This window comes from Ascaphus truei, chromosome 2, assembly GCF_040206685.1.
Source record: "Ascaphus truei isolate aAscTru1 chromosome 2, aAscTru1.hap1, whole genome shotgun sequence".
Classification (NCBI taxonomy): Eukaryota; Metazoa; Chordata; class Amphibia; order Anura; family Ascaphidae; genus Ascaphus; species Ascaphus truei.
The window spans coordinates 450,443,126-450,587,304 of NC_134484.1; the positions used below are offsets into that span (position 1 = coordinate 450,443,126).

Genomic DNA, 144,179 nt, shown 5'->3' on the forward strand with positions numbered 1-144,179 from the left:
TGAGCTTCATGCAATACTAGTTTGTATTTTCTTTATTCAGGAAGTATATTCTGCAAGGTGTACACTACTAGATTCTTGTTAGAATCATGTCCTAAATATAGCTCGCTGAACTCCATGCATTATTTCTGGACACTCTTCGTTCACTCATAAATGAATGAGAACATTATGAATCCAAAGGAGTTAGTGAGTCAGATAGGTCATTTGCACATGGGGCTTCCTTACAATGACTCAGTAGTACTTTGAAATCAGATTTTTCAGCAAGCTACTGTGAGACTGTGTGTCAAGAGTCGTGTGTTATTTTATCTTAATAAACGCAAAACTTATAGACATCTTGTAAAATATTTCTATATTATTTTATATATATATATATAATATAGATACATATACATAAATACCGTATATATATATATATGTAGAGGTATCAGTACCGTGTTAGCCGAGCTTCAATAATCAAAAAATAAATAGATGATACCGTTCTGTGGCTAACGAAATGCTTTTATTTGTGCGAGCTTTCGAGATACACTGATCTCTTCTTCCGGCGATGTTACAATGTAACATTGTAACATCGCCGGAAGAAGAGATCAGTGTATCTTGAAAGCTCACACAAATAAAAGCATTTCGTTAGCCACAGAACGGTATCATCTATTTATTTTTTGATTATATATATATATTATTATTATCTTGTCTCTTCAAAATCCGATCCATCCTATCTTAATTCTCCTATTAATTTCATTCCGAAGGTTCCCATTTACTGATACTTGCTGAATAAGGTAGACACATATACTATATAGATAGATATAGATAGATATAGATAGAGATAGATAGATATAGATATAGATAGATAGATAGATAGATAGATAGATAGATAGATAGATAGATAGATAGATAGATAGATAGATAGACACACACAGTAGGGATAGAGCTAGATATACCCAATTGAATAACACAAAGTGAACGATGCAAATAAATAGAATGTGTGAGTGTAAATTACACAAATACATTCAATAAAAATACAATTGGTGAAAAGTCTACGTGACTTCACCAGGGGGTATGGACAGCATAGTGCACAAGTCCTTTAAATAGTACCTCACTAAGTAGACACAGCTGTGCAATATGGGTTGTTATAAAGTGCACTAAGCGAACCAATAACGACATTTATCAAAACAAGAGAGAACAGATTCAAAATATATGTGCAGATATATATTCATATTACACTAGAGAGATGTAAATAAGCTACATAAATTATACAAATAAAATATATTGTTCAAATACCACAGCAAACAATGATAATAAAATCTAGATTATATATATATATATATATATATATATATATATATATATATATATATATATATATATATATATACTATAAAACATTTACTGATGTGACAATATTATAATAGATAAAAAAAATATTAGTTAGGGGACTGAAGTTCTACAATTTAATTGAACAGAAACGCCAATTTCCACATCATTTAAGATAAACAACCTGTCAAAATAGAATGACTCTTAGAGTAATAGACAATATGAAGTAAAAAGTACTAAAGCTCAGGAATTGCTTGGCAATGAGAACTAGAGCAGAGCAAGAGTAAATATAGAGGAATAATTCCTAGAATACCAGACAACCAACAGCTACTGAAAAACAAAAGGGGGAAAGTGTACAGTAAATCAAACCAATGTGCTAGTGTCGATATACTACTTAAAACCAGCAGGAGGAAGAGTGCCTAGAGAGTAACTTCAATAGGACTATCTCTTACATAGGGTCTTGAAATCCCCCCCCCCAATTGAGATGATGGGATATGCTCAAGACCCCTTATTTTAAGGTTTTTTTAGGATCCTTATTATGATGAAGACTCAAGTGTTTAGATACACCAAGTGTAAGAAGGCCTTTAATAACATTCCTCCTAAGCGCAACAAATCTGACATTGGGGAGACATATTGTCCTCCCAATATACTGAATCCCACAGGGAGTGAATAACATGGAAAGGACATGAGTAGTTAGACACTCAATGTGGCTTTACACCAAATGACTAGTACCTTTAGATAATGAGGTGAAAGCGATCTCCGAAGGAGGAGCGGCTCAGTGAGTAAAGACATTGACTAACAGCCATGACACTGAGTTTGAAGTAGGGGAACCTGGTTCAATTCCCAGTGTCAGCTCCCTATGACCTTGGGCACGTCACTTTATCTCACTATGCAGGGACTGTGTCTGTAAAACCCTTATATGCTGCATACCACACACTGTACTATAATTGTGAAGTGTTTTGGGGAGAAAAGTGATATATGAAATTAAGTTATTATTATTATAAATTGAGTTGTTTACACGATACACCAGTTTGTATTACATTTGTAATTACCAACATTTGTGGGGTCTGATTGTATGCTGAATTCTTTTCAACTCCCTAGTTGACTCGGTGGAAATAGGTTTTTAATATTAGTGGCTTTTTAAAAAAAAACTACTGGAGCTGTGCTGGGGAGCTGTCTGGGCAGATAAGGATCTCAGTGGAGGACCTTCCAATGTTTCTTAAGGATTTTACAGATATCTGCTAGTGGGTTATATTTTGTAATTCATTTTGGAGGACGAAATGAATTATATATTTGTTAGGCTCTTACAGTATATTAGATTTAGATAAGGAATGAAATTGATTGGGGAAAGAGTTTAATCTTTAGATTTGGATAGTGCAAGTAATGATTGACTGCCTGTGTTTTGACTTTATGCAATGAATCATTAATAGTGCAGCTCAACCCCGTTATAACGCGATCCGTTACAACGCGAATCCGCTTATAACGCGATGCAAGCGTGGCTCCCAATTTTTGTATGTATGAATATACTTTACAACACGATTATTGGTATCTTAAATACTTTATTGTACAATGCATACAATTGTACATTATTTCTAACGCGATCCGCTTTGGACCCCAAGCACAGCGTTATAAGGGGGTTGAGCTTTAGTATGATTATTGCCTTTGTTGGATGGAGAAAATCCTGAAGCGGTGCCTAACAAGATCCACAGCACTGTAATGCGACAGATGTACAATAAAATACAAGAAAGAATATTCATCAAAAAAGTCTGTTCGTCAAAAAAGGGGTGAACCTCCCTTTATGTAAAGCAAGCCTTACAATTTTTGGTAGTATATAGTACCATCTATTATATTCCATCTGGTAACATGTATAACATATTAGGGGTCACATAGGTGTATAGCCGGGAGTGCCCACTGCACGTGGCAGGACAACAGAGATTTTTCCCCGCCGCCTGCAAACCACCACCCCGCGAACCTCCACCTATTCACAACACCACATGAGCAACCAAACAAGAGTCCCAGGTAACTTGATTGAAGAAAGGTACTCACAGACTGGATGGCTGCTGAAGGTAGGTATTGGTGTGCTCACTGACGAGGATGTACAGTAACAAAGAACGAGAAGAAAAACAGAGATGGCGGTGCACAGCTGCGAAAAAGGAAAATGTGCCGGAGAGCAAAAAGTATATAGAAGAAAAATCTTTATTGGCACATAGAGTAAAAAAACAGAGGACCGCGAAAGCATTCTCTAATGCGGTGTGCTGGGTAGTGCTGTTTTTTTGGTTCTTCATTACATCCTCGGCAGTGTGCACACTAATACCTACCTTCGGCAGCCATCCAGTCTGTGAGCACCTGGATTTAACACTAATGCGTAGAAAGATTCAATATAATTGCCCGTTGATTAATAGGGATAAACTAATGATAGGAGCAAAGGGTGAATGGATAAAGGATTCATGGTTTTCGCAACTGGTAGATTCCAATTGTGTATCTATTGGAATTACATTCTCAGGTTCAATATAACAGTCACAACTATCAGACTCCATAAGCAGTGAGATAAGTGAATCAATGCAGTCCTGCTCCTGTGTGTGAAAAATACTAGCACTGTCCTTTGGTTTCTTTAAGGCAAAAAAAGTTTTAGTGTAACACTCCTAATATATCTATTGAGATCAACAAGGAGTTCAAATTAGCTTATTTTTGCATTTGGGGCAAAACCTAGGCCTTTGCTAAGTAGTGAACATTAGTCAAAGGTTAGTGTGAGAAGATAAATTATAAACCTCAATTCTGTACAGCTGTTCTTATATTCGTCTGCTAGTCTTCTTTTTGTTAGCTGTTGGTTGTCTGGTATTCTAGGAATTATTCCTCTATATTTACTCTTGCTCTGCTCTAGTTCTCATTGCCCATCAATTCCTGAGCTTTAGTTAATTTGACTTAATATTGTCTATTACTCTAAGGGCCTCGTGCAGTAAGCGGCGCAAAGTCAATTTGCACCCGTTTTTCGCCAAAAATTCATACCACAATTCAGTAAGCTCCGAAAACTTGGCGAAAAGCAAAAAAAACGGCAAGTTTGTTGGCGGTTTTTTTTCCGCCATCGGCACGGTGAAAAGGCACTTTGCGCCGCAACTAGCCATGTTTTGAAACCCGCTCAATTCTAGTAGTGGCGAGTAGCTTTGCGCCGCTACTCACCACTCTAGAATTGAGATTTTCACGGCAATCCGTCTCAGCCCAAAAAGTTGACAAGTTGCTGGGGAGAGGCTGCTGATGAGCGGCGGAACGGCACTTAGAAAAAATCCGGCCTTTTTCCTGGCTGGGATTGATGCCGGGGGTCTCCGGAGCTGATACCATTAATACCAGCACCGGAGTCCCCCAGCATGCATCCGAGGCAGGAAAAATGCATTTAAAGGCCACTTCCTGAACTTAGCGGCTAACCGCTAAAGCAATGAAGGTGTTAACCAGCCGTGCCAGGTTTATTGTGGGTAGCGGGGGTGGATGAAGGGGGTATTTGGCCCTTGGTGGTTGTTTAGGGCTTGCGGGGGGGTTGCGGGTGGATTTAACCCCTTCATGACCGTAGCGGTTAATACCGCTACGGTCATGAAGGGGTTAAGACCTCCCGCTACCCATCCGCAAGTCCTAAACAACCACCGTTGGGGCTAATACCCACTTCGGCCACCCCCGCTACCCACAATAAAAAAATACACACACAGCAGCCCCACACTAAATAGATAAATATGTAAATAAATATATAAATATATATATATATTTGTATATAGTGGTTTTGGTGTCCTGAAGAAGAAAGAGAACTCTCGAAAGCTTGTCCTATGACATAAATTGTTAGTCCAATATAAAAGATATCACCTAATACTGAAGAACTCATTTATTCTGCACTATATATATATATATATATATATTACACCAACAAACCCTATACCCCCTAACATACAGTACATATATGCACAGCAATGATACTATAGGCCTGCGGGGGCCCTCGGGTGTTACCCGCGGGCCTGCAGTACCAATTCTTTGCCCCCCCCAAATTAATTTTAAAACACGTACATACTTATAAAGAAATAACATCCCCCCCCCCCCTAACACATACAGTATAGTAATGGGCACAATTACTATTATCCACAAATGGATAATAGTGCATATGCCCATTTAAAATACATAAAGAACAATAAATACATTAAATACATATTGCACTCACCCTTGTCCGGCTGCCACGATGAAGACTATCCTCATCCTCATCACTGTCCATGCCCACTCCGATGCTGCAAAACAGAACAAAACAAAGAAAATAACCCCTCCAAAAGCGCTAACCTACACTAAATGAAATATTAAGTGCTAACAATAATGTGCTAAGCAATAATCTGTGCTAATGCAAACATCAAAGTGAGAACAAAATCTGTGAAACAAGCTTGGTGACAATAATGACAGGTTATTCCAAACCTGTTAACAATAGTGCACAAACAAATACTGCACCGACACACTTTATTCGAGCAAATACCCAGTATGTACCTGGCAGATACCTGGAATGCGCCGCTCCTCACCTCTGACAAGCCCCGTTGTGTTTGCCTTCCAAGCCTGGGTTCATGCCTGGCTGACGGGCGGCTGATCTGTTAAATGATAATGATTAGGATTTAATAGGCTGCAATGCTTCGCGTGTCTACCAGATGGCATAAATTCATGAATTGTAATGCAGTATATATATATATATACTGTGCAGTATTGCAGCCAGCGGGAATAAAATGCTTCAATCCCTGCTTGGAAAATAACCCAATGCACTCGGGCAGAAAACAGTCACAAACCTCAATACACCCGGGTATACCCGAATTCGTGGGACTAGCCGAGCTCGAATAAAGTGTGTCGCCAGTGTATAAAGTCCCCAGCGCTATAAGTCCAAGATACCGTGATCCTAAAGGAAGTCTCTGATCTTTAAGATGGTAGTTGGGCTTGGATAAAGATGCTCCAGATGGGATTGTGTCCTTAATGCAGATAGATACACCTTCTGAAATACAGATGACAGACACACCTGATTGCGCAGCGTATTTCTACAATCAGAGCCCTATCTAAGATTATGAAGAATCCTACTCACATAGTATACGCCAGTATGTTCAATGGAGAGAATCTGTAATGGCTCCCCTTCTCCTCTACTCCTCTCACGAACCCCACGTGGAGACAGCTTGCTGGGATCAACCTCAATCCTCAATGGCGTCAGGGATGATTCCGTTGCGACACCCCCACAGATGTGAGATAAGATAGGCACAATATGGTGTAGTATGAAAAGACCTTTATTAGCTAAAACACTAAACAAAATATTTAAAATACACTCACATGGTGCAATGATGGATCGTACTTCTCTCAAATGCCGTCCGCAGCTTGCAATTCCTATCAGCACAATGGAGAGGATCACTGCACGCAGACACGCTGTGGACTCGGCGTGTGACGTCAGTGATGCAGGGAACTCTCCTCGCGTCAGGACTACAGGTGCTGGGATGGCTCAAAACACTAGGCTCCTCCTCCCTACGCGTTTCGTGACACGTGGTCACTTCGTCAGGGGATGGTGGAGCCTAGTTACTGATACCTTAAATACAGACCCTAATGGAGGGATCCTCCTACTAGGGGTAGGGCTTAGCTGTGAGGTTAGCCATGGAGTTTCAGCATTGATATTAACAGCGCGACCGGGGTTGTTTCCATGGCAACGTTAAGCACATAAGCCCTTTCTGCATAAACAGGTTGAGTAAAAATTACATGGTGATGATAACAACAAAAATAAAAATAAAATATTACAAATTAAATATCATTGGCCTTGAGTTAACACAATGTAAATTACATGCAATACTAAAAATTCGACAGAGTTAATAAAATAATTAATAAAATGACTGACATCAATGCAATTCATACAACATTTCTAAAATATCCCACTACAGTAAAATGGAATAGATTAAGAATCCTTCAGAAAGGCTGCAAGGTCAAATTCAATGTTAAGGCCTAGGGGGGTCAGGGTTTTAAGTGTGTAAATCCAATAACTTTCTCTTTTAGAGACCGCATTGAGCCTGTCCCCCCCACGCCAACTACTTTTGGGATTATCAATTCCTACACATACTAAACCTTCGGGACTCTGGTTATGATGTTGTCTGAAATGATTAGAGACACTGTGTGTCTCGAGGCCTCTCCTGATATTATAAACGTGTTCTGCGAACCTTCGTTTGAGGGGTCTCCCCGTGCAGCCCACATATTGTAGGCCGCACGGACATTCCAGTAAATAGACACAGAAATTGGTTTTACAATTGATGAAGGTTTTTATGTCAAAGCTTTTTCCTGTCACATTAGATTTAAAAGTTTTTGTTTTTTTACTGTGTTTACATCCGATACAATTAGGGCATGTATAGTAGCCTTTGAGATCATTTAGCCATGTGACATGGCGATCTCTCAGGCCATCTATCGGACAGCTGGGAGATATGGAGGATTTCAAATTTTTGGCTCTTTTAAACACAATTTTAGGTTTTACGGGGAGGATATTCTTGAGGATTGGATCTCTTTGGAGAATGCTCCAATGCTTGTTCAGGGTCTTGGATATGATTGGGGCTATGCCACTATACTGTGTGATAAAAAACGGAAACTGGGACTGACTTTTGTCAGCTGTCTGCCCTTTTTCACACAGTAGGGACGCTCTATCAATTTCATTAACCTCTTTGATTGCAAGATCCAATTCCTGATTTTTATATTCCCGTTCAATAAATTTGGTTTTCAACTCCCTAATTTGTTGTTGATACACAGAGTTTTCCGAACAATTCCTCTTAATTCTAAGTGCTTGCCCCTTGGGAATGTTACGTAACCAATTGGGGTGGTGGTGGCTAGATGCCAATAGATACGTATTGGCATCTACTTCTTTATGGAAGGTTTTAGTGTGGATGATACCATTTACTACATACAAGGAAAGGTCGAGAAAGTTTATAGAAGTCCTATTCTGACTGAACATGAACCTAAGATTCCGCGTATTGTCATTCAGATAAAGCTTGAACTCTTCAAGTTGATCCAATGACCCCCTCCAGATACACAGCACATCGTCGATGTATCTCTTCCAGAGCACCAGGTTTGCACCAAATGGGTTGGAGGACCTGATATGGTCCTCCTCCCAAATGGACATTAACAAGTTAGCATAACTAGGTGCAAACCTGGTGCCCATGGCAGTGCCGCATGTCTAGAGGAAGAACTTATGGATCCGTTCCCTCACCTCCAACCTTTCCCAATTCCTAGACCATCTACTCCAAAAGTATGTAGTACAGGTCCCGTCGTATATAAGAGACACGTCGCAGGTATTGAATCTCGTACAGGACCTGACCTGGGGGGAAGATTTGTGTTGGGTTACCTGCGATGTGGTCTCGTTGTATACGGTCATAGACCATCAGATGGGACTAGATGCAATCAAAAGAGTCCTTGAACAGGATGCTGGAGTAGACGAGAAATTGAAACATTTCATTCTGGATGGAATCAGATTTATTCTGACGCATAATTTTTTCAGCCATGACCATAAGTTCTTCCTCCAGACATGCGGCACTGCCACGGGCCCAGGTTTGCACCTAGTTAGGCTAACTTGTTTATGTCCATTTGGGAGGAGGACCATATCAGGTCCTCCAACCCATTTGGTGCAAACCTGGTGCTCTGGAAGAGATACATCGACGATGTGCTGTGTATCTGGAGGGGGTCATTGGATCAACTTGAAGAGTTCAAGCTTTATCTGAATGACAATACGCGGAATCTTAGGTTCACGTTCAGTCAGAATAGGACTTCTATAAACTTTCTCGACCTTTCCTTGTATGTAGTAAATGGTATCATCCACACTAAAACCTTCCATAAAGAAGTAGATGCCAATACGTATCTATTGGCATCTAGCCACCACCACCCCAATTGGTTACGTAACATTCCCAAGGGGCAAGCACTTAGAATTAAGAGGAATTGTTCGGAAAACTCTGTGTATTAACAACAAATTTAGGGAGTTGAAAACCAAATTTATTGAACGGGAATATAAAAATCAGGAATTGGATCTTGCAATCAAAGAGGTTAATGAAATTGATAGAGCATCCCTACTGTGTGAAAAAGGGCAGACAGCTGACAAAAGTCAGGCCCAGTTTCCGTTTTTTATCACACAGTATAGTGGCATAGCCCCAATCATATCCAAGACCCTGAACAAGCATTGGAGCATTCTCCAAAGAGATCCAATCCTCAAGAATATCCTCCCCGTAAAACCTAAAATTGTGTTTAAAAGAGCCAAAAATTTGAAATCCTCCATATCTCCCAGCTGTCCGATAGATGGCCTGAGAGATCGCCATGTCACATGGCTAAATGATCTCAAAGGCTACTATACATGCCCTAATTGTATCGGATGTAAACACAGTAAAAAAACAAAAACTTTTAAATCTAATGTGACAGGAAAAAGCTTTGACATAAAAACCTTCATCAATTGTAAAACCAATTTCTGTGTCTATTTACTGGAATGTCCGTGCGGCCTACAATATGTGGGCCGCACGGGGAGACCCCTCAAACGAAGGTTCGCAGAACACGTTTATAATATCAGGAGAGGCCTCGAGACACACAGTGTCTCTAATCATTTCAGACAACATCATAACCAGAGTCCCGAAGGTTTAGTATGTGTAGGAATTGATAATCCCAAAAGTAGTTGGCGTGGGGGGGACAGGCTCAATGCGGTCTCTAAAAGAGAAAGTTATTGGATTTACAAACTTAAAACCCTGACCCCCCTAGGCCTTAACATTGAATTTGACCTTGCAGCCTTTCTGAAGGATTCTTAATCTATTCCATTTTACTGTAGTGGGATATTTTAGAAATGTTGTATGAATTGCATTGATGTCAGTCATTTTATTAATTATTTTATTAACTCTGTCGAATTTTTAGTATTGCATGTAATTTACATTGTGTTAACTCAAGGCCAATGATATTTAATTTGTAATATTTTATTTTTATTTTTGTTGTTATCATCACCATGTAATTTTTACTCAACCTGTTTATGCAGAAAGGGCTTATGTGCTTAACGTTGCCATGGAAACAACCCCGGTCGCGCTGTTAATATCAATGCTGAAACTCCATGGCTAACCTCACAGCTAAGCCCTACCCCTAGTAGGAGGATCCCTCCATTAGGGTCTGTATTTAAGGTATCAGTAACTAGGCTCCACCATCCCCTGACGAAGTGACCACGTGTCACGAAACGCGTAGGGAGGAGGAGCCTAGTGTTTTGAGCCATCCCAGCACCTGTAGTCCTGACGCGAGGAGAGTTCCCTGCATCACTGACGTCACACGCCGAGTCCACAGCGTGTCTGCGTGCAGTGATCCTCTCCATTGTGCTGATAGGAATTGCAAGCTGCGGACGGCATTTGAGAGAAGTACGATCCATCATTGCACCATGTGAGTGTATTTTAAATATTTTGTTTAGTGTTTTAGCTAATAAAGGTCTTTTCATACTACACCATATTGTGCCTATCTTATCTCACATCTGTGGGGGTGTCGCAACGGAATCATCCCTGACGCCATTGAAGATTGAGGTTGATCCCAGCAAGCTGTCTCCACGTGGGGTTCGTGAGAGGAGTAGAGGAGAAGGGGAGCCATTACAGATTCTCTCCATTGAACATACTGGCGTATACTATGTGAGTAGGATTCTTCATAATCTTAGATAGGGCTCTGATTGTAGAAATACGCTGCGCAATCAGGTGTGTCTGTCATCTGTATTTCAGAAGGTGTATCTATCTGCATTAAGGACACAATCCCATCTGGAGCATCTTTATCCAAGCCCAACTACCATCTTAAAGATCAGAGACTTCCTTTAGGATCACGGTATCTTGGACTTATAGCGCTGGGGACTTTATATTTGTTTCTGCAAAACAGAAACAAGAATAAAAACAGCCAATGTAATGTCCCCTAACCCCTTAATCACTTATTAACCGCAACAGTCATTAAGGGGTTAACCCACCCTCACCCACCACTCGGGAGGCCTAAATACCCTCCCCCACTACCCTCCCACCCCGTGACGCCTAACCACCCTCACAAACCCAATACCCAGCCGGGAGGCCTACCCACATACCCTTGGGGCCAATACCCCCTTCCCCCACCCCCAGTACCCACAATAAAAACAATACACAGCCCCACAATAAACATCATTATATTTATTAAATACATAACCCACCCCCTGTGCCCCCCCATAAATACATGATTTATTATTTTACATACAGGGTTAATACCTCAGGCCCACAGGAGTCCCCAGTGGGCATGACGGGTCACCTCACAGCCAAGCACCATGTTTCAAACAGGGTCTGGAGGCCTATGGGTAGTCCCCGCCAGGCATCGTGGTCCACCAGGTAGTCTCCGTGGGTCACCGTGGGCCACAATGGGGTCCCCACGGGTAGGCCCGCGGCTGTCTGGGGGGCGCCGGGTCAGTCCCACAGGAGTCTGAGGGGCCTCGGGTGGTTCCCACGGGGGTCTGGGGGCCCTCGGGTGGTCCCTACGGGTCCACGGTGCCCCCACAGATATGGGGCCACCGGTTCTTCCCACAGGTGTCCCCCGTGGACCCGGCAGCGGTTTACCCGTGAGAAGCCCGAGGAGACCGCAGGTGGTCTCCATAGGTCCCCCGCAGACCTGAGGAAACAAACCTGTATGTAAAAAAAATAAACATGTCCTATACATTAAATACATCAATACCACGGCCCCCAACCCCCGCCCCCCTCCCCCCCAACACATACAGTAAAATAATGTGCAAAATAACTATTATCCAGATAGGGATAATAGAGTATTTGCCCATTATTAAACACATTAACTAGCATAATAAAATAAATAAAGTTCTACTGACCTCATCAATAAGAAGCCCCCTCGCCATCAAAATCTGTGTCCTCCGTTGCCAACAAAATACATAGCCAATACATTGCAATTACATTCTGATATCAATTAACCCCTTAATCACCTTATCGGATAATAACCGCAAAGGTAACTAAGGGGTTAATCCACCCTGGCCCGATACCCACCCTTCACCCATTCATTTGTACAGTGGCTTCATCATGCAACTATATATATATATATATATATATATATATATATATATATATATAGATAGATATAGATATAGATATATAGATATAGATATATATACATTGTGACAAACAGCTTACTCCGGGGCTCCGCCGCTTGTCCGGGACGGTTAGAACACGGTCTTTTGGGGTAGGTTAAATGAGGAGGCGTCACGTACTGTTCCTTTAAACAGGCTATGCCTGGTTTATTCAGTCCCAGGCACTGAGACTGCCACAGTGCATACAACAAAACACATCAAAACAAAAGCTGCTCACCTGAGCGATAACTTAACTTAGATATCCCTGACTCAGGGTTGGAAGTGGCTTTTCCACTTTCCAACAACAAAACAAGGTACTTTTGCAGACTTAGCCAAATGAATAGAACAATGGAACCTGTGTGGGGAAGGGGCTTCTCCCCACTGTGTTCAGCAGCCTTCCAGGCTCTGGAGAAGAGGGAAGAGCAAACAGGAAATCAGTCTTACATACCTGATTTCTAATTAGCATGACAGGTGACAGAAATCCCTCAGTTCCAGCGCTTGCCCAAAACTGTGGGATGGAGTGCATGTATTATAAGGCTGCACTCCCAGGCCAGACAGGATAGAAACTGTTCAGTATCCTGGGAGCCCTATATATGGAATTTATTACCATCCCCTGGTTTCTGTCACATATCCGCCCCCCCCAGCTCAGACCCCGAGGGATGAGCGACCATGGATATTAGGGAGTGCATCCTTGACAACCCGTCAGCATTGCCATGTTTGTGCCCTGACCTGTGTTCCACAGAAAATTTAAAGGGTTGTAGGCTTAGGAACCACCTGGTCACTCTAGCATTCTTTTCCCTGTTTTGACACATCCAGGTAAGGGGTGCATGATCTGTGACCAACCGGAATTTTCTCCCCAACAGGTAGTATTTGAGCGTCTCTACAGCCCACTTTATTGCGAGACACTCTTTCTCTACTATGGAGTAATTTTTCTCCTGGGGATTTAGTTTCCTACTTAAATAAAGGATGGGGTGTTCCTCACCTTGAGACTCCTGGGAGAGTACCGCCCCCAGCCCTACCTCAGATGCGTCGGTTTGGACTACGAACTCTTTGGAGAAGTCAGGTGTGACCAACACTGGTTGGGCACAGAGAGCTTCTTTCAGGCTTCTAAAGGCCTGTTCGGTTTCGGGGGACCACTTTACCATAAGTGGTCCTCTTGCTTTTGTGAGGTCGGTTAGTGGGGTTGCCTTAGTCGCAAAATTGGGAATAAACCTTCTATAGTACCCAATTAACCCCAAAAAGGTCCTTACTTGTTTTTTTGTAACTGGCCTTGGCCAACCTTGTATCGCCTCCACTTTGAGTGTTTGGGGTTTGAGTAAACCTCTGCCAATAGAATACCCCAGATACTTGGCCTCCTCCAGACCAATGGTGCATTTAGCGGGGCTAGCAGTTAGTCCAGCAGACCGAACTGCGTCGAGCACAGCTTGGACCTTTGGAAGGTGGGATTGCCAATCTTCACTATGGATTACCACATCATCCAGGTAGGCAGCAGCATACCGAGCATGTGGTTTTAAAATTTTATCCATCATTCTTTGGAATGTGGCGGGAGCTCCATGTAAGCCAAAAGGCAGCACCCTATACTGAAAGAGGCCGTCTGGGGTTGAGAAGGCTGTCTTTTCTTTTGCCCTTTCTGTGAGGGGAACCTGCCAGTACCCTTTTGTTAGGTCTAGGGTTGTGAGATATCGGGCTTTGCCCAGTCTCTCTACAAGTTCATCTACCCTGGGCATAGGGTAAGTATCAAATTTTGACACCGCGTTTAGTTTCCGGTAGTCATTACAAAACCTTGTTGTACCATCTGGCTTTGGGACTAAGACTATAGGGCTGTTCCACCCACTTTGGGATTCCTCAATTACGCCTAGTTTTAGCATTTTTTTAACCTCTAAACTTATAGCCTCTCTTTTGGCCTCTGGGATTCGGTACGGTTTAAGGTTAACTCGGACCCCCGGTTCAGAGACTAGGTCATGTTCAATTACGCTAGTTCTACCTGGCTGTGTAGAGAAGATTTCTTTGTTTCTGCTCACTAAATTCTGAACCTCTTGTTTCTGATGAACGGACAGGGTTTCAGCTATGCTAACCTCTGGGTCAGTTTCTTGACTCTCTGACGGACCTGGGGTTACTAGGGTTGACAAGACTTCTCTATCTTTCCAGGGCTTGAGTAGGTTTATATGGTAAATTTGCTCAGGTTTCCTCCTACCTGGCTGTCTTACCTTATAATTTACTTCTCCCACTCTTTCCAAGACCTCATATGGCCCATGCCATTTAGCAAGGAATTTACTTTCCACGGTGGGAACCAGAACTAGTACCCTATCACCTGGAAAAAAAATTCTGACCCTAGCACCCTTATTATACGTATTCCTCTGTGCTTCTTGAGCTTTCTCCATGTGTTCCCTCACTATGGGTAGGACTGCAGCAATGCGGTCCTGCATCTGGGCAACATGCTCTATTACACTTCTGTAAGGGGTAACCTCGTGTTCCCAAGTCTCTTTGGCTATATCCAGTAAGCCCCTTGGGTGTCGGCCATACAATAGTTCAAACGGGGAGAAGCCTGTGGATGATTGGGGAACTTCCCTAATGGCAAATAACAGGTACGGTAACAAACAATCCCAGTTTTTCCCATCTTTATCGACCGCCCGCCGTAACATGCTCTTTAAGGTTTTATTGAACCTTTCCACTAAACCATCTGTTTGTGGATGATAGACTGAGGTTCTGAGATGCTTGATTTTTAGGAGTTTACATAACTCTTTTGTTACTTGGGACATAAACGGTATTCCCTGGTCAGATAGAATCTCTTTAGGAATTCCAACCCGGGAAAACAGAACTACTAACTCTTTTGCTATGTTTTTGGCAGAGGTGCTACGTAGGGGAACTGCCTCCGGATATCGGGTGGCATAATCTAATATTACCAATATATGCTGATGTCCCCTAGCAGACTTTATTAGGGGTCCTACTAGATCCATAGCAATCCGGTCAAATGGTACCTCTATTATGGGAAGGGGTACCAATGGGCTGCGGTACGCCTTGAACGGGGCGGTGATCTGACATGCTGGGCATGAGGAACAATAATTCGTAATTTCTGCCAGAACCCCAGGCCAATAGAAGCTTCGGAGAACCTTTTCTTTTGTCTTTTCCACCCCTAGGTGTCCCCCCAATGGATGACTATGTGCGAGGTGTAACACTACATTACGGAATGTCCGTGGTACCAACAATTGTTTAGTTGTAACTGATTTTCTTTTATCAACCCGATATACTAGGTCGTTCTCTACCTCGAAGTAGGGGTAAGCAAGCGACCTATCTGGTTGGCCAAGAGTACTATTCAGGTCCCGTATATTTCCCCTTGCTACCTCTAATGTGGGGTCCTCCCACTGGGCCTTCTTAAAACTCCCAGGACTGACCTCTAGGTCAGCGAGGGTCTTATCCGGTTCTGGGGTGGTAAGTGTCTGATCAACATCCTGATTTGGGGTATTCCCTACCAAAGTAGTGATGGGGAAGGGAATTTTACAGCACTCCTCCTTTTCCCCCTTCTTATTTGGGCCCTCGTCAACCTCCATTTCTGAAAACGGGAAAGGATTTATTTCTTCTAATACTTCGTTATGGTCCGCTATTGAACTCTGGGCGCTATTCTGAGCGGGGGACCACATTTTTAGAAAATGGGGAAAGTCGGTCCCTATTAACACATCATGTGCCAGTTTGGGTACAATACCCACCTTGAAATCTAAAGAACCAAACTCTGTTTCAAAAAAAACATCAACAGTGGAATATTCATGATTAAAATGTATACAACAAATTGCCATTCTTTGTGAACTGTTTCCCTGTTTCTTCTTAATGGGCAAGAGGTATTCGGACACTAGTGTGACCATGCTCCCAGAGTCCAGAAGTGCCCGAACCCTCCTACCATTAACCTTTACAAATGCCCACAGATGGTTATTCAAGGGGTCCTCTGGGCTAGGGCGCATACATTGGGACAACAGCGAATAAGGTTCCACGCTGTTGCATTGCATGGGCTCATCATTTAGTGGGCAGATTTTTGCTGTGTGGCCCCTCTCATGACAATTTACACATTTAGGTACATAGTCTGTGTCCCACTTAGAGCCTTTTCCCGGCTCCCCATGTTGGCTATTGCCCTTAGTGTGCGAACCACTGTTGCTGGTGCTGCGTGAAGGTGGTCGCCGCTCTTCAGCTCCCCTTAACCCCGGTACCCTTTTACCGTCTCTGGAAGAGTCCTGGAACCTCGGGTAGTGGGGTTGCTCCACGACTGTGGGTTGCGGGTGCTCTCCTGCTGCATTGTACCTTTCTACGAGGGCCACAAGCTCATCCGCATTGTGGGGGTCACTCCGACTGACCCAATGGCGTAAGGCAGAGGGAAGTTTCCTCAAGAACTGGTCCATGACCAACCGTTCCACGATGTGGCTTGCTGAGTTGATCTCGGGTTGTAGCCACTTGCGGGCGAGGTGGATGAGGTCATACATCTGGCTTCGGGTGGCTTTATCCATCGTGAAGGACCATGCGTGAAACCTTTGGGCGCGAACAGCCGTGGTTACGCCGAGGCGGGCGAGGATCTCGAACTTCAATTTTGCATAGACGTTAGCTTCGGCTGGCTCTAGATCAAAGTAAGCCTTCTGGGGTTCGCCGCTTAGGAAGGGTGCGATTAGACCAGCCCACTCAGCTTCTGGCCATCCCTCTCTCTGTGCCGTGCGTTCAAATGTGAGAAGATAGGCTTCCACATCATCCGAGGGTCCCATCTTCTGAAGGTAGTGGCTTGCCCTGGTCATTTTCGGAACTGGGGCTGCCGCTGCCAGTGGAAGGTTACTGATAGTCCCCCTCAGGATCTCGAGTTCCTGCTGTAAGCCCTGAGCGAACCGCTGTTGCTCCTCTCTCAGCAAGCGGTTTGTCTCTTGCTGGTTTGCATTCGCCTGTTGCAGGATTGCATTAGTCTCTTGCTGGTTTATTAACAGCTGTCGCTGGGTTTCACTCGCCTGTTGCTGGGCTTCATTCGCGTCTTTCTGGACAGCGACATTGCGTACCAGCGCACTCACCACGTCTTTCCTTTAAAGTTTTTTAACCCGCAGACCTTTTAGTGCTCTGCCCGCATTCTCCACCATATGTGACAAACAGCTTACTCCGGGGCTCCGCCGCTTGTCCGGGACGGTTAGAACACGGTCTTTTGGGGTAGGTTAAATGAGGAGGCGTCACGTACTGTTCCTTTAAACAGGCTATGCCTGGTTTATTCAGTCCCAGGCACTGAGACTGCCACAGTGCATACAACAAAACACATCAAAACAAAAACTGCTCACCTGAGCGATAACTTAACTTAGACTTCCCTAACTCAGGGTGGAAGTGGCTTTTCCACTTTCCAACAACAAAACAAGGTACTTTTGCAGACTTAGCCAAATGAATAGAACAATGGAACCTGTGTGGGGAAGGGGCTTCTCCCCACTGTGTTCAGCAGCCTTCCAGGCTCTGGAGAAGAGGGAAGAGCAAACAGGAAATCAGTCTTACATACCTGATTTCTAATTAGCATGACAGGTGACAGAAATCCCTCAGTTCCAGCGCTTGCCCAAAACTGTGGGATGGAGTGCATGTATTATAAGGCTGCACTCCCAGGCCAGACAGGATAGAAACTGTTCAGTATCCTGGGAGCCCTATATATGGAATTTATTACCATCCCCTGGTTTCTGTCACAACATATATATATATATATATATATATATATATATATATATATATATATATATTATATATAAACAAGGGGAAAGCAACCTTTAAATAGCACACGGACATAAATGAAAGTGTAAGAAAAATAATTTTATTAGAGTGATTAAAACAGGGGATGAAATATAAAATGGGAGGGGGGCACAACACTACCTAGACAATATGGACCTGGAGGCAAGGGTCTAAATGAAGATCCAAAGCAAGACATATACAGGGTACAGGTGGCTTTGTCTAAGCGCACCTGCGTGACAATCAACCTACACTGAGATCTTGTGACCACATGTAAAAATATTATGCCATGTAATTTGATGCAATGGTTACATGTTATAGGTACACAAGTGATAGAGGTAACAAAATGCAAAATACGTCACCGCTCAGTAGGTAGATGTCACAGACAAGGGTAGGTCAAAACTCCATGTCAGATGGAAAAAGGTAGGGGCCCCCCTCAGCAAGACTCCCACTCATTTGACCTACCCTTGTCTGTGACATCTACATGCGTGGGAGTAATGGCGGACGCACGCTGCTGAGAAGCTCCTGACGGATGATAATCTATACACCTTGGAGAAAACGGCGTTCTCAACCACTGGGTCTCGAACTGATCGTGAGATTGCAGAGCGGAGGTGACTGTGGAGTCTGCATGGGCAGGTCCCATAAAATGCTTATTTTAATCAGACAAATTGTAAGTGTGCATTTGTCTTGTCCATGATTTATTAAAATGTTCATCTGATTTTACACAAGGATCGGGCGCTTTTTCTCTTTTCTTTTTCTAATAGGCACTATGGGAACTTGGTGAGCCCAAGAAGAAGCAGCCTGGACCTTTGTTTTATTCATTCATGGACTTCATTTGGACTTAAGTATCATTTTTTATAGTTTAATTTTTTGTATTTTTATAATTTTTTGTATTTTTATGCTTTTTTATGCTTTTTTATATGTTCAACAGACCATTTCATTTTTTCATATTTTTTGCACATTTTTTACAATTAGATTTTGCTTGATTCATGTTGCTATAATATATTTTATTCCAATTGTTATAGGTAGGCACTAGTTGGTTCATGTAAACATCATACTCAATTTTGATATTTGGTGCAACATTTTGGCACACGTCACCAGGGGGGCAGCAATTTGGGTGTGTTGAAAAAGGAGCGCTGTCTTTAAAACTGTTCATATATATATATATATAGAATCTAGATTTTATTATCTTTGTTTGCTGTGGTATTTGAACAATATATTTTATTTGTATGCTCTATTTAGCTTATTTAAATCTCTCTAGTGTAATATGAACATATATCTGCACATATATTTTGAATCTGTTCTGTATTGTATTGATAAATGTCATTATTTGTTCGCTTAGTGCACTTTATAACAACCCATATTGCAAAGCTCGGTCTAGTTAGTGAGGTACTATTTAAAGGCCCCTGGTGAAGTCACGTAGACTTTTACAAAACGGAAATGCATAGGGACTCTTTGTGTTGCATGCTACGCAGGGCCACCAACAGAAATCATGTGGCCAAGGACAAATGAAAGGAGCAGGGACCCCCCTCCCCCCCAACTCATAGCGCACCTACCACGGATTATTATTTTTAGCGCAACCTTTAATTAACTGTTTTCTTGTTATTGTTAATACGGAAGAGGGTGACTGACTGACTGACTGGGTGGGTGACTGACTGACTGGGTTGGTGACGGTCAGGTTGGGTGACTGCCACAGTGGGTGACTGCCTGGGTGACTAGGTGGGTGACTGCCTGGGTGGATGACTGGGTGACTGACTGCCTGGGTGGGTGGGTGACTGACTGCCTGTCTTGGGTGGGTGACTGACTGCCTGCCTGGGTGGGTGGGTGACTGACTGCCTGTCTGGGTGGGTGACTGACTGCCTGCCTGGGAGTTGACTGCCTGCCTTGACTGACTGTCTGTCTGGATGGGTGACTGACTGCCTGGGTGGGTGACTGACTAGGTGACTGACTGGGTGACTGACTGGATGGGTGACAGACTGAGTGGGTGACTGACTGACTGGGTGGGTGACTGTCAGGGTGGGTGACTGCATGGGTGACTGGGTGGGTGACTGCCTGGGTGACTGGGTGGGTGACTGCCTGGGTGGGTGACTGACTGCCTGGGTGGGTGGGTGGGTGGGTGACTGACTGACTGCCTGTCTTGGGTGGGTGACTGACTGCCTGTCTTGGGTGGGTGACTGACTGCCTGTCTGGGTGGGTGGGTCACTGACTGCCTGTCTGGGTGGGTGACTGACTGCCTGCCTGGGAGTCGACTGCATGCCTTGACTGACTGCCTGCCTTTTGACTGACTGCCTTGGTGGGTGCCTGGGTGACTGACTGCCTGGCTGGCTGACTGACTGCCTGGGTGGCTGACTGACTGACTGTCTGGATGGGTGACTGACTGACTGACTGACTGACTGGGTGACTGACTGGGTGACTGACTGACTGACTGGGTGACAGACTGGGTGGGTGACAGACTGGGTGACTGACTGGGTGGATGACTTGACTGGGTGGGTGACTTGACTGACTGTCTGAGTGGGTGACTGATTGACTACTTGGGTTGACTGACTGACTGCCTGGGTGGGTGACTGCCTGTGTGGGTGGGTGGGTGATTGACTGCCTGGTAAGGTGGGTGACTCACTGACTGCCTGGGTGGGTGGGTGACTGCCTGGGTGACTGCTTGGGTGGGTGGCTGGGTGACTGCCTTTGACTGACTGCCTGGGAAGGTGGGTGACTGAATGACTTCCTGGGTGACCGACTGACTACATGGTTGGGTGACTGACTGACTGACTGCTTGGGTGGGTGACTGCCTGGGTACGTGGGTGACTGACTGCTTGAGTGGCTAACTGCCTGGGTGGGTGGGTGACTGGCCCTTGACTGCCTGGGTGGCTGACTGACTGGGTGGGTGGGTGACTTGGGTGACTGGGTGGGTGACTGGGTGATTGACTGCCTGGGTGGGTGAGTGACTAACTGCCTGGGTGGGTGAGTGACTGACTGCCTGGGTGGGTGCGTGGGTGACTGCATGCATGTGTGGGTGGATGACATGGGTTGGTGGGTGACTGCGTGCGTGGGTTACGTGGGCGGGTGACTGTGTGCATGGGTGGGTGGCACCAATACATTTTTAAAAGACCTCCACCACATTTTAAAAAGACCCCCACCACCCCAATAAATATACACAATACCCCCACCTCCCCATTACATATACAAAATACCCCCACTACCCCAATACATATACAAAATACCCGCACCAACCCAATACATATACAAAATACCCGCACCAACCCAATACATATACAAAATGCCCCCAATACATTTACAAAATACTACCCCACCACCTCAATACATATACAAAATACCCCCACCTCCCCAATACATTTACAAAATACACCAACCACCCCAATACATATTCAAAATACCCCAACCACCCCAATACATATACAAAATACCCCACCTCCCCAATACATATACAAAATACACCCACCACCCCAATACATATACAATTTAGACTTACCTTGGGGATGGTGTCAGGAGGGGGGCGGCAGTGGATGCGGAGGGAGGCTAGTGGATTCGGAGAGGGGCTAGTGGATGTGGAGGGGGGCTAGTGAATTGGGAAAGGGGGCTAGTGGATGTGGAGGGGGGCTAGTGGATTGGGAAAGGGGGCTAGTGTATGGGGAGGGGAGCTAGTGGATTGGGAAAGGGGGCTAGTGGATGTGGAAGGGGGCTAGTGGATTGGGAAAGGCGGCTAGTGGATGCGTTTTGTGACCTACGCAGAAAAGTTCACACCTCTATTCATTAACCATGGAGTGAGACAAGTGAGGGAAAGGTTCAAATCCCCGATCAGTGTTTGATTCCAAATAACTTATGTAGTCTTCATGTCTGGGTTTTTACCTGTATTTTTATATGTAGTTTACTCTCTCACATGCACTCGCTATTCGTTTTTCTTCTTTTTTCTTCAAGGATATTTATTGTGCTGATTTATTTTTGTTGAATGATTGCTAAGTCTGCTGAACAGTTTAGCTACAAAACGCGTACGTGTAAAACCACGTTTCCACACATTAACTTAGATAACTAGTGTGTCAACTGCTTCAGTGTTAATCTTTGAACAGTATCACAAGAACTGCTCAAGAGATTTCTTATTTACAAGAGCCCAATGTTTAAAAAGAAGAGATGTGTCGCTGCGAAATTACTCATGGGTCAAATGAGTGACCACGTGAATTTAATTATTCAGTCAAACGTTAAATAAAAATAACAAATAACTTTATTTCATATTGCGCTTTTCTCCCAATGGGACTCAATTACAGTACAATTGGCAGAATGCAGCATATAGGATTTTAACAGACGAGTGCCCAAACAATCTTACAATCTATGTTTTTGGTGCTGAGGCCCAGAAAGATAAAGGGACTTGCCCAAGCTGAGGCCAGGATTTGAACCAGACTCTCTTGATTCAAACGTCTGTAGTATTGTTATCAGTGTCAGTGTCTTTACTCACAGAGCCACTATTTTTCTGAGCATATGAACAGTATGTAGACTAGAGTAGCATAATTAATTATTGCACACATAAGACTGTACCTGTTACAACATATGGCTTCAGGCTTTTGCAGCATGCAAACGAGAAACAGGCACCTGTATCAGAATTTGAAGAGCAATGTCATGTAAAGTAAATGTAGGCTAATAGCCTTAAATTCATGAAGTCACCTATATTGTCACTGAAAAAGTTTGGGTGCAAAATTGTGTAGTAATTTTTTTACTAATACACCTCTTATTTACTGTATATGGTACTGTATGTTTTTGTGGCATAATTGACTTGTTACAAAGATAAAGAACACTGCCAAAGAGATATCTCCTGTGGTGGGGAGATGACAGGAAGCCTCCAGCTCCTTCTACTCAATTCACCATCATTATACTATTACAATTCATCAAGGGTGGTAAATTCTTGGAACAGCCTCTTATCCGATGTGGTGGATTGTGGTACATCAAAGGAAGTCCAACCTGCTTCAGATGGATATAAGGCTGACCTAAATATGAAAGAAATGCAAGGATATAATGTAGTGCAAGGTTGTACAACAGGCAGGAAAGTGGGCAGACTATGTGGGTCAAGTGGCGGAATCGGACATTTGTCAACGTTTGGCCACCGAGGAACCCTTCGCCACAGTCGCTCCGCCGCTGGACATTCAGCCATTTTCACCAATAAGGTAAGTTAACTTAAGGGGTTTTAGCGTTTAGGGTAGGGGGTTAAGAATAGTGAATTTAGGGTAAGGGCTTAGGTTTTTAAAGTAGGGAATTAGGGTATGGGGTTTAGGATAAAGGGTTAAAGGGTACATTTTTAGGCTTAGAGATTATGGTAAGGGGTTTTAGGGTAATGGGGTTAAGGTTAGAGGCTTACCTTGGAGGTGAAGCAGCCGGCGAAGAGATGTTCCTGAAGCGACCAAATGTCCTAGACCGGTCAAGTGGTTCTTATCTGTCGTCAATTTCCATGTTTCTATGTCTTAGTGCCAGTTTCTTTTAATCTATCCTTGCTTTAATCTAGTGAACTGTAGCAATCAATTCCAAATAGATTGGCTGGGCCACCACGAGCTGGGAGATCTTGTAAACCATTAAACTTTCATTGAAGTTTAACATGAGAAATGTGCCTGCGTAGTTTGCTTAAGAACACTAACCAAGTTACACTGGCGACACACTTTATTCGAGCTTGGCTAGTCCCACGAATTCGGGTATACCCGGGTGTATTGAGGTTTGTGACTGTTTTCTGCCCGAGTACATTGAGTTATTTTCCAAGCAGGGATTGAAGCATTTTATTCCCGCTGGCTGCAATACTGCACAGTATATATATATAAACTGCATTACAATTCATGAATTTATGCCATCTGGTAGACACGCGAAGCATTGCAGCCTATTAAATCCTAATCATTATCATTTAACAGATCAGCCGCCCATCAGCCAGGCATGAACCCAGGCTGGGAAGGCAAATGCAACGGGGCTTGTCAGAGGTTAGGAGTGGCGCATTCCAGGTATCTGCCAGGTACATACCGGGTATTTGCTCGAATAAAGTGTGTCGGTGCAGTATCTTCTGTTCCTCAACCCCAGAACGTGACGAAAACCTGAGCAAGTAAGTATCGGAGCTTCATTTCATTTCAGATGCAAAAAAAAAAAAAATTATTGGACAGAGTACCTAAAATGTTTGGAAATGAAATCCAAACACATACAGTAACTATTTTCTGAATGCATTCGTTTTTATATTTCCTGAATACATTCACAGTTTGCGGTGCAATTTATTTGATGGTTGAGGGATCTCACTAAGAACACGAGACTAACCACGATTCCGTGCAGACTGCACCTCACAGATCCAGCCTCCTGTTTCCTTCCAGATGCAGCGGTTGCAATACCTTGCAGTCACCTCCTAAAATGAATAATATCAAAATGATATATTATCTCTTAAATAGTCCTACAGTGTGTTCATAATTGGAAACTAGCATTTTTGTGGAAACATTTGGGGTCTATGTAGTAAAAGTTGCCAAACATTTTTTTTTTACCTTATATCTACTGAAGAAAACCAATAAAAATATATTAAGCTTGTGCGCGTTTATGCACTACAAAATGTTTTCCTATTGGCTGTCTCAAGCGGCAAAAGTGTTTTTTAGTTAGGTATATTGAGGCAAACACTTACAATGCCCATGATGCACATATGTAAATGATATGTACTAAACAAATACAGTATGTACAGGCATACCCCGGTTTAAGGACACTCACTTTAAGTACACTCGCGAGTAAGGACATATCGCTCAATAGGCAAACGGCAGCTCACGCATGCGCCTGTCCGCACGTCCAGAACAGCAATACCGGCTCCCTACCTGTACCGAAGCTGTGTGCAAGCGGGGAGACTATAGAGCCTGTTACACATGCGTTACTTACATCAGTTATGCACGTATATAACGATTGCAGTACAGAACATGCATCAATAAGTGGGGAAAAGGTAGTGCTTCACTTTAAGTACATTTTCGCTTTACATACATGCTCCGGTCCCATTGCGTATGTTAATGCGGGGTATGCCTGTACTGTACATCAGAAAAATATTTCAAACTGACACTGAATCGCATGCCAAGTTGAACCTGTCTTACATAGTCTACAAAGACTATTTATATTTTTTACGCAGAATTACATGTGCTTGCATTGCTTTGTAACATAAATGTAATATTTTCCCACTATGGCTATTTTTATATTACTATTTTTGCTGCGTTCTGATTTAATTTACATTGTTACAAACCATTTCCCCGCTTTATTGCAGACAATGGTGATGCTTAACTTCAGGTCTTTCATTCGGCTATTTATGTTATCAATATTTAAAACAAGATCCATGGGTCATCTTCTCTGTAATCCTAACATAACATTGTGGCATGTAACCAGTGGGGTGGTGCATTGTGTTAATAATTAAATACATTAATTATTGTAGCTATTCTGGTAAGTTTAATTTTTTTTTCTATTGAGTTTCCCAAGTTTGCAAAGATCAGGCGTTGCAATGGATTCTCCCTCTGAAATACAAGAGCTGATACCACTGATCACTCCTCCTAAGGGCTTATTCTACAAGCACCAAAGCAGCTGATCAGGCCATTTTTGGGGAATTAGCTATTTCGTGAATATATTAAAAAAAAAACCTTTGGTGCCGATGCACTAAGCTCCGTTAGGCTATTTAACCTAACGTTAACCTAAATTAACATCAGGTTATCAGTAATGCCTCTCCACTAAAGAGAATAACGTAACGTTAACGCAGTATTACTCCTTGAATTAACGTATGGTTCCATTTTTCCAGCTGTTAGTGCTATATGTAAAAGAGCTGTACTCGGATTCTTAAGAATCCACCATCGGATGGCTGAATCCGCGGATTACAGTTCATAAATCCGCCCACGGATTGCGGTATCCGCAGAGTGTATTGGTAATAATAATAAAAAATCCGCAAAACGCGAATCGCCCTTTTTTCAGATGGACCCGCTGAAATCCGCAGACCAAAGGAACCGGCCGATCCGCCGCGGATCAAAAACCGCCCCAAATATTCACCCATCTCTATTCCCTACTATAAATAATATCGCAGTCACTTTGGTACTAATAATGAATGTATTTTGGTTTGGCAGCAAAAGTAAAACTGGGGCCTAATGACATGATACGACGAGCGCATTCCGCCCAAAATATGACTAGGAACTTTCCAGGGAACGTATCGGAATACAGGTCACGTTACGCTAACGTCCGAAGCAACTCCGTGTCTCAGTTAGTGGCCAAGTAAGTAAACGTTTCTTGTGAATATAAAACGGTCAGAGAACAGGGATAACAAAATGACACCAATGGTTCTATGTATCAGAGGGAACCCAGGCTCCAGTAATGTTTGTTTTGATTTTACATGCTTTGGATCAGCGTAAAAATTCATACATTTGACGCAGATCAGATAGCAGAGGCATTTACACTACATCTACACGTAACAGGTTATTTTTATTGTGGATAGAAAATATATATTTTTTTGTAAATGACAGTCTTAGATACAGTAGTGCAAGGGAGGCCAACTCCAGTACACAAGGGCCACCCACAGGTCAGGTTTTCAGGATACCCCTGCTTCAGCACAGGGGGCTCAATTAGTGGCTTAGTCCTTGACTGTAAAGTGTTTTATTTGAAAGCTTACAATTCCACTTTCTTTCGAAAGAAAAATGAATTCACCCGGGAATGCCTCTCGCACGTCCCATTTTTACAGCATGTATGTATCTTACATTATCTTAAAATACAATAAGCAAAATCAGACAATTGGAAAGGAAATCCCTGCCTTGAAGAGCTTACAATCTAAGTGGTATGTTGGGAGACTTACAGATACAGCAGGTGAGGGAATAAGTGCTGTAGATGGCAGTGCTTGGCCACAATGGGTGGTAGGAGTAACTGTGGGTGTTGGACAGTGGATATGAGTGCTGGCTATTGAGATGCTTGATTTGTGAGGTGAGTTTTAAGGTTAGTCAGTATTAAATCAGATAGGTTACACCATAGCCAGGGAAGAGGTGGCAGGGAGGCGTGGGTGGGAGCAGGTGTGTATATGGCTGGGTCCCGGATTAGGAGAGATCTCCAGCAACAGGAAAGAGTATATAGAGAGAGGGTGTGAATAGCATCCTTAATTCTTAAACCTTTCTAAAACGCAGTTGAAAGAGCTTTACCCTAATGTTTATTAAATATAGACCTTTAAATGAGGCACAGGACCACTACTTATTAAAGCCACTCGGACCACTGATTACAGTGATATAAAAAAAAATGTTGTTACTATGATTCATGTTATTATTACAATGAACTGCTGCAGGGGTGGCCAACTCCAGTCCTCAAGGGCCACCCACAGGCCAGGTTTTCAGGAAACCCCTGCATCAGCACAGGTGTCTCAATCAGTGGCTCAGTCCTTGACTGTCAAGGCCTGAGCCACTGATTGAGACACCTGTGCTGAAGCAGGGGGTATTCTGAAAACCTGAACTTGCCAAGCGTAAGCCTGTGACTATCAGGTTTGTTACCGGTGTAGAACTTGCTTGCCTCTCCCCTCCCCCACCCCCCTCCCCCGCCCCTACGGGATATCATGTAGCTACCTTGTGTATTCTGGTGCTGGTGCATACCTGTTGGTGTGACAGAAGGCCCGAGGGCTCCGCAATGTTGTGGGGAGACATCAAGCCAGGCTTTCCAGGCAGATGGTTGTTCTTCCTTCAGCGCAGCATCTCCATCCCATGAGGATCCTGGGATAGCCAGGATGGTCCTCACAGGCAACTCTTTCTCAGGTCTCAGAATCAGACATCACACCATGGGCAGTACAACGGGTCTTTATTTGGTGCAGTACGGCATGACTTTCTCCAATCCCCTCAAAGCAGTACCCAGGGCTTGAGGCCCTAAGCACGCCTCCTCAGCTTCCGTACCCCCTAACAGGGTAAGGATTCAGCCCACTCCTATCCAGGAGAAGCTTTGACATGCTCCCTCCACGCAGGGAAAGAAACACAGGACCCCCCCAGAACCACTTACTCTAAACTGAGAGGAACCCACCCCTCCCCAGGGGAGTGGCTTGTAAGCCGGCCTCCTACAGGCATAGGCCCTTGTAGTACCAGGCTAATCCTGAACTGTATTAACTAAAATCCTATGCAATAACATTACCAGGCCCTGAAGGATTTACTCCCAACACTGCCCTCTTTTACTGGGACACTTTATGATGTTGGAAGGGCCGAAGAAATTAGTAGCCAGGAGTGCCCCGCTACACCGGCAACTAAGAAAGCCGAGCACGTCCCTCTTAAAATATAGTTAATATAACTTCCTAGCTCCTCCTGCCTAGGGCTGCCGGCAGAGGGGAAGGAGAGCCAGCCTAGTGTCCCGGGCCAGGTGGTGGAGGGCCTCGGATAAGAGCATTATTTCCAGGGCCGTTCATAGCAGTAGTGGGCCACCTCCAGTTCTAGGACCGCTTCCCCCACTCAACAACCGGGCTGAGCCCCCTCAGCTGAACAATCAAAGTAGGGACTGAAGCCCTAGCCCCCGTTAATTCTGTTGGTGGAGCCGATCCTATTCATAGGGGCTATGCACTAAGCTCTGATAAGTCATTTTAGAGCGCAAAGTGCTCTTCGATCGTGCTTTTTGGCTCAATCCGATGCACTACGCAATGCAAACAGGCACTTTGCGCTCTAAAAATTACTTTTTTCAGGGATTTTTTCTAAGTCCAACTTTGCTCGATCGTAACCCTGTTTGCGTGAAATTCTGCCCTAAAGCGGAATGCACTAAGCAATGCAACCTTAGCAAATGCGAAAGTTGCGTTGATTAGAACACGTCAGGTCAGAGTAGACGCAAAGAAATCTGGACATAGAAAAAATTCTGGCTTTTTATTTTTGCATGCGCAAAACCCATACAGGAGGCCAGCGGGTGTCCCCGGCTGACCCCGTGGGGGTCCCGACGGAGCCCGGGGGTCGCGCGGGTGTCACCGGCTGACCCCGCGGGGGTCCGGGGGTCCCCGGCTCACCAAGCGGGGGTCCCCGCGGGAGTTCCGGGGTACCCGCGGGCCTGCGGTACCAATGTTGCACCTCCAAAAATAAAAAACAACAATTCTAACTAAATACACCCCCCTAACACATACAATATAGTAATGGCCAAAATTACTATTATCCAAATATGGATAATAATGCATTTGGCCATTTTAAATACATAAACATTACAATAAATACAGTCAAAACATATTACACTTACCTTTTACAGGCGCCCACGATGAAGGCCATCTTCATACTCATCTTAATCCTGCCCATGCCCCCTCCGGTGCTGCAAAACATGCACAACAATTACAATAGCCAATGTAATGTCCCCTAACCCCTTAATCACCATAGCGGTTATTAACCGCTACAGTCATTAATGGGTTAACCCACCCTCACCCACCACTCGGGAGGCCTACATACCCTCCCACTCTAACCCCCCACCCCGTGAGGCCTAACCACCCTCACCCACTACCCACAAGGGAGGCCTACCCACATACCATTGGGGCCAATACACCCCCCCCCCCCCCACAACACATAGAGTACAATAATGTGCTAAATAACTATTATCCAGATATGGATAATATATTATTTGCCCATTATTAAACACATAAAACATCCTCAAATCAAAACATGCATTTTTAATCTTAAAATCACCACATTGCATGTTACAATAAATCCAGCAGCCATTGCAAATATAAAAGAAAACAAATTGCAGCTACACAAATGTCTATGAAATGTCACACAATTGCATAGTGTGTACATGATGCAATTAATCTGTGCATCATATAACACTATGCAAAATATATGTAACAATAACATACACTATGAACAATGTCCCCTAACCACCAATGCCATCCTTAAAATCAATTAGAAACTAACCAACATCAATACAATTAGCATCAATCAATTAATCCATTTCCTCAAACAATTAAAATACAATACAAATCAATTATACAATACCCTATTCAATTGCTAAAGCCAAACCATTGCCAAAACAATTCTAATTTAAAGTAACCACCATCATTCTAATCTTACTACCATAAAGAAGCCTTTAGCTAAATACAAATGACATTATGAAGTACAATGACAAAATAAAGATGCTAAATACATTATCCATACATGAAAAGAACATAAACATGAGCCAAACAATCAATTATTATCCCTGTATGTCTATCCATACAGATAGAAAAACATAACATACAGGGGCAATAATACAGCATAAAATACAAAGCATTTAAATACAAAAATCACATACAATACACCCATTCAGTGTCCGTGAATGTATTATGTAGATTTATACATTCACAGGCATTAAATGGTACTGAAAAAATAAAAGACATGAATCAAAAATCATAAAAATCTGTAAAAGTAAAAATAATAAACTTTTCTTTTGTTTACTCACCATTAGATGTCCACTCACCGAAATCCAAGCGACACGGAAGCACAGGAACCAATCCACAGGTAAGCCATAAAATAAAAAACCATAACAAATCCACTGTCTGTGTCTTCTTTCTTCTTTGGGGTCTTTTGGTGTCTTCTCCGGCTTTTGGGGTCTTCTCCGGCTTCTTCCGTCTTCTTCCATCTTCTTACGCCACGCCCTTCTTCTCTTCTTAGGAGGGGAGATGTTCCCTCCTCGGCGACTAGCTTAAAAATGAGGCGACATAGGCTTTTATAGGCCTATGACGTCACATTTTGGTCAAATGTTTCCCACGGTCCTGATTGGGCCGTGAAAAACATGTGATTTGGCCGACCAAAAAAAAAATGATGACGTCATTTAAAGGCAATGAAAGCACAGCCAATCAGAATGGCTTTGCTTCAATTGCCTTTAAGATGACGTCATTAAAAGAAACATGGCCGGTCTCACATGGTACGGTAGCCAATCAGAGCGTGGGAACTCCATCCAATCTCTGATTGGCTCTAGTAGACCATGTGACAGAGGCTTGGGGGAGAACGGATGTGACGTCATGAAAGCCTGTCACATGGTACTAGAGCCAATCAGAGTTGGGATGTATTTCCCATGCTCTGATTGCCTTTAAATGACGTCATCATTTTTTTTTTGGTCTGCCAAATCACATGTTTTTCACGGCCCAATCAGGACCGTGGGAAACATTTGACCAAAATGTGACGTCATAGGCCTATAAAAGCCTATGTCGCCTCATTTTTAAGCTAGTCGCCGAGGAGGGAACATCTCCCCTCCAAAGAAGAGAAGAAGGGCGTGGCGTAAGAAGATGGAAGAAGATGGAAGAAGACGGAAGAAGCCGGAGAAGACCCCAAAAGACGGAAGAAGACACCAAAAGACCCCAAAGAAGAAAGAAGACACAAACAGTGGATTTGTTATGGTTTTTTATTTTATGGCTTACCTGTGGATTGGTTCCTGTGCTTCCGTGTCGCTTGGATTTCGGTGAGTGGACATCTAATGGTGAGTAAACAAAAGAAAAGTTTATTATTTTTACTTTTACAGGTTTTTATGATTTGTGATTCATGTCTTTTATTTTTTCAGTACCATTTAATGCCTGTGAATATATCTATCTATATAATACTAACAAATCTACGTAAGTACCAGCACTCACTGTATAATAGCTAAATGATGAAAACAGTTGTAATGCAGAATAAACATTTAATAATAAAATGAACCAGAAATAAATCAAATGTGTTTGCAGAAACCAGTATCACAAATGGGCATGTCACAAAGTGAGGGGTGGGGGGGGGGAAAGAAGGAAAAGGGGAAAAAACATGAAACACAAGGAATATACACAAAAAAACGGAGAACGGAAAGTATGCTAGGGGGGCAACGTTTCGAGGGACTACCTCTTCATCTGGCCCATTCCCCCTGGTCCAAAAGGACCGAGAGGTACTTCCCTAAGCCTCCCTTCCCCTATACCTGGTCAAATCAGACACCCCTGAAAATAGCTAGTAAACATATAGTGTAAGCTAAATACAGCTAAACAGCTAATAGCAGGGCAGCAAGAATCCACTAATGGTACAGTTAAAGCTGAACACAGCTTGCAAGAAAGCAGCTTGCAAATGAGCACCAAGAGTCCACACAGTCAGTGAAAGGTTAATGAGAAAAATAAATGAAGTGGTCAAACCCTCAGTGGCTCTGCTCCTTCAGCTGCTCGTGTGGAGTGCTGTATTTAGCTTACACTATATGTTTACTAGCTATTTTCACGGGTGTCTGATTTGACCAGGTATAGGGGAAGGGAGGCTTAGGGAAGTACCTCTCGGTCCTTTTGGACCAGGGGGAATGGGCCAGATGAAGAGGTAGTCCCTCGAAACGTTGCCCCCCTAGCATACTTTCCGTTCTCCGTTTTTTTGTGTATATTCCTTGTGTTTCATGTTTTTTCCCCTTTTCCTTCTTCCCCCCCCCCCCCCTCACTTTGTGACATGCCCATTTGTGATACTGGTTTCTGCAAACACATTTGATTTATTTCTGGTTCATTTTATTATTAAATGTTTATTCTGCATTACAACTGTTTTCATCATTTAGCTATTAGACAGTGAGTGCTGGTACTTACGTAGATTTGTTAGTACTATACAGGGGAATAAGGGTCCCCTTTTGTTCCGTGCACCCTGCAATTGCATATATTTAACACCATCAGAGTGCTGTCTATCGTCCCCTTTTACCCTTATCTATATAATACATTCACGGACACTGAATGGGTGTATTGTATGTTATTTTTGTATGTAAATGCTTTGTATTTTATGCTGTATTATTGCCCCTGTATGTTATGTTTATCTATCTGTATGGATAGACATGCAGGGATAATAATTGATTGTTTGGCTCATGTTTATGTTCTTTTCATGTATGGATAATGTATTTAGCATTTTTATTTTGTCATTGTACTTAATAATGTCATTTGTATTTAGCTAAAGGCTTCTTTATGGTAGTAAGATTAGAATGATGGTGGTTACTTTAAATTAGAATTGTTTTGGCAATGGTTTGGCTTTAGCAATTGAATAGGGAATTGTATAATTGATTTGTATTGTATTTTAATTGTTTGAGGAAATGGATTAATTGATTGATGCTAATTGTATTGATGTTGGTTAGTTTCTAATTGATTTTAAGGATGGCATTGGTGGTTAGGGGACATTGTTCATAGTGTATGTTATTGTTACATATATTTTGCATAGTGTTATATGATGCACTGATTAATTGCATCATGTACACATTATGGAATTGTGTGACATTTCATAGACATTTGTGTAGCTGCAATTTGTTTTTTTTATATTTGCAATGGCTGCTGGATTTATTGTAACATGTAATGTGGTGATTTTAAGATTAAAAATGCATGTTTTGATTTGAGGATGTTTTATGTGTTTAATAATGGGCAAATAATATATTATCCATATCTGGATAATAGTTATTTAGCACATTATTGTACTCTATGTGTTGGGGTGGGGGGGTGTATTGGCCCCAATGGTATGTGGGTAGGCCTCCCTTGTGGGTAGTGGGTGAGGGTGGTTAGGCCTCACTGGGTGGGGGGTTAGAGTGGGAGGGTATGTAGGCCTCCCGAGTGGTGGGTGAGGGTGGGTTAACCCCTTAATGACTGTAGCGGTTAATAACCGCTATGGTGATTAAGGGGTTAGGGGACATTACATTGGTTATTGTGATTGCTGTGCATGTTTTGCAGCACCAGAGGGGCATGGGCAGGATTAAGATGAGGATGAAGACGGCCTTCATCGTGGGTGCCTGTAAAACGTACGTGTCAAATGTTTTGACTGTATTTATTGTAATGTTTATGTATTTAAAATGGGCAAATGCATTATTATCCATATGTGGATAATAGTAATTTTGCCCATTACTATTTTGTATGTTGTGTATTGCAATGTTTATTGGGGGAAATTGTCCCCAATAAACATGCTAATGTGCCTTAACCCCTTCATTGCCTTAGCGGATAGCCACTATGGTAATGAAGCTGCATTAATGTAAATTTTAATAATAGTGTGCGGGAGCAGGGGGTCCCCTGAGCTGAACCGCATTGATTTCTGCCTCAGAGACCCCCTGCTTCCCGAGTTACAGGCCCCGGTTTGGGGCATCGGTGCCAGTGCGGACGCCATCTTTATAGAGCCCACGCCGCGTCTTGGACGCTATAAAGATGGTGGCGGCACTGCCACCCGATGCCCCATACCGTGGCCTGTAACTCGGGAAGCAGGGGGTCTCTGAGGCAGAAATCAATGTGGTTCAGCTCAGGGGACCCCCTGCTCCCGCACACTATTATTTAAAATACATTAATGCTGCTTCATTACCATAGCGGATAGCCGCTACGGTAATGAATTATTGTTTATTGTTATGTGTGTTATAATACTAGTGTAGATGTGCAGGGGGTCTCTTGAGCTGAACCGCATTGGTTTCAGGTCTGAGGACCCTCTACTTCAGGAGATATAGGTCCCTTTATGGGTTGCCGGTATCCCCTGCAGAATGTAAATAACCCGGTCACGTGACGCGGGAGCTTTAAACTGCAGGGGATATCGGCACCCCATAACGGGGCCTGTAACTCCTGAAGTAGGGGGTCCTCAGACCTGAAACCAATGCGGTTCAGCTCGGGAGACCCCCTGCTCATGTACACTATTATTAAAATGTTTTTATTTAGTGTACAATCGCCTGTAACAGTCTTGCATGGAGATAGCAAATCTCCATGCAAATGTTACAGGCGGCTTTTTTTTCTATCAGCTAGCGAACGGAGAGGTTCAGAACGCTAGCAGGGGGAAAAAAAGCAAACCGTACGCTGTGGCTGTTTTGAGCTATTTTGAGCAGGTACGTTAAAAAATGGCCTCAAGGCCTTAGTGCATCACGTCCCCGGCCTCACTTTTTAACAAACCTGCTTTTTGGCCAAATCAGAACGCAAAGCCATTGAGCTTAGTGCATAGCCCCCTGAGTTTCTAAATATCACACAGAAATCAGCAGGGAAATATTAGTCAAAAGTAGTCTGACACATTCTCTTAGCATCAATTTAACAGCAAAAAGCGCGATGCATACCGTGGGCTGAAGAAATAGCTCAGTGATGATGTCACTGCCTTTCGCAGCTGTGTTGTACCCGTGTACAATGAAGGTAAATACTGCAGCATAGATGAGAACAAACTAACTAAATAGTGTGGAAATGACAGTACTCTACCGCAGCAAAATAAATAAGAGATGTAGCAGATGAGATGGTAAAACACAACAGACAACGTGAATTAATAGCAATTATACCTGAGAACATCCTTTCAAAATAACTTTTGTTTCATTCTTTATTTACAACTGGAGAACATAGTGAAAGCGCACATAGCGGGTTATTCATTAAACTGCGACAGTGCCGATCAGGGCACGGAAACGCCCATGGACATCAAAGAAAGTTTCCCTGTGATATCGCTCTGATCGGCACTATCGCAGTTTAATGGGAAAAAAAAACGCCCCAGTTTTGTTCATTTTACAAGAAAACCGTAATGAGTTGAAATGTATATTTTCTTAGGTATGAGAATGCACTGGTTCAGAAACCGGCGAATCCAACTTATTCAAGCCAATGTGAGCAAAAGGTATGTATGCGTTTCTGTCTTTGCAACTATCTCATCTCTATGGATCAAGAAATCCACGTGTTCAGTTCTGAGACTTCTGTATAGATACAATATTCCTCTGAGATATGGAGGCACGTTAGCGCAAACCTTACACCAGGGGCCTCAAACTCAGTCCTCAAGGGCCACCAGCATGTCAGGTTTTAAGGATATCCCTGCTTCAGCGCAGGTGGTGCAGTCTTTGACTGAGCCACTGATTGAGCCACCTGTGCTGAAGCAGGGATATCCATAAAAGCTGGCCTGTTGGTGGCCCTTGAGGACTGAGTTTGAGACCCCTGCTTTGCACAAATACAATAAGCCATGTGTATCTCATAATACAGGGGACAGATGAGTACCGTTTGTAGACTCCAGTAGTAGATCTCATATCATGATCCTGTTTGCACATAAAGAGATGACAATCTGAAAAAAAGCCCAAAAGCCTATGATATTCATAAAAAGTCACAGTAGTCACAAACACATCATAATACTCATAACATAAGGTCATTTTATTTCTTTGTTATGATATACGTCTATGAGGGTTTATTAAATGTGTAATATGATTTATGTGTATGTAACTATTGCAGTGCCCATAGGGATTGCAAATCACTGACATTCCTAAAGTGAAATTGTAATGATATTTTTAGGTTGTGGATAAAAAACTTTCAGAGCGAAAGAGTCTGTTGCAGATAAAAAATCCTGCATTATTTGAACACCATAACAAGGAAATTTCCAAGAGAAGCAAGTCATTGGAAAATGTGGTTCTGGCTCTGAAAGTTCCCTCCGATACGAGTGATATGAATCAACAGACAACACTGAAAACCAACAGGGATTGCGTTACTCAACAGATTACAGTTGTTTCAGCTTCAACTGAGCAAACAGATTCCTCCAACGGGTTCAGGAAGAGTGATAACAAGACATCGATCAGGCATGATTCCAAACAGGTTCAAATGCTGGCTAAATACAGGCCAGAGTCATCCTCTGTATCAGACAAGATTGTGGAGAAAGGAAGGACCACAGCCGAAAAACATCAGGTTAGAAAAAGGAGTGATTTCTATCAAAAACAAACACAAAGGGCCATACTTACTATCCCATAAGAAACCTCACTGCACTGGGGAAACACTCTGTGGCTCATTCAACTGAATGGGCTGTAAGGTATCTTCTGGCGTCAAAAGGTGTCTCATTGGATATCCAGCACTGCTAGGTAATATGAGCCCTATGGCCTTTGTCTATATCCTATGAAGTTGAAGTTTGGGAAGTTTTTCGTCCGAAAATGACCCGAACAGCTGATTCAGTGGGTACAGTATAAAATAACTATATGAATTATTTATTACAGTCTCCCAGCTGTACCACTAAATGTATCAAAGCAAAGAATCATATTGCTTCTTATGGGACTTTTTCCATTGGTAAATCTGGTGGGGTTTTTTGTTCTAGTTTTGCCCAGGTTTGGCAGCAAGGAAACCAAGATACATACTATTGGAATTTAATGAACAGCCCCCTTAGCCCACCCTATTCTTATCAGAGAGACAATAAAGAAAAGAGCAGGGAGAGAGAGCTCGCCTCTAGCTGGACAATCCCTTGTTGAACCCATGGGGGGCTATGTAAGAATTGTTGTTGTTTTTAGAGAACTGAAAGAATGCCCATTTTCACCTACAATCATTAGTGCCATAAGTGAGTACAGTGTGTCATGTTACTTACTCTTCGCATGGTGTGTAGTAGCATGTTCATACACATGAACGCATTAAGAATTGTTTGTCTACTTGCATTTGTATTATGTGCCAAGAAAAACTTGACTGTCAATGTTGATGCATTTCTGGCGCCCAGAAGAGGTGCATATTTATTCTACATATCATTTGCATTTGTGCGCTACCAACATCCAAACTCCCCCCTGTAACTCCACCACCCAGCATCATTACGTACTTAGTGACAACATAGTCGACTAAACATCAACATACATTATACATTGGGCCACCACGACACTTACATTTGTTACTCTTCTGCGTGTCACTTTTAGGACAACATTGCTTTTAGTTGCAATTTATACACAGACCCCACAGTGTCGGATGATGTCACCAAGACGTAGCCCTATAAACGTCACTGACTTTAGTACTCTGGTCCTAGGGGCGGATATCCTTTTTACTCAATGTTGAAACACTAGTTCCATGTCTGAGAGCCAATTAGGAAAAGGGATCACAGAGAAATAAAGGAAGCGTAACGGATGATAAGAAAAAGGAAGTTCACATTCTTGTAGATTATTTTGTATTTTTTTTCCTGGTTGAATATTTTATAAATACATAAAATAGTTTTAGTTTAGCAGATCCCGACTCCATGCCATTACTTTCCTTTGCTGTAAAGTGCACCTTTAATCCATTAATAGATTAAAATTCATATTTCTATTTTTCTCATGACAGGCATTAAATCCCTCCAGTATTAGAGAAAGCGGGAAGATGAAAGCTAAGACTCAAGAGAAGCAACACTGTAAGTCCTGTGTCTACTTACATGTAACTTAGCATCAAACATTGCAATGGATTCACTACTTAGTACATATTGATAACCTAGACCTACTGTATGTAAAAACCAAGAGATGAAGGACGCTCCTATTGGAAAGTGAACTAAGTGGTCGGAAAATGTAAATACAATTGATAATCTAAATTTATGGGTGGGGGGGGGGGGGGAAAGCAGTTACAAACAAGCAAGTGACAAAACAGGTAAAAATATAATATAAATGTATATAGCCATGGCTGGTCCTGGCTATATTTCTGTCTCCCCGTCACTTAAGCCCTATTAGCTACAGGCAGTGTCAGGCTATCCTGTGAGTTTACCCCTTCTCATGCAACCTCCTTGAGTGGCAGGAGTGGAGGTGAGGCGTGGTCTGCGAATTACCCAATCCGGGTGCAGCCCAGGTCCCCTCCCCTTCTGCACTAAGGAGGAGGCAATCCAAATAATAGTTAGTTGAGGTCTCTGCCTCCTGGGGTTGAGACATGCAGTTCTAGCCTCTCTTGAGGCTGAGTGCAGTCCAAGATCTGAGCAGCGCTACATGTGTAAAAAATGCAGCTCTTGAACCCTGTAGGGAATGTTCCAATATTCTCGTTGGTGAACGATCTTCAAAAGTTGAGGAGCACAGATTTCATCACTAAAACGGAATGGAATACATATAGTGCACTATGTTCTCTACTCAGTGTAAATCTAAAGTGGGGTCTGAGAAGGCGGCACTCACATTTTCTCAATACTATAGAGGCACTTCCAAAACTGTGGCAAATGCATGAAGAGGTTAATAGAATCACAAATCTGCTCACAGGCAGGGTGCCTCCTAACAACTGTCTCTTCAAGGGGGTATGTGAGAGAAGCAATCTCAGCAGAAAAGAGAGATAAACACAGTGAGAACCGTACGAAAAATATTTATATATTTAAAAGTAAGGGGGTCCCTGGACCTGAAATACATGTGGCTCAGCTCCGGAGACTCCCTGCTTCAATCCTATGTACTAAAAATAAACACAGTACTTATCTGTTGTAAGAGCTGTGCGGGGAGACACAGAGAGAGGGACTGCTTCTCTCTGATTCCTTATGTTATTTATTTATGAAGTGTTTTACCAGGAAGTAATACCTAGAGAGTTACCTCTCGTTTTCAAGTATGTCCTGGGCACAGAGTTATGACAACAAATACATGGTTACAAATACATGGTTACATATTATATATAAAGACATTGCATGAACAGTTAAAGATAATACATGTTTTAGGCGTATGGAACAGTTACAGACCACATTAAAATGTGAATAAACAGTGAAACTGTCCTGCGCTCCGGTGTACAGCCACAGCACCCGTAGGTGTCAGTGTAAGCCACTTGGGAGCGGAGTGAGAGGGGCAAATGCAGACCACTAAGTTGGATCGGGGCTGGGTGGGAAATCCCTTACCTCTAGATGCTCTCCGATCTGGGTCCTGCTCTCTTCTTACCTCCGCTACTCCTGCGTGCGACCGTGAGAATTGTATAGTAGATTTGGAGAAAGTCCGGCGCTACTGCAAGCGGCAAAGATCCAGGCAACTTCCGGTTCGTAAGAGAAAACTTTATTCCGACATCACACACACAAAGAACCAGGCTACACCTCGATCTCCCCCTCAACGCGTTTCACGCTATGGAACAGCGCTTCGTCTTGGGGAAACGCGTTGAGGGGGAGATCGAGGTGTAGCCTGGTTCTTTGTGTGTGTGATGTCGGAATAAAGTTTTCTCTTACGAACCGGAAGTTGCCTGGATCTTTGCCGCTTGCAGTAGCGCCGGACTTTCTCCCAAATCCACATTAAAATGTGAGCCTTAGTTTTGAAAAAACTTAGACTGGTGGCGGCTTTGAGAGTCTCACGTACAGTAGGTTGTTCCAGTTTTGGGGTGCACGGTAAGAGAAGGAGGAGCGGCCGGATACTTTGCTGAACCTTGGAACCATGAACAGTCTTGTGGAGTCAGATCTCAGATGCTAAGTGCTGCATGTGGTAGGGGTGAGGAGCTTGTTCAGAAAGGTGGGTAATTTGCCCAGAAAGTATTTGAAGGCAAGAAGACTCAGCTCTCCTGGACCCTCACAGGTATGCATGCACCACAAACAGCAGTAACCAGAGGTACATCGTACAGAGAGGGGGGAAACTGTGTTACAAATATATAGCATTTATATATTAATAATTCATTATATTCTTAAATGTATTCGTTTGTAAATGCAGAGGTAACAGTGTATGAAAACTCACTAAATTAAATGTGACTAATATGAAATGTGGTTGTAGTATATAATAAGGTTATATGTCCATGCCTTCATACTTATGGTTTGATACCCGGGGTGGCTGGTGCAGCGCCTCCACCCGTGAGGATCCCTGCGTTGACGGGATAGCCCCTCACAGGAACCGGTATACCAATTTGGTATACCTCCAATACACACAATCCAAACAATGTATATGCAACACACTTTACTAGGGTCCCCTAGCCCTTCTGGTAACACAATAGTTACAATATAATATCCACAGATAATACCAACAACAAGATAATATCCCCCAAAGTACTTAGGGTGCCCTGGGCACCTAGAACCCGATATCCGCAGAATAATCCCACCCAAGTATATGTGAGGGCAGCGCTACCCTCTCGTGAAGTGTGTAACGGATCGGGGGACTCGCTCTTCCCAGCGTGTCCCCATCACCTTGGTCCCTCCGGCTAGCCCTTCCCTTCCTCTGCCTTCGCGATTCTGCCCCACTCCCTTGTGGCGCGCTCAGCGCGCTCCGCACGCGGTCAGCACACTCGCGCGGTTCTTCCATTGTGCGTGCGCGTTCCCGCTCCCTGGTCTCCCGTCAGGGGACTCACGCCCCTCGGCGTACCTCCATCCCCTCACCTGCTTCCTCCGCTCCTTTCCCCTCCCTTACCCTTCAGCCGAGCACCTCCTCCGCGATGCTTCCCCCACCCTCTGGCACTCACGTATTGCGCGCACATGACCTTGTCTATTTCAGCTCTGGTTCCTGTCCCTGCCCTTGTTTGGATTCCCTTGGTTTGAACTTGAACTCTGCTTTGGACGTGACTACGCTGCCTTCTCCTGCCCTTGAACCTTGGCTTTCGGACATCACTACGCTGCTCTCTCCTATCCCTGGACTCTGGCTCTTGGATAACTACCTTACGACCTCTGGTGCCCCGGACTCAGCAAGTATAACGTCAACCCTTACTCACCAGGCCCGGCAACGCAATTACCACACTCCGGGCACGCCCTCACTGCTGTGGGTGCGTGTTATACCCTTACCCACCTCAGTACTGGGGACTGGCCAGGTCTTCGGGCATACAGGCGTTACAAAGTATTGGTGCACGTGGCACCTTCCTGGCTACTTGAGTAAACCAGGAGACTTGTAGACAGGCTGCAAGCATGGTCCCACGATGCAGGGCCTCTGACACAATCCCCTCTCACCTCACTGTCCGTTACGCCTCGCGGTGATGCTCCCGTTGGAGAATCATCCTTCCCAGCACAGGTCCCTCTCTGCCAATGCTTAATACTGCCAGGGAATCCCTAAACTATGACATGCGCTACAACATTCCACTACAAGGTAGGGGAAGCTAGCTGGGGCCTATGGGGAACGGGTCTGGCCTAGTCCAGGGGGCTGACTTGTTCCCTGGACACTACCTCTCCCTTCGCCGGTTCCATCACGACTGCCTCGTTGTCTCCAGTCCCGTGGAGGACATCCTCATCTGCAGCACTTCCTCTTCCGGTTGAGCCATCCACAAGATGGCCGTCGCAATACACACAGTCCCAAAATACATGCAGCGCCAACAACAAAATGGCCGCCGCATCATCCCCCAAGCGACGGGACCACTGCCAGGGAGGAGGCAAGGGAGGGTAACCTGCTACATATGCATTAAAGAGCCTGCACTGCACAAAGGACAAATTCAGTTGAAGGCCTCATGATTTCTTGGAATAATTGCAGGTGCAGGAAGTACCTAATAAAGGTCCTGGATCTGATTAAGCTGGTGCAGCAAACAGGCCCCTTATTTGCTGTCAATTAAAATTTGTCTGCATCTTTTTGTAATGCACACGACACATCTTTTAAACATGATTACCCACCTAACATACAACATCCTCTGAAACCCACAATAACACTTTTCTCAACTGACATCAAATACTTTCAAAGTTAATGCTTTTAAATACTATTAAAAATTAATTTGCAATGGCATCATCTGTTAGAATCGTCAGGTATATTGCTTTTCTTCCTTGGTTTAAGTGCATTGGGTTTGAACAATTTATCATGTAAATAGGATTCCTGCCATCACCACAATCCCCTGTTGTTTTAGCTTCATGTAACAAACCTGTCCTCCGCTGGCACCTGCCAGTTGGTGGAAGGCATCTCTAATGGAATGTCCAGTGACTGCAGGAACGTGCGATAAATGCTCTTCCTTTTTCCCTGGAATGCAGGGAGTACCATACTGTACGTGCTTACGATGCAGACCTTAGGCCTGTTTAGGTGCATTCACCCCTCCCTCTGACAACGCGCCCCCCTGACATCTTGTTGTCGTGAGTAATAAAAAGGGCTACAGCTTTGACTAATTTCCATACAGTTATCATAACAGGCTGCCCGCCCGAACTATGGGCGCACCAAGCCCACCCGTTACATCGCGCTCCACACCCTCTCCCCTCTCCCTTGTATGTTATAAGCTAACGATACAACAGTGGGGAAAGGGGAAGGGGTGGAAACCCTCGCATCAGCCTCTAATGAAGTAAAATCGACAACGGTGCAATAAGGGGAGAGAACAGAATTATAACTAAAAAATAAAAGACACCCTGTGGGCAGCACTCGTTGTATGTAAAGATGAAATGGTGATAAATTAAAATTAAAATACTTTAATTATATTTTGTTAAAATAAGTGTCAAAATCGTTGAAATAAATGGACAACTGACTGTGGTAACACAACACAAAAAACAGACAAAAATATACAATACTACAACTGAGATCCAGGGGGGGGAGGTGGAATTCCCACCTGACTGCTAATTAGCAGAGATGAACAATCAAAGACTAAATAGTCAACCCCCTAGTTCAGCAATGACAAGGTTAAAAAGCCTGTAAAATAGATACAGGTGACGGTGGACTAACCATGCAAAAGTATATGCCAATATGCTATACAGAATATGTAACAATAGAGTGAAAACTCACTAATAGTAGTTTAATAGCCTACAGTGTTGAGAAGACTCTGATTGTGAGGGGTCCCTAAATAAAGGGTTTCAGCAAGCCTAACTATAGGTACTGTAGATATAGTTGATAGTCAATGTGTTCATGAATGGTGTGCACAAGAGCTCACAAAGTGTGGTGCTTAGCTCTGGGGCACGGATCTAGTCCGTATCCAGTTATAGCCCCCTAGTTCAAATGTGCCACTATAACACGCTTGGTGATACCTCACAATGTGCAGTAATCAGTCAGTAACTGAGGGGCACTCTGCAGGGTTCCAGCGCAGCATCTGCCTCACTGATGTGGTCTGTCTACAACTCTGCTGAGCAGGCGCAGGTCGCAGGCAATGTGTTACAGCCCTGTGTAATATATATATATATATACACACTATTCTGGCAAAACGAGCAGGATGTTGAAGTAAAGGATGAGTCTACTGTGTCTGTTAAATACATATGTGCTGTGCACTGCTCACTATACTGTATTTGTGAAGCGCTGAGTCCCATTGGGAGAAAAGCGCTATATGAAATAAAGTTAATACTATTATTATTAAATTGATCTGCAAATTTGAGGCATAATCCTTTATAAATCTTGTTGTAGGTTAATGATATTACGTATTCAGTCTTAGTACACTGTTGTGAAAATTACCAGTGATACATGAATGCCACATAACACTCTAACTAAGCCAGCAGTTATATGCTTCTTAAAAATATTGTGAGAGGGGGGTGTGAGGGAGGTGTGAGGGGGGAGTGAGGGGGAGTGAGGGGGTGAGGGGGGAGAGGGGGATGTGGGGGGAGTGAGGGGTGTGGGCGGAGAGGGGCGTGTGGGGGGGATTGGGGGGAGTGGGGGGTTGTAGGGAACCACTGAAATAAGACTGATATACGTGAAAAAAAATATTTAAATAATATAAGTGTAACCCATATCCCCCCCCCCCCCAATCGCAGATAGGGTGTATGCGAGGGGATCTATATGCATTTCCCAGTGTGGTGCTTTACCTGTTAGGCTCACAGAAGACCTAAGCCTCCGCCACGGAGAGCCTGGGGCACGTATGACACAATATGAATAACCTCGTGCTTGGTGCAGCGCCTCCACCTGCGATGGCTCCCACCAGAGGGGGAGTGGTTCCTCGCAGGAAAATATATATATCACTCCACACAACGTATGTAAAACAACCAATGACTTTACTGTATAGCCTATGCACATATATCAACAGGTGTCCCTCCCTAGAGGAGACACTAACCACTGCGTCTCGCAGGACGCTACCTCCACCTCCACCTCCACCGGATGATCCCACCCAGTGTCCAGTAACCCCACACAGTATCACCCCACCCTCAAGTGAGATAGATATGTGTGACTGCGCAGCCACTATGTCCCTTGTGAATGTGATATGACTCGTTGGTGCCCTTGTTGATTACCTGCCGGGCACTCCGGTGCCCGAGCCTGCCAAGGAACTTCACAAAGGATCCTGATGTCGGCTTTATACAGGAACTACCGTCCGGGCGATCCCACCCAGATGGCTGCTGCAGCGACAGCGAAGGTCTGAGCCCAAACCTCTGGATGGACACGCAGCGTCTGCTGGGTCCCTAACTGACTCTGGATAGTAAGGGGCAGGGTTCCTAACCTGGGCCTGTCCCTGACACAACTCACACTACTGGGTGACTCAGGGCTAGCCGTGGCCTTGGGGGCTGCTGGCCTAGTGCAGGGAGTCACTGACTCCTGCACCCTACCTCCTTCCCTTAGCTTCTCCTGCCGCCAACTGCTCCTCTCCTCAAAACCCCGCCAAATGTATCTATTCTCCCTGCAGGGCAATCCTCCAGCCCTATTGGCCACTCTGGGGCACCTGGTACCTTCCCCCCTTAGCCTCCTGGGAATTGTAGTCCCGTGGAGGCTATCCCTACATTGGGGCCGCGTGCGCGACTGCACTGCGCATGCGCAACTCCACAATGGCCGCCGCAACTCCCTGGCCTCATCCGCGCATGCGCGATCACGCCGCATGCATGCACAACCTCAATGGCGGCCCCCTCTAGCCGGGTGCGCCGCCGAGCCTCCTAAGGCTCTAACCGCTCCCTGCTCCGGCCCCCACCTTTGGAAGCAGCCGGCGGGTCCGTCGCTGGCTCCGGTGGCACCCGCGACCACGCTGCCACAAAGTAGGGGGGTCTCTAGGAGCCGCCGGGGACCGGGGCTACATAAGCATGTTCTATAAAATGATATTTATTTTAGAACCTTGCCAGCCTAAGGCATCTGACAAAGATTTGTGATGTTGCCCCTGTCAGCGATCTGCGACATTTCCCCTGTCAGTTCCTGTCTCACGCCTGTGAATATTTCATTTCATTTGACATGATTTCCTCAAGTGCATAGTAAATGTGCACGTGGTACAGAGTGTCAGATGGCAGGAGATATTGCTAGATATCATGTATTACATTTTTCGCACAGTTTAAAAATGTGAGAGATGCTTAATAAATACAGCGAGATGTATTACTGCATGATGGTGCCTATTTTCACATGGAAGTGCCATTCTCACCCTGAGGAGCAATCTGGCGGACACATCTTTTTCTTAGCTCTGTTAGTTCTGTTAGTAGACAGTACTTGCAATGTCATGGGACAAAGTAACCACTGGTTTGCTAATCTCTCTATTGTGGTATGACCACCAGGCATTCTTCACTAGAGTATCATCATTCCCATAAGGGCACATCTTTACTCAGTCATATTTTCATTGGAGAACCCGACACAATATTACCTGATGCAACTCAGCAGAACCCTGCACCTCAAAAACGTTATCTCAGATTTGGCTTTCCGAATCTTTCTTTCTATCTTGTAGCACGTCCCAGACTTGCCCTAGTGTGCGGTCGGCAGTCCTTACTGAGAAACACATTTTGAAAGCCTTCATTTAACATTTTGTTTCTCCTCAAAAAGTTCTCTTCAGAGGTGGCAGCCTCGTGACCTGGTCTGCAACGTGTTTTTCTGCACTTCGTCATTCGGCAGTAGTCACAAAATGTATACTGTATGTCTAGGCAGCAAATAATCTGTGTCCATTTATATGAGTGGAAACCCCTACATAATGCGGTATTTATAGGAGTACAGCTCTGTGTCTCAGTCTATCATTGGTAAAAAAAAACAAAAAAAAGCCTATTATCAGACCTAATATAAATATTGCAAGGGGTTAAATTTTTAAAAGCATTGCTCAGTGTTGAAGCATTCTGAATTCCAGGTTATTCTATGGTGTTCATACTAAGAGAACACCTACAGTAAAAGCAATGACATCATATCCTAACAGTGCCTGACAGTGACTCAGTACCAACGTAAATGACCTCTTAGTGAATGAACACGGGAGAACTAAACGTTCTTTTTGCATTCTCTGTTCCTTAAGACTTCTCCCTCCTATGGTTTCAACAGACTCATGATTGACTCAAGCTCATAGAATAGTATCTTGTGTGGCCCCCTAAAAATAGACCTCTGGTTTCATACTCCCAACATAGCCCAGCTCTCCATGATAAAAACGGCTGTCACAGGCTAGAGCAACACAAAGAATAAGATAAAGGGCACAGAGGGAAGCAGGTCTTCTTCAAAGAACACGCCAGGACGGCCTAGGAAACAGATATATTGACATTTGGATTTTCTACATACAATATATCAGAATCTGACATTTCCTGTAAGTATATATATTTCATTTTTACTATATGCTAATGAATTGTAATACTAACTTTCAAAACTAGTTTCAGCCAATGTATCCGGGACACTAAAATATATAGCATAATGTACAATAGCACACCAGAGGCTTCCATCCCAGACAAAAACAAACGCATGAGAAATACTGGGTGACGGGTTGACTAATTTTCAGAGATTTATGTTTTATGCGGATGCAAGTTTTCAGACAATTTTTTTTATATCTCACTATACTTCTCCCCAAAAAAAATGATCCTATGGATGACGAATAATTGAGCTCTTATTCATACATATGCCAATTGTATTTGCTTGCTGCGATTAGCATAACTATTTCACAGGAGCCTATGTATTGAGAGTCAAAACATTTTAGTATTAAAAAGTAATGTAAACTTCATAAACTTTGCATCGCAGGTCATTGCGGGACTTCAGGCATATGAAGCATAGTTCATTGTTTAGAATTAAGTTTGACGCATTGGTACGGTGGGTTGAATACCTGATTGATACAATTAAAATGTAAACAGAATTATGTGGGGGAGTTTTACATTTATAACTAGTATTAGTAAATATAAATGATTAGTATAATATTATTTATATTAGTTATTTTGTGAAAATTATACATTTTGTTCACCTTTATAATGAAACATCCGTGCTGCGTCAAATACATATGTGGTTGACATATAGATACGTAATTCTGCGCTAACATTATAAACAGACTTTGTAGGATTTACGCCAGGTTCAATTTGGGGGATTATTTTAATGTAGTTTCAACTATTTATTTGGCACACGATACAATTATTTTAGTACATTCTGCTTATATGCGCACCTCCCAAGTGCATGCGCCAGCACTGTATATCTGCGCAGAACAAAAATATTACGCTTAAAGGCACACAAATGTGCACACAAATGGGATAAAAAGATTAGTACATAGACGCACTCAAGTGCAGTATCATTTGTGACTTTGCACAAAATAATCAATTTGCGACGCATGGTACGCAGACCCCGAAGTGTTAATAACGAACATTGCGTTTGTAGCACTTCTGTATCGCATTATTAGGGCTTCTGTATATTCTCCAGAGAAAAGGCTTTGGCGAAGTTCATGTCACGCGCTGTTAGAGGTTAGTACCTTTACATGTTGGTTTACCAGGTAAATATGGTCCTGCCATCTCATTGACAAGATAGTGACTGTGTCTTGTAAGCAGGTGCATTTATAGGTGGGTTAGGGCGCGTGCAGTTGGGTAATGTGGGTAGGATTTTGTTATCACTTAAGTTAGTTCTTGCCCCTGGTATTGGTGGAATTGTCTCATTGCTGTTATCAGATATGTAAAGCACAAGCATCCAACTGGAATGCGTATAAACCTGTATTAGCTCAGTTGGTAGCAATCAACTCGAAGGCGTTCAAGCAGTTACCCAAATCCCTGCGCATACAACCATGTGATTTCCAATCATGTAACCACTTGTTTTATAGCAGATTAGGATTTCATGTATGAAACAGATGCCCTGAAAGTTGTTCTGAATCCAGGTCCTGTATCATTTGTATGTATGTATGTATGTATGTATGTATATCTTTATATAGCACCATACAGGTACATAGCGCTTTACTGCAGTAATACAACGTGACATCATAAAATGACATATAATGGGAATAAGCGCTTAAGACATGAAAGTAACACTAGGAAAGGGAGTCCCTGTCCCGAGGAGCTTACAGTCGATGCTGTAATTAGGGAAAATTTACAGAGACAGTAGGAGGGTGTTATGGTAAGTGCGTCTGCAAAGACCTATCATGTATGTATGTAATAGCACTAATACACGTGACAATCGTATAAAAAAAACAAATAATACAAATAACAGGTCATGGGAAGAAGTGCATCAGACATAAAAGTAATATTTAGGAAAAGGAGTCCCTGCTCCCAAGAGCTTACAATCTAATCATATTGGTGGTTTAACATATTTGTGATCAGGAGACACACATACTGTAACATTAGTCTCACTGATATAACTATATTTAGACTTGCAATCTTTCACTTTCCAAATTGTAGGTGCTTTATTTCAATAAAACTCGCAAGTTCACAAACATATTATCAAATTAAAACAAAGTATCGCGCTGTAGCAGGCTCCCAGATTGGAGATGTTTTATCAAAGTTTTACTACTTCAAAACTGTGGCAAATAGTAGTGCAAAAAACAGCGTCAGATTTAGCAGAGAAAGTCCTGTAGAAAGCTCATGGATTGTTTTCTTTAATAAATATGGAGTCGTTTATTTGCACCAAAATTGCCTCAGTTTTGTGAATGTTCTTCACCTTTCTAGGCAATACATTTCCATTGTATCCCCTTTTCCCCCACATTGTACGATTACTACAAGTGGGGGGCTCTGCTCAGCTGTCACTCAATGCTTTGCCATTAGCACAGGCTCGGTTGATGCCACAAGAGAGGTCTTCAAATAATGTGCTCTTTCAAATGCTTCCGATGTTTCCATATAGAAGTTAAGACCTGATAAGGGCAGCTGTCGAGTTTTTAAGGCAGACCACTTCTTGGGCCCACAGACAGGGCAGCTGCGTAATGTCTCTTCACAGTTTTGCTCTAGGAATACACTGCCCACATTCCTGTGTTAGAGCAGAATTTTGCAAAGTCTAAAATAATATGAAGTGTGAGTTCTTTTTGCCTATATCTGTCTCAGACAGCAGTTGTCTTTAGAGAGCATGCTAAATATCTCCAGCATTTCGTGCCAACATCTCAGCAAGTTTGACAGCAACGAGGTGTATTTGTGAACTCCACATAATGCATTCAGCTGGCTATTTATCTACCAAGTGATGGACAATATTAGAAGCCAAAATCGCCTAGAACGGCACATTTTGCTTGCTGCATATTTGTGAAGCATAGTTAATGAATTCTAGAATATCCAATGGCAGGATGAAAACTTTGCACTCCCCTGGTGTAGAGAACCACCCAGTGAATTCAATGTAATCCCTGGTTCTGCAGCTCTGGGCTGCTTTGGACAAATGTTAAAAAAAAAAGTTTTTAACTTTATTAACTTGCGAGAAGGATTTTTACATGTCTGCTGCCAAATTTCCGCTGTGGCAAAGAGTGGCTACACTGGGGCAGAATAGCATGAGAAGGCCGTGGCTTCTAGTGGAATTGCTGCTGGCGCTAATGAAATCCCATACTCAGTACATTGCTTCTAAGGTATTCCTGAAAATAACGCAATTATAACCATGGTCCGGCTGTTAGCGACGCCGGGTTTTGGTGTGACCTGGTGATATCGTAGCGTTATTTCCATGCGCTAACATGGACAGAGATTTGAGGGTCTGCGTTGTTATGTAAACAGCTCATTCACATATGATTTGCCAGACGTCCATTAAAATGTACCTATGCGATAAAATGTATACAGGCATACCCCGCATTAACGTACGCAATGGGACCAGCCCATGTATGTAAAGCGAAAATGTACTTACAGTGAAGCACTACCTTTTTCCCACTTATCGATGCATGTACTGTACTGCAATCGTCATATACGTGCATAACTGATGTAAATAACGCATTTGTAACAGGCTCTATAGTCTCCCCGCTTGCGCACAGCTTCGGTACAGGTAGGGAGCCGGTATTGCTGTTCAGGACGTGCTGACAGGCGCATGCGTGAGCTGCCGTTTGCCTATTGGGCGATATGTCCTTACTCTCGAGTGTACTTAAAGTGAGTGTCCTTAAACCGGGGTATGCCTGTATACTATTTAATTATAAAATGTTTTACCGGGAAGTAATACATTGAGAGTTACCTCTCGTTTTCTAGTATGTCCTGGGCACAGAGTTATGATGACAAATACATGGTTACAAATACATCGTTACATTATGTGAACAAGGTTATACATTATATACAAGACATTGAATGCACAGTTAAAGATAATATATGTTATATTATATGTACTCTGCCCTTGCAAAAATGATCGCAATTATATGCATTATGGGTATCAAAACGATCCATGGTGGTAACATAATGATGATGTATTTAACGGACTTCTGATGATCTACCCTTAAGGGTTTTATTTGAGACACTATGAAGCGGCCATTCCAGCTGTTTTCCTCCCAAATAAACCCCATTCAAGGCAATGGGAACGGCTGCTCCGGAGTATATAGAATTACTCCCTACCCTAATTCTGGGAAACTCGGCTTTTAAAATATACTTCGACAGTATAAAAAAAAGCATAAAAATTTACATTCTCCAAGCAGTGGCACCAAATAAAGAGCCCTTACTTTCTCTGATTATATACATTATATATATATATATATATATATATATATATATATATATATATATATATACATATATATATATATATATATATATATTATATCTGTTATATGGATGGCCAAGAGAAACCCTTGCTCTGGTGACAAAAATATGAGTACAGGCAGTCCTCGGTTATCCGACACAATGCGTTACTCAAAATGGCGTTGGATAGCGAAACGTCTTAAAGCGAAACACGTTTTCCCATAGGAACACTGTTTAAATGAAAGGTTCCGTTCCTGAAGGCCTTTTTAACACTAAAATACACCAAATATTTTATGCAGGCAATAAGATACGCAGCACACACAAATTAAATAGTGTATATACTGTATTATATATATAATATAACATAAAATATAATAATATAATATATTATATAGTATAATATATATATTATATATACATAAACAACTTTGCAAAGCGTTGTAAGAGCGTTGGATAAGCCGTTTAGGCATTGTAAAAATGAATATAGGTATGCATTGCATAGCGTTGGATAAGCCATTCGTTGTAAAGCGAAGCGTTATAAAACGAGGATTGTCTGTATTGAATAGTCTGATACATTGTTTGCTTTTCCGATGCAATCATTATCAGGCAGGGAAAAAAATTCCAATGTACAGGTACAAACCAATTGCTGTTTTTAATGGATAAAAAGTGAAACATTCTTGAGATGACGTTTCTGAGTTGCAGTTTTGCTTACTTAAGCAGAAGGCGAGTTAGCTGGCATGTATAAATCATGCTTGGCCTAGATCAGGACAGTGGCAAACTCCGGTCCTTAGGGGCCACCATCAGGTCAGGTTTTCAGGATATCCCTGCTTCAGCACAGGTGGCTCAATCAGTGGCTCAGTTGAAGACTGAGCCACTGATTGAGCCCCCTGTGCTAAAGCAAGGACTGATTGAGCTACCTGTGCTGAAGCTGGGACTGATTGAGCCACCTGTGCTGAAGCAGGGATATTCCGAAAGGCTGACCTGGTGGTGGCGCTTGAGGACTGGAGTTGGCCACCCCTGGCCTAGATAAAAGAGAAACAATTGGATTATATAATAATAACAGCGGCTCTGTTGGCATTTCTAATGTGTTAGTAAATGAAGGTAAGTACAGATACTGTAGTCACTTTTGGGATACAATCCTTGCATTGTATTTCTTGCACTGCAATGCGCACAATATGAATAACTTCTGAAAGCAGGGGTAATTATTCCGTTACACGTGGATAAGAGGAGACCATAGGGAGAAAAAAATACCCCAATCATTGACGGACGCTTTTCTTAAAGCAGAAATCCCGTGGGGATTATTTTTTACACACATGGAAACGGGGAGGGGTACCCCAGTGCTATTTTCACCCTGACACTTTAGATAATTATCCTTACATACTCTCCCTTCTGGGGAAACAATATGGCCACTCAAACCTCGCAGGACCCAGCGCCCAATAGGCAACATCATCGGTTGTGACTTCCTGTTGGTTGACAGCGGAGGCTATATTGGATTCTGAACTGGCACAGGAAATGGTATTTACAGTATTTTGGGGGACAGGAGGGAGAGGCACTGAAAAGAGCACGCTTTAGCACCATTCTTATTTTTAGAGGGATTTTTTCGTTTTGGTAGAAAGCTGCTTTTTAAAGCTGCAATATCCTGCATGTGTGATCTTTTTTGTTTTTAATAAATCAGTTCTGTACTGTGAGAAAATACTTGTAGCATTTAAAAAAAATGTACGCTAATGTAGCAAGCATTTATGCTTCTCTAGAAACCATTTACAAAGTCACACCCCCTTCTTCTTCTGAGGCTCTGGCTCTTGAGCCCTGCCCTCTCGCTAGCAGTGCACAATTATATCTAGTGCCTGCCTGGTCACATGATCTTCCACACAGAACTTTGCATCCTGGGTACTCTTGTGCAGCCCTAACAGTGAATTAAATAACCCCCGATGCAGCGATCGATTACAGGAGAACGGATCGATTGGCAACTTAGCTAATCACTTGTCAGTGTGCAGGTTGTATTGATGCACATATTGAATGGATTTTTTTTTAAATGGCAGCTTGAACTGCAGCTTTAAATACAATGTCCGATATTTAAAAAAAAAATTTCCTTTAAGCAAGTTTAATGAGAATTGTTGATTTACCGTGATGATTGGACATTGGGACAAACTTGAAAGTTTGCTTATTGCTTAGGTATGATTTGCAGATCTACATAAATACACCCCCTTTATAAGTCAAGTTAATAGTGTACAATTCACAAAACCATGATTACATATTCATATAGGTCAGGGGTGGTCAACTCCAGTCCTCAAGGGCCACCAACAGGTCAGGTATTCAGGATATCCCTGCTTCAGCACAGGTGGCTCAATCAGTGGCTCAGTCACAGACAAAGGCAAGTATAAAGTCAAACATTTTCGACGACTTTTAATACTATCCCCACTTTTACATGAATTGAATATTTAATCGTTGGTACAGTAGGTGCCAATATTACCAATATATAGTAACGTTTCAAAGATGTGTTCTTTATTGTGGACAGTGAATAAGTGATATCACTTAAACACAACGCATGACACTGTGATAACAAGTCATTAAAACAGTGCTCACCATTTAGGTTCTAGATTAAATGGACAATACCAACCCCCCTCTTCCTATAAAGACTACACGTGCAATTGAGGAGGCATTTCTATTTTCAATGTGTTTCTGATATCCGGATATTCCAACACAGCCATTACTTTAGGAATGCGCACACTGCCTGTAACAGACATCGAGGGGTTAAGAACCACAAAACCGACATCTGTACAAAAGGGTCTCAATCCACGGATTGAGCTCATCGTCAATGGCTGGAAAATGTAAAAGTCTCACAGATTAAGCTGCCACACTGGTTTCCTATCCAGCTATTATTGGTGTCTAACCATCTATGAGAATTCCACAAGACTAGCCACATTAGAGGCGCCAGTGATTACTGCAGCCTTTGTCAATGGAGAGATTATCTTTCCGTTTAAGGGAGGGCAGATGTGTTCAGTGTGGATCACTTTAACACTTACTGACAGACACATGATTCATTACACGGGGCACAAATACATCATATTGCTAGATACATGTTTGGCAGTGCCACTCGGTGGACATCTTTTTGATGGTTTAGCAGATGGCATCGCAACCACAGTAGTTCAGTTGGCATCGCTCCTCTTGGTGCATTCCATGAGGTGAATAGCACTGTTTATCTCTGTTTCTTTTCATTGGTAGTTAGGCAAAACTGGTATGGTATTGTCTTGGTTTTACAGTATATATTGGAAAGGATGTTGTATCTATTTCTAAAGTTCTAATCCCTTTCGTATCCTTAGGTCCGTGGGATTTATTAATTGGGGTTCCGAAATATTTGCCTGCTATCCATTAGCATCAGAGCCAAATTTACAGAGCTTTTTAATTTAAGGTTCCTTAAAATGAGAAATACAGTATGAATTAGCCAAACAGGTAAAACTAGCAGATAGATAGATAGCAGGGAGATAATAGCAAGCGATGCAATAAATATGATATTACTCATTTCAATATATAAAGAAATATTAATTTCTTCAACTTCTCCATATAATCACATTCAGGACAAAATAGGCGCGCTCCCTGATATTAACGTGAATATAACATTTAAATAAAATAAAAAGTTTTCAGAACCTCGATGCCTACAGTTTGTTTTCAATATAGATTACATGCTGTCCGCCCTACTGTATATATTAATGTCAGCAGATTTTGGCCCCACCAGTGGACGACAAACTCTCTCACCCAAAAAGCTTAGAGTGTCAGCGCCTGGGTCAGGGGGAGATACAGATGTACGAGAGGGAAAAGAAGGACAAAATCCTAGAAAAGTCTAAAAACCCTAGAAAAGTCTAAAAATCCTAGAGCATCTTGTGCAGCCTCCGATAGGCAATAGTGAAGCTGATTTCAATGCACCGAATTCTGCATTTGTGTAAAGTGCGTTAGGTGGCGCTCCAAGCAATATCATGGTACAGCTCAACCTCGTTATAGCGCGATCCGCTACAGCGCGGATCCGCTTATAACGTGCCTGAGCGTGGCACCCGAACATCTCTGACCTTCACCTTTCTTTCCTCCGGGTGCTGCCGGCACCACCATGCACGGCGCTGCGCAAATGACGTCAGCTGTAAACAAACCTACTCCTTGTTTAAGGACATTGTGTCCGAAACGCGTAGGATGTGACACACGTCCTTTGGGTGATGTTTACTATTCAGTAAAGATTTTTATTTTTATACCACCTGGCTCCCAGCAGTGCGCTGTTTTTTTTTCTTTTTGGTTACTGGCTTTCTACATCAGGGGCTGGACACGCCACTACAGACTTATGGAGGCTCAAGGAGTGGGTAAGATCTAATTCAAGATCTATTAATTGAAGATTGTCTTATGGAATATTGTGAGCTATGGACAATTATCTATTCCAGTATTTTTTATATGTTTTTATACAAAGGTGATTTATTATCACTTTTGATTGTTCTCTTCAGGAGATGTGCTATTCATGCTTTACTGGTTACTCACAGAAGACATGGCAATTTATCCACTCCATACTAGAGTTATACTCCTGAGTTCTATTTATAAATGTTATTGACCACTTTGTTGTGATATTCCAAATTCATTGGAGCACTCAATTCCCCATATATATATATATATATATATATATATATATATATATATATATATATATATATATATATATATATATATTATTTTTTTTAAATATCAATGCAATGCTTTATTGCTTACGGGGACACAGACACAGACAGGAGATGGAGACACACAAGGAGACTGAGGCACACACAATGAATGGAGGTACACACAAGGAACGGAGGTACACACAAGGAACGGAGGTACACAAAAGGAACAGAGGTACACACAAGGAAACAGAGGTACACACAAGGAGACGGAAGCGCAGACAAGGAACGGAGGTACACACAAGGAGACGAAGGTACACACAAGGAGACAGAGGCGCACACAAGGAGACGGAGGCACACACAAGGAACAGGGGTACACACAAGGAGACGGAGGCACACACAAGGAACAGGGGTACACACAAGGAGACGGAGGCACACACAAGGACACACACACGCACCAGGTATGAACCCAGTTTACAAAGGACACCACCACATACAGTATGATGATGCACCATGCCGTGTGAAAATGATGTGAACCACAGAGACATTCACCTCGCATGTCTAGGAAGTGGGCTATTCACAAGCAGTCATGCAGCCCCTTCCATAGTATAGACAGCCGGTTCCTGTGACCCGAGCGCTCCCACCTCTTGTTAGCAATGCAGTGCTGGAATGCTAGCTGATGCTAGTGGATGCCTCCTTGGGCCCACAACTTAGTTTAACTCGCTAAGTATCAGGGACATTAAAGTAGGAGTACAGTATGATAGCAGAGATCACAGCAAACAGGAGACAGAGACACAAACAATGAGACGGAGACACAAGGAGACACTGTGTCACGTTACCATTGTTAAATCCGCCTTTGACAGTCGAATAATCCAAGACTATTTGTCAGAAGAAAACTTCACGTTTTCTTAACTATAATTTCTTCTTGTTTTGTACATTTGTACATACAGTATGTATAATATAACGTATAAAAAACAGTTGCTTTTGGATTATGTATACGTAATAGGCAGCCATAGGTGTGACGTTTTCAGTATGGAGTCGTGGTAATAATCCACCACGTCCACAATAACAAATAATATCACGTTGTATCTGCCTGAGCTGCATTGTGTGTCCAGCAGCGCAGATTGGGATTAAAGCAGTTGATTGCAGATGACATGCATTTGGCTCGCTATTGTGGCTGGGCTGGTGCTGAGCAGGCAGCTTCTTTTTTTTTATAGTCAGGCAGTACATCCCTAATGGGATTCCTATTCAGTCTACAAAAACACAAGCGCATGATGGAAGCTGGCAGGTGGGTGTCTTTGTTTCACATGAAGATTTCATGTTATACTGTAGCATGGTGTGATTTAGAGAGTACCAATAATAAAGATGACAATAGTTTTTTTTCCGTTAAGATTACAATAAGGGGGGTGTGCACTTATTTATAAAGTCACATTAAAAAGTACAATACACTGTATATAGTAGCACTCTGCTTGAATGTTCAAGTACAGTGAAATAAAGGCTTATTATACATGTGCGCAGTAAGGACAAACACTTTTTAAATGAATAAGGTGAAGATTTACACTCATACCTAATTAAAAGTAGGGGCACTGCAAACGCTGAAAAGAAAGTCAGATAAGGGTCTCTTCCGTGTTCTAGAGTATAACGCTTGGATGTCTGCATCTTTGTATGCAGAACAGTTGCATTACATTTAAGGCATTTGTATCTATGCTACAGCTGTGGCCCTAAGTGGCCCTAAGTGGCCCACGTTCACCTGCTTCACTCTTGTCAATTTTTATAATTGATAGGGTACCAAGGGGAGAGAGGGAGAATTCTGAAGCAAAATTATTGTTCCAGGAGCGACTCAGTGAGTAAAGACACTGACTGGCACTGAGTTTCAAGCAGGGAGCCTGGTTCAATTCCTGGTGTCAGCTCCTTGTGACCTTGGGCAAGTCACTTTATCTCCCTGTGCTTCAGGCACCAAAGACATAGATTGTAAGCTCCACGGGGCAGGGACCTGTGCCTGCAAAATGTCTCTGTGAAGCACTACATAAAGCTAGCAGCTCTTTACAAGAGCATGCTATTATTATTATTAACAATCTGATTAATTTCAATGGGATTTGTTCCTTGATACGTTCAGTATGGTGCAGCTTTTGTCCCAAACATGTACCACTTTTTCCTTGATACATAAGCCCTGAACTCTCGAATTTCAATTTTGGAATAAAAGTAGAATTAGCAGATTGGTAGAGTAAAACCAGTTTCCATTTTGTTGATCTATAGACTCTAAAAAAACAATTAAATCAAATTTACTTAAAAACTCATAAAAAAAATAAAATAATGTTGAAATGCTATTGACACCAGGAAATATGCGTGACAAACTATTTATATGAGCAGCTGGGAGAAGGTTTTACATAATGAGTTTACTAGTATTTATTATCAGATATGTATAATGAGCCAACATATTCCGCAGCACATACAATTAAGCAATAATTAGCAGGTTTACTTCGTCTTCAGTTTTTCAATCGACACAGAATTACTTTCCCTTATAAACTGATGAAAATCTTGGTTTAGGCACACAGGTGATGAATATTTATGTATTGGCTGTGCAATACGGAGATCCCCTTTAATTTTTTGGGACTGGCTGTGAGCTGAATGTGTTGACAAGAACTTAATTCCCTGTTTCAGTTCCTTTAAATAGCACAGCAAATGTTTCCCTCCTACTGCAAGAGTGATGTGGGGCTGAGTTCTTAGCAAAATATGTTCCTTCCTTACTTAGCATGTTGCTGTGCTTATCCGAGAAGTGCTTTGTCCTGGGGGGGTAAACGCATACCTGGAATATTTGGACAACAGCATGTGCTGCTTTTTTTAGCCAGGCATATCTAGGCTGTTATTTTTTCCAAGTGATAAGAATTGATTAGGCTCTATATATGTGTTTTGGGCTATCAGTGGAATGTGAGTTAGACATCCTGATTGAATTAAAATAAGCAGAATGATCACTAATGTAACATAATAGAGACGGTCATTGTTAATGGATTATAGCACATTACTTTCTTTCAATACAATGCTCTACTCTCACGACTGGGTAAACTACCAATACCTTGTTTTACAGTTCATACCTTCTAAGGTACAAATAGCTCAACAAAGGTTGTCATCAACCAATGGATATCGGGGGGTTAAAAAAAAGAAAAAATATTGAGGGATATTTATCAAAGTCTGCCGGACGCATAAAGCATTGAGGGAGGGCAGATGTTCTGTTTGGATCACTTTAACACTTAGTGACAGACACATGATTTATTACATTGGGCACAAATACTGTACATCATACTGCTAGATACGTGTCTGGCAGTGCCATTCGGTGGACATCTTTTTGATGGCTTAGCAGGTGGCATTATAACAAGGCATCGCAACCACAGTAGTTCAGTTGGCATCACTTCTCTTGGTGCAATCCATGAGGTGAACAGTAGACAAAAGTCCCACTGATAAGTCTGTCTCCGGCTTACCATTTTTGAAACTGGGAAACACTAATTCACAGCACCAAGAGGGCTACAGTCTGTAACCAGGTCTCCGGGACGCAGAACTGCAGCAGGTTTATCAAGGAAAAGCTGTTCCATGAACACCAATGGGGCTTTCTTTGTGCCTGGCTTGTGCAGCTGGGAGACTGGGAGAAATATTCCGATTGTTTTCTTTTTATCCTTGATGGGATAGGTGTATTAAAGGAGTCTATTTACTAAAGTGTCCCAGCTGGAAAACGGAGAAATAACTGGTGCAAAAAACAGCCCCGTATTTATCAGGGGAGGAATCCGCTGAAAGCAACAGTTTTTTTCGGGGGATAAATGTAATTATTTTGTGCTGGTTTTGCCCCAGGTTTCAGCCGGGAGACTTTAATACAAACCCCTAATGTCTCTAGGTTGCAGATTTAGCTAATAAAATCCTACTACTTCCAAAGGGATTTTTTTAATTTGATAGATCTGGGGCAGATTCTTTGTGTTGCCCCCATTTTGCAGCAGGGAGACTATGCGGGTGATTTATCAAGGCAAATTTGACAAAAAAGATTGACGCAAATTGCTACATCTTCCTGTTGCATCTCTTTGCGTCAATGCATTAGGGCCGTTCTATAGTGTGTGCGTGCGTGCGCGCGCGTGCCTGTGCGAACACGCGTGCACGTGCCACACGCTTTTTGTGTGTAAAGTGAGGTACTGTGTGTGTTTGTGTGTGTGTGTGTTTAAATACATTTCGATATAAATAAATACTTTAATAAATGTTTTAATAACATTGTACATACACACACACATATACACACACATATACACACACACATATACACACACACATAGACACACACACGTATACACACACACATACACACACACATATACACACACACATATACACACACACATACACACACACACATATACACACACACGTATACACACACACATACACACACACATATACACACACACATATACACACACACACATACACACACACACATATACACACACACATATACACACATATACAGACATTTTCAGCGGCGGTAGCGACGCAAATGAATTCTTTTTCTCATCTTCCCCCCTGTCGGCCGGTTCTACTCTCCCTGCTGTGCGCGCGCGCGGCACCATTATAGAATGGCTGACTAACCTCAGCCAACTAAAACTGCCGCACGCACGCACGGCGTAGCACACGAACGCAGTATAGAACCGGCCTTAGGGTCTTTGCTCCAAGTTTTGCACCGTACATCAGCTCGCGATTTGGGCAGCGTCCATAGAAGTGGGGAGAGGGGGGAGTTACATGAAGCACAGATAGTAAGATGTATCAAACTCTGCGTCTCTGTGCGTCACTTCTTGCGTTTGCATAAAAAATATCTGCAAGGTCTGAGGTTACGTAAACTTTTAAGACGGACAATTTGTGTCAAAATAATGTACTTTTGACGGGAACAGAAAATTAATCTATGTGTCAAAATCTATTTGTTTACACCTCAAGACCCCCCCCTCCCCCCGCCCTAACAGATCAGGTTTGTAGGATATCCCTGCTTCAGCATAGGTGGCTCAATCAGTGGCCCAGTCGAAGAATTAGCAAAATACAGAACTAACAGTGCATTCTGTTTTCCTTTTTGCCTTATGGTGGGTTTTAGTTTATACAATGTGAGGTGAACCTTTTTGTATTTTAATTTAATTGTGTAATTTTTTTTAAACATTTTATTGTGCAAAAGAGATTATGAGAATTAATTTACTAAAGTACTGTACCGTTTGGGGAACAACCAGTTACCTGTACTGTGCATGTCCCTACTCTGTAACCATTGCCTAGGAACACAGGGGTTAAAATGAGTGTCATTTGCACGGTTAATAGCACAGAGACGGGGCTGATTTATGAGAACATGTATATTATATGTGTACAGAGCAATTCACGGCACACCACACATAATTTTGCAGGTGCAATTTTAAGTCCCTGTCCGATGAAGCTTCAAATGACATTTTATTGCCTGAGGCACAGGGAGAAGTAAGGAGCTAGAGCTAGGATTGTAATTGGGTTCTCCCACTCTAGAACCTGTTTTCACAAGTTGACTACCAGGCACTGATTCATTACTGACCATTTCCTAGATTTCAGTACTGTTGTTCTAACCACTTTATCTTAAAGCTGATTGGATGATAAACTATGTGGTAGGCAGTGTTTTTCAACCAGGGTTCCTAGAAACCCTTGGGTTCCCCGGGCGTCCCTAAAGGGTTCTCTGCAATTCTCAGGTCATTTTAAAATTCTACCAAATACAGAAGAATTTACAATGCATCCGATCTCAGACGCGCTGTTAGAGAGGGTTGGGGTTCCTTACAAAGGATCTGATCTCAGACGCGCTATTAGAGAGGGTTGGGGTTCCTTACAATGCATCTGATCTCAGACGCGCTATTAGAGAGGGTTGGGGTTCCTTACAATGCATCTGATCTCAGACGCGCTATTAGAGAGGGTTGGAGCTCCTTAGAATCTCCACAGTTGTCTCAGCCTGATTCATTTGGAAGAGAGAATAATGTCCTCAGCACTCCACACGAGCACAAGGAGCAGAGCCACAGAGGATTTGATTACTGTCTTCATTTGCTATTCCCATTAACCTTTCATTGACTGTTGTGGACTCCGAGTGCTTTTTTGCAAGCTGCTTTCTTACAAGCTGTGTTCAGCCTTTACTGTACCATTGACCACAGTTTCTTGTGGTACTTGAACTACTGTTATTGACTTTAGTGGATTCTTGCTGCCCTGCTATTAGCTGTTTAGCTGTATTTAGCCTACACTGTATGTTCGCTATCTATTTTCAGGGGTGTCTGATTTGACCAGTTACAGGGGAAGGGAGGCTTAGGGAAGTACCTCTGGGACCTTTTGGACCAGGGAGAATGGGCCAGATGAAGAGGTAGTCCCTCGAAACGTCGCCCCCCTAGCATACTTGCTGTTCTCCGTTTTTTGTGTATATTCCTTGTGTTTCATGTTTTTCCCCCTTTTCCTTTCCCCCTCCCCCCCCCCCCACCCCTCACCTTGTGACATGCCCATTTGTGATACTGGTTTCTGCAAACACATTTGATTTATTTCTGGTTCGTTTTATTATTAAATGTTTATTCTGCATTATAACTGTTTTCATCATTTAGCTATTAGACAGTGAGTGCTGGTACTTACGTAGATTTGTTAGTACTATACAGGGGAATAAGGGTCCCCTTTTGTTCCGTGCACCCTGCAATTGCATAAATTTAACACTATCAGAGTGCTGTCTATCGTCCCCTTTTACCGTTAGAGAATAATGTCGTGTCAGTAGGAAAACAAGAGGTGCTGATATTAAAAGGCATGTTGATGTCATTGTTTTAGATGAGAAGACCCTGTCATACTCATACCAGAGGAACAACATCACAGAAGAATCTCCGCAAGGACAGAATAGATCCATCTCTTCCGTGAGGGAACGATCGGCACTCTTTCTTTTGAAGACAGCTGCTGTAGAAGACAAATTCAGACATACAAAACCTGTAAGTCTTTCATTCCTCACATTGCTAGCCATGGGATGTCCACTGAGGTCAACAAAGCCATCTGAGAAAAGTCTTATTGCCCTTTCATACAGGATATGATAAAAGCATGACGTGTGTGTGTGTGTGTGTGTGTGTGTGTGTGTGTGTGTGTGTGTGTGTGTGTGTGTGTGTGTGTGTGTGTGTGTGTGTGTGTGTGTGTGTGTGTGTGTGTGTGTGTGTGTGTGTGTGTGTGTGTGTGTGTGTATTTGATCAGATCCAAAATAAGTTATGGTGAGTTAACAAGTGACATAAAACCCTCCACTGTACAGCATTAAACAAATAAAAATACCCCTTGTGAGCACACTCACATGTCTCAGACAGGTCTGCAACCATGCTTTCCCCCATTATCACTTAGCACAGGGGTGAGCCCCCCTGCCTGATCCACACCCCCTTTACCTTTTCTCCTGCGTTTTCTGATGTCACAACGTCATGTGACCCCGCTGTGTCGTTTGACGCTGCGTCGCCATATGCCGCCAGATAAATGGTAAGGGACTTAAAGAGGCCTCGCGCGCTTCCACCGGTATTTAATTTAAATGTTGTGGGGAATAGCACAGGGCCTCTGTAAGCCCCTCCCCCCCAAAAAATGTCATGCCCCCCAGAGTTCTGGGTAATGACATGCAAATGAGCACACAGTATTTGTATGCTGAGAGATAATGGCGAAAGACGGTTGCAGACCTATCTGCAACATGCAAATTTGCTCATATTTTTTTATTTACTGCACATTTATATATATATATGATAAACTATATGTATCTGATCTACAATGCATAAGTTTTCTTTGTATGTTAGAGTTCTCCAGCTGGTCAAATGATTTGAATGTTGAACCAAATAAGACACGGAGTAAGATGATTACATTCCCAGCTCTAAGCATTCAGTGCTCAGACTTACAGTAGCAGGTTTCCATGCTGGTGTTTATATGACTTACTATGGATAAATCCAATGTACTGTGTCCTTGTCGTAAGTGTGTAAAGTGTCATCTTCATCAAGTGCCTAGACAATCCTAATAATGCATCTATTGTCACTCATCCCTTGTTAAAATCACACATAACAATTGAATGTACTGTAAATTGTTTATCTGAACCTCTAAAAGCAATGAGGCAGAGTTCCCCAAACGAGATACAAAGTAGAGCCCCACTCACACACTTCTTAATGCAGTGTCTTCCATGTGTTAGAAGGGCACTGGGGAGTGCACTGTTTCAGGTCACGTACGGACCTTTCATCAAATGGACCTTCTTTGAAGCTCTTCCATCACATATATTAATACCGTATTACTAAAAATGTAAGACGGCTTATATTAAGCCATTTTGGAAAACAAATACACAGAACCTGCGCTCCTCCCTGTATGGCACACGCAGCAGGTAAAAAGATTGGGCTTGCATTTATGGAAAACAAATATCAGATTTAGTGACATTTCCAAAAATTTTATCCATGTCTAATAATAAAGTCTAATATTAGACTCGGGTTCAAAATGTAGACATTTCACTAATAAATGGCCAGCCTATTTGGGAGGACCACTAGAATGGAATATTTGTTTATATTAAACAATAACTAGCATTACCTCACGTCCACGCAGATTTATTTAGAAAGATCTTTTCTTGTCCTTTCCCGGGAATGTTTTTATTTTTTAAATCCCAATGCTTCGTTCAGGAGATATAAGCAGTATTAAGTGTCCAGAAGGTCAAAATGAAGCTCTCCCCAGAGTCAAGTGTAGTCTAAAGGTTACCATAATAATCTCATATGCTAGAGACGACAATTATTTTTTTTCCAATTATTTTTAACACAAAAAAAACCCCATAAAAAGGCAGGAACTCAAGGTGCAAAATACAAGCATTATATACATGTTAAACTCATATAGGTTTCTGGGGGAGCTGGATTGCTGCTTTAATATGCAAATTGGAGTTTTTCACTTCACTCGTAATTTACTCCACAGACACATATTTGTATTGATTGTATATAATACATTTATTTTGCATTAGTTAGCGAGTGAATTAGGGTCTCATAATGGGAGTGGTAGAACACTGTCGGTGAGCGTTAGATTAAGTTAACTTCACATCTTCTGCGTTTTTCAGACATTCAGAAAGACCACAGATTCCTTCTGTTATCCCAGAGAGAATAAGGTAGGACATGCCACTGCTTGCCATTCTGTTCTACAATAACTAACGTAACATATCTTGGTGTGTGGTGTCATTAAATAACTAAAAGCCAAATCGTGTTTGAAAAATAACAACAGGGAAAACCGAATTCTAAACTGTGTGTGGTGTATTTATCAAACTCTGGCAAAATGGTGGCCATGAGACGATTATCAATATCAGAAAAACCCATTGAAAGACTTTGGCACAAGTTCTGCCCTAGATTTTTGCCTAGAGACTTTGGTGAATAAGATCTAGAGTACTGTTTTGGAACCTTTTTTTTAAAGAAACCCTTGAATTCTATTGTGAAATTCTGGGGAACTTCAACCCTCTCTCCACCTCTCCCCCTCCTTACACTCCCCGCTCGCGCTCTCTCTCTCTCTTCCCACCCTTCCATTCCCCCCTTTCTCTCTTCACCTTTCTCTCTCTTCCCCCTTTCACTACTCCCTCTTTCTCTCTCTCTCTCTCTTCCTCCCACACACTCTCCCCTACTCTCTCTTCCCCCCCAACCCACCCACTCACACTCAACAATTTTACCTTGGGGTGAGGAGGTCTCCAGTACTGCTCTAGTCCTGCGCCAGTCTGGGGATTCCGCAGCTCCCTCATCTGGTTGGGGTGGAAATTGGATCCAACTTCCGGCACCGACAGGAGGAGTGAGAGGACTGCAGTGACCGCCAGGCTGCGTCTGCATGGGGAGCTGAGGAGCCGCCGGGCGCCACTGCTGGAGAGTTGCTGGGACAGTTGTCCCAGCTCTCCTCCACCTGTAGGCCGCGGAACCCCTGAGGGATGCCCATGGAACCCCGGGGGGAAATCACTGATCTAGAGCATTGCACATTTACAAATATTTTTAATGATTGTTTTCAATTTGGAAATAATATTTTAGAAGTCCAATAAAATCAAATAGTCATAATGTGATGATTGCTTTACGGACAACTCTGAAGTTGAGATGCATACATAATTTAGATCCACACAATAATCAACAATAGTATAATTCAGATTACTAGATAAAATGTACAGTGTTGTGTACTCAGATTTTAATAGATAACCCCAAATATAACCATTTCTAAACCAGTGAATTTTTGTAGAAATTTCCAAGAGAATGCTGCATGGAGTAACGCTGTTCTAACCACAATATTCTGGAAGGCAGTTAACACTATAATATCGGTTGTGAAGATGTGCTTTGAAGTGGTGTTTGTTTTGTCTTGTACTGAAGCAAAGGTATGTTTGAGAACAGCATGTGCAATTAATCATTTGTTTATAATACTAACAACATTATTGGAACAATGGCGGAAATTGTGTTAAAACACCTGTATTTACTCCATAAGATGGCAGACAGCGTGGTGAAGTCCTCATCTAAAAATACTGAAAAGAAAGTAGAAGCTGAGATGCCTCCTCCACCACCTCCTGACTCGGCTCAACTCGCCGTTCTATCATCTGGAAGCCAAGAACAAAGCTTTTTGCCGTTACCTCCCCCCAAAGAATCATTTTCCAAGTTCCATGAGCAACGGCAAGTTAATGAATTGAAACGGCTTTACCGTCACATGCATCCTGAGTTGAGAAAAAATTTAGAGCATGCCGTTACCGATGATCTCTCGGAAATATTAAACACTGATGATCCAAACCAACAGACGTCTGTCAATGTGGATGCAGTGATGCCCGTTGAGGTGCAGTCCATGCGTTGGATCTTTGAAAACTGGAACTTGGATTCAATCGGGGAGCACCAAGGCAGTAAAAAACTTGGAGAAGATGAGACTGTACTTAGCGGCAATGTAAAAAATACATCTCTAAAGTTTGTAGGGCAACCATGCGGGGGTGACCGCATGTCTGCAACTGAAGTATCTGGGGAAGACCAAAGAAAAGGTGATGTAAAGACAGCCTTGTGGTTATTTGAAACACAGCCACTTGACTCATTAAATAAAAATTATCCTGATGAGACAGATGTCCAAGAAGCAGTTTTAAAAGATCCAGTTGAAAGGGGAGATGTAAAAGGCACTAAACATCTCTTTGAAACAAATTCCTTAAATGAAATAGGTCGCTGCAACTCAGTAGAAGAGCACAGCATTCTGCAACTTAAGTCTGAAATACAGGAGCTAAAAGGTGATGTCAAGAAAACCGTCAAACTTTTTCAGACCGAGCCTTTGTGTGCAATTAAAGACAAAACAGGAAATATTCATGAAATCAAAAGTATCTGCAGAGAAGAAACTCAGAGCAATACTGTAAATACAGCAAGATGGTTATTTGAAACTCAACCCTTGGACACTATTCACAAAGATACGTCTAGTGTTCAGATTATTCGAGGTATTTCCTTGGAAGAAATGGAAAAGGGGGGTGTCAGTGCTACAAAGTGGATATTTGAAACTCAACCATTGGACACTATAAAAGAACACATAGAAGAAGGCGTTTTTCAGGCATTACCAGATACTATCCAAGGAGCAGAAGGAATCAAGCATGGCAATCTCTTGGAAGCACGATCTATTGACTCAATGCAAAGTGAATCTACTGGCAAAGTTTCTTCCAAAGAAGAAGTACTTGCAGGTGATGTAAGATCTACATTGTGGTTATTCGAAACCCAGCCAATGGAAAAACTTAAAGGCAATTTTGAAGTTGGACAGTTAAAAAAACTTGAGCTGTTGAATGAGGAAAAAGGAGATGTAAAACACAGGAAACATGTGTTTGAAACATGTTCACTGGACAGCATTTCCAAGACATCTACTGAAGACCAGTCAGAAGCAAACAACACAAAGGAAATTATAAAGGGAGATGTGAAATCATTTAAGAACCTATTTGAAACTCTTCCCCTGGACAGCATTAAAAATACTAGAAGTATCTTAGTCTCCAATCAAGAAGACATAAAAGCAGGAAATGTAAAAGCTAATCAAAGTCTATTTGAAACAACACCCCTTTATGCCATCGAGGACAGTTTGGGCAATTTTCATGAAGTTACATCTGTCAGTCGAGACCAGGTAGTAAGTGGTGATGTGAAAAACTACAAATGGATGTTTGAAACCAAACAATTAGACCAGTTTAATGATAGCACCCACAAGCTTGATATAATTAAAGGTATCACAAAGCAGGAGATAGTATCTGGCAATGTGAGGACAGCAAGATGGCTCTTTGAAACACAACCAGTTGATGTAATTCATCAAGAAATGAACGCAACTGAAAAGCACTCCTCAGTTCAGAAGGAAGTTTCACAAAAAGGGGATGTTAAGAAATGTCGGTGGTTGTTTGAAACACAGCCTGTTGATATGCTATATGACAAAGCAGAGAAAAATCTGGAAAAAGAATCGCAACCCCAGGGGGATGTGAAATCTTGCACATGGATGTTTGAAACTCAACCATTAGACTCCTTGAGAGAGACTGAAGAACGGTATATACAAGTCAGCACTGCCATAAACGATAACTTGAAGGGGGTGGATGTGAAAACCACCAAGCATCTGTTTGAGACTGAGCCACTAGACAATATCTTCTCTGGAAGTGAATTGAAAAAAATAATCAGATACTCAAGCAGAGTAGAAATGCAATCAGGGGAGGTTTCCAGAGTGAAGGAAATGTTTGAATCTAAACCCAAGGAGGGCACGAGTTTGATAAAGGGAGATAAACCTGAAGAGGAAAACATCATGGCGGGTTCTGTGAACAAATTTACTTGGCTTTTTGAAAACTGCCCTATGGATTCAATGGCAAATAATAAGGACGGATTTGAAGAAATTCCCCCTGAAGATGATGTCAGAGGGGGAGATGTTGGAGGAAAAAAGTTCATCTTTGAAACATACTCTTTAGACCAGATCCAACAGGAGTCTGATGAAACAGAGATCAAGAAAGTACAGGAAGCTGTAAGCAAAGGTGATGTTAAATCCTGCACTATGCTGTTTGAAACCAAACCATTATATGCTATTCAAGACAAAGAAGGAGAATATCACGAGGTTACATCAGTAAAGAAAGAAGAAGTTATGAAAGGTGATGTAAGAGGTGCAAAATGGTTGTTTGAAACAAAACCTCTTGATAGGTTCAATAAAGATGAGGAGGTTTTTGTGATCAGAGCAGTGACACAAGAGGATATTGAGAAGGGTTGTGTCAAGTCTGCTCGATGGAGGTTTGAAACAGAACCACTTGATTCCATCACTGATGATAAGAAGCACCTCATGAAATCCGTTGATGATGTACAAAAGGGAGATGTCCAGTTGAACAAGCAGCTCTTTGAATCACAGCAACTGAGCCAGAAGAAGTACGTTAGACTAGTTAGTGTCAGTGATGTCCAAAAAGGAAATGTCAGGACATCTACATGGCTCTTTGAAAACCAGCCTATTGATTGTTTGAAAGGAGAGTCTGAAGAGCATCGTGGTATAATAACTGTGCAGCGGGAAGATAACCAAAAGGGCGATGTAAAGCGGTGTACTTGGCTATTTGAGTCTCAGCCGCTAGATAGTCTCAAAGATACTGAAGTTTCCACAACTCCTCAAGCCCAGGAAGTGGCTCCCCAGGCCAATGTTAAAAGCACAACATGGCTGTTTGAAAGCACACCTCTTGACCAGTTTTACTCTAGCCCCAAAACAAGTGTTGAACAGGGAGAAATAACGGTAAAAGATACACTAGAAGCCCTTTGTGCCTGCAAAACAATTCAATATCATGGGATTATTATTGAAAATTTTGATGGTGGAAATGTAAAAATGGCAAAATATCAATTAATGAATCAAGCCGCAGCGGAGATCCTAAAGGAAGAGATTGTTGGAGGTAATCTGCAAAGAATATTGTTGCAGTTGCTTCACAGAACTGATGTAGAGGCACATGGGTTGCTGGTCGAAGAAATTAATAAGGGAGAACTCCAAGTCACCAAGCTGCAGCTATTAAGTCCAAGTGAATCAGGAGACCAGGAAGAAGGACATGTCAGGGATGATGTAGCTAAAGGTCTACAAGTCCTCCTTAACCAAGATGCTTCCATTAAGACTGGTATTATAATGGAAGAAAGTGAAAAGGGCTCAGTGAAAATTATAATCTACTCTATTTCGTCACAATGTAAATTCAATGTTGATCAACAGGAGATTGTCAAGGGGGATGTAAAATCGACCATAGGAAGCCTCCTTGCTTCTAGTCAAGAGCACAGACCTGCAGCGTCAGTCATAAGAGAGCAAAATGAGAAAGGAAATGTCCATTTGTACACAAGCTGCATTGAAAAGGGAGATCTGGGATACTTAAAAAACCTTCAAGCAGATTCTGAAATAGAAGCTCTTATGCTTTCTCAAAGGGAAAATACTAAACCCATACATCAAGAGAATAAAGTCCCTTTGGAACAACACCATCAAACAATGAAAGAAAGTGAAAACCAAAGCAAAAGCACGCAGGGAACTGAATGTGTAAATATGGACTCCGGATTAAATTCTACTCTCTACTCATGTATCCAGCCTGCAATAAAGGAGAATGTCGTTAGTTTGCCTGTTGATATTAAAGTAACAACACACTCACTTGAAAAGGCTAAAAATGAATGCTATAAAATAGAAAATAGAGACACTATGCCAAGGAATGCAAAAGAAATGAACACTGCATTGCAGGAGGCAACCGCAACCAACCCTCTTACTGCAAAGGAGAACCTTAGTGCATCTGAGAAAACGTGTTTCGTTGGGGCGACCACCTGCAAGACACCACCAAAAGAGTGCACCAGTGGAAGCGATCTTCAGGCCGCACTCCTCGATCTCCGACAAGCCACAGCTGAAGCAAAAACCATTCAACATCAAGTTCAATGCAAACTTCAGAAAAGTACACAAGAAATTCAACTTCGCCATGAGCAGGTTAAAGGAAAATCGGTGGTATCTGTCCAACCAGCATTACAATATCAAGAAGGGGCCACCTCAAAGCATGCAGCTAGTGCCGTGACCTCTGCTCAGGAAACACGGAAGTCGTATGCAAGTCTTCAGAAGTCAACAGCATCAACCAAAAAGGTCAGTGCTTCTGAGGAGGAGGAGAAAGAGGTACAGAAAGTATTTGAAGCTGGACAGGAAAGTGCAGGACTTAGCATTAAGGATGGAGTTGATTCTCCTAAGCCACCGAAACACTTTGTAAATCCCTTTAATGATTCTGATTATAACATGCAATCAGTACAAGAAGAAAGAGAGCAAGATGTGGTCAGAGGAGATGTAAAGGCAGCTATCAGAGCACTGCAGAGTGCTTCATCAGAACAGAAAGAAGTAGAAAGAGAGCAAGTTGTGAGAGGTAATTTAAAGTCTACCCTGCAATCGCTGGAGAAATCCAATATTAATGTATCAAAAGGGGACTTTAAAGCAGCTATGATATACAGAAATGCAGGGCAGTCATATTCAGTAAGTAAATTAAGCAATGAAGCTCAGCAGGTTAGAAACCAGGCTACTAATAAATCAATGCAACGGTCTGATAATGACTTTCCTCCTTCTTCAGCTGCTGTGATTGGAAAAGAAAGTTGTCAGCCTCCCAAGCCAAGTAATATAGAAGCAACAAAAGGTGAATCTACAAAGGTGAATGATTCTATTACAAAGACTCATGATTCTGCTCAAAAACAGACAAGTGAAAAGAGGCTAGATGGTAATGCGAAATCCCCAAGTAAATCCCAAGCTTTAATCACACCGAGAAAAAAGCCTGTGCCACCTCCAAAACCAGAGTATTTATCATCAATTGCCCGCCCCGCTTCACAGCAGAGCAATAAGATGCCGTTGACATCAACTTCATCTCCTTCCTATCCCAAGCCTACAAACCAAAATAATAATAGTAACTCCAAAGCCATCACAAGTCCAGAACACATGCCAATGCGGGAACCATGCACAGTTGATGGCCTGCTCCAAAAATGCTGCACATCTCCTTCCGCAAAAGAAGAAACAGACTGTAAGAAAGAAATGCTTCTTCACAAGACTAATGAAATAAGCCAGGAGAAAAGGGAACAACAGAGTTCCTTATTTAGATCCAAAAAGCACCAAAAAGAGTGTAAAATTCATGTCACTGAATCAAAAATCGGCCAACTAGTAAGTGAAGACAGTAATGTTCCACCCAATCAATTACATGTTCAGACACAGGAACTGGAAGACTTTGGACCATCTTTAGAGGAGAATTTGTTGAGTAAAGAGGTAAACTGTGACAAAGTCATGCTCCGTACTAGTGAAGGTCAATCAGTTTCACAAAGGAAAAAGGGGGTTACTGTAACAGAATCCAAGGACAGCCATATCCTTATCCCCCACTGTGAACATCAGGGAGTGGTAATGAGGGAAAAGAAAAAAAAGGAAACTGAAGATGAGAAACGCAAAAGGTTATCTGTCCACATGGATGAGATAATGAAGGATAACGTAAATGCCGCCATGGACATTTTTGAAAATTTGAGGAAACAGGATGAGCTGCAAAAGATCCTGAATCAAGTGGAAGAGTTAGAAGAGGAGACCTTCAATGGGGATGAGAGGTCCGTTAAGGGTTTATTTGAGAACGTTCAGGAATGGGTGGTGAGCAGTCAAGATGGGGCAAAGCCACCGCTCAAGCAAAAGAAGCATCAGAAAGATGAGAGTTTTGAGCTCTTGAAGGAAGATGCAGAAAGTGTGTCGTCTGTGGAACTCGCATTTGAGGATCTTGAAAAGGCAAGCGCCGAAATCAAACATTTGAAGGAACAGACTTTGGCAAGACTTTTAGACATTGAAGTAACCATCAAAAAGGCCCTTTATTCTGTTTCCAATTTAAAATCAGAATCTGATATTTCTGGGCTGTCAGGTCTTTTCCGAGAGTCACTTGGAAGTTCTGCAAATGTGGCTCCTACCAATTACATCCGGAAAATTAGCATTGTTTCCAGCAAAGCCAAGGCTGAGAAACCAACACCATTGTCTGAACAGAAATTGATGGTAAGTGTGAATGTACAAGATACAACTGCAAAGAAGAAAACAGAACTGGTTGTAGCCACTGTTCCCCATCGTGCCATTTCTCCTGCGTCCCCTTCATTTATTACTATCGAGTCAGCTGCCAGGAAACCAACAGAACAGACTGGGGACTTGTTACCATCCGCTCACATTACAAAGCCTTTGGAAAATGGACAAGTGTCTCAAGATTTGAGCAACCACAAACAAGATGTTGGAGACAATGAACAACGTGCATCTTTCCAGGTACAAAAAGGATTAAGCCCTCATTGCACACAACAGTTTTTTGACCAGGTTAATCAGTGGAGCAGTGCTTGTGACTATGACAGCTATTCTCAGGGCAGGTTAGCCAGTATCACAAAAGGAGGAGTTGTTGCACACAATTCTAATGCTAGCCTCTATTCCCCATCAAGTCCACTGAATTCTCAGCGACAGAAGAGTGTTCTAGAGCTGAAAACTGGACCTGAGAAGCCAAAACTGATTGGAACAACGATTGTGACGGAAAAGTATGAAGAATCGGATCAATTTGGCAACACAATGACACGATCAAAGACATCGACGACAGTTACACAACAATCAGACACTCAGAGTTCCTCAGCATATGAAGTTGTATCGGCGCCAAGTCGATATGAAGTAACTGCCTCTCCCATACTAAGAAGACATGTGATTCCACCAGTGGGACATTCTAAGTGCAATGGCCGAGCAAAGGAAACTGGGGGGGTGTTTGTTACATTCGGCAATTCCAAATTAGGTCAGAAATAATTTATTTATAGGGTCATAAAAAAAACTATCTATTTTGTATATATTTATAGTCAGAATTGTCTAGTTGAAATATGCAAAAGACTAGTATCTGTGTGCAGTCTTCCGATGTAAAGTCAATGATTGTACAGGCAAATGTATTGTCTGTTGGTAGCAATGTCCAAAAAGGACATCATAGAGTTGGACGGTTGGTACCTATTTAGATCACTGCAAATTACTAATAAGACAAAGCCGTACATATGACAGTATTACAGTATATGACCGGTGGGTACTGTCAACACCAGCACAATCATAATCTCATGCAGTACATGGCATGTTTAACCCAGTTATAAGCTATTCATTCATTGATACATATACACCTGTCCAAGCACTATATCACATACATTTAATATAGCCTAGCCTAGGGGTGGCCAACTCCAGTCCTCAAGGGCCACCAACAGGTCAGGTTTCCAGGATATCCCTGCTTCAGAACAGGTGGCTCAGTCACCTTTGATTGAACCACCTGTGCTGAAGCAGGGATATCCTGAAAACCTGACCTGTTGGTGGCTCTTGAGCACTGGAGGTAGCCACCCTTTTCCTGCTGTATCGTTTAATATTGTGCGCACACAAACTACAACTTTCTAATCTATCACTTCTCAGAAGCAGCACAACGTGAAACGTGTCCGATTAACTTTCAATGCAAAATAAAGGCTTGCTGGAAAAGCAGTATTTTTACTAGTTTTTAACCTTTACCAAAAAAGTGTCCCTCACGTGCTTAAAAGTAGCATCAAGCATTATCTAAAAATAATAATATGAATCTGTGAAAAAAATCACAGTGAATCATTTATATTTCTTTAGGTATCTCTATGTCAATTCTATACCCAGAAATGCATACTCTAAACTCAAACAAACCCTGCATGAGTCTATAATACAACCTCGTACTAGAAACAGAACAATGAAATATGATCTCTGTTTCATCTTACAGTAGGTATGATGCTTTTTAAAAAATGTTTGTTACAATGTTTAAATATTCCAAATCATAATTTATTATCTATTAGATAAATAGTGATGTTTTTTGAGTTTTATGCTTTGATATTTCTTATATTTGAAAACATTCTTAACTTTGTATAGCAATTCTTTTATCATAAACTTGTTTTATATCTTCTCAACAGAAATGTCTGTGACAATCTCTTAATTTTATTGTTGCATATTAAAGATATACATTTACACTAAGAGCATTGTGGACTTGCTATTTTTTTTCATTAGATGCCATGTAGTTACATTTTTTTTGTATAAAATCCTTTCAGTTCTGTTGTTGCATCAATCTACAATATTATATGTACTGTAGTATACAAAACTATTAGCCAGCTCTAGCTTATGTTCTATAACTATTCCAGTTTATTTCTATCAGGTATGTGTGTGTGTGTATATATAAAATATATATATATAACACAAAAATGAGAATCGTGCGCCATAGTGTAAAAAATAAAAAAACAATTTTAATATGATATCAAGGGTAAAGAAAACGCACTCACAAGGATAGAGTGATAGTAAGCATTGTGAGATTGTATCCCAGTCATAGTCACCAATCAGAGTATCGACTGAGTCCACAGCACAGTACAGAGATATCGCTGGTGAGCTGGTTACATGATTATAGAAATTCTCATCGGGGTACAAATTCCCAGCGTCTCAATCCAAAACTAAGAGCCAAATGCAGACTCATGTACCTTCATATGCTACCGTCAGCACGTTTGACTCCATCGATTGGGTGACATCACGACCATGCCCAATGCGTTTCGGCACTATGAGGTGACTTCATCAGGGCTTCCCTTGAAATAGGCTCCCCTGGGAAGCCGAAATGTTGAGCTAGTAAAGACTTATTTATTGTACCATTTGGTGTGTCAGCTTTTTTTAGAGAGTGCGTAAAACAAAAAGGGAGAGTGCAGGCTCCATAGTGTAAATCAGAATACAAAGCATTTAATCAGACCGTAACTAAAAAGATGGCACTTACAAAAACCTGTTAAAATAGCGCATGTCTGAGAATATTCTCAAATAGCAGCCTCTGGTATCATGAGCCAGGACACCAGCCGTAATGAGGTCATTTGGTAAACATGGGCTTCCGATGGGGACTAGGGAGGTGATGCACCCCACACAAACGCCTGATGGTCGCATAATCAGTGACGAAACACGTAGGGCTCTTTGTTCTGACGTCACCACGTTGACGGAGGCGTGCCGGAGGAACGTGTTTGCAGTGCCGAGTTTCTGGAGGACATTTGTGTGGGGTGCACTATCGTCCCTAGTGTGAGTTCAGCAGAAACGTAGTTCTGAACACGGCAGGCACTGCTTACAGGGACCCATCTTAAAATGGACAAGAAGCAAAAAGTGACACTGTTATTGTTAATGTGCATGTCATTACCCAGAATCCCTGGCTGCACTGGAAGCATTGTATACTAAGAGATTATGGTGAAATACAGGGTCGTGGACCTATCTAAGACATGCAAAAGTGCTCACAAAGGGTATTTGTATTTGTGACACCTTTTCTAAAATATTTCTTTATTTAGAACTGAATTCGTTTAGATATAAACTAATTTTTCATTTCGAAACAAATATACAGTGCCACTGGACATAACATTACTGTAATACATCTCACCCAGATATGTTAATATTACAATATGGTGAAAGCTCTCGGTTATATAGTAGCATTTTCTTATTTTAGTATATATATATAATTTACAGCAAGAGCAGCAGCAGCTACTGTAACACAATAACAGCACACCCCTTCCCCCCATTTTGTTCTTCATTATTCCATCCAATATGGCTGCTGATCAGGGACTTGCCAGGAAGCCAATCAGACAGGGTCATGTCTTTGTTCTCGATACTGATTGGCTCACCAATGGCATATTTATATTACTTTCTGCCAGTGATAATTGCTTTACATTGTGGGTTGTACAAATGTAGGGACATCAGTTTAGGGTGACCATATTGTTCCTGGGACAAACTGGGAGAAATGTCACGCACGCGCAAACGGCAAGTGTGGACGGCAAGCTCGGACGGCAAGCACCGTCTGAAAACCAGGACATTTCTATACATTTCGGGACACCAGCACAGAGGACAAAAAAAAAACCGAGACTGTCCCAGGTAAACAGGGACTTCTGGTCACCGTACATTAGGAGCTGTGGTGTTACACGGATGTGATTCTGCAGGAAACAACAACTCAACTCTACCTTGAAAAGTCTGAGACCTTAATGTATTTTTCCTGATGAAATAATATATAATTGAAAGGTGTAAAAATTAGAGCACTGTAGATTATTGCGTCATAGTTAATCACTTTTTAAATGTATGTGAACAGCACAAGAGAAACTGCTGCTGTAGTTAAGGGGTAATTACTGAAACAGTTGTGCACATTTATAAGAGGCTCCCGATACCGCACAGTATTTGATCAATATCCCTCCACAATAAAAGCCTAGTGGAAAATTCCACTGTGACTTCCATAATTAGACTATAAAAACAGAAGTTAACGCGTTTGTCAAAACGACAGATTTTGAATTCCCATTTGCCTTTAAATGAACTTATTGTGACTGAGGCCTGAGATGTGCAAAACGTCCACAGGGTGGCGCACCATGCAAAATATGCTGTTTGAGTTGTGAAAAAAGCTGCTCCTGAGTCAAGAGTTTGTAAGCGATTCGCTAAGTATGAAGTCAACGTGCATTACAATTAAGTTCATTATGCTGTAATCCTCCCTGCTCGGCTTCTAGGGAGATTACATTGGTGTGGTATATATGACTCAGGGGCTAGATTCAGGCGGCTGGACGTTGAGGTAGCAAGGTTGTGGAATAATAGGCGCTAGGAACATTTGTCATAGAACAGTTTTTTATCCAGGTCCTCAGGCACAGGAACCACACACCACACTTCAAACAACATTGTACTGTCTCTTTATTGTTATCAATGCATTCTGTGCTTCCATGAATGTCTACATTTAACACTCAGAGAGAGGTATATATATATTAACTGTTTTGTGACCAGGTCCCCCCTCCTTTTCTTTTTGGGAACTCCTCTGTATTATCCCGGTAATGCTAGACCCATTGGAAATCATAGTGGGTGCTGTACACGTGACCCCAATACCTTTGGTCTATGCGAGAACTGTCACTTCTCTGCAGCCTCAGAGGACTGTTAATACAGATCCGCGGTTACAAATGATCTGCCGACACCCAGGAGTCCTCATTACTGTGTCTCTCTGTGGCATGCCGTTTTCATACTTCAACGCTTATATTGGTCTCCCTTAGTCTTCTTTTGTGATCAACATAAAAAAGTGGAGGGGGGCCTGGTCGGTACTATTGTATTAGGAACATCCCTATCTCTCCTCCCCGAGGCTCCTCTCCTCTTGTCCTTCTGGAACCTAAGCTTCTGGAACCTTCCCCTCCCCTTATATATTCTTTGTGATGTCATGATCCCATGGCAAGACAGGGTGGGGCCTGGTACACACTAAACATGCTAGTAACAGCTCTTAGGGGGGGATACATTGCTAATTTGCCAATTTCCCTAAAATCACTGAATTAACTTAATGCTCGAATTTTGGGGGAAAAATCCTATTCATATACAGTAATATACTTTATTCATACTCACATACGACTAATATCATAGATGAAAAGGGGGGCTCGGTGTAAAAAGTTTGCTCTCCTCTAGTATAGAAGATATAATCATATTCATTCTTTCATCTCAATTAAGATATTATATAAAATGCAATTAATATAGACAAGCTCATGTCTAAAGTCTACAGATAAATATGTTGTAAAATCTCCATGTTTCAAAGTATACACAGGCTTTCTTTTTATGGAATACATCTATACTGTTAAAAATGTAAGAATTGGTGGTATGAAATTACTGTTTGAAAACTTATTTTTGCAGCACATGTTATAGCATAAAATATGCATTCTCCAATCCCCCCTCCCCTTTTTATTTTTTTTACCCCCCCCGATAATTTTATTTTTTAATTCATGTTGTATTTCTTTATATTTTTGCTCTATCTAATAAAAAATGTAAGTTTAAAAAAAAAAAAAAAAAAAAAACATATGCATTCTCAGTACACAAGTAGAATGATAATTTCGAAACATGGCTAATTTGAATGTTGATTTCATTTTTTTAGATAGAGACAGTACCCAAAGAAATCTGTGTTAGTTGCTTGAAGCCAGTTTATTCCATGGAGCGTATTAAGGTTGGCAAAATGGTTCTGCACCATTCATGCTTCTGCTGTCTGCTTTGCAAGAAGACACTAAGGTGAGTATCATGATCAGAGATGGGCAGGCTGCGTACATCTGTTTCCCATCTCAATTATGAGCTGAAAGGCATTACAAGGTCATGAGAGAAGTGCACAAAGAAGCAAAGATGTCAACTTAAAGCTGCAGTTGAAGCTGCCATATAAAACATGTTTTTCCCATTCAATATAAGCATCAATACAACCTGCACACTGACACGTGATTAGCTAAGTTGCCAATCGTTCCATTCTCCTGTGATCGATCGGTGAAGATTCGGCTCAGGGGTTCACTTAATCACTGTCAGGGCTACAGAAGAGTACCCAGGATGCTAAGTTCTGTGTGGAAGATCATGTGACCAGGCAGACACTAGATACAATTGGTGCACTGCTAGAGAGAGGGCAAAAGGGGTGTGCCAGAGCTTCAGAAGAGGATGGGGATGTGACTTAGTAAATGGTTGCTATAGAAACATACATCCTTGTTACATTACAATACATTACAAATGTCTTTAAAATTGATTTTTTTTGTTTAAATGCTACATGTATTTTCTCTTAGTACAGAACTGATTTTTTTTTTTAAACACATGTAGGATATTGCTTGATCTGCGGCTTTAAGGATCAAATATTACAAAAATATCCACCATAGACGCTTACAAAGACATCACATTTTAATTAAAGATGGACTAATGTGTTAACATTTGAGTCACAAATTCTTTGCAGGTTCTGTTTTTCTCAGTCTCGCTCGCTCTCGCTTTCTCCAGCTCTCCCACTCACCACCTCTCCCACTCACCACCACTCCCACTCTCCAGCTCTCTCACTCACCATCTCTCCAACTCACCACCTCTCTCACTCATCAGCTATCCTTCTCACCAGCTCTCCCACTCACCAGCTCTCCCACTCACCAGCTCTCCCACTCACCACCTCTCTCACTCACCAGCTCTCCTTCTCACCAGCTCTCCCACTCACCACCTCTCCTACTCTCCAGCTCTCTCACTCACCACCTCTCCAACTCACCACCTCTCTCACTCACCAGCTATCCTTCTCACCAGCTCTCCCACTCACCAGCTCTCCCACTCACCAGCTCTCCCACTCACCACCTCTCTCACTCACCAGCTCTCCCTCTCACCAGCTCTCCCACTCACCAGCTCTCCCACTCACCAGCTCTCCCACTCACCAGCTCTCCCACTCACCAGCTCTCCTTCTCACCAGCTCTCCCACTCACCAGCTCTCCCCCTCACCAGCTCTTTCTCACGTTCTCCAGCTCTCCCACTCACCAGCTCTCCCACTCACCAGTGCTCCCTCTCACCAGCTCTCCTTCTCACCAGCTCTCCCTCTCACCAGCTCTCCCACTCACCAGCTCTCCCTCTCACCAGCTCTTTCTCACGTTCTCCAGCTCTCCCTCTCACCAGCTCTCCCACTCACCAGCTCTCCCACTCACCAGCTCTCCTTCTCACCAGCTCTCCCACTCACCAGCTCTACCACTCACCAGCTCTTTCTCACGTTCTCCAGCTCTCCCTCTCACCAGCTCTCCCACTCACCAGCTCTCCCACTCACCAGCGCTCCCTCTCACCAGCTCTCCTTCTCAACAGTTCTCCCTCTCACCAGCTCTCCCACTCACCAGCTCTCCCTCTCACCAGCTCTTTCTCACGTTCTCCAGCTCTCCCTCTCATCAGCTCTCCCTCTCACCAGCTCTCCCACTCACCAGCTCTCCCACTCACCAGCTCTCCCACTCACCAGCTCTCCCACTCACCAGCTCTTCCACTCACCAGCTCTCCCACTCACCAGTGCTCCCTCTCACCAGCTCTCCCTCTCACCAGCTCTCCCACTCACCAGCTCTCCCACTCACCAGCTCTCCCACTCACCAGCGCTCCCTCTTACCAGCTCTGCCATTCACCAGCTCTGCCACTCACCAGCTCTCCCTCTCACCAGCTCTCCCACTCACCAGCTCTCCCACTCACCAGCTCTCTCACTCACCAGCTCTCCCACTCACCAGCTCTCCCTCTCACCAGCTCTCCCACTCACCAGCTCTCCCACTCACCAGCTCTTTCTCACGTTCTCCAGCTCTCCCTCTCACCAGCTCTCCCACTCACCAGCGCTCCCTCTCACCAGCTCTCCTTCTCACCAGCTCTCTCTCACCAGCTCTCCCTCTCACCAGCTCTTTCTCATGTTCTCCAGCTCTCCCTCTCACCAGCTCTCCCACTCACCAGCTCTCCCACTCACCAGCTCTCCCACTCACCAGCTCTCCCACTCACCAGCTCTCCCACTCACCAGCGCTCCCTCTCACCAGCTCTCCCTCTCACCAGCTCTCCCACTCACCAGCTCTCCCACTCACCAGCTCTCCCACTCACCAGCTCTCCCACTCACCAGCACTCCCTCTTACCAGCTCTGCCACTCACCAGCTCTGCCACTCACCAGCTCTCCCACTCACCAGCTCTCCCACTCACCAGCTCTCCAACTCACCAGCTCTCCCACTCACCAGCTCTCCCACTCACCAGCTCTCCCACTCACCAGCGCTCCCTCTTACCAGCTCTCCCTCTCACCAGCTCTCCCACTCACCAGCTCTCCCTCTCACCAGCTCTCCCACTCACCAGCTCTCCCTCTCACCAGCTCTCCCTCTCACCAGCTCTCCCTCTCACCAGCTCTCCCTCTCACCAGCTCTCCCTCTCACCAGCTCTCCTACTCACCAGCTCTCCCACTCACCAGCTCTCCCACTCACCAGCTCTCCTTCTCACCAGCTCTCACTCTCACCAGCTCTCCCACTCACCAGCTCTCCCACTCACCAGCTCTTTCTCACTTTCTCCAGCTCTCCCACTCACCAGCTCTCCCTCTCTACAGCTCTTGCTCTCTCCAGCTCTTGCTCTTCCTCTCCCATCTCTGCCTCCCCAGCTCTCCCTCACTGTCCAGTTCTCCCTCTCTCTCCAACTCTTCCTCTCTCTCCAACTCTTCCTCTATCTCACCCCACATCTCGCTCTCTCTCTTCCCAGCACATGCTCTCTCTCCTCAGCTCTCTCGCCCAAGCTCTCTCTCCCCCAAGTCTCTCTCCCCAGCTCACTCTCTCTCCCCAGCTCACTCTCTCTCCCCAGCTCTCTCTCCCCCCAGCTCACTCTCTCTCCACAGCTCACTCTCTCTCCCCAGCTCACTCTCTCTCCCCAGCTCTCTCTCCCCCCAGCTCACTCTCTCTCCACAGCTCACTCTCTCTCCCCTCTTGGTTCTGTAACTTCTGGGTAAATCGAATGTATAAACATGTGCAATGAAATTTGCTGCATACACACGAAGGTACAGACGAGCCAACGAGTATTCTAAAACTTGCCTTAAACTAGCCAGTTTACATGCTGGGTACATTTCAGTGACATTTCTGCAGAGGCTAATGGCCCATCGGATTAACACAGATTAGCACAGCAGGGCTTCCTGGCAGTCCCATTCAGTTTTAGAATAATCGTCGGCACTACAGTAGGCCAATGTCACTTTTTAGACCCAAGCCAGTAATTTCACAGCTGTGAAGAAAAAACGTCCTAATCACGGGGAATTCAAATGCCAGCAAAACATTCACCCACCTCTAAGTTTAATAGTGTTATCTGAATAGGTGATGGGCCACATTTTCCACGTGGTACTTTATAAGACACCCATTGACATGAAGCTTTGCAGCTTAGCACTGATTGGTAAATATGGTCCAATATCCCGTAAAACTGGGTAGTCCAAGCTCAGCACCGAAGGACCAACTACAAGGAAACTCAACAATGTTTTCCTGATAACGTTCAATTTAAGCAAGTTTGGAAAAATTTGAAACTGGCTAAGACCACTAAGAGGTCTTGTATAAAGCACTCCAGGAGGTTAGATTCAGGATCAGTAAGGAATAGGGAGAAAACGTCATCATTAGGGTTTACATTGTTTCAGTCTTCCACAAGTAGTTTGTCAGTTCATTTAGTCCACGAAGTCATTATACAGATTCTGAGCGATGAGAGGTCTGTGATTGTGTGAGTCTCCGTGGGTGGCACTTCAGATCACCGCTTCAGCCTTTTAACCCAACGATTCTCTTCTATTATACTCTCTCTTTCTTTATTTTCTTTTCTCTGTCCTCTGTGTCTGTAATGTCCTGTGTCCAGTAACCAACGCATTCCGCGCAGTCTCTGCACTTTGTCAGGGATTTTAAAGTATACTGGTAGCTCAGTTGAAATTATTTATATACAAGTTGGCTCAATTATGGATAGATCACAAGGACAGATAGCTCTCTCTCCATCTTCTCATATCTTTCTCTTTCCCCTTTCACTACAGTAACTTGATAGACTTGATAATACTCTAAAGAAGGGGTTCTCACCTCCTGTCCTCAAGCCACCCCCCCACCCCCCCAACAGGTCAGGTTTTCAGGATATCCCTGCTTCAGCATAGGTGGCTCAATCAGTCCCTGCTTTGAATTAGCACCCCCGATCTAAACCACTTCTAACATATTATTAGCAAACCTTAACTTTCTATTACCTTTTACATACCTGTAAGGCTTATACTTATTTTCTTTTACAGCACAACACCAACTTAATGTGGTTAATGAAGCAGTCTAACATCCTCCCCTCCTCCCTTTAGTTGTTTTACATAAGTGGGAAGTAGGGGGTCCCGGAGTTTTACGGAGTTCATTTCAGCTCCAGGAAACCCCTGGTTCCCGTGATGCATACCGGGAACGGTCTAGGTACTTCCATGTGCTTAAGTCCCCCACGTCACGCAAGCAAACAGGAAGCTGCCACAGATGAAGTTGCGTCTTCCTGTTGGCCTGCATGATGCGGTAGATTGGTGCAACCATTTTTATTATCCTGCCGTGGGCGGTCCCTACGCTACCTTTACAGGTAAGAGTCTCAGGAACCATGGGGTCCCTTGGGCTAAAGTGATTTCTTTCCACTCATGTAAAAAAAAAAAATGGGGGTAAAAAAAATTGAGTAGGGGGAACTGCCTCTCTTACACGGAAATTTGATGTCGCCTCTGATTCATTGACTGGTGCTCACTAGCCCTGCATTTCTTATCATTACATGGTTACCAAGGAACCTAACTTTAAGATTAATCATATGATAGTGGCCAGATACACATCCTGTGCCACCTTCTGTACTGCCCTTGTCATGTACTGTAGGTCATTTCACATTTGCAATTCATGCTGAATTTATTTTGCTGCTAAATTTTAAATAGGAAAAGTGTAAAATGATGACAAATGGGGATTTTTTGTTGTTTTTTTTTCTCTAGTTTGCAAAATTATGTTACTGTCCTTGGGAATCTTTATTGCAAGGCGCATCCTAACCCACATTCCCAGGTCCAAGGAGACCAGAAGAAGAGTAAAGTGCCCTGTAAAACGGCTTCAATCTCAACACCGTCCATAGAGCTCAAGAAGGCTGGAAAATCTACAGAACAAGATGCGACAAAAGTAAAGAGTACATCGTATTCCAGTCGCAGGCGCAGTATTGGAACGCTCGGTCATATTAACCAATCAAATGAAGGCAAAATGCAATGGCCTCCTCTTGTTAATGTCCCTAATAATTCACAATATTACAATCCTGCAAGAATGAGTTGGCCGCATTCACAAACACGTAGCAATACTTTTGACACGGTAGACAACAGCATGGTGAAATCATACCATAGCAAGCACATAACAGACAGAGTCTTTAGAGAACGTAAGGTTTCCTTGAAAGGAAAAGGAAACATTTCTGACATAAAGAAATGTGATCCCAATGATCAGAATAAGGTGAAAGAAAAAATTGCCTTGTTCCAGCAGTTAAAAACAAATCCAGATGGTTTAACCACCTCATCTAAAGGGAAGATGCTTTGTAAAACCACCTCACTGCAACACATGTGGGAAATATCTACTCACTCCAGCCCAAAAATAGTAATAACTGTTGCTGATACTTCCCGGAATGCATTAATTGATCCCAATTTTAAAGTTTCCTTTGTAAAAAAGCATGTTGCTCCCAAGGGCAAGAAGAAAGATGTATCACACAGTGATATCTTCAACAAGAAGATCATGAAATCTCCAAATTCCCATGTAGCAGTTGGCATGGCTAACTCTACTCTACTCCCCAAGGATAGCAAACAGATTGGTGGACATCCTACTGGTGGAGATGGCTTTCCTATTCCAAATCCTACTGGTGGAGATGGCCTTCCTTTTCCAAATCTTACTGGTGGAGATGGCTTTCCTATTCCAAATCCTACTGGTGGAGATGGCTTTCCTATTCCAAATCTTACAGGTGGAGAGGGCTTTCCTATTCCAAATCTTACTGGTGGAGATGGCTTTCCTATTCCAAATCTTACTGGTGGAGATGGCTTTCCTATTCCAAATCCTACTGGTGGAGATGGCTTTCCTATTCCAAATCCTACTGGTGGAGATGGCCTTCCTATTCCAAATCTTACTGGTGGAGATGGCCTTCCTATTCCAAATCTTACTGGTGGAGATGGCTTTCCTATTCCAAATCTTACTGGTGGAGATGGCTTTCCTATTCCAAATCTTACTAGTGGAGAGGGCTTTCCTATTCCAAATCTTACTGGTGGAGATGGCCTTCCTATTCCAAATCTTACTGGTGGAGATGGCTTTCCTATTCCAAATCCTACTGGTGGAGATGGCTTTCCTATTCCAAATCCTACTGGTGGAGATGGCTTTCCTATTCCAAATCCTACTGGTGGAGATGGCCTTCCTATTCCAAATCTTACAGGTGGAGATGGCTTTCCTATTCCAAATCTTACTGGTGGAGATGGCTTTCCTATTCCAAATCTTACTGGTGGAGATGGCTTTCCTATTCCAAATCCTACTGGTGGAGATGGCTTTCCTATTCCAAATCTTACAGGTGGAGATGGCTTTCCTATTCCAAATCTTACTGGTGGAGATGGCCTTCCTATTCCAAATCCTACTGGTGGAGATGGCTTTCCTATTCCAAATCCCACTGGTGGAGATGGCTTTCCTATTCCAAATCTTACTGGTGGAGATGGCCTTCCTATTCCAAATCCTACTGGTGGAGATGGCTTTCCTATTCCAAATCTTACTGGTGGAGATGGCTTTCCTATTCCAAATCTTACTGGTGGAAATGGCTTTCCTATTCCAAATCTTACTGGTGGAGATGGCTTTCCTATTCCAAATCTTACTGGTAGAGATGGCCTTCCTACTCCAAATCTTAATGGCAGTGATAAAGACGAAAGCACTACACGAAACAGTGGTGGTGACACTACCTCTGCAAAGATATCACTGTCCCGTCATGAAAATATGCAATCAGGAGCAGAGACAGACGTGTCACCTAATATTTCAGTATCATCTAATGAAAGAATAATTATCCAGGCTAAAAAAGATGTCTGCCAAGGATTATCCTGCCCTGAAAATTACACTGAGGTGGCCTGGGCTAGAGATATATCCGTGGGAGAAATAATAACACCAAATTCAGAAAGCTCTGCAAAAATAATTACGCATTCAAGTGAGTCTCTTGCAGTTAGCAGATCAGATGAGATAAACCCTCCAAAACACCATCACTTGTAAAGCAAAAAAGCTAACCGAAAGAAAACAGGTATATTTGTTTTTCTTTATGCTGATGTATAAGTTTTCTGTTTGTGGTTTTCTCTCTACTTGTGTATCTGTTTTCCCATTTCTTTTCACCAAGCAAAACCGCCACCATTTTTGATTCTCAGTAGTGACCGCATCTTTTAGATGGAATATATCAATGGCTATGTCAGCTTCATCTACAATCTATTTTGGCCGAATATATTGTGAACTACATGTAACCCCCCCTGTTGGGCTTACTAGTTTGTATATAAAGGGTTAATGTCTGGTGGTTTGTTGCAAAGTGGTGACCTTTTTATGTTGGTGTCCAATAGTGTAACAGAAGAAATTAGCCCGCCCTCATTTTAGAAGAAGCTGAACCTGTCACATGGGGTGGAGTGATGTACTGAGGAGCACAACCACTCCCCCTTTAGCTATGGTGATCTAGGAGGTCATGATGAGGTATAAATATGGGAAGATAGGAGGCTGGGCCCCAGAGCCAAGGAGTGCCCCAATAACATCAGGAGGATTCCAGGAAGAGTAACTGGAGGAGGTCTCACACTATGTGTATATAGTCCTCATAAGTGTGCAACTTTATGTTTAAATGTGCGGTCACTAGTGTTGTACCGAGTCCTCAATTTTGCCCGGTACTGAGTACCCTGGGAAAATGGGCAATTTCACAGGGCCGGGTAACCTACACTTACCTGCAGCTGGTGGCAGAGGGTGAGGAAGACCGCTGCAGAGGGTGAGGAGGACCGCGGCGACATCGTGGGAGCAGCAGCAGAAGTCCTTATTCAGCCGGTGGGAGCAGCGGAATACAGCACACAGCTGATGCCGGTGGGAGCTGGGGAACCATGTGACCGGAGCAGGAGCATTCCTATAGGACAGCCAGGGAGGAGCCAGCTGTCCAATACAAATGCCCCTGCTCAAGGCACATGGTTCCCCGGCTCCCACCGGCATCAGCTGTGTTCTATATTGCGCTGCTCCCACCGGCTGAACAAAAGCTTCTGCTGCTGCCACCACAGGTGGGACGTCTGCTGCTGCTCCCACGATGTTGTCGCAGTCCTCCTCACCCTCCGCAGCGGTCTTCCTCATCCTCTGTCGCCAGCTGCACGTAAGTGTTCAAGCCTTTTCAGCTGCTCTGAAATTATCCGGCGCTGGTCCCGACCCAGTGCCGGTCCCAGCCCCCTGTTGCTGGGTCCGGGTCATTTCCGGGTAGCTGAAAAAGCGCCGGGTAAGCCAGGCACTGGGTAATTACCCGGTACTCGGTACACCATTAGCGGTCACCTTTGTTATTTTCCTAGGGAGGGAACAAGGCCCCTTATTTTAGAAGGGCCACTACCAAATGGAAGATCTATTTCTAGCTCTTTGACTGTCTGAAGAAAGTGATGTGATGGTATCATGGTCTGCGAGCCCTAGTACAGTGACCCACTGGGGGGAGGACCATATTGGGAGCTGCTGTACCGGCAACTGCAACACCTGAAGCATGCCAGATCCCCTGTACAGGGGTTTTGGAGTAGCTGCTGGCATTGAACATTATGGAGGGCACGTTCCAGATGCTGGGGAGAATATAAAGATGTGACAAAAGCCGTGTGTGCCGCCCTGTGGAGCTCCTTGGAGCCAAGGGAAGATTCATGTAAGTGTGAGTGTATAAGAATAAACTTGTGCCGTTTGTGAATAAAGTTCCTGGCGCCCTTTCTTATTACCCTGAAGAGCTTACACCACCCGTCAGCTCGGAAGCCAACACCCTTAGAAGGTAAAGAGAGTCTGTACAACCACTCCTGCACTTCTTACACTACCTCACAGTGACAACTCCTTAGGAGCCAGGCAAGTTGCTACGATTACACCGTCAGACAAATGTAATGAATGGGTTCCTCCTCACACTTCAGCTGCAGAGGTACCTGAGATAACCTGCGGCCTCTCTTAAATACTGTACAATATACTTGGGGCATACTGCTGGTCAGGCCCACTGACTGGGAGAGCGCAGGGACATCTGTCCTGGGTGTGGCTGAGGCGTGCTCCTGGTGGTCCAAACCTGATGTTAGGCGCCGCCGGATGTCGGGCCCAACTTCTGTTTTTAGACACATTGGTGGGGCTCCACTATGGTGCCGGGTAGGGCCTGGATTAACCCCGCACCACAGGTAGATCCCAGGGGGAGAGGCAGAGTGAGAGAGTAGGTAGAGAAGGAGAGACTGGAGGGGGGGAAAGGTGATAGAGGAGGGGGGGAAAGGGAGAGAGAAGGGTGGAAGAAGGAGAAAGAGGCAGATAGTGAAAGAGAGAGGGAATTAGTGAAAGGGGGGGGGGGAGAGAGAGGGGGACACACATAGGGAATCCTATGGGGGAGCTGACACTTCCTCCCACTCAACAACCCAGGGCCCCAGTTTATATTCAAGTCCTGTGTCCTGGGAAAGCTGTCAGCGGCCCTGCTGGTAACTACATTTTTGAGAGACATTGCTGTGACTTCCACACAGATTAATATTTATTTTTGGGGTATCCTATCACTCCCTTATCTCAGAGTAAGTGTTGGAGGGTCCCCATCAAGTTATTCACTGCTTTGTGCTGCTCACAGAGCCATTCTTGCACAGGAGTAAGTTTCACAGAGTAAGTACCTCTGTTTTAAGCTTGTGGCGTGGCAGGTTGTTAGACTGCTGCAGGTAACAGGGCATTACGAGCTGTGTAGGAGCAGCTAAAGTGGGGACACCTTTTTAGAGGTGCTGATTATATTTTGTGCACCTCTGCACGCTGCTCTAAGAAACAGTTTACTGTCAAGTTACCTGTAAGTACATGGGCAAAGTAGAGAACATGAATCAGGTTGTTTTGATGTAATGATGCCACCTGGTTGCTTCCAATATCTTCTGCCACTAGCCCAACCTTTTCACCAACTATTTTTCAACGTTTATTTTTCCTAATGCTGCCTGTGTATTTTCTTTATATTACGTTACCTATATTCTTTTTATTATTGTAACGGTGTTTCCCCCATACGGTGGGAGATTTGTCCATTACAGGATGTATAGTGCATATTTAAAACCAGAGACAGAACATAAAACACAGACAGAGCTCAGTGCACATCCAGTGAATCTCATACACGGTACAGTGCCTAAATATATATGTATAAATATCTATTAAATAAAATGGTCTTTTAGTTTAACATTTTGGCCAAATTGTTGTAAGCCCTTGAGCCAACTGCACGGCAGACCACGTTTCAAGGGTCCCTAACACTAATATAAATTCTTAATAACCTGTGCAATACTTAGAACTTTGCAACTAATATTGACAGATTTATTATAAATCATTCTTCCTGGTTTTAAATTTATATTGCCATGCTCAGTAGCACTCCTCTGTGACACTCATATGCTTATATATATGTTGTGGTTATTTGGGGGGTTCAATAGGAGCTTGTTAGGTGTCCAGTATGTATGGTGCATATACCTGCTGGCAACAGGAGGGCTGAGTCGTCCGCTGATGGTAGTGGGGACACAGGATCAGGCTTCTGGGGTTCATACCCCACATATCTCTTTAGCAGTGCAGTGCCTCCATCTGCCATGGGCTCCAGGAGCTGAAGGTGATCTCCAACGGTAGAACTTATTATCTCTCCCCCCACCAGTAAGGTCATGCACCAGGCAGGAGGTATATAACAACAGGAACGTTATATTTACTCTGTACAGCACAGTTACACGGCAGGTTTCTGCCCGATGCAGTACTCTCAGCTCTCACTGAAGGATGGTCCCTGGACCGTCACTACAGGCCAAGGGCACTCGCAGCCGTCCTAGCTCTTCCCCACCTCCCTAGCAGAGGCACAGATATGACCACACTCACTCTTCCCCGGAAGGAAGAGCACAAGGGATGGCCCCAATCTCAGGCTACCAGTTGGGGGAAGCAACTACTAACTTTTGGGTGGTCCTGCCCTTAAGTAGAGCCAGGAGGTGGGCACCCTGTTGTCCCAGCTACAACAGGATGCACCACCCCCTGCTGTCACTCAAGTGCAGTACCAAAGTGGAGGGGGAAAACCCCATAACAACTACTGGCAACCTGATTGTACCAGGGTTTACTGCCAGCCCAAGGGCAGAATAGTAGCCATCAGGTGACCTGGCTACACTATCATATCTGTTTTATAATTATTGGTATATTGGTTTCAACACCATTAACTGTGATTCTAATACCCACAAGAGTTTTCTATGAGCACACAACGTGGGTTGTTTTCTTTTTAATACTAGCCCAACATCCAGGCTCCTTGGAGAAAGCCATCGGTCAGTAATCCTCTCTAATTTCAAAAGAATATCAGATGCTATATGGCCCTTCTGATTAAAAACTTTATATGAATAGGATAGCATGCCTCCTATAAGTGTTGCTGCTGCCCCTGATGACTCCAACAGAATCACTCCTGTAACTACCACTACCTCCAAGACCTTGTCCACTTGTGGTGATTCACTCGCTAAGCAGGACGCAAAGGAACTTTATGAAGCCGGCGAGAAGAAGTGGGGAACAAGACCTTGTCCACAGTGTGGATGATTCACTCGCTAAGCAGGACGCAAAGGAACTTTATGAAGCCGGCGAGAAGAAGTGGGGAACAGACCACTTGTCCACTTTGGCAAGAGAGTGAAATTCAGAGCCAATGGACAGTTACAGCCATGTAGTCCCCTCCCTTATGTGCACTAGTACACGTCGGCGCAGGCCTCTAATTCAACAGCTTTATGGTACATGCGTGGAACAGGTTTTGTGATCAATAGGCTCTACTGGGCAATTCCTAGCGAGGGTCAATGAATTTTAGTAGATACCTTAAGCCCCCTATGTCTGCTAGAGGGCAGCAGGTCAACTGCAAGCATTTAGGACAATTTGTTATTCAGCCAAAGGGCCCTATCGTGTGTGCGTTGGTACGCGTGCACCCTATCGAAAACTTCACAGACAATGGGTTGCTGTGTTGGAGTAGACAGAATTGTTCCACATATTTGTCTAATGTCCCTTTCACCCGTGCCTATGCTGCCCATTGGTGGTATCATCTTGGGCTAGTGATGCAGCCTCCACAACATCATCATCATTTACTAAGTATCTCCATCATCAGTACATCATCATGATCACGATGACCTTCACCACAAACCAAACCCCCAGTCTCCTGATTGACTTCAAGGAATTGAGCCAATTCTTTTCCCAACTGTGCTACTGCCCTTATGACTACTTTTGCATGCACACATATGATGGGTCATGTGCCGTCTATGTTCAGAGGTACCCAGGTGGCAGCACCCTCCTCTTCTCCCTCAATATTCAAAATAATTTTTTTTTTTACTCCTACCTAAAGAAACAGGGTGAGGCTGGCTATACTGAATTAAAGACCTAGTGGGTGCTGCTGAACTGGATGGGAAAGCGCTAGAAGCTACTGGTGCTGCTGGCCTAAGCAGATTTCTAGAAGCTCTCCTGCTCCTCTGCCTACTTGGGCCATCTTTCCTTCACCCATCACAACCATCTACATGTTCATCATGATACTCCTCCTCATCAACAGTTTTATGTTGTGTAATAATGTTTGCTGCTGTGTCTGAGGCTGATTAGAGTTTCTTGCCGTTACCTGGGACATGCCCTCTTCATAATGATGATGATGATGACAAATGATGTGGCATTGGCTGCGGTTGCCCAACAGTATGTGTCCTTTCTGAAGCGGATAATGAGGGTGCTGATGGTGGTGATCCTGTCTTGTTGTTTTTTTACTTTGAAATGTAGAGTACATAGGCATGTCAATTTAGTTTTTTTGGTGTACTGCTAATAAGAGAAGCGCTGGTGCTGCTGGTGGTGGTGGCCAATGCTGCCTTCGGCTCATGACTGCCATAATGATGACTATCATCACCATCAGTGCTGCTATTACCAACAGTTATTGTAGCTCCAAGATTCACATTATTAGTTCCCCCGCTACTAGCACCATCGAGTCTCTCCAGCTTGTGCAGTCTGTTTGACAAAGCGCTGCAAAAGCGCGAAACGCGTTAGAGGATCACTTTGCCCTCACTTGTATGTTCCTGTGTAGCTTCTGAATGGATTAAAATCCTTGTTTGTACGGCACCTAATTGTTTGGTCCCCGCTTTTTGCTGCTGTGCTCTTCTGGTTCTCTGCTTCCAGCTGGATCAACTAGGAGCCCTTTGTGCAGTTTGTGCACTGCACACACTACCGATGCCAAGCTCATCATCTTCATCATCTTCATCATCATCAACAGCAGCAGCAGCAGCAGCAGCATCTACATCTTCAATCCCTCTCTCAAGATATCCCTTCTCCCTCCCTCAACCATCCCTTCTCCTTCCCTCAACCATCCCTTCTCCCCCCTCAACCATCCCTTCTCCCCCCTCAACTATCCCTTCTCCCTCCCTCAGCCATCCCTTCTCCCTCCCTCAGCCATCCCTTCTCCCTCCCTCAACCATCCCTTCTCCCTCTCTCAACCATCCCTTCTCCCTCCCTCAGCCATCCCTTCTCCCTCCCTCAGCCATCCCTTCTCCTTCCCTCAACCATCCCTTCTCCTTCCCTCAGCCATCCATTCTCCCTCCCTCAGCCATCCCTTCTCCCTCCCTCAACCATCCCTTCTCCCTCCCTCAACCATCCCTTCTCCCTCCCTCAGCCATCCCTTCTCCCTTCCTCGACCATCCCTTCTCCCTCCCTCAACCATCCCTTCTCCCTCCCTTAACCATCCCTTCTCCCTCCCTCAGCCATCCCTTCTCCCTCCCTCAACCATCCCTTCTCACTCCCTTCGCCACCCCTTCTCCCTCCCTCCGCCACCCCTTCTCCCTCATCTATCCCTTCTCCCTCCCTCATCACTTCTCCCTCCCTCAACCATCCCTTCTCCCTCCCTCAACCATCCCTTCTCGCTCCCTCAGCCACCCCTTCTCCCTCCCTCAGCCATCCCTTCTCCCTCCCTAAACCATTCATCATCCCTTCTCCCTCCCTTAGCCATCCGTCCTGCCCTAGCCCTCCCTTCTCCCTCCCTCAACTATTCCTTCAACCTCCGTCAGCCATCCCTCATCCCTTCTCCCTCCATCAGCCATCCCTTCTCCCTCCTCAGCCATCCCTTCTCCCTCCCTCAGCCATCCCTTCTCCCTCCGTCAGCCATCCCTTCTCCCTCCGTCAGCCATCCTTCATCCCTTCTCCCTCAACCATCCCTTCTCCCTCCTCAGCCATCCCTTCTCCCTCCCTCAGCCATCCCTTCTCTCTCAACCCTCCCTTCTCCCTCCGTCAGCCATCCCTCATCCCTTCTCCCTCCAACAGCCTTCCCTTCTCCCTCCCTCAGCCATCCCTTCTCCCTCCATCAGCCATCCCTTCTCCCTCCGTCAGCCATCCCTCATCCCTTCTCCCTCAACCATCCCTTCTCCCTCCCTCAGCCATCCCTTCTCCCTCAGCCATCCCTTCTCCCTCCATCAGCCTTCCCTTCTCCCTCCCTCAGCCATCCCTTCTCCCTCAGCCATCCCTTCTCCCTCCATCAGCCTTCCCTTCTCCCTCCTTCAGCCATCCCTTCTCCCTCCCTCAGCCATCCCTTCTCCCTCCCTCAGCCATCCCTTCTCCCTCCATCAGTCTTCCCTTCTCCCTCCCTCAACCATTCCTCATCCCTTCTCCCTCCCTTAGCCATCCGTCCTCCCCTAGCCCTCCCTTCTTCCTCCCTCAACTATTCCTTCAACCTCCGTCAGCCATCCCTCATCCCTTCTCCCTCCATCAGCCATCCCTTCTCCCTCCTCAGCCATCCCTTCTCCCTCCCTCAGCCATCCCTTCTCCCCCGTCAGCCATCCCTTCTCCCTCCGTCAGCCATCCCTCATCCCTTCTCCCTCAACCATCCCTTCTCCCTCCCTCAGCCATCCCTTCTCCCTCAGCCATCCCTTCCCCTTCCATCAGCCTTCCCTTCTCCCTCCTTCAGCCATTCCTTCTCCCTCCCTCAGCCATCCCTTCTCCCTCCCTCAGCCATCCCTTCTCCCTCCATCAGTCTTCCCTTCTCCCTCCCTCAGCCATCCCTTCTCCCTCCCTCAACCATTCCTCATCCCTTCTCCCTCCCTTAGCCATCCGTCCTCCCCTAGCCCTCCCTTCTCCCTCCCTCAACTATTCCTTCAACCTCCGTCAGCCATCCCTCATCCCTTCTCCCTCCATCAGCCATCCCTTCTCAGCCATCCCTTCTCCCTCCCTCAGCCATCCCTTCTCTCTCAACCCTCCCTTCTCCCTCCGTCAGCCATCCCTCATCCCTTCTCCCTCCAACAGCCATCCCTTCTCCCTCCTCAGCCATCCCTTCTCCCTCCCTCAGCCATCCCTTCTCTCTCAACCCTCCCTTCTCCCTCCGTCAGCCATCCCTCATCCCTTCTCCCTCCAACAGCCTTCCCTTCTCCCTCCATCAGCCATCCCTTCTCCCTCCGTCAGCCATCCCTCATCCCTTCTCCCTCAACCATCCCTTCTCCCTCCCTCAGCCATCCCTTCTCCCTCAGCCATCCCTTCTCCCTCCATCAGCCTTCCCTTCTCCCTTCCTCAGCCATCCCTTCTCCCTCAGCCATCCCTTCTCCCTCCATCAGCCTTCCCTTCTCCCTCCTTCAGCCATCCCTTCTCCCTCCCTCAGCCATCCCTTTTCCCTCCCTCAGCCATCCCTTCTCCCTCCATCAGTCTTCCCTTCTCCCTCCCTCAGCCATCCCTTCTCCCTCCCTCAGCCATCCCTTCTCCCTCCCTCAGTCATCCCTTCTCCCTCCATCAGCCTTCCCTTCTCCATCCCTCAGCCATCCCTTCTCCCTCCCTCAGCCTTCCCTTCTCCATCCATCAGCCATCCCTTCTCCATCCCTCAGCCATCCCTTCTCCCTCAGCATCCCTTCTCCCTCCATGTCATCAGAATCTTGAAATAGAAGAGCCAATTCAGCATCAAATTCTGCATGATTTGCTAAGGATTATGTCTCTAACTTTGTCCCTGGCCCTAACCCTTCTCTGACCGGTAGTTCTACCCGCCTTTACACACCCAAAGGTTGAGGTCTTGCAAGATTCAGAAAAAAAAACTTCTACACTTCCTCTTCCCTCTCACGTGGGCTTAGTGTGGCATGGGTGGCTTGTCTATCTAAGCCACTTTGAGTGGTACCAGCATCATGTAGTTGTTTCTGGACAACCTGTTCTTCCCTGGTAGTGGCCGGTTTATCTGGAGTTGACCCGTGGGAATATAATAATGTTGATAAAACCTGCCTTTCAGTTTTTTTTCTCATACTAGAAGGCTGCTGAGGAAAACGTATAACTGCTGATGCTGACGTTTTGTTAGTAGCAGTTTCTATTACTCTTTTCTCTACAAATCCAACCAATGAATGGCCTATTCCTTCTGCTACCGTGGCCACTACCATGAGCACAACCATAACCAACATCATGCCACCTTCCCAAACCTCCTTCCTTTGCCAGTCGAACTAGACATTTATAGTTGTAATGCTTCACTAAATTACCTGAGCCTTCTGTTGTGTGTGTATATCTCTCTTCACCCCCTCCCCCACACATGGTGACGTGTGTGTGTGTGTGTGTGTGTGTGTGTGTGTGTGTGTGTGTGTGTGTGTGTGTGTGTGCACGCGCACTATTTATAGCATCTGCATTAATCAAGAGAAATGAAGAGAAATTAACTGAAATTGTAGACTTTTAATGCTTGGCAACATTTGACAAAATTGCCACACCTGTGCATACTTTTTTTGTGAAAAGCAGGAGGGTCAATTTTGAATGGTTAGCAAAGTGTTGCAAAAATGTTCCACATCTCCACTCTTAATGTATGCACATAGGCTTGTGAATAAAATACTACTTCCATTTTCACCCACAATTGTGTCTTGGTGTTTTGTGTATAGGACTGACAGAGAGGAGGTATGTGGGGTGGTATGGCCACAGGGGGAAAGTCAATTAAGATCACAGCAAGCATAAAAAAGACAGTTTTACCAGTACAGATGTATCAGAGGTAATTGCCTCTATTAACACCGGATAATGGAAGAAATAACAGAAAATAATGCACCATCCAGGTACATAGCGCTTTACAATACACGCAACATAATATTATAACACAATGGGAATAAGTGCTGCAGACATAAAAAGTGACAATAGGTAAAGGTGTCCTTACCCAAAGAGCTTACAGTCTAAGTGGGGAGAACTTACAGAGACAGTAGGAGGGAGTTCTGGTAAGGGTGGCTGCAAGGGGCCGAGATCAGTGCATATGAGATGTATAGTATCAGCCAGCAGAGCTACCCATATGCTTCGTTAAAGTGGTGTGTTTTAAGAAAGGTCCTAAAGGTGAAAAAGAGGGTACCAGTTGGATTTTGAGGGGAAGAACATTCCAGAGGTGTGGGGGCAGTGAGTGAGAATGGTTTCAGGCGGGAGAGGGCTTTAGAAAAGTGGTAGACAGAAGACATCCTTGAGCAGAACACAAGAGTCTCGCAGGTGTATAGCAAGAAACTAGGGCTGAGATATAAGGAGGGGCAGAAGAGTGTATGACTTAAAAGAGAGGAGGAGAACTTTATGAGTGATACAGAGTTTAATTGGAAGCCAGGAGAGGGATTTCAGCAGGAGAGACGCTGAGACAGATTTAGGAGAGAGTACAGTGAATCTAGCAGCAGCGTTTAGGATAAATTGTAGGTGAGAGGCAAGAAGGCCGGACAGTAGAAGGTTACAATAGTCGAGATGGGAGAGAATGGAGGGCTGCGTCAGGTTTTAGCTACATTGTTAATGTGAGAAGAGAATGTGACCCCAAGGCAGTGTGCTTGTGATACTGGGTGTATGATAGTACTGCCAACAGTAATGTAGAAGTGGGCAGTAAGGCCAGGCTTGGGAAGAAGTATGAGGAGCTCTGTCTTTGACATGTTAAGTTTGACTCATCGGAGAACCATCCAGGGTGATATAGCGTTGAGACATTCAGAGACTTTGATAATGGTAAATATTGCCGTTTCTTAAACACCATGTTGCTTTAAAGGGTGTAATAATGTCTGCTACATCTGTATTTCATACTGCAGGAATTTAAATAAAATATAATTACATATAATATCAAGCATGGTCAATGTAAACCCCAGATGAATACACACATCTTCAAATAACATACTTGTTACTTTTTAAAGCAGAAAAAAAGGAGCAAGTTGTATGAACTCATTAAGTTATTATTATTATTATCCTTGAGACTCCAACAGCGCAATTACCTCAAGGAGATATCCAGTTCCATCATGTGGTTCCCAAAATTATTGGAGAGTTTACTCTGTACTAGCCGATCAATAACAAGAACATTGAGACGTTCTCGTTTTTTATTAGCTTACTGTCATTGACATTATGGCTGCCATATTGTCCTTCCAAGAGTATGCTCTCACCCTGAAAGAAAGTCAAATTGCAGTAAAACCAAGGGAACCTCTCACAGGGCCCGGGCAGTTGTGTTCCAAGAGAGTGAGAGACTCCTTGGTTAAGAATTTATTATTTTTTCAAGGCCAAATGCAGTGTTGATTTGCTACAAAGAACCATGTCACAAATCTCCCTTCCATACAATTCAGCCATTCTTTGGTTATAACCGGGTGCTCTTTTGGTGCTGTGTATCCACTTCTTGACCATATTCAATTCCATTCATCAGGCATTCCTTTGGCATTTCATTTGGTCTAATGGAAAAAAAAGAATAGAAGAAGACATTCACTTTTCCACATGGAATTAATACAACAAAGTATGAGTCGGGGAACCAATTTATCACGGTTTGCCATCATCATTCCTGGATTTGTCTCTTACAAGACTTATTGTAGATTGCCATCTATTGTAACAGAATACTGTATTTAAAAAAATCAAGGACTCACTGGTCCACGTTCTGTATGTGAACTAATGTGTTCCCTGTCTCTTATCTTGTTCTTCACTTTCTTTATTAAATGAAACGTTCTGGATAATAACCAAGGATTACAAATAATCTGTTGCCAACACTTTCAGCATTTTTCTTATTGCATGTGTTTATAGCCAGGAAAATGAACAATATGAAGTGATAGAAAGGGGACAATGGTTAAAATTCAGGTGATGGTATACACATAACATGAAAACTTATAATTAAGACTGCTATATTTAGCTCTGCTCTATATTTAGCTTGTTTTCCAATGAACGCAAACCCACTCATAAATACATTTGCAGGCTTCTGTTGTAATCCACCAACCGTCGCACAACATTAAACGTTAACATTACAATATTAAGATTCTTGGAGTAGAGATCACACATGGGGTTTGTCACTTTTTGCTTTTTCCCTTTTCAGCGATAAACAGAAAGTTCAAGACTGCTTCATCTAGTGTGTGCTAAGGATGTACTGAGCCAAAAACATTCAGCAACATCTAATTCACCTCTTTGCACTCATAAGACTAATGGTTTATAAAAGCAGTGACTGCCAGATCAATGACAGGAAATAATGCAATAAACGTAACTATGCTTGCTGAGCACATAGAGGAGAAAATAAAAGCAGGAAGATGGAGTGGGAATGCATGAAAGGGTGCGGTCTGTGGTGTGCGACAACCTGGTTTAACTACTTGTACCAGCTCCATGTGATGAAGAGCACGTCACTTTCTGAATGTGCATCAATATAGTGAACTGTAAGCCAAGTATTTTCAACTCACACTTAATTGCCCTAATGTATCAAGGCACTACTCCACGTTTACTCAGTGTAGGACAGGTGGTAGTTTGAGTGGAGTTTCAATGTCCTAGGTACATGAAATGGGATGTACCAAATTCTGTGCCATGTTGTCCTCTTTATTTGGGAAGAAAATGGCCCGGTAGGAGACCACGTAAACCTTTCTGCTTAAAATTCTGCTCCAGATGTAATAAACCTCATTAACCATCTTGACCTGTATGGCACTAAATAGAGCAAAATTGAAGAATTTCACCAAAACCCACTTCTTTGCATTGATGCGTCACCTCCATTTGTGCTCATAAAAATCTATATACAACAACACGTTATCAGCAGAAGAGAACGACACGTATATTACTATTAAAGCAACAGTTCCGGTTATTTTATGATGCGATTATTTTTTCTGGAATATAGAACGTCTGCAGTAGAATCACAGTTGGACTAGGACTTACTTCTCTATGATATCGACGCCATCTGTGTGGTCCTGAAGGTCTTTGTTACGGGTTTCTGGTAGTAAAAAACAGAGGAGGCCTCCAATGACAGGACCACTGCCATAAATTGCCATTGGTATAGCAGGGTGATACTTAGTCAAGAGACTAATAAGAGGAGCAATAATCCCAGCTACACGTGCTGACATTGAGCACAGTCCTACTCCATTCTGCCTGCAAGAGGACACAATCATGGAAACACCTTTTTAATGACCTTTTTAAACGGACAATAATTGTAAACAATATAACTCAAAGTGTAGGGTGTGTTTACCGTCCCCTTTTCTGCCCTATCTGTCTTTTAGCATTGTTCATCTAATAAGTGCCTCCCATCAATAAATCTGTTCATCGTATCACTGGAGTGCAAACAAGTCGATGACTCCCCCCCACATTCACATTATGGTGCAACGGCATTGCTATGTATATGCTAAGATAGTGAATCCCAACAGGGGGTTATGAATCCTTAGGGGGTTCGGGAGGTATCTCCAAGGGGTACACCCACAACAATATGTATTGCCGGATCTTAGATTGTGTAGCAGTGGGTCCCTGAGCCTGTGTGGGGACAGCACACTTAGTAAATCCCGAAACTGCACCTCAGCATGGGTGGTACTGCTGTCAATTATAGTAAGAGCTTTCAAAGTTGCTCCCCACAATGCTTTGCATCCACAGCATGAAAGCTCCCGCAGTAATTGATATCTGTACCTCCCATGCTGCCTGTGCTCATGATAATCGTGTATTCCCCCCACAAGCTTTCATGCTATATTTACAGATTAATAACCATTTTTGATACCTTTCAGGGTACCGATGTAAGAGTCCTTTATAGATTGTTGTGAATAGAGCATGCAAACTCCATGGGTCTTTTCTTTAAATGTACTGTCAGCTGTTTGAACGGCCATATTTGCACAAAGATAAATCTGATAATGTACTGAAGCAGATTGCAGCTTTGTTTATTTAGGTCTAAATCTAATTCTAAATCTCAGGCTACTAGTCTATATATATATATATATATATATATATATAGACAATACAAGATTAACCAATCATATTAGATACACATAAAATGGCAAAAGTAATTTGCCCATTTTGGTTATGAGGAATCACAGAACAGCAAATTACCACAGATTATATATTTTCCTTTGTGGGACTCTGTAGTCAGTTCCAGGCCAGTTGAGGAAGGCACCTACTGGTCAGATAATACTCTGGGAGGTTCACCTCAACAAGCCCTTCCGGCAGGAATGGGGATGCACACATTTTTCATTGACATGGAAGTTAAAATATCTCTCTTTAACGCATCATAACCCAGAATCATTGTCTGCAGTTTAACCACTGCATGTCTCATGATACAGGGCGGAATGAAGCCGGTTTGTAGGACCTGCAGACAAAGTTATCTGCTGCCTTTTGGCCAGGAGGGAGTGTGCGGTAAAGGACCAATTTCAGCTTGCCCTAAAGCAAGTGAACACAAATACAGTCCTTGCTTAAACAAGTATTTTTTTGTCTATTATAACAGGTGTACAGTTTAAAAGCAACAACAATAAATTGGCTACCTGTATTATAATTTAGCTTAAAGGAGAAATCCACCCGAACTAACCATTTTTTACGTAATTGGAACCAGGGAGTTCTCCAGAGCAGAACCATGTTATTTTCAGCTCCGGGGACCACCCGTTCCTGAGATACTTACTGGTGAAATTACGGGTATTACGTTCTGTTTTTTTAAAGGGGGTTTAAATGACTGGCCAATAGGAAGCCACAAGGACCTATTGGCCAAAGATCTAACAAACATTTCGATTCCCCTGGAGGTAGATTTTGAATGGATAAGTTCACGGGTATGTATCTCAGGAACCAAGGGGCTCCAAAAACTGAACATTGCTGTGTTTGATCCAGGGGACCCCTCATTCCATTTAGATTGTGTCCCATGTTCCCAGGAGTAGTTAAATATCGGGGACCAACAGACTACTCTTACAATACCTAAATGTTAAGACTTTTACCAACAAAAGGCAGAAAACTGTGATGTTGACGAGCAGTGTATTCCTGAAACTTGAAATCAACCAATGTAGTATATCTTATCCAATGTAAGACATGCCCTAATATGAAGTATGTTGGGGATACTGTACAAAACATGTCTTCCACAAAAGTATTAACCAGCACAGATGCCCCATATCTGACACTAGAGCACCAGTTGCTCAGCACTTTTCTCTACGATTGCTTAATCAGTATTAGCTCCAATTGGTAACTTCAACTCAATAATTGGATTCCTGGAAAAATGACTTGAAACGGGATTGGATTCATGACTCTTTATGGAAACCTTTAACATTTATAGGAAGGTGTTTACAGCCCTATTCACAACGTATGCTGATATCCTAAGTATACAAATCCTCTCAACACCTCATCTATGGATGAATAAACCAGCAATGATTCCCCAACTATAGTATGTGTCAGGAGTGTCCCAGGTGGACACTGGTTTCTCTCACTCCCAGTCTAGAGTTCTGGTAGTCTGCCACTGGGATCTGTTGCTTTCTGTTGTTCCTGAAGAGAACTTTCTGAGTTGTCTGACTGCCTCATTGCCAACACATACTTCCTACCTGCATCCAGCCTTTGTAAACCTCCCCTTCCTATTCCTCCTTGCCTATTTATTGAGGTTCACTTCAGTACTCAAGCTCGTTGCACATCACGTTGCTATCGCTCTCTCTCTTTGTGTTCCAGTCCTAATTTGGACTTTACTACTGCACGTTGCTCATCTGTATTCTTTGACCTTGGCTTTTTTGCTGACCATCGCTACCTGCTTGCTTCCTGCCTCGGACCTCTGCCTGTCCTCTTACCATTGCTACCTGCCTGATAGCCTGTCCCAGCTACTGGACTCAAGCCCTGAGTGTGCTGACCTGTACTGATATTTCAGGAATCTGCCCCAAGGAGAGAAATAGATACATACTATTATTATATGAGCAACACCCATTACCCATGGAGACTGTGATGGCAGATACAATTGAGTTGTTCAAAAAAAGGTTGGACATCTTTTTAGATGGGAAAGGTATACAGGGATATACCAAATAAGTATACATGGGAAGGATGTTGATCCAGGGATTAATTCGATTGCCAATTCTTGGAGTCAGGAAGGAATTAATTTTTCCCCTTAATGGGGTTTTTTGTTTGCCTTCCTCTGGATCAATAAGTAAGTATAGATATAGAATAAAGTATCTGTTGTCTAAATTTAGCATAGGTTGAACTTGAAGGACATGTCTTTTTCAACCTCATCTACTATGTAACTATGTAACTATGTAACACACATCTCTCTTTATCCTCATTTTATTAGAAACAAGAATCTACTGCTGCGGCAGAGTTTATTCGAGCATTTGCCCGTTCTCTGCCGCAGCAGTAGCCTGGCGCGCGCCCGAGAGTGACGGGCGCGCGCCGAAGCAGCGGAAGAGCGCCCTCCGATCGGGGCGCTCTCCCTACCGCTGCCGGGTCCGCCGGGTCCCCCGGAACCCCCTGCCGCTGTCCCGCGATCGCGGGACACCAGGGCTCCCTCGGGGAGCCCCTGGACGCGCGTGCAGGGGGCGCACGCTCCCGAAGACGCGTGACAGCGCGTCTATGACGCGCGGCACGCCGAGGGGCGGCCACTAGCAAGCCGGGAGATTTCCCGGCTTGCGGTACCGACCACACTCGATTAAAGTGTGTCGGTACTGTATCATTTTCCAGTTCTTCAATGTCAAAAATCAAGATATTAAAATCAGATGGCTTCGTGCAAAACGACTAAATACTATAATACTAAATGAAGGGGCTTACCTAATTACAGTAGGGAACAATTCCGCCGCATATATGTAACAAACGGAAAATGAAGACGCGATTGAGAACTTTCCAATGACTGCAAGTACTGTGATTACAACAGGAAGTTCTGCGAAGAAAAAATACCCCTGTAAATCAGAGAAGGGGATACATTTGTGCTCAGATTTTTCACCTGTTTTTCCCAAAATTGCTCCAGTTCTGTATCTTTTCAATTTGGGGTATGATGGTGCAATGCAAGAATGAGAAACTTGAATGAAGTTTTACATTATCTTGTATAGCTACCGATTCTGGAGTAAATTTGTGTAATACACATGCTGTATATATATGCCTTATGCAGGTAACTGTTCTAGCAAAGTTTCTACAAAGCTGCAATACAAATAGAGTTGATTAAATTGATTACCTTTTGGGATCACAGTGATAAGAAGACACACGACTCCACCCAGTAATAGACAAGATGATTGACTTGGCTTTCTTCCAATTATCTGCACCATAAAGATGGATCCAGCACGAGCTGGAATTTCCACTGCTCCAAAGATAAGCTGAGTGAGATATATGTCCAAACCGAAGCTCCCTACATTCAGGCTTAGGCCATAATATACAAGACTGTTGACAAACCTGGAACCAAAGTTGTACGCTGTAATTACAATGGTGTTTCTCTTCTCTGAAAAGGCAGGTAATGGGTGAAGGCTGCAGCCTTCCAATTAAACGTGGGGATGCAAATACATTGACATACACATCTGTACAAAACATACATTGTTTATGCACAGAATATGCTTAAATATTTAGGGTAAATGGAAAACAAGTTCTAAATCAAATAGAGACTTCAGTAAGTAAGAAGAAATGGGAAAACTAGATGATGGTCATGTGAGGCTACAGTTGCCAACTAGACCTAAGTCACATGTGCAGGTTGATACCATAAGGATTCTGGGATTTGTATCGTTCTCATTTTATTAAGAAAACAGATCCATCCAAACTGGAATTAATTAGCCATGTGACCCAGGTGCATGTAACACCAAAATCAAGCTTTTCACTTGCTTATCATCACTAGTAGCAATAGTATCATCACAAGAGAGAGAGAGACGTGAGAGAGAGAGAGACGAGAGAGAGAGACGAGAGAGAGATAGAGACGAGAGAGAGATAGAAACGAGAGAGACACGAGAGAGATAGAGACGAAAAAGAGAGACGAGAGACGAGAGAGACGAGAGAGAGATGAGAGAGAGACGAGAGAGAAATGAGAGAGAAACGAGAGAGAGACGAGAGAGAGAGAAAGAGAGAGAGACGACAAAGAAAGAGACGAGAAAGAGAGAAAAAAGAAGACACGTGTGCAAAGTTCAAACAGATCCCACCACTTTACTGGAAAATACGTTTGAAATACATTTAAAGAGATTTTTCCACTTACATCTATCTCACTTATTTGTGTTTTGTATTAAAGCAGAAAATCCTGTGTTTTTTTTTAATAAATCAGTTGTGTAGTATTAGATAATGCTTACTGCATTTTTTTAAATGTATTTTTTTCACTCTATATGCCCTTTTTAATGCTTGTTCATGTATTGAGCTTCCCTGGGTGGCTACAGCAGCTATTTAGGAAGCCACAGCACATCCGGTGTTGGAATAGACAGCCAATTTGCCCACAGAAGCAGGATCTGCGCCCATCAATAACAGGAGAGCGGATCGATGGGCAGCTTAGGAAATTGCACAGCCGTAAATGTAAGGAATTGCTCATTTATTAAGACAAAATAACGGGCGAGAGGAAACTCCCCTTTAAAATTGGATAAATATATGTATTTCATTTGTGATACACATGCACTTGCTGTGTCTGAGGCTGTGGTAGCCAACTCCAGTCCTCAAAAGCTACCAATAGGTCAGGTTTCCAGGATACCCCTGCTTCAGCACAGGTGGCTCAATCAAGACTGAGCCACTGATTGAGCTACCTGTGCTGAAGCAGGGATATCCTGAAAACTTGACCTGTTGGTAGCTCTTGAGGACTGGCGTTGGCTACCCCTGGTCTACTGTTCTTCGAGCAGATGAAAGGGGAAGTTTTTCCGCAGTGGCCCCCCCCCCCCCCCATGTGTAATTGTACTGCACTGATTCCGACTATTCGTCGCAAAACCTACCACACAAAACACATAACGAGAGTTCTTTTTCTCATATTTCGATTCTTGAAAAGGTCTATAATGTTTCCCGATTTAGCTTTTTTTTCTTCATTTAGCTTTAAAAAAAAATAGGGGGGGGGGAAAGGTACTTTTAGGTTTCATGCGTTTCCTTTTATTTTTGTAATTAGCATTTTCCAAGGGACGCCTTGGCTTAATAAACTGATACGACTTCAAAATATTTGAGTGTATTTATATATCATTACTATGACATTAGCCAATGGGAATGCTCCACTCACAGATCTCATATAACAGTATAAAACAGGTACCACATGAACACTGCACATTCCCATCTAATGCCACAGTTGGCATAGACACAATGACATGTCTTCATAGTCACCTATTAAAACAGCTCTTGGAATGTGCAACATATCCACAAGCCACGGGGGGGAGCTCACATATTTACTTACCTACACATTTTCCATTTAATATTTTACTCAAAACAGTGTCTCACTGTTGATCTCCTCTTCCCCCTCTACCACTTGCTCTTTTTACCACATTCCCTCCCATCTCCTAAAACCTCTTGGTCCTACTATAATCCCTACCCTCACACACATTTTTAACTCCTCCCTCTACTCTGGTACCTTTCCCTCCTCCTTCAAACATGCAACCGTTATACCATTACTCAAAAACAGCAAGCTTGACCCTACGTATCTTTCTAACTATCGACCTGTCTCCCTCCTGCTTTTTGCCTCTAAACTCCTTGAACATCTTGCATTCTCTGGCTTGCTCCATTTTCTCACCACCTATTCTCTCCTAGACCCTCTACAATCTGGATTGCGCACTGCTCACTCCACTGAAACATGCCTCACTAAAATTATGAATTACCTCCATGTTGCCAAAGACAGAGGTCATTACACTCTGCTCATATTACTTGACCTCTCTGCAGCATTTGATACTGTGGACCACCCTCTTCTCCTTCACATTCTCCATAATCTTGGTATTCATAACCAAGCTCTATCTTGGATCTCCGATTACCTCTCCCATCGTACTTTCGGTGTCTCTTTTGCTAACACCTCCTCCTCTATTGATCTCTCTGTGAGGGTACCTTGGGGGGCACTTTTTATCGCCACACCAGTGGCACAGTGATTGGCACTTCCTGCACCAACCTCTAGCTGGCTTGGTGGGAAGTCTCTGTGTTTTCAGATAAAAATCCTTTCAGTCAATATATAGTCTTTAATGTATGCTATATTTATGAACTTATTCTTATTTGGAATGTACCCGTTAGGCTACTGTATGATTTTTTTAAATTTCAATTTGTCCTTCACTTTTGAATATCATTTTCCCAATCTGCACTTTTGGGATCTTTATCTATATGTGGATTTGGATTTACTGAAATGTACTAACGGAGACTTTTAGAAAGCCGAATTCAACAAATTCTTTATTGCTTGCACTCAGTTGCCATTATCGAATCCTATTTAGAAAGATACCCAGGGGACAATTTGAGACCTCCGTGCAATTGTTTCAATATGAAATATTTTTATTTGCGAGCCAAAGAACTTTTTGAACGTTTTCTTGAAAGGGGTTATAATTTAAACAACTTGAAATGAACTTTTTTATGACACACTAGTTCCTTAGACTAAGAAGAAATTTAGATCAGCTGACTATAAAATATTGACATTGGATCCACCCTTTTTATTACTCAATATAGTAAACAGTCAGGATAAAGGTTTTAGATCTTACCACACTCCGTTTAGATAATTGTAGTGGTGTCCTTTTTCTTTGCAAGGTGCAGGCAGTTGAAGCGTGGCTGGGATTCCACTTCAGCCACGTAGTTGAACTTGGAGCTGGATATCTTCTTGACACACTATTCTAATAAAGTCTCTGACACCAGACATTATAGCATAATAAACTGTTTTATTATGCTATAATGTCTGGTGTAGGACTTTATTAGAATAGTGTGGCAAGAAGATATCCAGCTCCAATCTAGTAAACAAGCGTGATCTGTTATATCCATTAGTATAAAAAACATTGGAACATTTCATCGCTGGATTCTCTCTTCGGATTCTAGATTTGTTTTTAGGACAGCAAGAACCCTAAGTAACATGGTCTCCCCTATTTATCACAAATCTGCCAAAGAGTTTTAGAATATTGTATATTTTCTATGCTCTTTGGATAGCTCATGCGAAAATACCATAGGCATACGTTTATCATTTGTAAGACTGGTTATGCTGAATTCATTGAGTTGTGGTTGCAATAAACAATATGTGGCTCTTACCACAACACCTTTGATATTTTGTGTAATAAAGCATATGAGACATTGAAACCAGTTATAAACAATTATATCTCGTGAACCCGATGTGGGGTTCGCCGGATGTCGGGGCACCGTAGATCAGCTCGGGTGCAATTAAAGAAAATATCCCACCCATAAAAAATATTGAGCAGCACAGACTGTTGCATTTATGCTCGTTTCCCAGTGATTATTTGTAGAGCCATTGATAATGATATTTTGCTGCTGACCATTTACATGACTGTATTTACATGAAGCAACTTTTCAATGTGGCACTTTGAGATTCCCCACAGTCTTCCACCATCTGTAAGACACTATACTTTCTACGGCAGGTTGTCAGTTCTCATTACCTGTGAAAGTATCTCCTCTGGGATGGTCCGTTTATTGATAGTGGCTGCTTTTTGGAGGAGTTTTTTGGCTTTTTCATTTTTCCCTTTGGTTAAAAGCCATCGGGGGGATTCTGGAAGAACCCTGCAATAAGAACAGTATGTAATGGTCTTTGTGGGTTTATAAAACAGTAAAGTATCAGTATGAGTAGGGTTGCCAGGTGTCCGGTATTGAACTGGACTGTCCTATATTAGGACACTCTGCCCAGTAAAAAATGAGAGGTGCTGTAATACTGGACATGTGCGTGTCCGGTATTACCTCCCTGACATAGTGACCTGACGCACCTTTCACCATTGAGTCCAGTATTTTTGGAGAAGCCACCTGGCAACCCTAAGTATGAGAGAGAAACGTTTTAATAACGGGCACCGTTATTATGATTGAGCACAGCTTCTTTCTAGTTGCATCACATGACAATTCCCGCCACCTCACTGCCAGGGATTCTCCCAGTCAATGTCTGAGCCATTGATTGAGCCGCCTGTGCTGAATCAGGGATATCCTTAAAACCTGACCTGTTGGCGGTCCTTGAGGATTGGAGTTGGCCACCCGTAATATAGACAAACTATTCTGTGGCATATATACAATGTGATGTCCCCCCGCTGAAATTCTTTCGCTGAATCGGAGTTGCCATCCTGTTGCATGCCCTTTGTCTTGCTATCTGTTTAATTTATTATAACGGAAGTGTCCCCATTGACTGTCAATTTGTCTGGACTTTCATTTATTATCCTTTCATTTTCCAGAAATGTACTGTACAGTATGTCTTCTAAGCCCGTGTGGACTACCTAGGACCATGGTTGCACGATGGTACATCTTTGGCGCCCAAGTATTGGAGATGTGATTCTGCAGACAAATGCATATATCGAGTAAATCGGTCACACGCAATAATACTAGAAGCTCCTTCCAAATCCGTGCATACCTGGTTTCTGCATTAGTTAATGATCAGGAGGCATAAGCCACAGCGTTGCCAACAATCATTGAGAAGGGGGTTTACTTAATGTCAATATATGGTAAGACTGGCGTTATCTGTTTTGAAGCCAATTTGGTTTATTTTCCTATTCACTGAACCAAATTACAAACATTAAAGCAGGGATCACTGGCTTTTTACAGCTGCAATATACCACAGGGCGCCGCCATGTTTTGTGTGCGCGTGTACGCGCGAAGGTTCGCGCATGCGCAGAGCGATTGTGGAATGGGCAGAGTGGCGCTCAGGGTCTGCTCAGAGTCGCACAGGCGATGTTGAGTGCGGCGGCGGCCATTATAGATTTGCGCATGCGTAGTAGAGATCGCGCACGCGGCCCCAATAGCAAAGAGCTCTGCAAGGGACTACAACTCCCAGCAGCCCTAGGGGCTGGAGCACAAGTGACTCATTACAGCCAATAGGGCTCTAGGATTTCCCTGGCTGACAGGATATAGTCATCAGGCAGAGACCATGCAGATCAGTAGGAGCTGGGAGTGAGACAGGGGAGGTTGTGTGTGTAGCGGTCAGGAACCCACTGCACTAGGCCCGGTAATCCCCTAGGCCCCAGGTAGGCCCTGAGACACTGTTTGAGTTTGTGACTGCTGTAAGGAAGGCCCCTGCAGTTAGGGATTTTGCCCTTTAACAGTGAGTTAGGCCCAGATTATGGTAGCCACTTGCTTGCTGCAGCGCTTGCTTGCTGCAGAGTGTGCAGCTGTCTCCCCAGCGTTCTGTGAACATGCCCAGCAGACAAATTCTAGCTACTGGTAGGCGGGACAATAGTTTATATAATCAAGATTTTAACAGAATTACATAATTAAATATTAAAATCAAGTAATCGATACACATTAAAAAAAAATTATAAAAAATTAACTTTTTTATAAAAAAAAAAACGAAATAAATATCATTTTTGTACAAAGATTCGATTTATAAATATAAAAGCTACAAGTTTTTATATGTATAGTATATATCAATTTACAAAAATAAAAGATGATAATTTTATGCTGCTAAACCAAAGTTTATTTCGTGCGACACTGACATTGAATGAAAATGTATTTTGACTAAACTGTAATTTGATTGGCCGGAAAATTTCACGTGATGCTGCAGCCGCCTGAAAAATCAAAATGTCTGATCTTAGCAAAACGCTGCAGCTTCAACGCGCAACTTTCCCGCCAGATTCACAGGCGCAGTGCTTGCTCACAACAACAAAACAAGAAAAGTGGTTGCCGGGCGCGCGCACGCAAGTACGTGCACGCACCGACGCCGGGAACGTAATCCCTTACTTAAGTTCAGCTGCAGTGCTGCGCGGCCCTGATGGTTGTGGTCTGAGACTAGACCCCCTAAGAAGATAGAGATTGCTGCAGAGTTGGATTCCCCCAGCGGACAGCTCTCGCGTGGAGATCACGTCGCTGAGGAGATCGCGGATCGACGGATCCTTTTGCGAAGATATCAGCGGGCCTAGGTGCTGGCGCACTGGGCAGGTATTGTAAACAAGTGCACCAACAAAGTACATACATGGGGTACATAGTGTGGGGTGACAGCCCTGCGAGGTGTGTGGGCAGTTGTGCTAATAGTTATGATAGAGTTATGGAGTTTATAGAGTGATTATTCATATTGTTCCAGTAAAGACCTTTGCTATTTTACATCATTGGGTGAGTAATGTGATTGTGTCCTGTGAGGGGCTGCTTCCACTCTGCTGGGATCCCTCACAGGTGGAGGCGCTGCACCATATAGCAGTAAGTGGTAAGAGTAATTCACCCCAGGCTCCCAGCAGCAGAGGCTTAGGCTCCTGTGAGCCAACAGGTAAAGGGCAGCACAGTAGCTATTTACAGGCACCCCCCTGATCTCACTTAGGGGTGGGGGAAACAGGGCTACACATACATATACATACGTTCAGGGAATGGCCCATTATCATTGCTCTTTTTATAGGTGGATGGATGAATGCGATCGGAACTGAAGTGGATCACTGTGGGCCTGATCTTAGGGATCGCTACCCTAAGAGATCACGTGGTCACACCCCAGTGTGCCACCAGATTTCCAGCAGAAAAAGTATTAAGTAGACCTCAATACACAGCACAATCTCTAGTTTTTACGTTGATCTAAATGAACTTGCAAACTGTATTTCCTGTGAATTCAACTTTTTTTGTGTGAAATTTGGTGTCTGTAATCACTTTACTGGTCTTATTCTATGTACAATACAACAAAGTGGCCATTTGGGCTGTTTTCCCCCCAAAATCCTCATTAAAGTGTGTAGGGATTTTCAGCCAAAAACAGCTTGAGCTGCTGTTTCGGCCTAAGTAAGATCAACGTAGCATAATGATTAAAGAGAAGTAATGATAGCATAATGTTTTAAGGGAAAGCGTTGGGACACTCTTATTTATTTAAAAACGTGTTTATTAAATGTCCTTATGAATAACAAAATGTTCCCCTACCACCTTGAGAAAGCGTCATCTGATGCGAAACTGCTTTTGGTAGATATGCAGAGTTTCTGTCCATGCTCACATGTATCACGTTTTGCCACCTACCTCCAAACAACTCTACCTTTGCTGCATTAATTTGGTTATACCTTGACGTTGGTATGCAGGCTTATGATGCTTTGGCCAAAGGGTTTAACTAAATAACCAAGTAATTATTATTATTATTATTGAAGTATTTAAATTATATACTTATTACCCTATATTTTTTGTCAGTTGGATGTAGCATTGGCACCTCTGACTTTTGTTGTATACATTTGCCACGCTCAGTAGCATTCTTTTTGACATAAATATATATTCATGATGTGGTGGGTGTAGGAGTTTGAGCTGGCTGGGAATGTGTGTTAATCAATTTCTGACTGGCAACAGTTGTTTGGCGGTAGGTGGCACCTCCCCCCCCCCCCAGAGCTCACTCCTCCTCACCTTTTTAACTTGGGAGGTCTTTTCATTTTGCTGCAAGAACAGGACCTACTATGGTTCTTACCCCTCACACAGAGGTAAAAGGAAGGGCTCACAGTGTAGTGTAGGACGTGCATTAATTTGGTTATACCTTGACATTGGTATGCAGGCTTATGGCGCTTTGGCCAAAGGGTTTAACTAACCAAGTAATTATTATTATTATTATTGAAGTATTTAAATGTTATACTTATTACCATATATGTTTTGTCAATTGGATGTAGCATTGGGCACCCCTGTCTTTTATGTTGGATCCCCGTACAATCTGTTGTTCCCTCATATTAGGTTGGCCTGCCACTCCACGCGTGTACATATGCAACGCTTACACGCCGCTATAATACAGCATCTGGCCGGACGTTACCTGTACTAATTCCCACCGAACACTTTTACAGACCTGGTACTTGATGTGCTGATTCTTCCTGGCATACTAGAATTCGACAGAACCTTTTCCTGTAAAAAAACCCTGCTCTACCCCAAAAAAGACATGCGCTTTAAAATATTTGTACTTACCAAATGTAAAAAAATAACAGGGCTGTAGGTAGGGATCCCACTAACTGCAGCAACCTCCAGTTTCGAATGGCATAAGATAGACCAGCCAAGACCATTAGTCCTACTGCAAAGCAAACATGGCCAGTGATTGTAGCACGGGCCCGTTGCGATGATCCTACCCATTCAGCCACTGAAATGAAGAGAAATCCATCGGGAAGAGTCATTGCACAAAAATATGGACCCTCTACCCTGAGTTACAGCATAACAATTATATGTTTCCATGTTTGGCTGGCGATTTCTATTGGTCAAAGTTTCCAACACTACATTACACATGTGAACCAATTTGTGGAAGACATGCCAATACCCTCTAGCTATCCTTGCAGTGATTCATCAGGTCGTAACTGAGATGCAGAGCATTTCCTGAGCGTTAATGGCCTATAGCAGAAAGTCTGATTGCTTTAAGCCGTGTGCGTGGTTGTGATTCTCCTGCCTTTGTGAGGTGAGGAGTTAAGGATATGAGGGTCTGAGCAGGACCAGAAGAACATAGGTGTTTAGTGAATATGTGCCTATGTCAGGGGTGGCCAATTCCGGTCCTCAAGGGCCACCAAAAGGTCAGGTTTTAAGGATATACCTGCTTCAGCACCGGTGGCTCAATCAGTCCCTGCTGGAGCCTCTGATTGAGACACCTGCACTGAAGCAGGGATATCCTTAAAGGTGGCCCTTGAGGACTGGAGTGGACCACTCTTGACCTATGTTAACTTCACATTAACAGCAACGCTGTATTCACCAACGTTAACCATGTTGAGCCATATTTTTTTCGTAAGGAGCATAGCGTTAACTGTAACAGACAAGAGTGATGAGATGAATATGAAATGTAAATGAAATGCAGAGGCCTTATCATATGATCTCCTAGTCCCTAAACCAGCGGTGCACAAACTGGGGGGCGGGAGATTTTGCTGGGGGGGCGCAGGCGGTTACAGAGGCCCCGCACTCTTCCCTCAGGCATTAAATTAAATGCCGGGGAAGGTGTGAGGCCTCTGTAACCTACTTACCTGATGCCAGCCGGGTCTTCGGCGACGCAGCGTCAAATGACGGCCCAGGGTCATGTGACATCGCGCATCGCCATGGCAATGCGCATTCGAGTCACGTGACGTAACAAGACACGTGACGTCATTTGACGCCGAGCCAACGGGGAGGGGAGCGCGAACGCTGTGGCGCCCAGAAGGGGGCCGGAGCTGAAAAAGTTTGCGCAGCGCTGCCCTAAACCATGTGAAGGTTAATGAGCTGAAATAACGCTACGTTATTTCAGTAATATCTAACCTGGCAATACTCTCATCCCGACCCTGATATAGGTATTAGCAGTGTTTATGATAGGTATCATTCTGTAATATAAACAATGTAGCGTTATTTCAAGATGTTCTTTTCCCTATCTTTTCCTCTTCTCTCTCGCCCCACTGCAGCTAAAGCCCTTTTTCAGGACGTGGATAGCAGTATCGTCAAGACTTAAAGTATGGTACGTTATTTGAAGATAATGCAACGTTTTCCTAAAATAACGTGACGTTAGCCCCGTGCGAATGAGATGTAGGATGACCATTGTTTTTGCATATAATTAGCTTACTGAATACGATATTAACTTAGAGAACATAACATCCAATCCTGGTAACATCACACTGTTTTTAATAAAGTTTAGTGAATCTCGCCCCTTTGTGGATCCCTGCTTAACGGCACTCATTACAGGTGTGAGTAGAATAGATGAATTGAATATAAAACGTAAACCTTTACTCCGGTAATAGTAAAATAAGGTTCAGATTGGTCAATCAAAAAGACCGATCCCGCTCCATGCCCCCCTCTCCCCCAATTTCCCCCCCTCCTCCCTCTCTCCCCCCCCTCCTCCCTCTCTCCCCCCCCTCCCTCTCTCCCCCCCCCTCCTCTCTCTCTGTCCCCCCCTCTCTCCCCCTCCCCCTCTCTCCCCCCCTCCTACCCCCTCTCTCCCCCCCTCCTACCCCCTCTCTCCCCCTCCCCCCCTCTCTTCCCCCCGCTCTGCTCCCCTCTCTCGCTCCCCTCTTTCTTCCTTTCTCCCTTTTAACTATCCTCACTCCACTTGAAAAGGAGAGACGGGTGCACACCCATTGACTCCCCCCTCCCGATGGAGAGGCGGGCTTGATACTCTTGGATCCTAACAGGCTGGGCAGAAGGTCTATTATTGTCAACTTGTTCAAAAAATACCCAATGACTTCTGTACCAGCTTGTTTAATATGATATGCTTTACCCTACCCTCTGAAAAACCCAATTAAAAATTTGAAATAAAAAAAAGACCGATCGGATATAGACAAGAACGAAGAAAACAAAAATATAAAAGGCTCGAGAGGACACTAAACCTGTGTATCCGTGTGTCAAAAAATGGCACAGATCTATGTCTGTCATAGGGTGACCCAGCACTGAATATAGCAAGTCAGAGTCTGCTCAAAGGAAAGTAATGAGAAATCTAGGTTCTTAGGGATTAGTGTCCCATCAAGGTATCACTGGAATTACAATAAAGCAAAATATCCTAGAAGCGACCTCCCTGTCACATGGATATCAAGAGAACTGTCACATCAGGTGTTAATGTGGACAAATCACTTAATGATTAGCAGTATCGCTGTCAGCGGAGATAGATAGATACAAGCTAATATATATATGGCATCCAACCAAACTTCCTCACTATCACAAAGTTTTCGGAGGAGCTGCCACATCAGGCGTCTAGGAGGACAGGTCACTTAGTGATTAATAGTATCGCTGTCAGCAGGGATAGATCAATACTGTATCAACTCCAATAGGGCCATATGTATATATGGAAAACAATCTTCCTCACTGCCACATTGTTACAAGAAAACCGTCACCTAAGGCTAAGGCCCCGCTGCCTCCGACCACGCGCCCGCACTGCAGACACGCGGCGCGTGGAGAGGCACTTGACCGCTATCTGCGGTCTGTAGGGAGCGGGAGCGGCGGCCGGGGGGCATGGTTTGAGCGGAGGGCTGCAGCGGGGGTCTCCCGGGCTGCAGGAGGGACCCCCCACATGCCCTCTGCTGCTCTCCCTGCTGCTCTCCGTGCTACTCCCCCCCCCTCCACATGCCTCTGCTGCTCTCCGTGCAGCTACCGTCCGATACCCCCCTCCCCTCCAGTGGATGGCTGCAGTGGGGGTCTCCCGGGCTGCAGGATCCCTCCCCTCCAGTGGATGGCTGCAGCGGGGGTCTCCCGGGCTGCAGGAAGGACCCCCCACATGCCCTCTGCTGCTCTCTGTGCTACTCCCCCCCAGCGGATGACTGCAGTGGGGGTCGGTCTCCTGGGCTGCAGGAGGGAGCTGCTGCCGGCTGTATGCTGGAAGGTAAGCAGCTCCCCCCCCACACATGCCCTCCTCTCCATGCTGATCCCTCCCCCCCAGTCCCTCCGTCGGTCCGTCCCTCCTCCAACACACAACACACATACACACACATATACACACACATATACATTTCCCCCCCTACCTTTTGGAAGTGGGGGAAGCTCTGACAGCTCCAGCCCCCGTCCCCGCCGCTGATAGGCTCACCAGCGCACCACGTGACGCGTCACGCTCGGGATCGCAATTCTCTTGTTGGTATGTGTGTACATACACTCAGAGTAGGGCTTATCAGGGGTGACTAGCTGTGCCTAGTCTCACACAATATACTGTAGCGGCCCCTTTTATTCTCTTACATCCCCGAAAAAATTCGGGGATGTTTTCCGTTTGTCACGCACTTTGCCGCGCGTCAGCCGATTCACTAGACAGCGCTAATAGCGCTAAACAATGAAAACGCCCACGGCGCCTAAAATGGCCAAAAACATGCAGCACCTTTTTTTAAATCGCGGGGAAACAGCCGCAGGAGGCTAAAGGCGGCCGCCACTTTATATTGGTGCTTGTGTGTCGCCGTTAGTAGTATAGAAAAGGATTTGAAAGCTAATATGATCCCTAGAGGTTTACGTATGAAAGTGTTACCTACTTGGGAGACAAACGATACACTTAGAGACAAGTGGGAAACAGTCCTTAAGCATTGCCCTAGTTAATTGATAAAACTTACAATTGAACATGATCAGCTGATGCTTAATCAAATTAAGTTAGACATTGCTCAGGTTAAATCAGGTCTTAGTATTCCAGACTTTAAGAATGACCTGTTGAATTTTGACATTCTTTTAATAACGAACTCACGAAATTTGAAGAAACTATAATACAAAATAAAAAAAGAAGGTTCAACAGAGACTTTGCTGACTATGCACGCGTCCGAGCGTTCCTTTGGGGAACACTAGGAGAACACAGACCCTTGCACAGATCTAACTACCCACCTACAACAGATCAGGAATCTTCTGATATTCAAAGGGGGTTGTCTGAGTGCTCAACTTCTTCTTTTTTAAGAATGGATCCTTTTCATCATACCCCCATGAATATAAACCAAGGAGAAAACAAGGGGGGAAGAAAATTAAGAAATCGTGAAATTGCCCATCAGCCCCAAAAGGGGACAAGGAAGAGACCAATGAGGCATACTACAGAATGAGGATGGACCCAGAATGGGAACCCAGGATTTAACCATTATTATTCTTTCCAACCATGATCTTACAGATGCCCAAAGGTCAGTCCGGGTAAAGGGTTTTTCTTTCATCCCCACTCCTGTTTTTGACAATTTTTCTTGTATTAAATATCTGTTTCTATTTTGTAGGAAACTCCTTCTTAAGAAATTCTTCTCTTCAGGTGAGACTCTTACTGAGACTGAATCAAATACCATTCGAGATATGGCTTCCTTGTTGGTGGAATCAGAGTGCCCTGATAATGTTGTGCTTCAAACTTTATTCAAATCCAAATCTATTTGTAGCCAAGTGCCCTGGATTTAGCCTTCTACTGGCCTCAACACCATAAGCCCTAATAGGAACAGGCAGTGTTGGGGTTAATCTCCTGTGCAGGGCCTAGCCTGCAGTTGCAGCCAGGATGGGTACTATGTAGCCTTATCCGGGGGCAGGCCTAAACTGGCAGTTGGAAGTGTCATACCTGGGGACGGTACTGACTGGATCACATGGGTATGGTGTGATGCCTGTCAGTACCTGGACCTGCCCTGTTATGGGGCGGGGTTACAAGCCCTTCCCCCCCGGGTATAAAAGCTGACAACACCAAATTGAGTGTGTTGATTATGGGACAGTGTGATACCCTTTTCCCTACAAGAGGGTCATGGAGATTAGGAGGGGCTCTTGGGGCCTCAAACCCCTGGGATCTGCTCCAGGGCTGGAGAGGTGTCATGCTGTTATGCAACTATGGTGTGTGCTTATTGGAAAGGAGTATTGCCCGTGGGGATCATCCTGCACTCAGCAGGATCCTCATGGGATGGAGGCCCTGCACAGTAAAGAGATGGAGAAAGCCTGACCTGTTGCTGCTCCCAAACTACAACTGCGGAGCCACTCAGACCTCCTGAACCAACATATGAGCTACAGCACCGGGGACAATACCCACGCAGTGGCCAAATCCTCCGTGGCAGGGGGGAACAGGTGCTACATACGTTTACACCATCTTTCCATATTAGTCCAGCGATTGACATGTTCTTTCGCATTATCAGAAGGGACAATACACAATTGTCAGTAGGTAGAAACTACCCACATAATTTGCCATCGGGTGAACAACTTGCGCTAAGCTAAGGCAACTTCGCAAGCTTGATGGGGTGGTGTTCAAGTCTTCTGAGAAGGGGGGGAATGTAGTTATATGGCCAACTAACATGTATATCCGAGAAGCACAACATCAGTTGTCAAACAAAGCTAATTACAAATAAGTGATCCTACACATCTCTTCAAGAGAGAATTATCTGATACCAGCTGATATACCCGGATGTAATGTTCACGCTCAGTGAGTGTGTGTCTGTGAGTGAGTGTGTGTCAGTCAGTCAGTGTGTGCCAGTCAGTCAGTGTGTGTCAGTCAGTATGACTGACTCCCCCCCTCTCCTGACTCCATCCCCCCCCTCTCCTGACTCCCTCTCCCCCCCTCTCTCCTGACTCCCTCTCCCCTCCTCTTTCCTGACTCCCTCTCCCCCCTCTCCTGACTTCCTCTTCCTCCCCCCTCTCCTGACTCCCTCTTCCCCCCCTCTTCTGACTCCCTCTCCCCCCCCCCCCTCTTTCCTGACCCCCTCCCCCCCCCCTGCTGACTGGCGGTCGCGCGCTAGTGTCGGCAGCGAGTGGACAGGTGAGGCGCTGCTGAGAGAGGGGGAGAGGGGGGGAGAGGAGAGGGAAAGGGGGTGGTGGTGGTGTTGGGGCACAAGCGGCTGCAGTGGTGTTGTCCTTCCCCGTCCCCCCCGCATCTGTGTCGGCAGCGGGTGGGGAGGAGGTGAGGCGCTGCTGAGAGAGGGTGGGGGTGGTGGGGCAGAGGCGGCTGTCATCATCGGCGGCGGTTCCACCCCCCCACCCCCCGCTCGGAGCTGTGTCGGCGGCGGGTGGGGAGGAGGTGAGGCGCTGCTGAGAGAGGGTGGTAGGTGGTTGGGCAGAGGCGGCTGTTGGCGGCGGTGGTTGCCCCCCCCACACACGGAGTTGCCCCCCCCCCCCCCAGAATCTGTGTCGGAAGCGGGTGGGGAGGAGGTGAGGCACTGCTGAGAGAGGGTGGTGGGGCAGTAGCGGCTGGCGGTGGCGGTGGTGTTGTCCTTCCCCCCCCACACGGAGCTGCCCCCCCCCCCCTCCAGGATCTGTGTCGGCAGCGGGTAGGGAGGAGGTGAGGCGCTGCTGAGAGAGGGTGGGGGGGCAGAGGCGGCTGTCGGCGGAAGTGTTGTTGTCCTTCACCCCCACCCCCCACGAGGAGCTGTGTGGGCGGCGGGTGGGGAGGTGAGGCACTGCTGACAGAGGGTGGTGTGTGTGTGTGTGTGTGTGTGAGGGTGGTGTGAGCGGAGGAGGCTGCTCACGGTGTGCGGTGATGGTCAGAGGCGCACGCGGTCACGGTGTGAGGAGGCTGTGAGTGTCTCTTCTCCCTGCCTGGCACGCAGGCCAATGAGCTGTCCAGCAGAAATACACACACAAACATTATTTCAGTCTTATAGATATAGACTAGCTGATATACCCGGCGTTGCCCGGGATGTAATGTTCTCGCTCCCACTCCCTTCCCCCCCTCTTCACAGCTGTTCAGAGCTGCGTCCCCCTCCCCCCACTGTTCACAGCTCTGATTCCCCCCCCCCATTTAATGCTTTGTTTCCCCCATTCACAGCTCCGTCGTCGCCCCTCCCCCCCATCCTTGTTCACAGCTCCGTGCCACCCCCTGTGTTTGGCTGCTGAGCTGACTGAGGGGGGAAGTGTGTGTGTCAGTCAGTGAGTGTGTGTCAGTGAGTGTGTGTCTGTGAGTGTGTGTGAGTGTGTCAGTGAGTGAGTGTATGTCAGTCAGTGTGTGTCAGTCAGTCAGTGTGTGTCAGTCAGTCAGTATGTATTTATGTGAGGGCTTCCCCCCTCTCTCCTGACTCCCCCCCCTCTCCTGACTCCACCCCCCCCCTCTCCTGACTCCCTCCCCTCTCTCCTGACTCCCTCTCCCCCCCCCCCTCTCTCCTGACTTCCTCCCCCCCTCTCTCCTGACTCCCTCTCCCCCCCCCCCTCTCTCCTGACTCCCTCCCCCCCCTCTCTCCTGACTCCCTCCCCCCCTCTCTCCTGACTCCCTCTCCCCTCTCCTGACTCCCTCTTCCCCCCTCTCCTGACTCCCTCTTTCCCCCCCCCCTCTCCTGACTCCCTCTCCCCCCTCTTTCCTGACCCCCTCCCCCCCCCCTGCTGACTGGCGGTGGCGCGCTAGTGTCGGCGGCGAGTGGACAGGTGAGGGGCTGCTGAGAGGGGTGAGGGTGGTGGTGGTGGGGCACAGGCGGCTGCAGTGGTGTTGTCCTTCCCCCTCCCCCCCGCATCTGTGTCGGCAGCGGGTGGGGAGGAGGTGAGGCGCTGCTGAGAGAGGGTGGGGGTGGTGGGGCAGAGGCGGCTGTCGGCGGCGGTGGTTCCTGACCCCCCCCCCCCCCGCGCGCGGAGCTTTGTCGGCAGCGGGTGGGGAGTTGAGGCGCTGCTGAGAGACGGCGTGGTGGGGCAGAGGCGGCTGTCAGCGGCGGCGGTTCCCCCCCGCACAGAGCTGTGTTGGCGGCGGATGGGGAGGAGGTGAGGCGCTGCTGAGAGAGGGTGGTAGGTGGTGGGGCAGAGGCGGCTGTTGGCAGCAGTGGTGTGTCCCCCACGCACGGAGTTGCCCCCCTCCCCCCCAGAATCTGTGTCAGCAGCGGGTGGAGGAGGTGAGGCACTGCTGAGAGAGGGTGGTGGGGCAGAGGCGGCTGTCGGCGGCGGTGGTGTTGTCCTACCCCCCACCCCCCACACGGAGCTGCCCCCCCCCCCCCCAGGATCTGTGTCGGCAGCGGGTGGGGAGGAGGTGAGGCGCTGCTGAGAGAGGGTGGGGGGGCAGAGGCGGCTGTCGGCGGAAGTGGTGTTGTCCTTCCCCCCCCCCCGCGAGGAGCTGTGTCGGTGGCGGGTGGGGAGGTGAGGCGCTGCTGACAGAGGGTGGTGTGTGTGTGTGTGTGTGTGTGAGGGTGGTGTGAGCGGAGGAGGCTGCTCACGGTGTGCGGTGATGGTCAGAGGCGCACGCGGTCACGGTGTGAGGAGGCTGTGAGTGTCTCTTCTCCCTGCCTGGCTCCTGTTCAACTCTGCTGCTGTTCAACTCAACGCGTCTGACTCCTGACAAGCTGACAAAGCTTGGAGACAAGCGAAACGCGTTGAGTTGAACAGAAGCAGTCAAGGAGTGTACCCAGCACCCCCTCTAATCCGTGTATACCAATTCTGCGATCGATCGCAACCGGAAGTGACGCGACGGGCCAAACCGGAAGTGACGCGACGCAATCTCGGGAGTGGGGCTGACGGCGAACACGAAAGCTGCGCATCTTTAATTTTTATGTGTCTATGCACATAGTGCAAAATGTGAGTGCAATATTTATTGCTTTATAAATATATATACAGTGAACATGCAATGTTGCACTAAAAGTGTCATCACTTTCATTGAGGGTCTGTCCTGCTGAAGCCTGGCAGTTCATATGAAGAAAGTCTTCCATACTATATACACACTGCTGGTATTTTATTAAGAAATTATGAGTCCCCACTTGTGATTTTTGAAGTTGTTTTTCCTGTAGAACATACTACACTATATATTTTCATTTTTTCTCCACATACGGTTTCTTTCTGCAATGAGCGGTCCAGCAGAAATACACACACAAACATTATTTCAGTCTTATAGATATAGATTGTCTCTACGGCTCGTAGAGATGGCATCCTAACTACTAAAGAAACGACATTTCTAGACGTTGTGACACCTAGAGTCCCCACGTTCTATCTAATGCACTACTACGAGTGCTGACATCACTGAGGGAGGAGTACCAGTGTGGGATCCATGACCCGCCGTAGTAGGGTGCACAGTGAGCGTGCACGCGCTCGCGATGAGGCTGTGCACACACATGGACGAGCGCGCTTGCGTGAGCACTCGCGCGCCCGCGGTGACGTCACACGCGTCCGTTTTTGGTGCCAAAATTTGAAAACAAGATCTCATTGTTGGCACTATAAATACGGGGTCCCTCAGGCATCACACCATACTTTTTTGGTATGCTGGTTGGGCAATACATTTTTCATTTTTTTACACTACCTGTCTCCCATTATTTTGGGCAGTGCGCTGCTCTATGCATTTTTTTTGCATTCTCCCCAAGAGATACATTATATACATTCAAGGATTTATGTATGCTCAGGGATATGAAGGAACTTTTGGACAACCTTACCCAGACTTCATCTACCCCTTGATTAAGTGAATGGAACATAGTAGTCACTTCTCCTCAACCCAAACTAAATATTGCCCCCGTGTGGGTTCTTATGCTTGTGGCTCCTGTAAAGTTGTGAACACATCGGTACCGTACACACATTTTCGGATAGTACACATAGTAATGATTCATTAACTGTAGAACCACTGGAGTGGTCTACGCTCTTAGCTGCTCCTGCAAACTCTTGTATATCAGTATGACTAGGGAGCTTCAGAAATGTGTTCTTGACACGTGGGCAGTATTCGTATTGCAAAGAAAGACCTTTCCAAATTTAAGAAACCCATTAATGTGGCTAGAAATGTTCTATCATACCATCAAAGCTCACCCCACCTTTTGAGAGTGTGGGGTATCCAGAAGTTATCCCTAGATAGGAGAGGAGGGAACACAGAGCAGAATTTATTGAAACTAGGGGCCAAATGGATCTTTGATATGAATTGAGTTACCCCTACGGGGTTAAATGAAGAATTTTGTTTCTCCCTTTATCTAATCTTCTGCTGTAACTTTATATATCTAAGTGCTCTAGAAGCTGATACAGCATCATACAGTAGAGGTCTGCTGGTATGCACTGTAGCTCAGTCTCTTATTTGCTAAATTTATAGCACCACTAATCATGCTTTGCCCTCTAGATATGCATACCATGCAACACAGCCTGCACGCATGTTAGGCGGCTGTACAAAGGGAAATAACTCAATAGATTTGGACACAAAAGAGAGTCATCAGATATTTGGGGTATTTCCAAACATACAGTATTTGGCTCTTATATAAGATTATACATGTACTATGTTGTGCTTAATAGAAATGTTTTCCACCCTTTATATGGAGATCCCTATGTGGTCCCTCTACAGTACTATAGCCCCCATTGGGTTAACATCTTGGCCATATTGATGTATTCTGTTTCTTAGTTGTGTCCAGCTTTCAGCATTGGAAATTTGATTTCTCTCATTAGGGTCTGCGCCTTGATTATCTGTATATGCATTACTCTCTACATAATTAGATTGTTTGCTCTGCAGAGCAGGGACTCCTTTTCCTAAATGTTACTTTTAAGTCTGAAGCACTTCTTCCCTTTGTGTTATTTTATCTTATTATTTATATGACTGTAGGACGTGTATTACTGCTGTGAAGCGCTATGTACATTAATGTACATTAATAGCACTATACAAATAAAGACATACAGCAGGGCCCCGCTTCTCAGCGCCCCGCTTTTCAGCAATCCGCCGGCACCGAAAAGGGGGCCGCCATCTTGGTTCTTAAATCGCGCATGCACAGAACAGGCTGTTGCGCCCGGCGCACATGCGCAGACCGTAGTTTGCGCGCGCATACTGTAGTTTGCACGCGCATACCATAGGTCGCGCCTGCGCAGAATGGCAAAAATGCCGATTTGAGAATGCTGAAACAACTGAAAATCGCCGCATTCGCTTTCCGGCGATATTCGATATACGGTGGGCCCCTGGAACGGAACCCACCGTATACCCGGGGCCCTCCTGTACATACATACATACATCTTTGCTGCACACCTTGATACAGTGTATCTATTATTCTGTAACAATTTCCAACTGTATAGTTGCCCTCTAGTGCATTTTGTATCCATTCCTACTCATTTAGTAGCGGAGGGAATACAGGAGCCCTTGAGGTTGCTCTGTTTATTCAGGAAAGAAATGGAAGCAGGCACACGGTCTTTCTGAAGGTGCAATTTAATGTACCACCAAAGGGTCCAAAAATTGCCTTGATAAAGGCAATTTTTGTCGAAACGTTGGACCCTTTGGTGGCACATTAAATTGCACCCTCAGAAAGACCGTGTGCCTGCTTCCATTTCTTTCCTGATCTCCTCCTTTGGGATGTCTGGACATCCCTGGACACAGTGCACCGGCAGATAAGTACCCCCCTTCAGCACCTATTAGCAGTGTGCATGCACTTCAATATATGACTGCTCTGTTTATTCACCATGTTGTATCCTGTGATTTTGATATCCCCATATTTTTTTCTCCACTTGTTCCTGATTCCAAAATCATTGCATGAGACTATTTAAAACAGCCACTATGGAACATCAGACACGCCGCTGATGAAGCCCTCTGGCGAAATGCGCGTTGGTGGCGTCATCAGCCGGCGTCTCATCCGTGGAGACCACCACTAGCTGACTACCACGCTTACAGCCATTGAACTACCGATAGAGGCGAATACCGATCCCAGCAATACGGCTTGTAAAGTGCCTCTGCCTCTACTGCACCCTGGCTACAGCCTGGCTGGTTTTGCAGACACTTTTGTGCTGTTATCTCACAGCGAATGGGACAGTTTTGTTCCATCCTGTTTTTTTCCTGTCTATTTAACCCTGAGCAATGTATGCTAGAGTCATTAGAACTTCATATATCATTATACAGCGGTGAATTTATCATGTACTCTGTTAATTATATAGACTAAATTATATAGAGTCTTTACTTGTTGGTTCCTTATCAGGTCTCACTGTTATCTCTGCTGATAAGTGTTTAGGATAGTTTTTTTTGCCGCTAAACTGCTTTCCCCTAGTGTAGGAACCCTATGTACTTCACACACCTTTGTAGTTTTGTACCCAGGTACATGCCCACATTTTTCTTGAGGGGGTTCTAGTGACTGCTCCTCATGATTAACAGTCTCCACACTTACAGAATTTATCTAGATGAGGTTTTGCAATTCTATACACCTTATCTTGGCTGCTGATGGTCTCTCTCCGTTTTTAATTGTTTTAATAATCTTTGTGCCTGTAGTTGTATCTAATAAATATGTTAGGCTATTTTCTCTGAGTGCTCTTGTCTTTAGTGGAAGTTCCTCTGCCCAGCCTGTTAGGCTGCCGCTCCTTTTTGCATTTTTGACCTGGCTCCCCCAGGGTGCACCCCAGGATGATTGATTTATTCTGGTTGGGGTTATGTATGATATTGTTTAGGGTAGTGATGTTCCCCTGTGTCTGTACATTATAGTAAGAGCCCTGTACGGATCTAATATCCCACACTTAAAGCTGCAGTTCAGTCTTTTTTTTATTTTTTTATTTATTTTTTTACTTCAATAGTTTCATGTGTGCAATCTCTAATTACCTAAAGAACTGTATAGCTGCCAGTCAATTCGTTCTCCATGTATTGATAGGTCGAAATTTGGTGACATAATTAGTGAAGGGATCTGTTTATATTCTGCTTGTCTGTCAGTGGAAGCTCATGAATATTCATGAGCACTCCTGCACTGACATGTGCTAGAGGGAGGGCAGGGCTGACAAAGGGGTGTGCCAGGGCTTGTGACAGGACATGAAGGGGCAGTGCCTTAGCAAATGGCTGTTAAAATAGAATACAAGAAAATTGGTCTTTAAAAGTTGTTTTTTTAAAAACAGAAAATGCTAAAAGTATTTTTTCTTACTACAGAACTGATTTATTAAAAAAACACACATGCAGGATATTGACTGAACTGCAGCTTTAAAGCTTTTTAATAAACTCGAGGCACTACTTTCAACATAACCTGTTTTTCGCTCTACTTGCTATATACCTCAGGGTTAATCTATGAATATGCTATATATGTATTACAAAGTATGCTATTAGTGTTTTACCACTTGACTCACCTATGGTAACATCTTAGGTGACGGTTTTCTTGTAACAATGTGGCAGTGAGGAAGATTGTTTGCCATATATACATATGGCCCTATTGGAGTTGATACAGTATTGATCTATCCCTGCTGACAGCGATACTATGAATCACTAAGTGACCTGTCCACCTAGACGCCTGATGTGGCAGCTCCTCTGACAACTTTGTGACAGTGAGGAAGTTTGGTTGGATGCCATATATATATATATATATATATATATATATATATATATATATATATATATATATATATTCGCTTGTATCGATCTATCTCCGCTGACAGCGATACTGCGAATCATTAAGTGACTTGTCCACATTAACACCTGGTGTGACAGTTCTCTTGATATCCATGTGACAGGGAGGTCCCTTCTACGATATTTTGCTTTATTGTAATTCCAGTGATACCTTGATGGGACACTAATCCCTAAGAACCTAGATTTCTCATTACTACCCTTTGAGCAGACTCTGACTTGCTATATTCAGTGCTGGGTCACCCTATGACAGACATAGATCTGTCTGCCATTTTTTGACACACGGATACACAGGTTTAGTGTCCTCTCGAGCCTTTTATATTTTAGTTTTTAATTCGTTCATGTCTATATCCGATCGTTCTGTTTGATTGACCAATCTGAACCTTATTTTACTATTACCGGAGTAAAGGTTTACGTTTTATATTCAATTCATCTATTCTACTCACACCTGTAATGAGTGCAAGTAAGCAGGGATCCTGTGCTCTTAATGTGTGTAGTACTGTATTCTGCCACTAGATGGCAGCTGCGTTTTCCCCTGTACTGAGTAGGCTATCACTGTCTATGCTAAAAGTTGTGGATGTGAGTTCAACAGTAAACAGGTGGTGAACAAAATCTGTGTGAATTCTTGTCTTTAGACACGAAAGGTGAGGACAGTCACATTACAATCTATTTGCAAGTTACACATTTTTAAGGCGTTTATCACTAAATTGCAAAAGTCATTAAGGATTCTTAATAGTAATTAATTTGATTGGCTGTTAACAGTTGACAAGGGCTGTAGAACTGGTGAATAATCCCATCAATGTAAAGATCTAAAACATGTGTTTTTCAGTTCATTTGACTTCATATTCGTTTTGGCTGATATAATGTAACGGGATGAGTATTTACAATAGGAAAACGTGATGGCAATTAGGACTTCTCTCTGCCTCGTGTTTTACCTAAAACCAGATTGTTGATCAGGATCCCAGACATGGCTATCCCCACGACACATCTCAGGGCAATATAGACAAAGAAATTGGTAACAAATGCTAATCCAACACCAAAAGACAACTGCAATAGCATTGAGATTAAAATGACGGGACGTCGTCCGATCCTAAAAAAAGAAAAGATACATTTTCCTTTCAGTTTGCATTAGATAATAAATAGATAGCTTTTTATCTCTCTCTCATTTATTTACATATACAGTATATATCATTTATTTATATATATCCATGTGTATGTATATAGATATTGATATGGATTATTATGATATATATATATATATATATATATATATATATATATATATATATATATATATATATATATATATAAAATGACATGCTTTCAACATTTCAGAGATCATTTTATCATATATTCTCAAAAGCTCCTGTACTATATTTTACATGCATGCATCACATATAAAAAAAAAGTGAAAACGCATATAAAATATCATTTTTGGGGGCATTTGAGCTCTCTGTTATGATAATGCTACAATCTACCTGGCTAGAGTCCTGACATTGAAGTGTTAGGGGAGGTGTTACAGTAGGTGCAATGAATAACAGGTGTCAATAATTCCTTATTGAATGATTGGTCAATACTGGATATATTTACAGAAATGCAGATCATAAATGATGAATTCTGCCATTCCGGCACAAAAAGGGTACAATATACAAACATGTTATGGTCTTGTAACTTTTAGACATCAAATGCTTAGCTAAACGTAGGTGTTTGTCTGTACACGCACACTAAGGGGTACGTTCTATACACTCTGCAGCAGCTGTTCTAGCCATTTTTGGCTGAAAATCCCCAATAAAGTCTAAGGGGATTTTCGTCCGGAAACAGTCTAAAGAGCTGCTTCGGAGAATATATATGTAACGGTGTTTTCCCCACCCAGTGGGAGATTTGGCCATTACTACGTATGTGGTGCATGATACCTGCTGGTAACAGGAGGGCTGAGTCGTCCGCCGGTGGTAGTGGGGAAACAGGACTAGGCTTCTGGGGTTCATACCCTACATATTCTTTAGCAGTGCAGCGCCTCCATCTGTCATAGGCTCCAGGTAACTGAAGGTGGTCTCCCACGGTAGAACGATTACCTCTCCCCCCAGTAAAGTCACACACCAGGCAGGAGGTACAACAACAGGAACGGTTTATTGTCTTCACTGTACAGCACAGGAACAAGGCAGAGTTCTGCCCGATGCAGTCTATCAGCTATCACTGAAGGATGTCCCTGGACCTTCACTACAGGCAAAGGGCACCCGCAGCAGTCCCAGCTCTTCCCTGCCCCTCTAGCAGAGGAAGAGGTATGGTCCACACTCACTCACTCTCCCCCAGTGGGAAGAGGACCAGAGTAGGCCCAATAATGAGGCTCTTGGCTGTGTGACCTGCCCCTCTCAATTGGGTAGAGGCACTCCCAAATTTGGGGCAGTACTGCCCTTAAGTACAGCCAGGAGGAGGGCACCAGGTCTGTCTCATGATTGGTCATGCCAGGCCTGATGTCACTGCCACCCGCTGTCACTCAAGTGCAGCTCCTCGGAGGGGGAAAACCCCATATCAACTACTGGCAACCTGATTGTACCAGGGTTTACTGCCAGTCCAAGGGCAGAATAGTAGCCATTAGGTGACCTGGCTACATATAATTTACCCCTAAATAGAAAATGTGACATTGACCTGGCATATTCTATCTTTGCTTAAACATTTTAGGTACATATTAAGTTTAGTAAAATTGGCACTTCCTGTGGAAAACCTTTGCTCGTGTTATTTATGCTGTGTTAGCCCACATATGTGACCTAGCCCTAAATTATGTTTAACGTTAGAAAGTGAAGAAATATACTGTCAAATCATTGTTTCTGGTACTTGTTGAATCTTGGTCCATGAAAGACTGAGGCAGTAGTGTTGTGGGTGGAATTCACCGCTCAAAGTCCCATGTACAAAGTCAGCTGTTACAATATCAAGAATAAATCTATAAAATGGTCTTTCTTACCTGTCTCCTAACGGGCCAAAAATAAGTGATCCTATCAGAAGTCCCATCATGTAGAGAGATAGTGAAATATCAATGTATTCCTTTCTATTACAAACCAGATCAAACTAAAGGAAATAAAATGCCAATATTTAAGTTTTGAAGTCAATTCAATCCTAAAGGATGTAATAATTTAACAAGTATATTTTTTCCACCTTTTATTTGTATACATTTAGATTTAAGGGAACAAACAGCAGTCAGTGTTTCTAAAAATGCTATATATGTTTTAACTACAAACATAAAAATAAAGGAAGAATGAGTAAAATTATACACTTTTATATTCACTATAAATATAGTTAGTTTTAGAAAGCATTTGAAGATAAATCAGTCTGTACTTCTTAACTTTTTATGGTTGGGATTAACATTGTCTCTTCCCATCTAGCAGAAGCAGCTTTTTCACTAACCCACACGACCTTGGAACACAAATGGGCCTATTCTATAAGCCTTCATTAAAACAATCGCCAGGCCGGTTACACCGCCAGTTTTTTGAGCGTTGCTATCACGGTAATCAGAAAGCCTCGATTACCTGTGATGGCAAAATACCCAAAACGGGCGATTAGCCGGCGACGTGATGATCGCCTCTCGCAAAAGGACTCACCAGCGATTTGTCCCAGCTACATAGAGAGCCGCCTCTCCCTGCGCACATCTCGCCAGTGATCGCAGGCTTTTAATAAAAAAAATTAATACTAGTGTACGTGTGCAGGGAGCAGAACCGCGTTGATTTCAGGTCCGGGGAACCCCCTGCTTCCCGAGATGCAGGCCCCGTTATGGGGTGCTGGTATCTCCTCGGAATTGTATTCCCATGGTCACGTGACGCAATACATGTAAAAGCATAGGAGATACAGGCCCCGTTATGGGGTGCCGGTATCTCGGAAAGCAAGGGGTCCCCGGACCTGAAATCAATGCGGTTCTGCTCCGGAGACCCCCTGCACACGTACACTAGTATTACATTTTTTATTAAAACAGCTTCATTACCTTAGGGGCTAGCCGCTAAGGCAATGAAGGGGTTAACCACCAGTGCCCGGTTTATTGTGGGTAGCGGGGGTGGGCGAAGGTGGTATTTGGCCCTTGGTGGGTGTTTAGGCCTTGCAGGGAGTTGCAGGTGTTGTTAACCCCTTCATTAGCTTTGAGGTTGATACAGCTAAGGTAATGAAGGGGTAAACCCCTCCTGCTACACCCGGTAGGCCAAAACATCCATCCTTGGGGCTACTACCCCCTTCACCCAATCCCTGTACCCACAATAAACAAAAATACACACAACAGCCCTACTACCCACCTCTTCTACCCACAACAACCCTCCCCCCAACACATACAGTACAGTAATGGACAAAATAACTACAATCAAGATATGGATAATAGCTCATTGCATTTATACTTGAATGTAATAGCCTAATACAGGTAAGCTGATGAAGTCTTTTCTTGAGTGACACTGTAACTAAAAAATCTCGGATTGTTGGTAAAATCCTGATGAAGGGCTATGGTAGGCTTCAAACATTGGAGTGGAAACTAAAACTTGAGCATGTTTCAAGACTTTACATTAATTAAAATTAATGAATTAATGCCAACCAGCAGCATTAGTATAATACCTAGAAAACTAAGACATGTACAGCCTAATGTAAATATGTAAATCTTTAAAACAAAAAAAAACTGTTTGAGGCAAGACCTCCCTTTGCCCTGTGATGATATTTACCTGTTGTACTTATCACCATTGCTTGTACATTATTCCCCTCTTATATTGTAATTTTGTAAAGCGCTGCATACACTATTGGCACTTAGTAAAGATAGATCCACTTGAAAAGTTTCTACATGTTCACTGGCATCATCCCGTCACCTGTGTTCACGTGGTCAACTCATAAGAAGTCCGGCATAGCCATAGTAGATAGGTCCGGAAATAATTGGACAATGACCCAATTTTCATAATTTTGGCTCTGTACGCCACCACAATGGATTTGAAATTAAACAACTGAGATACAATAGAAGTGCAGACTTTCAGCTTTAATTCAAGGATTTGAACAAAAATATCGTATGAAACGTTTAGGAATTGCAACCATTTTCATACACAGTCCCCTTATTTCAGGGGCTCAAATGTAATTGGACAAATTAACACAATCATAAATAACATGTTTATTTGTAATACTTTGTCGAGAATCCTTTGCAGGCAATGACTGCTTGAAGTCTGGAACGCATGGACATCACCAAACGCTGGGTTTCCTCCTTTGTGATGTTTTGCCAGGCCTTTACTGCAGCTAGTAACAAAAAAACAAACAAAGCGCACAACACTCATCGTGAAAAATGTAATAAACTATGTTTATATATAAGGTGTTTCAAGGTTATGCGTACATCAAGGTAGATTAATCAAGCATAGAGCCACAGAGTGGCAGTTACCAGCGTCTGCAACCAGGAACCACCAGAGCTTCACTCTCCTTTCCACCTACAGGTAGGTGAAATGCCAGATAATTGATGACTCTGCCACAGTCTCAATGTCCTGTAAATATCGTCAATACGCTTAGTGGATCCTGGGGAGTGCTTGTCCTTTCCTCGCAAGTAGTACACAGGTTCCTCTGCAGACCTCACTGTGTTTCCCGATCAGTCAGGCAGCGTGACGGCGTGGTCCCACGGGCCCTTCTGTGACGTCAGAGCTCCCGCTCTGCTTTAAGTAACAGCGTCTGCCAGTAATGATTCAGACCTCACTTGGCAACCACAGAGGCAGGCAACAGTGCGGCACATGCGCAGAAGAGGAAATCAACTCGGTTTTCAGCAAACCGTTTGACAACAATAAAATACACCTTGGAATATGATTTTTTCTGGCTTCGAATGGAAGAAGTCATATAAGTGGTTGACTTGTGACGTCCAGGCGTTATATACCCACATCCCACACGACAAGGGTTTGTCGGCGATAAGGTAGAGAGTGATGCAGCGCACCGCGATCCAAATGAGGAACAGGTCTGGCCAAAAATATCCAATCTTTATTGAAGTGTCATAAAATCAAGGGATGCAACCCTTCTACGCGTTTCGTGCATAGCACTTTATTATTTGTCGGCGATAAGGTTGGTCCTGGAGGAAGCAGTTTACTGCCCCCCCTGAATGTGGAATTCATACTTAAAGCAATTGAATTCATATTAACACATAATTATTTTCTCTTTCTGTCCCAGTTTTTCTTGCAGGTTTGCGGAACTGCAATAGGGACTAGATTTGCCCCCAGTTTCGCGAACCTGTATATGGGAGACTGGGAGAGGAAGAGGATTTGGACCAACAACCCCTACAGTAGGAATGTTGTGATATGGAAACGCTTTATCGACGACATCCTATGTGTGTGGGATGATAATGATCAAGAATTGTTACATTTCATAGATTATCTTAATGATAATGATATGAACTTGATCTTCAGCCACATTTCCAACGAGCGATCTATCAATTTCCTTGATCTCAGTTTAACTGCCACGAGTACTGGGGAAGTAACCACAAAGGTATTCTTCAAAGAAGTGGACAGTAATAACCTACTTATGGCCTCCAGTAATCATAAAAAATCATGGATTTTCAATATCCCTAGGGGCCAATTTGTTCGAATCAAGCGAAATTGCAGTTCCACCATTGATTTTGAGGAACAGGCTAACATACTTTTGCATAAATTTCTAGAAAGGGGTTATTTGGAAAAAGACCTGTTGAAAGACCTGGATATAGTGAGGGAAATGGATAGAGACCACATGATATTACCAAAGAGGAAGGAATCACCTGTTGTCACTGGGTCTCTTGATATTCCATTTGTGACTACCTTTAATTCTGTGAGTGTTAAAATTGAGGAAATGTTTTAATAACATTGGGCAATATTAAATAGGGATGTGTTTTTAGGGGGCCACATCCCACCAGCACCAAAAATCATCTACAGGAGGGCTAAGAATTTTAAAAATACCTTGGCTCCTAGTGATATTTTTCCACCAATCCATAATAGGGATAAGTTATGGCTAAATAAATCTGTAGGTAATTATGCAGGTGGTAAGTGCTCTGTTTGCCACTATCTACATAAAGAGAGGAAAACTTTTAAATCATTAGTTAATCATGAGGAGTTTAAAATTGAAGAATTTATAAACTGCAATACCACCCATGTGGTTTACTTGATTGAATGTTCCTGCAATATCCAATATGTTGGTCGCACTAAAAGGTGTTTGAAAGTGCGCATCCAGGAACACATTAGGAATATTAAAAATGGTTATGATAAGCACAGTTTGTCTCGGCATTTCTCTGTACACCATAAAAAAGACCCATCTTCTCTTAGATTTAAGGGTATACACACTGTCCCCTTAGGGAGGAGAGGTGGTGAGAGAATTAAGAATCTCTCTATCCAAGAAACATTCTGGATTTACAAATTAGAATCCCACACCCCTAAATGGTTAAATGAGGATGTGGATATATGGTCCCTGTATTGATTCTGTCATTTAAATAATTCATGTCTGCTTCGGAACTAATTCTTGTTTCTTTCTTTCAGATATAAATCTTTGCCATTTGTTATTTTTATGGTTAATTTTAGTATTGTGTTTTATGCAGTTTTTTTTATTTATTTTTTTAAGGCAGCTCTGATTTTGCAGCTGTACTGCATTAGCATGGTGCATAGTGATTCGTTGATACTACTAAATTGTTAACCAATCATATGGTTTTGAATGGTATAAACTCTGATACAGATATCATGTGTTTTATTCCCTGAAGAAGTGGCCTGTTCAGCCACGAAACGCCACGTAGGAGAGATACCATTCAACCTATATACTTTTATTATTCATATTCCAAGGTGTATTTTATTGTTGTCAAACGGTTTGCTGAACACCGAGTTGATTTCCTCTTCTGCGCATGTGCCGCGCTGTTGCCTGCCTCTGTGGTTGCCAAGTGAGGTCTGAATCATTACTGGCAGACGCTGTTATTCAAAGCAGAGTGGGCGCTCTGACGTCACAGAAGGGCCCGCGGGACCACGCCGTCACGCTGCCTGACTGATCGGAAAACACAGTGAGGTCTGCAGAGGAACCTGTGTACTACTGTACTTGCGAGGAAAGGACAACCACTCCCCAGGATCCACTAAGCGTATTGACGCTATTTACAGGACATTGAGACTGTGGCAGAGTCATCAATTATCTGGCATTTCACCTACCTGTAGGTGGAAAGGAGAGTGAAGCTCTGGTGGTTCCTGGTTGCAGATGCTGGTAACTGCCACTCTGTGGCTCTATGCTTGATTAATCTACCTTGATGTACGCATAACCTTGAAACACCTTATATATAAACATAGTTTATTACATTTTTCACGATGAGTGTTGTGCGCTTTGTTTGTTTTTTTGTTACTAGATTCTAGGGTCTTGGGCTACCCTTTACACAGCAGCAGACGCTCATCTACATTGGTATATATTTATTTACCTTTCCACATGGTGGGGTGTGTTTTTTTAATTTAAATTGACATCCCAATTAACACTTTGTATTAAGTATATATTTTAGTGCGCACTTATTTATTTTTCTATTTCTTTACTGCAGCTGTCTTCAGTTGTTGTTTGTTCGTGGGTCTTTCTGCCGTAAGTTTTGTCTTCAGCAAGTGAAATGCATGCTCGATCGGGTTGCCTTAAAAAAACTCCTGGGTTGCTTTCGCAGTATGTTTTAGGTCATTCTCCATCTGTAAAGTGAAGCGACGTCCAATCAACTTCGCTGAATTTGGCTTAATCTGAGCAGACAATATATCCCTATACCCTTCAGAATTCATCCGGCTGCTTCTGTCTTCTGTCACATCATCAATAAACACTAGTGACCCAGTGCCATTGGAAGCCATGCATGCCCATGCCATCACACTGCCTCCACCGTGTTTTACAGATGATGTGGTATGCTTCGGATCATGAACCGTTCCAAGCCTTCTCCATACTTTTTTCTTCCCATCATTCTGGTACAGGTTGATCTTATGAGAAGGTGAGACAGGAAAGTATCCCCTTTAGGTAGTGGCACACACCTAACAAATTAAAACTCGATTTTATTAACGTAATTAAAATAAAGTGTACAGGATATGGAACAAAACAAAACAAACACGTGAACATATAATAAAAATCGGAGTGTGATTACACAAGGGTGACTGATGATATTGCAAAAACACTTAGAGAGTATATAATTAAACTCTTCTATCACAGCAGAATTCGTGTGTGTGTGTGTTTATTTTTATCACAGTTGTCCTGTTTAAATGATCAGAGAGAGAATTAAACTAACTATGGGGTTTCAATAGCAAACTGCCCCCGATGAAGCCTGTGTTAGAAGCGAGGTTTCACCTTTTTTGCCCTTTGGGGCATTCGTATACCAAAGGTTGATCTTAGTTTCATCTGTCCAAAGAATGCTGTTCCAGAACTGGGCTCGCTTTTTTTAGATATTGTTTGGCAAAATCTAATCTGGCCTTTCTATTCTTGAGGCTTGTGGATGGATTGCACCTTGTGGTGAACCCTCTGTATTTGCTCTTGTGAAGTCTTCTCTTTATGGTAGACTTGGATAATGATATGCCTGGAGAGTGTTCTTCACTTGGCTGGATGTTGTGAAAGGGTTTATCTTTACCATGGAAAGGATCTTACGATCATTCACCACTGTTGTCTTCCTTGGACGTCCAGCCCTTTTTGTGTTGCAGAGCTCACCAGTGCATTCTTTTTTTTATCAGAATGTACCAAACTGTTGATTTGGCCACTCCTAATGTTCCTTCTATCTCTCTGATGAATTTTCTTCTTTTTTTTTGCAGCCTAAGGATGCCCTGTTTCACTTGCATTGAGAGCTCCTTTGACCGCATGTTGTGGGTTCACAGCAACAGCTTCCAAATATGAATGCCATACCTGGAATCAACTCCAGAACTTTTACCTGCTTAATTGATGATGAAATAACGAAGGAATAGCCCACACCTGTCCATGAAACAGCTTTTGAGTCAATTGTCCAATTACATTTGGTCCTTTGAAAAAGAGGGGGCTATATATTAAAGAGATGTAATTCCTAAACCCTTCCTCCAATTGGGATGTGAATACTCTCAAATTAAACTGATAGACTGCACCATATTCATTATTTAACTGTAACTTGAATTTATTTTGGTACACAGCCGAAATAACAAAACTTGTATCAGTGTCCAATTATTTCCGGACCTAACTGTGTGTAAGTGGATATAGTTTTTACTAATTGTTGTAAAGATTTACACACACTCTACTTACCTCTCCATTGCTGTATGGGGGGGGATCTGTTCAAAGTGAATTACAAAGAAGATTGGCGTCCTTTGGGTGAGCGCTACCTCAGCAGACCGAATTTTTGGATGCATTAAGGCATCCCGAAAACGTTAGGATCCATAAAGGTAATTAAGAAGCCTGCAGAAGTCAAAGACGCACCAATGGGATTTCACTGTTTTATCCCTGGTTGAGCAACGCAGAAAGAATAGAGGTGCGCAGCTATTCTTTCTTCGTGGCTGTACATCTTATACATGGCTGGAGCACGCCAATGAAAGCTCACACCTACAGGGATCCCGTGGCTACCTCTACAGTCTCTTTCTCAATTAAAGCAATTTTGTTCAGTCAAGCACCGTGGGCTGTGTTTATTCTTCATTTTATGTATAGCATTAGATTTTGAGGGACAGAGACTACCTTATGTCAGCTTTTCCCTAGGGGAGTTGAGCTCAGTCCATTGATCTATGTTTGAATGTTATACTGATATATGTTACCTCAATCAAGAGGACTTACATCTGTCTGTGGGATCAATAAGCCCATTGTGTATGTAGCCAGGTCCCCTCTGGATCCCCGGTTCTCTGTTTCCCCCTCCCTTACCTCCGCTAGGGTGGGGGCTGTTGCGGGTGGTGACGGGCTGGCCTGCGGCTCCCTTTGCAGGGCGTCGCCATGTTTGTTGGGTTCACGCATACGTGGAGGCTCGCGCATGCGCAGAAGAGCAGCAGCGGCCATTACCAAGTCGCACATGCGCAGTACAGATAGCGCACGCGGCGGCAATAGGAAAGGGCTCAGCAAGGGACTACAACACCCAGCAGCCACTGGGGCTGCTAACCACGTGATGCCAGGGAGCCAATCACGCAGCCAGATCTCCTGCAGGAAGATAGATACATTTGGCGCGCTCAGGAAGAACAGGCAGTCGGAGCTGGGACAGAGTAAGGGTAGGGTGTGCATGTGTAGGGAGCAAGTGGCTCCTGCACTAGGCCAGAGATCCCCCCCTAGGCCCCAGCTAGGCCCCAACTCCCCTCAGCTTGTGGTTGCTGCAGGGACCGCCCGATAGGATAGGAACATGGTCCTGTATAGCAACCTTAAGTGAGGGTTACAGTCAGGAAGCGGGGATATCCTGTCCACAGGTGACAAAGATGAATCACTCTCTGCAGCTCACAGAGATAAGAGCCAGCCACCGTAGAGGCGGATCACGACGTGGGATCACCCTTCTGGAGCAGGGATCCCAAGTACAGCATCTGCGCGCCCGGGTGTGGACACACCCAGCAGGTGTGAACTAATTGAAAGGTATGACAATTTGCTACAAACCAATAATTCTCCCGGATCAATATGACTAGTATTCTCAGTTTTTGATCATGTCTAATACTTGGATATTTCCTTATGCATTTGTACTTGAATGTAAAAGCCTAATACAGGTAAACTGATGGTATTTATGCCAAATGTACAAAAGTCCAAATCTGTGTTGACAGCAATCGTCTAAAGTTGTATAACTGGATAATAAAAAATGTGTTATGCTATTGCTGATTTATGTTGATAAGTATACCCAGCAGAGTTCGATGCAGTTTATGTTCATTGTGAGTAATCGGGTAGTGGCTATAGAGCTATAGTTAGTAGGAATTAGATTAATGATTGGCTGGTATCTTTCTCGTGTTCAATTAAAGGCCCTTTCTGTTGTCTGGATAAGTTTGCTATAAAGGGAGTCTCGTGGCACAAGAAGTTATTGTAGTGTTGGTACTTTCTGGGGAAGGGTCAGTCTCTGTTTGTGTGGATGGGGAGTTGTACATGCAGGAATACTGCTGCCTGTTATGTGTCTGACCTTCTACCTTGTCAGTTAGGTAAAGATCTAAGTCCAGCAGTAATTTCATATCTTATCATTCACTTTTGTTTACCTGCACATATTAACTATCTGGCATCTAATTCTGAGTATAAGGTTTTGATTATTTAATGCATTCTGACGCCCTCACCCCACCGGAACTATACTATATTGTTTTAATGTACTTAGGCATGACATATATATTTCGTTCCATGTGGTCCTCCAAGCATTATGTCTGCGCATATACTTTTGCATGGCAGTGGATTTGCCTGTGATTTTACTACAGCGCACTGTGTTGTTTGAATGCTAAGGAAAGTAGTTTCATTTGAATTATTGTAATATCCATAAATAATGTAGACAAAGACGTTGATCATTTTTCACAATATGGCACAGTTTATTGATTATACAGTGATTCTTCACCAAATAGCACAGATTGAAGAATCTCCCTGTAATATTTGCTGAATGTTAATCTAAGATTTCCCTGCCGTATCCACATTCTTACTAAACTTGATGTGGATTCCTATGAGATATTAACTAATGATAGCTGTCCTTGTACTGTACTTCATTCCTTTGTGCTAATATTGGCACTCAACAGAACTAGTATATGCAATCTGAAACTAATATAGGAAATGAGAGAGAGAGAGAGAGAATGAGAGAGAATGAGAGAGAATGAGAGAGAGAGAGAGAGAGAGAATGAGAGAGAGAGAATGAGAGAGAGAGAGAATGAGAGAGAGAATGAATTTTTAACAATTCGTGGTGCGGATTTCGGATACAATTTGTATTCTGAGTGCAGATTCTTAAAAATCAACCTGGATTGTATCCAATAGAGGATTCAGATTAAACCGCTTGGATTCTTTAATACCCGTTCTGCAGACGGATTTTGCCCTGTGGAACGGATTTTGAAAGGAAAGTCCTGGAAATTCCAGGTAAAGGATTTTGACAGTTCCGCCCATCTCTTATATCCATGGGTCCAGGCAATTGAAATGATTCACGTAAGAGGTGAGTTTTATGGTTTGACTTAATGATGTGGAGAGAAGATGCTTGGCGTATACAGGTTGTGAGGGAGTTCCATAGGCAAGTCGCATTGAGGGAAAGGATTTAAGGTGAAAGAGAGCAGTAGAGGTGAAAGGGGTGGAAAGGAGACAGTTATGGGTAGAACGCTGGAGACAAGCAGGGACAAAGCATATCGAAGCTGATATGTAGGGAGGAGCAGATGAGTGGAGAGCCTTGAAGGCAGTGGCGGATTTAAAATGTTAAATCTCCTCCAAAATCCAGAAGGAGCAGGATCAACCCAGAAAGAAAAAAACAGTAATAGTGTACACTGTATATAGAATTGTGAGAGTATGGAGTAGAGCTTGGCTCATATGTGTGCTTACTAACAAGAGATAGGGAGTAATAAAACAGTTACAACCACTGGCTGTTGTGTGCCTCTTTAATGTAGTAATGGCTGTTGGATCTCCAAGGTATACGGGCAACGACACTGGTGTGCTCCAGGGTATGTTGGAGTGAGTGTACATCAAGGTAAAAAGAGAGAGACATAGTGCAGACCAGAAATTGTCACAAAATGTTAGTGTTGACCTAAACCCATACTACTCACACTTTTTAAGGTTGTTACAGGCAATAAAAAAGGTTAAGCTCTCGGTAGCTGGGTCTTTAGTGCCGTTTGTGGGTTGCAGGAACTGTGCATCGGCAGTCCTGTGTGATCGTCCTCCTCGCCGCGCGCTCCGTGTATTCCTCTGTGTATTCCCCACTCCTCAGAGCACCATAGATCTTACGGTCCTCACGGTCCTCAGCAGTCCCAGCCTCCAGGTGCTCTTTACTTAACGCAATCTCTGTGCGTCTCATAGCAATAGCCACTTCGTCAGGAGTCTTAGATGCCCTAAGACTTTTAGGAGATTGGCATAAGGTTAGTAAAATTATTTCCTGATTTAGGCCTAGATCCACAGAGCTCCATTACCGATTTAATTATGCGCTAACTTTAGTATTGGGTATCTTCAAGCTCATTAATGCAGTGTTAAGTGCTGTTTTTGGCCGAAGAGGACTCTCAGGAATATCCTGACAGTTTAGGAGTCCTCCATTTCTGTTCCTTGTCTGTCCACCGGGTGTGCTGCTGTTTCTGCCTGCTCTGGGTTTTTCTCTGTTTGTCTCCTCTTGGGTGCTCCTGTCTTCTGTCTCTGCCTTCCTTGATAGTTTTCTGCTTCTTTGCCTTTGCTTTGTTTGTGTCCAGACTCCTTCTGCTTCTGCCCTGTTTTGTTCCTGTTCGAGCTCTGGTAACATTAATTAAAGGCCTTTGCTATTGAACTATCTTGCCCCCGTCTGTTTCCTGCTCCCTGGTCCCAGTTCCTGCTCCCCTGCCCTGTTCCTCCTCCCCTATTCCTGCCGTCCAGCTGCCGACCCCTGCCTGGACCCCGAAGATCCTCCTTGCTGCCTGCCACCGGACCCTACCTGTGACCCCGACGATCCTTGCCTGCCGCCTGCCACCGACCTCAGCCCGTGACCCCAAAGATACTTCCCTTCACTGTTGTTCTGGCCATTGAGGTCCTATATTGCTCCTAGAATCCCGTGACAAGGACATTGCATTAACTGTAAAGGATGTTAGTGCTAATGAGGTATCCCCCTAGTGACACGTCCACAGAGCTCTGTTAGATTTAATGCAGAGATTTAATGAGACATTAGTTAGGTTTAGGTTATTTGAAGCTAACACAAGGCAGTGCTAACTTAGCACAGTGTTAAACCTATGCTCATGAGATAACAGCTGTTGTTTATGCATATAAATAGCTTTGTAGATTCACATTAACCTCAGGGGAAAAAAATGTCCATTATTGATTTTGCTAACGGCCCATTATGAGACCGGAGTTAACGTAGCTCTGTGGATCTGGGTCTTAAATGGAAATTGGACACTACCAGTACTTTGGGCTAAAACTGATGGCCTTCGTCTGGCTAAGGTAATGCCCACCTATACAAGCAGGTCTTATGGGCATAACTATAAGGGCTAAAAGAGGCCAAATTACCATATTAAACACCAATGCAATGGACCCATAACTGGCAGAACAATCACGCTAACTTTTGAATTTATCACATGTAGGACACTTTCCAGCTCCTATAATTTAGACAATTCTTGTTTAAAAAAAAATGTCAAACCTTAGGTAAAAAAAAAGTAGTGTCGATACTGATGTGCCTCGTGTATTTATCCGCCTTTCTTTGCAGAAGTTTGTGGATGTGCTTCCTACTGTATGATATCTGATGGCTGTAGCTGGCCTCCTATGGTTCATCAAATTGCTGAATACTTTTATTGAATTGTCATGCCTGAGAGCAAGCGTCTTTCATGGGCCATGCCTTCAAAGCTCATTTCGTTAGAATCGATTGCTGGATTTGTCCATGAGACAACATGTCTGGTAATAATGAAATCTGGTATAGAAATGCTGCTTACATCCTTACTAGATCAGGTAACCTGACTCTTCTTAGCCATTCTGAACGACCGTACCATGATTCCAGTTGAATTCAAGGTAGCGGAAAGATATCCACTGGGCTCACGGAGAACCTGCTCTCCACATTCCTTTTCAAACCTAAACAAAATCTATCTATTCTCTTTTTGGACAGCATCCCCTTCAAGTCTACAACGTGTCACACCTCTGGCTAGAGATGTGGAAAATTAGCCCATGTGTTTTGCAAAAAATGTAGCCTACATTCTTACGGTTCGCTAACATTCACAAAACAACATTTGGCTATTTAATCCAGATCCTGAAATAGAATTCCCCCCCCCCCCCCCCTCTTCTCCAGCAAAATACATGTTTCAGGGACTGGATTAAATAGCCATTTTGCTCAAAGTCTGGTGAAATTTTGCTGGAAGTTGAAAAAAATGCATTTAGTGAAATTATTAAACCTGGGATGCGTGGTCTTGTTTCTCTGGAAAATTTGGAGTCCTTTTTGTTGAAAAATGTTGCAAACACACTTGGGATGCTCGTTGGGCTATATCTTGCACCACATTATGACATCTACTATTAGAAGTACCAAATTGACCAGGCCTGGAATAAAAACTGCAGAAAAAGCTTCTTTCATGAGACCTGTCTGAGTCATGTCAATGTGCACACAAGTCATATTTTTATTCATCAGCTTTGGACTTCTTGTTCCTTCTTTTATTTTTACGTATGAAACAACTACCCTATTATATGATCTTACACTTAAAAAAAAAAACATTATCAGAACCCACATTGACCTGCTTTAAGACTGTGCAGAACTGTCATCAACTATACAATATGTATCAGCAGCTTGCTCACATAGATAGACTAGTGACCCAGAGCTATAAAGACATCTAAATGTAGACCCCAACCAAAGCAGTTCTTCTCCATGGCAATGTTAATTCAGGAATGTTCCTCAGAATGGCATATTTCGTCCCACCAGATTAGTGCTTTATTTTTTCTGCCAGATAAATACAGTGTACCGAGGTTAGTAATTTCATTAGGTCATTGGGTAACACATAGTGAACACAGCATACTCTTGCTTTACCACAACATCCAATTATGTGATGTCGTATACATCGAAAGAGATAAATAATGCCTCTTCCTTGCCCTGAGCAGATAAACTGGACCCTTCGCTTATCATGTTCAAACTCTATTGGGAATATGAGTAAAAATCTCCCTGCGGTCACACACAATGACACAGTCATGGAAATGCATGGCTTTCCTGTACGTCTCCAACTGCAAGGTCTGTTAACAAGGTTTCTCTTAAACCTAGTTTTCTATTAAACACATTACTGCCATTAGTTAACTTTTGTCCTCTGGTCAGGATTCATGACAGTCTCTTATTTACGGACTTCTATTTATTTATTTTTTAAAAAGTGACAAATTCATTTAAGAAAGTGACTCAGGTTCTTGCAATATTTGACATATTAATATGATAATAATTCTAATAATAATAATATAGTATATATCTAATAAAAGTATAATCAAAAAATAATAGTATGATATAATTCTGTAACTTCCTGTTTGTTAAATAACCCCACGTGTTTGATTCGGAAACATTACCTTGGAAATAAACCAACAAACGCAAAATCACCACATCCACAGTTGTTCTTGACAAATACTCAAGAACAAAAAGCAAGTTGTGACTCTTTTTTTTAGATAAAGAAACTGAAATGGAAAAAAGTTAGTTTAAATATAATGAAAATATTTGCACTAACGCAAACACGGCGTGTGTTTCGAAGCTCAGATTTGGCGCAGTACCAGCATGGATTATGTATTACGAGCATAGATGCACCACATAAGTTTCAAATTAAATGAAATGTTTACAGACCTCCGTAACCAGTGTTGATTTTTGCTCTGACGTATCGTACACCCAACCGTTCTGGCATTTTTCTGAAGCATTCAGTCCATGTTTTTCAATTGATTCAATATCCCAATCAACTGGGGTGTACATCAGACATTGTTCATAGGCTCCATGTACGTTCTGTGGAATAGTATAGTTCAGCTGTTGTTCTTTGGTCAGGTTTGGACTAACGTCGAGGATCCAGCTTGTATCGCAATGGTGAGACACGGAGATTCCCATGAAGATCTGTGCAAACATGTGGAAGGCATTTAAAAAACTTAGGGAGCTAATTAGAAGCACCAAAATTTTTTGAAATCGACCAAATTCACCCACGTTTTTTAGAATCTCCCCAAAGTCTGTCATTGTGATCTGGTCTACATCTGTGCTATGCTAAAAGAGCATACTCATACTGTAGGAAATTAATGTTTAAACCTGACCCTTGGAGATAATCATCAGAGTTAAGCCAAAGTCTAATATTCAGCAGGGCTAATGTGTTAGTAAGACTAATCTGTTCAAAAACTATGAGCATGCTGAATTTCTGGAGGAAAATGTTCCTCGTACTCGAGAAGAGGGTATTTTGGGCTGAAGTTCATGAATCAGGCAAAATTTGCATGGGCTTATTTTCTAAATTGCATAAATGGCAGCGTTTCCCCCCAAAAAAACAATCACTAAGCATTAAACGTCACGGTGTCAGGTCTCGCGGCCATTCCTATTCTGCCATTTATGCAAGATTCTGGTGAAAAGTAGCAACATTCCGGCACAATTGTCAAAATTTTGAACAATGCAAACTTTTGCAGTAAACCCTTCTCTACCGATAGGGCTGTCTTAACAGCTTTATAGGCCCCCGGGCAAAGCCGTTATTTGCCTCCCGCGAATCCGTTACAATAGTCTCCTTCCATAACATTGCAAGCAATAAAAACGGC

At 43.6% G+C, this 144,179-nt stretch overlaps 2 protein-coding genes across 5 annotated transcripts in view; one reads left to right on the plus strand and one right to left on the minus strand.

Moving 5' to 3' along the window:
* The first annotated feature begins 24,156 nt into the window (after positions 1–24,156).
* Positions 24,157–74,804, plus strand: XIRP1 (xin actin binding repeat containing 1). Its single transcript, XM_075587922.1, is given in 10 exon segments — positions 24,157–24,200; positions 26,218–26,362; positions 35,547–35,610; positions 36,270–36,656; positions 38,034–38,100; positions 62,658–62,812; positions 64,921–64,968; positions 66,306–71,712; positions 71,715–71,768; positions 71,815–74,804. Coding segments are annotated over 9 exon segments (8,082 nt in total). The 5' UTR covers positions 24,157–24,200; positions 26,218–26,243; the 3' UTR covers positions 73,596–74,804.
* Positions 74,805–95,885: 21,081 nt separating this feature from the next.
* Positions 95,886–144,179, minus strand: part of LOC142487885 (solute carrier family 22 member 13-like) — a 62,404-nt gene continuing 14,110 nt past the window's right edge. Inside the window, exons 1-11 of one of the 4 annotated variants that reach the window (XM_075587925.1) lie at positions 143,590–143,652; positions 143,245–143,502; positions 128,905–129,008; positions 126,881–127,035; positions 112,301–112,469; positions 107,872–107,992; positions 105,256–105,350; positions 103,542–103,756; positions 103,142–103,250; positions 99,329–99,538; positions 95,886–97,881 (exon numbers count right to left, since the gene is read on the minus strand). In XM_075587925.1, coding sequence (XP_075444040.1) covers positions 97,791–97,881; positions 99,329–99,538; positions 103,142–103,250; positions 103,542–103,756; positions 105,256–105,350; positions 107,872–107,992; positions 112,301–112,469; positions 126,881–127,035; positions 128,905–129,008; positions 143,245–143,502; positions 143,590–143,619 — 1,557 coding nt within the window. In that variant the 5' untranslated portion in view covers positions 143,620–143,652 and the 3' untranslated portion in view covers positions 95,886–97,790. Of the gene's footprint in view, positions 97,882–99,328; positions 99,539–103,141; positions 103,251–103,541; positions 103,757–105,255; positions 105,351–107,871; positions 107,993–112,300; positions 112,470–126,880; positions 127,036–128,904; positions 129,009–143,244; positions 143,667–144,179 lie in introns of those variants that run through there. The other 3 variants (XM_075587926.1, XM_075587924.1, XM_075587927.1) reach the window with 3 other exon arrangements.